This window comes from Arvicanthis niloticus, chromosome 6, assembly GCF_011762505.2.
Source record: "Arvicanthis niloticus isolate mArvNil1 chromosome 6, mArvNil1.pat.X, whole genome shotgun sequence".
In the NCBI taxonomy this organism is placed as follows: Eukaryota; Metazoa; Chordata; class Mammalia; order Rodentia; family Muridae; genus Arvicanthis; species Arvicanthis niloticus.
The window spans coordinates 59,836,936-59,978,555 of NC_047663.1; the positions used below are offsets into that span (position 1 = coordinate 59,836,936).

Consider the following 141,620-nt stretch of genomic DNA (forward strand, 5'->3'; position numbering starts at 1 on the left):
CCCTAAATGATTTAGAGCCACGTGAAAATCACTCTGTATACTCATTCTTCTCAAAAATGTAGTTTTACCATGTCACTGTGCCCTACCCTGTCATTACCAACTATTTCAGGTTAACTATTTCTCACTTGCCATAGCCCCACCCTGAGGCTTGAGGAATGTTAATTCAGCAAGTGTCCTCTGATTCAGGGATAATGCCCTCCACCCAGAATGTGTCCTGGGGCAGTGAAAGCCTGAAATCTTATATCCAGTTCCACTTTCTGGAACTTACATTCTTTTGCTCAGGTTTAGGGTAAAGAAAAAGCCTATATATATTTCATAAAATGGTCTTTATAATTTTTCACTCTACACTGCAACTATAAAAAGGTCATGAGACCATTTCTACATCCACGTTCTTCAGTGCAACATGAACCCACATTCCAGTGCCACAGACATTCGTGTTTGGTCAAAAATCATCCCATTTCCTTTGAGTTTTCTATCAGCAATGCACTGTGCTAGGCATTTCTGGGTTCTGTGGGATCGTTCTTAGCAAGAGAGACAAAGACTCTGTTCTCTTGGAACTAAGAGAGGTTTGGGTAGAGTTATTTATCCCATCACTGTCCAAATACAGATCAATGAGCCCCCTAATCAAAATGCTCCAAAATACAAAAACACTTTGAGCACAGAGAGGATACCACAAGTGGAAATTTTTACACCATGAAACTTTGTTTCATATACAAAATTATATTTAAAATACAGTATAAAAGTAAATTCTGTGTTTAGACTTGAGCCTGATCTTTAAGTGTCTCACTGGTGTATATGTGGATTCTCCAAAGTCCAGGGGACAAAAAAAATCAGAAATCCAAAACACTTCTCAAACATTTTCCACAAGGCATATTCAGGATGTGGACGATTAGCAACTGGGTTGGGCTCAGATCCGAGATTGTTTTATTTGAGAAGGGAGTGGTTTAGAGAAGACAAAGTCTTCTCTTAACTTCTCTTTAAACACTTCTTGATAAAGTGTTAGGAAGAGTGGGTGGGAGAGGGGACTGCAGAAGGAAGTGAATGCCTTCAGGGCAGGAATGGAATGCCAGGCTGTGTCTGCGTGGTTGAAAACCAAGGACTCTGGCTTCGGAGCAGTTCAGGGCAGGCTGACCTCAGAATTCTGCGAAAGCTCAGCTGGGCGTGGACTATACCCCACTCTCCCTTCTCTCTGTGGCTTCTTCAGATGGTTTCCCTCCAGGCATAGAAAGAAAGGTGGTGGCTCCAATATGTGAGCTGAAAGGGAGATGCTCGTCGCTGCAGGGTCGGAGCAGAGCTCCTGAGATTGACTTGGTTGCCCATGCTTAGGAGCGAACCTTCGGGCTGAAAGGGATGACTTCCTCTGATTGGCCAGTTCCATCTACACACCAAGAAGTGCTGGGTGGAGTCAAACATCCATACCTTGAGGGTACATCCCGAGACAGAAAGTCTAACAATTCCAGCACTCTAAAAGATCACAGGTTGAAGGTCATCCTTGGCTTATATAGAGTCCTAGTTGAGTCTCGTATACATGAGACCCTGTCTCTGTCTGCCTCCCTCCCTCCCTTTTTGTTTTTTTAAAGATTTATTTATTTATTTATTTTATGCATATGAGTACACTGTAGTTGTACACCAGAAGAGGGCATCAGATCCCATTACAGGTGGTTGTGAGCCACCATGTGATTGTTGGAAATTGAACTCAGCACCTCTACAAGAGCAGCCAGGGCTCTTAAGTTCTGAGCCATTTCTCAAACTGCCCCCCCTTTTGTTTTTTAAAGACAGTTTTTTTCTGTGTCATTCTGGCTGTCCTGGAACTCTCTCTGTCAGCCAAGCTGGCCTCAACCTCACAGAGACCCACATTCCTCTACCTCCCAAGAGCTGGAACTAAAGGCCTGTGACACCACTACTGGTGAACCAGTTTTAATCAATCACCAACCAATCAAAAGTCCTGTACAGGTTGTATTTATGTTTCTAGGAATACCCACATGTGTAACTTTTATTTTTTCAAATCCTATTTTGGGGGGGGGGGGGGGCGGTTGAGACAGGGTTTCTCTGTATAGCCCTGGCTGTCCTGGAACTCTATAGACCAGGCTGGCCTCGAACTCAGAAATCTGCCTGCCTCTGCCTCCCAAGTGCTGGGATTAAAGGCATGCACCACCACTGCCCTGCTTCAAATCTTATTTTTAATGGTGGTTCTTAAATGCTTTAACCTTCCTTGTAGCCCACTACCCACAGAGAGGATACCACAAGTGGAAATTTTTACACCATGAAACTTTGTTTCATATACAAAATTATATTTAAAATACAGTATAAAAGTAAATTTAGTGGACAAGAAAGGATATGAGTGGGGTGGTAAGTGGACCTGTTTAGAAAGGTTTTTTGGAGCAACTCTCGTCGGTGTTGTCTGGAAATCTGCAGTTCAGTTCACAGGTCAGCAGCAGCAGCTCAATCCACTTGGAAACACCTTACAGATCCACCAGCAGTTCAGTTCGGTAGAGTCAGGTTAGCAACAGCAGTGACATGGCCTAGCAGAGACAGCCTCGGCTCTAGTCAGCAGAAGGGACCAAGAGGAACACCCGGGAGAAGTTCTCAGCTGTGCCTCTTTCAGGGAAGTTAGCTTCCTGTTAGATCAGCAAAGACTCAAGCCCCAGAAGTGTTGCACAGCTAGCTGCACCAGTAAGCCAAACTCTGTCTCCCTCACTCCATGGAGTCCAATTTATGCCCTCCAAACATCCCATGTCTTCCATGTGCCTTGCACAGGTCTTGCCTCAGCACGTGCATCCAATCAGCCTGAGTTTTGGCAACAAACTGCAGCACACTTTCTCCCTATGGTATCCCAACAAATGGAGCGTAACTACACAACGCAAGGCGGACCCATATATTCATATTGTTAGCAAAGAATCCTCATGTCCTTTCACGTGCTTGCTTCAGCAGAACATCCTCTCTCCTGTGTCTGCTTCAAGTGAAACATTTACTTCAGGAGTCTACCTTAGCCTTTCACACCTGTGTCCACTTTAACAAATTGTTTCTCCACATGTTTGCCCCAGCAAAACACCATCCAATGGACTTTCCAAAGAACCCTTAGGTTTCCACTTCACACATGTAAGGACAATTGAGACACAAGAAGAGATAAGTGGGAAGAGAGCGTGGCAGAGTGCATAGGGTCTGGAGGGAGGAGGGAGATGTAAATTACACCATAATCTCAATAGTTAAAAATGATCTAAAATCAATGAATGTTTAACTAAGTAATACATTTAAGTAAAACTTCAAAAGAGTTCTGTAGAAGAGACATCAGTGTAGTCCTGCAAATGTGATCTTACAAACCTTATAAGAGACATGTCTCCGGAAAATTGTCAGGCAAAGGAAGGATATTAAACAAATTCACCTGTGAAGCACCACCTTCACCTAATTTAGAATTCAGAGTTCAAAACACTTATATTCTTTGCCTGTAAGATAACATGTTAAGCAGTAGAGACCTGATGGCTACTCTACTCCTCTGCCTTGTGTACACACACACACATATATACACACACAAACACACACAAACACACATACATACAAACAAACAAAAAAACCTGAGCTTTTGTCTTAAGAAGAATAAGAGGTAGTGTAGTCTCTTCTGGAGCCATTTGAGTGACCATGGCCCAGGCACTGAGATTTGGGTTTCTCTAAATTCTGAGTTCCAATGTAGAAATGGGTTCGTGAACTTTTTATAAACAGTTTTACAGAAAAAAGAAAGTTATTAAGTGAAGTTCAAAATGCATTGTTGGGTGCATCTGTGAGGTGGGTACACCAGAATGGTACGTACACTAAAAGAAGTGGGTGCATCAGAGAGGTGGGCACAGCCAGATGGGGGAGGCTTCTCTTAACTTAGCCAACCACTCCTCCCACCAATCCAAAAGCTAAGAATGCCATCAGATAGGTTAATAGATTCCAAAAGGTTTGTTTCTATTAGTCAAAAGATGTTGGCTCCTACACAGAAGTGGGCAAGAAATGGCTGGTCCAGAGGGCCAGAACTAATCCAAGAAAAGGTAAACTAGCCTCTGAACCTGCAATATCCCAATCTCCCCCACAGGACTGAAACTCTAATCAGTCAGCCAGACACAGCTTCTTTTCAGTTTTTATGCACACTTCCCATGAATTCTAACTACCCACATGCCCTCTTGTGAATTCTAACCATCCTCAGCCTTCTGATAATTAATTCTAGGCATCTGTGCATCTTCCAATAAATGTCTGTCTGCATGTCTCATTTGTGAACTGGAATTGCAGTGGATGAAAACCCTTAAGTGTACACACAGAGCAAGGCACTGTAGGTGGCGCCTGTCCATTGCTTTGCCATTGGAAGCTGAGTTCCCACAGCAATTAAATGGAGATAAGTCTTACCCCATTTCTGAAAGTCACCGTTAATATATATTAATATAATACATAAATACGTAATAAATGCCTTGATAACCTGGCATGTTTGTTATGTTATAAATAGTAAAGGCTATCATATTTCAAGGTATAAATAATTCAGTAATAATTCAATAATAAATATATATCAATAGCAACCAATTTGCTAGGAATGATGGCCTCACTTTTAATCCTAACACTCAGGAAGCAGAGACAGATGCATCTCTGTGAGTTCCAGGTCACCCAGAGCTACAAAAATTTTAAAACAACAATTTTTAGAATTTTTAATTATTTGTATGTGTTTATGTTTATGTGTATGCTGTGAGTGCAGGTGCCTGAGGAGGCCAGAGACATCAGATCCTCTTGGAGCTAGAATTACAGGCAGTTGTGAGTTGCCTTACATTGGTTCTGGGAACCAAAGTCAGCTCCTCCAGAAAAGCAGTATGTACTCTTAAGCATCGAAAAGAAGAAAGGGACAACAAAGAGAGTAATTATATGATAACTGCTGGATGCCAAGAACCACGCTGAGAGGTTCGCAGATTTCTCACTCACTCTTTCCAGCCCCAGGAGATGGGGGTACTGCTGTCATCTCTTTCTCAGAAGAGGAAATCGGCCCAAAAAGGTGACTTGCTCAAGCTTGCAGGACAGTAAAGACTTGAACCCAGCCAGAATCTATGAATTTCAACCACACTTCTGACCACGCCCACTCTAATTCTTCCCCCCTTGCCTCGAGTCTGACCACACCCACACAACATTCTCCCGCCCACAGCATCAAATGCACCGCCTTCTCTTACTCCACCTTCTCTTACCCCACCTTCTGCCCCGCCCCTCTCCCTCCCGACCACGCCCCTCGACGGCCTCGCCCACTCCAGTCAGTTGCCCTCAGGCCCCGCCCCCGGCCTCGAGTCTCGGACGACTTTCTCGCGCTTGGAGTCGCCATTTTGCTGTAAGACGCGGTGCGGAGCTCTGAGCTCTCTTCCTTCGGCAGCCGAGGCTGCGGCGGGCCGGGCTGGGGTCGGGACCAGGTAGGCCGGCGGGAGCCACGGCGGGCGGACGGCGGGCCCCGCGAGCCCGCGCGGTGCCGGGCGGGAGCCGTGGCCCTTCTTGCTCCGGGGCGAGCCCGGGGCCCCGTGTTCGCCTCTACCGGCCTTAGTGGATGATTGGGCTCCATTCAGACGTAGGATGAGCGGCATGAGATACTCTGCACGAAAATCTTTTCCTCAATCTGTTACATTGTTGATAAGGATTTATTTTCTTTATTATGCTATTGGCACAATTTGGGTGGGATACGAAAATACTGAACCCAGTAGCTTTGAGGCCTGAGGAAGTGTGAGTTCTAATGTTTTATGATTTCTTTTTGTTTTTTCTCGTGGTGCCGGGGTCGAACGCATGGTAAAGCAATGCGAGCGGCCTGCCATTGACCCATCTCATGCCCTAGTGCTTAACAATTTCAATGCACAAATAAAAATGACGCATGCTACTGAGCCCCACTGTAGGAAACCTTTCTTGTCCTTTAACTGCTGTGGTTTGTATCATTATTACCCAATTTTTGCATAGATATGCACATTATATTCATTAGCTACTCTGAGGTTTAACACATAGCCAATGTTTCTGCTCTTAAATAATCTTAGAGTTTGTGGGGCTTGGTGGCACACCCCTTAATCCCAGAGGCAGGTGGAAAGATCTTGAGTTCAAGGCTGACTAGCATGGTCTGCAGAGCGAGTTCCGGGCAAACAGTGCTACAGAGTCTTTTCTTTTCTTTTTTCTAATAATTGCATTTACCATTATTGACCATATAGTTCTATACTTGGGATTAACTCCAAGAATTGACAACACCAAAACATAGTTCTGTATTCCTTCTTTGGCGTTTAATATGTATCTTTTTTCTGAATAAGGTATGTTTGCAATAGACATTTCAAAATCTGGGTATTTGTCTGATTCTAATTCTGTAGTTTATCAAGTTGCTAAGTCATGTTCTGTGTGACTGAGAGTCGCGTGCAACCTATTGTTGTATGCAAGGAACTGTATTACAAATCAGACTGCAATACTCACTCTGTCCTTTAGGGGCCATTGTTGTGAGGAGGAGGCTGAGGAGAAGCTTTTACCTAGTATGACTTTGTTAAAAAGTCTGGAAAGTAATGACAAACCTGTTTTTCTATTAAAACTGCTTCCCCAGGTGTGGGAGCTGGAGAACTGGCTGGTTAAGAGTACTAGTTGTTCAGGACTGGGTGAGTTCCAGCACACACACACACATGGCAGCCTACAACCACCTCTAATGCCAGACCCACAGGATCTAACACCCTCTGCTGGTCTCAAAGACCAGCATGTGGTCCCAGGCACACATGCTGTGCAGACAAAACACCCATACACATTAAATGAATAAAATTAAAACAGTTACTTCTCCAAATTTAAAATAGTTTTAGATCGATTTCCTGCTTCTCCCAAGTTGCCACAAAAAAAAAAAAAAAAAAGCCACCTCAAAACTCTCAGAACATCATTAACCATAAGAAAGCAAAATGCCAGTAACCACAGAATATGGAAGAGTAATGTAGCTTTAGCTCTGCCCTGCAGTCAGTCAGTCTTTCTTTCTTTCTTTCTTTCTTTTTTTTTTTTTTTTTGATTTTCGAGACAGAGTTTCTCTGTGTAGCTCTGGCTGTCCTGGAACTTACTCTGTAGACCAGGCTGGCCTCGAACTCAGAAATCCACCTGCCTCTGTCTCCCAAGTGCTGGGATTAAAGGCATGTACCACCACTGCCCGGTGCCCTGCAGTTTTTCAATTATTTTATTTTATTTTGGAGATGGGGGTTTCTCTGTGTCCACCTGCCTCTGCCTCCCAAGTGATAGGATTAAAGGTGCCAACACCACCTGCCTGTACTTTTTATTTTTAGTGTTGGTGATTAAACCCAGGCCTGCAGCACAAAGCACCCAGTTTTCACTAAGGTACACTTCTAATCCATATCATCAAGGCCAGCTTTTTTTCCCATGCTGGAGTTGGAGCCCAGGCCCTGTGCATGACAGGCAAATGCTCTACCACTGAGGCAGATTTTCCAGGAGTGAGTTAATGAAAGTAACTCCTGTACCCTTTTTACTAACAAATGACTTTCAATTCTGTTTGTGAACTGTTGTACCTGAAGTGAGGCTTTGTTCAGCATACACTAGTTGAGCCTGTGCTGCCTGGACCTTCCATTTTGGTGGAGAAGCTGTCTGTTTCCAAGCCTCTGTCTTTATTGTCTGGGAGGTATATAGGTCTAGGCTGTGGCTCAGGCCTGTTGTGATGTAAGCCCACAGCTATCTTCCTCTAGCCATCTTTAGAAGGGCTGGCTATACAGTGGATGCTTTAGAGAGGAAACAGCACAAACTATGTGGCTTCATCTTCTCTAGTATGAATGTTGAAATACAGTGGTGGTAAATCCAACTAAAATAAGTGATCTTCAGTGTGGAGACCTCTCCACTCATAGGACCTGACAGGTTGTCTCATTCAGAGAGATGAATGTAATTTGTTCTTCAAAAGGCTGGAAAAGATGTGTTTTCACCTATGCATAAATAATTTTCATAGTCTAGAGTAAGTTTAGGTTAACACAAAAGCAGTTACAGCACATGAGGGGAGAGTGGGGACAGTCTCTGTACTCTCCATTTCACAGGGGAACTTTGTGCTCATGAACACAACCAGCTAGTGATTCTTAGTCTGATAAGTAGCACACCAAGTGGGAGGGTGGTCTTGGTGGCACATGTATACCTTTAATCTCAGTGTTTGGGAGGCAGGTGGATATCTGAATCTGAAGCCAGCCTTGTCTTCATAGTGAGTTCCAGGCCAGCCAGGGCTACGTAGAGAATCCCTGTCTCAAAAAACAAAGACACTGTTGGGATTTCTAAGTGGGGGGAGTGAAACTAGAGGCAGCTCTTAGAGGCGAACAGCTTGTGAGTTGGGCAGTCACAGTGATCTGATACCCTTTCTAGGTGTGTGCCCTGCCTGCCTCTGCTCTTAAAGGGTGGGCATGCATTAGGATTTGGCATGGAACCCAAGGCATGCCTCTGGCTAGGCAAGCCTCTTACTGTTAAAGCTACACTCCAACCCTTATGTCATAGTTTGACTTAACAAGCTATTACTCTGGATTCAGCTTTAGAAACCAGGCAGATTGCTACGTTCATTTGAACCACAAAAGGAAAGGCTTCAGGAGATGTGCTGGAGGAGTACATGGTAAAGAGAGGCTGGGCTGTTGAGTGAAGAGTAGAATGTTTCCTTTAAATTTTCAAGGAAAGAACCACAGGCTGCAAGGAGAGGAAGACCAGTTCTAAGGTAGAAATTGGTGTGATGGGCCTCAGAGATGAGGGCTCCAGTCCTAGGCACTGGAATCCTGTAGACCCAGCAGAGAGAGGCTGAAGTGCTGTAAGAGCGCTTCCTACCCCATAATGCTTTATGCTGCCCCAGGTCCTCTCAGGGTCTCTCGTTATTTAGGAGCTTTTTACTTGAAGTTTAGGGGGTGTAAAGAAGTGGCCACCCCGGGCATTTTACTGAATTTAGTAAATAACCAAGACTGTTGTGAACTGCTCTGGTTACCGCAAGCCCAGAGTGGGTCCTCTGCAAGAGCAGCAAGTGCCCAGAACCTTCTCGCCATTTTTTGAAGCTAAGCCACATTCTCTGAAAGCCAGGATTGAAATACTTGTTATAGACAGAACGGGATAAATTTCGGGCTTTTTGCTGTGCTTACTATATCTAGAAATGGTATTGAAATGGTCCAGGCTTTGGGAGGACTGGGCTTGACTGAGTATTATCTGTGGACTCCTTCCTGGTCCACAGCCACTTTTCACAGTGTGCACCAGTGGACTCCTTGCCAACATTAGTTGTTTGGCCATGCAGACATTTGTTTGTGACTTACTAGCCTGTGTTGGAACCCTGGGCTTCCCATTTAGAATACCCCTTAAAGGCTGCCCTGCTACAAATGTGCTCTCCTAGCCTGTGGGGGAACTGCACCTAGCTACCTAGGACCAGGTGATCCCACTGTATGTATGCATGAAGCCTGTCTTAGATGATGATCCACTGACCACAACACAGCCACATTATGAAAGGTGAGGCAGCAGGTATAGAATAGAATAGCTTGTCATGTAACTCAAGTTGTTTGAACAAACAACTTACAGATAGTCACAGTGATACTTTTTTGAGCTAGAAACATTGAATGTGGGTTTTTTGTTTGTTTGTTTGTTTTTTAATAAAGTTCAGTGTCTGAATGTTTGGGAAAGGCCTGAAGCAGTGTGTTTGTAAAGTGAAAGAACCCTAATTGCCAGAGGAGGAGTCCTGGAAGAGCCAGGGCAGAGCTGGCAAAGTCAGCCTTAGCAGTGATGTCTCAGGTTTTACTAGGAACATGTATTTGTTTGGGGTATAACAAATAATTTTAGTTTTCATGAAAAAAAAAAAAAAACACTAAAAACAAAACATAGCCAAATCAGCCTCCTGAGAGCTAGCCAAGCTGAGTGAACACAGAGAGGACAGAAGGATGTGTGTACTTGGATAGTCACATCTTCCACCCAATCTAGCACTCACCCTGTGAGAGGAGGCTTCTTAGCCCAGAGAGGCCAGGCCCTACTCTTGTTTGTCCCTTGAGGACCACTTCCTCCAAGGTTATCATCTAGTCAGCCTTGTCCCAGTTGAAGGGAAGGAATATAACAAGTTGAATTTTTTTAACCTTTTTTTTTTTTTTTAAATTTTTTATTTTATGTATGTGAGTACACTGTTGCTCTCTTTAGACACACTAGAAGAGGCCATCAAATCTCATTACAAATGATTGTGAGCCACCATATGGTTCCTGGGACTTGAACTCAGGACATCTGGAAGAGCAGATGGTGTTCTTAATCACTGAGCCATCTCTCCAGTCTGAAATTTTTTTTATGTTTTTGTTTTGTTTTGTTTTTGAGACAGGGTCTCTACTGTAGTTCTGGCTATCCTGGAACTCACTATGTAGACCAGGCTGGCCTTGGACTCACAGAGATCCTCCTGCTTCTGCCTCCTGAGTACTAGAATTAAAGGTGTGCCCTGACCAGGTGCTCTAAAGCACAGAGCCACCTCCAGCACTGACAAGATGCATTTTAGATGTGGCCCAGAGCAGCTGCAAGGTGGGGGTGTGGGGATCAGGTGTCATAGAAGGATCTGGGCCATTTATTCTTTGTTTAAGGATCATCTAGTCCATGTCCTTGCTAATGGCTCTGCCATTTTTCTGTGTTAATCCAGGAGGAATTTTGTTGTCAGAGAATAACAGGAGGTTGTCCATAATTGACTTTAAGCAGCAAACAGTAAAACACTGAGCTCTTCAGCTCCGCCTTTCTTGTAAGTTTATTATTTATTTCTAGTGAATATGAAAAGTAATGGAGTTGTGTGGTGCCATTTGCAATCTTAAAACCCAAGGGTTGTATTTGCCCGTACTGTCTCTCCCCTAAGAGCCACCGTTATGATGGCAACTATTTCCCTTTTGCTGATATTATTCTTTGTTTAAAAACAAAATCTACTCAGGTATATTTTATATACATTGGTCCTTTATCTATACTCTTTTCTTGTAGGCTCTAAGAATTGGAAAACCAAGAAGGTTTTGATGTTTTGTGTGGCGCCTCCTGAATTAGAAACCAAGATGAACATAACCAAAGGAGGCCTCGTGTTGTTTTCAGCAAATTCCAATTCATCATGTATGGAGCTTTCAAAGAAAATTGCTGAGTGAGTTCCAGTTTTACCATTCAAATTCATAGTCAATATGTGTGGTATTTAAGTATGATAATCAAACTAGCAGTGATTCTCAAGATCAGAAGCAGGTATAGCTAACCTGCATGTCATCTGAATATGCTCAGTGCTATAGTGTTTGAGTAACCACAACTCCCAGGAGTGTGGTAGTTACAACTGCAGATACATTTTTGGAGTCTAGCAAATAGGGATGGGCAGTATATGAGGATGGTTTATAGCTTATAGTTTAGTGTAATTTTAAGAAACTGATTAAACACATACCAAGTCCCTATGGTGCATAAAACCTTGATATGAGTATTGTGAGTTAATGCTGAGCAGGCCAGTCAAAAGCTTTTTTTTTTCATGTAATTTACATTTTAGTGTGGGAGCCAGAAGAAGCGAGCTTAAGATAACCAGCTAAGTGGTTTTAGGTGGTAACAAATGCCAGGAAGAAGGCAATGAGTGCATAAGGATGAGTCTAATGGTCTGTCCTAGCTCAGGTGCTCAGGCACCTTGAAACCAAGGGATATCTAAGAACTGAGAGACTCAAATAAGCCATCCAATGAAGGCTGGGGCAGGGCCAACCCCTCTCTGCAGAGGGAGCAACAGGTTACAAGGGCTGTTACTGTGGTAGGGAGGCTGGTGCCCATAGGGAATGCGGGCAGTAGAGCACGGAGTACTAGGGAGATGGCCTGTGAAGCAGGAGGGACAGATTGTGTGGGCCTTGGCTAGTCATGGGGTGGAGGTCCAGGGTAGACAACAAACAGATATGGTATAATAGTTACTTTATTTCATAATTAGAATGACTTTTATCTTTGTCAACTTATAAGTCATCTTTAATAGTAAAGATGTTGGGTCTATTCTTGTTGCCTTCTCAGCTTTTCCCCCTTTCTCTTCTCTAGGCGGCTGGGGGTGGAGATGGGCAAAGTGCAGGTTTACCAGGAACCTAACAGAGGTGAGCTTCCTTGGACATATGTATTGTGGATCTTCTTGCAGAATGTGGTGTAATGGGTCATCAAGTTATTCTTGACTGTCAGACAGATTCAGTCATCTAGTCAGTTCTGAAAGCAGGAAGTCAGGGAGGCAAGGTGAAGGAGTGTGATTACTAATACCGTATAGAAATATCCCTGGTGCAAATCACATGTGGAGCTTTGGTTGATGGTTCTTGGGTCTCATTCAGTAAACACTGCGTAAGTATAACTAGCTCCTCAGCTTACCTGTTGGTTGAGATCATTTTGCTGTAGGTAACATAAGTCCTATGTGTCTACACTTTTAGTCTGTAGGTATATGGGCATGCCCAGGACTACATACACACCCATGCTCGTATGTACTGCAATATTGCACCCAGGACCTCATGCATGCCTATCTACTGAACTGTACCTCTAACCCCAGCTGGTTATTCTTTATTTCCTCTAAGGCCTCAGGTTGATTCCTTAAAATGTTGCTAGGAAATAGTTGTAAGAAAATGTTATTTAATCTTTGGTGCTTCTTTAGAGTGGTGGGTATTCTTGGTGAAATTATTGTAGCTGGGTAGTTGCAGCTTATATGGACATGAGAATCTTACTCTGTTCTTGGGCAGTAATAAATGGGACAATCTCTGTACTTGACATCTTTTGACACAGAGTAGGCTCTCAGTAAATACCCATTCATCTTGTCCTTTCACCACAGGAATTTGTCTAGTAGTTAAACCTTAAAAAGCTGTTTCCTTTTAGTTTTTCTAAGATGGTTGCTACAGGGCAAAGTGTGATTGAAATCTGGGGAGGTTCTTTTCAGGGAGACTGGATGAGGGAGAGCTGTGGGAGGAGTTGGGCTATGAGCAGGCTTGTTCACTCCCAGGCTCCAGAGTAATGGATAGAAAGTCATTTGTTTATTGCAGAGGAACTAACTTCTATATTCATTACTGTTTGTAGATACAGAAAACCTGGGTCAGGGTTAGATTCAAGGTCCCATGAGTACCAGGATTTAAATCCAAATCTCTTGTCTCTAAAGTTCATTTGTAGCATCACACCTCATTCCTTTGTAAGCACATCATTTTTTTTTCTAATGACTTTGTTAGTTTAGAATCAATGCCTTACTACATAGCCCAAGCTGCCCTTGAACTCAGAATGTAGCCCAGGTTAGCCTCAAACTTAAGATACTCTTGCCTTAACCTCCTGAATGCTGGTATAAAAGTGGCCATCACCACAGAGCACAGAGCCCGCTAAAGCATTCTACTACTGAGCTACATCTCCGGCTTGCAAACTTTTTTAATGAAAACTTTCAAACATGAACTAATTGAGAGAATAGTACCATGACTGGCTATATTGATGTTTACCATATAGGCTTGGTGTTTTGCTATCTAAATGTGTTGCATTTCAAAGTAAGGTGCAGACATCCATACACAATCCCTAGATACCTGGCCACGTCTATGACATATAAGTTCTTGCACATAAATAGAATACTTTAGTCACATTTCAAGAAATTAGCTATAATTATGATTTTTGAAAGCTTTTTGCTGTTGCTAGTTTTACATGATTCCTAGCCTCAAGTGATTGGTTTTTTTTTAATTTTTAAAAAAATTTTTTGATTTGCTTTTGTTTGGTGTTTTATGAATCAGAGTTTTACTTTGTAGCCCAGGCTAGCTTCTAACTCTTCTATCCTCCTGTCTCAGCTTCTTGAGTATTAAAGTTCTAGACAAGCATCACAATGGCCAGAAGGTGACATGGTTTCTCTTTTGATGTAGAATCATACCCCACCCTGCCCTTTTCCTTTCTGTTGACCTACCCTATGGAGTGTTCCATCCTGGATTTGTCACTTGTTGCTAGTTACAGATGTTTAACAGCAGGGATAGTCACCAGTCTTCTTTTATCCCACAGCATACTACCTTTATGCCTCCATTCTTAGTTGATGCTGGTTGCATGACTGAACACATCATTTCTAGGCTGTACTCAGTGGCACAGCAGACACTAAATTAAATGTGAGGGGAGAGGCCTGAATTTGATTCAAAAGCATGATTAGTGGTGACATGCTTCAAGTCAGTGCATTCTGTTGTTTGATAGTAGTCCTGGTTTTTGTATTCTATAGGTTTGGAAATTAATGCACATTTGGTACATGTTTTAAAATTTTGAACTATATCTTCCCTCCTTTTCCCTTTAGAAACAAGAGTTCAAATCCAGGAGTCTGTGAGAGGAAAAGATGTATTTATCATACAAACCATCTCAAAGTAAGTGCTTTCTCACTGCCTCTTGAGTATGCCTATTAGAGTCTGAAGACTAGGCCACACAGGAGAACCCTACCATTCTCATGGGCGGGCAAGATGGCAGCCTCTAGATCCAGTGGAACCTGAGCCAGAGAGCAGCACTGTGAACACATGGACACTAGGAGAACCAGTGCTCTTCACCACTGAGCTGTCTCTGCAGCCCCCTTTGCTGCTTTTCTAGTGAAACTGCTGACTTTTGCTCCTCTCTCCCTCAGTCCATTCTTTGTTCTAAGAGATAAGCTCTTGCTGTGCTTCCAGTCTACCCCTGGGTTCCTAGTGTCAAGAGACATCTCTGCCTCAGCCTCCTGGGCCACTGTGCCTGCCCTTTTCTAGAGTCATTTGTTTGGGTGTTTATTGCTTTGGGTGTTGGTTGCTTTGACAGAGTCTTGTGTATCTCTGGCCTCAAACTTGCTATGTAGCCAATAATGGCAAATTGCTGTTTCTCCTGTTTCCACTTGACTACAGGTGTGTGCCCCTATGCTCAGTGCTGAGAATTTAACCCAGGGCTTGGTGCATGCTAGGGAAGAACTCTACCATCTGAACTGCATCTCCTTTTCTGTATTGTTTTGTTTTCTTAGATGTATTTGTTTTTATTCTGTGTGTGTGAGTATTTTGCACACATGTATATAAATGTACTGTATGCATCTCTCGTACCTATGGAGACTAAATGAGGATACTAAGTCCTTTGGAACTGGAATCAGGGACAGTTCTTGGCCATCTCTCTCTCTTTTTTTAAAGGTTCATTAATTTAATTTTATGAATATTTTGCCTGTATGTATGTACATGTACCACATGCGTGCATACTTACAGAGGCCAGACAAGAATGTTAGGTCCTCTCGAACCAGAGTAACAGATGGTTGTGCAGTGTCACTTGGGTGCTATGACTAAACCCTGATCTTCTGCAAGAGTAACAGATGATCTTAACCACTGAGCCAACTCTCCAGCTCCCTCTTCTGTATTGTTGATGAAGGGAAGTAACAAACAGTAGAAGCTGTTAACAATAGACTCTATTACGTTTTTCTAGCAATCTAGAATCGTATTGGCGATTAGTTTCTGTGACAGAACTATTATCAGCTGATCCTGTCTTTTGGCTCCACATAGAACATTGAGCTCTGTCTTAACTAGGTTTGCAGAAACTGCATGCACATCAGGATCTTCTTTCTGAGATGCCAAGGAGTAGACTGAGGATTTGATGGTGTCACATTCAGCTGCTACTTCTTTGTATTGGTTGATTGACTTGGTAATGGATTAATAACAGTAGTAAGGGTCAGACCCAGAGTCTCCTATTGTTGGGAAGTATTGTACCACTGAGTTGTACTGCCACCCCTTACTTCATTTTAGTACCGACTAGTTTAAGCTAGTAAAACCCAAGACAGATTTTAAATGAAGAAATTTTCTGTTCACTAACTGACATTTTCTTGTCATCCATTTGCTTATCTGAGTTAGTGGTAGTAAGCTTGTTTGGTACTCCTGGTTTGTTAGCCCCAGGATGACTTTCTGTTCATTGCAGGTTCCCCTGCTTACCCTTCCTCGCAGAATGCTCTCCTCTCCTTCCCTCCCCTCCCCTCCTCTCCTCTCTCCTCTCTCTCCTCTCTCCTCTCTCCTCCTCCTCTCTCCTCTCTCCTCCTCCTCTCTCCTCCTCTCTCCTCCTCTCTCCTCCTCTCTCCTCCTCTCTCCTTCTCTCTCCTCCTCTCCCCTCTCCCCTCTCCCCTCTCCCCTCTCCTTCTCTCTCCTCCTCTCCCCTCTCCCCTCTCCCCTCTCCTCCTTTCCCCTCTCCCCTCTCCTCCTTTCCCCTCTCCCCTCTCCCCTCTCCCCTCTCCCCTCTCCCCCCTCCCCTCTCCCCTCTCCCCTCTCCCCTCTCCCCTCTCCCCTTCTTTTTGTTTTTCAAGACAGGGTTTCTCTGTATAGCCCTGGCTGTCCTGGAACTCACTCTGTAGATCAGGCTGGCCTCGAACTAAGAAATCCACCTGCCTCTGACAGAATGCTTTTCTGAAGTTACTTTAATTCATCTGGGATTAGGCTTGTTCAGTAGTAATAGAACCTTCTCATCCAAATGTTGATATCCAATTATTAACAGTATTTGTTGAATATTTTCAATAATTGGCATCTTATTACATGTGTGAGATGCTTTCATGGTTGGAAGAGTTGATGATCTGGTAAGGGAATATACACAGAGAACATAAACCAGAAAAGGTGATACATGCCTGCAATCCCAGAACTCAGAGGCTGAGGTAAGGATTATTAGTTCCAAATTAGTATCATCTACAAGGTATATTAGCCCTGTAGCCTGCAGGTTTTGTGCATCTGTGGCCCAACACATTTGCAGACATCAGTATCATGTCACAATGCCAAAAGGTTGGCACTCCCTGCATAGTGAGACCTTCTTCAGAGAAAGCAAAACAAACAAACAAAACAGAGAATTTGATAAGATACCAGGTACTTCATAAAATGATAAGTGCTAAGTGCTGTGTGACGTATAACACAAAATAAGGAGTGCTAGGTCTGTAACTCACTGGTAGAAGGGTTGGTTGTCTTGTATTCAAGAGCCTCTAAACTCAATCCTCAACACTGCCAAACGTTAAAAAAATAAAATAATAATAATGGGAGAGAGTTGGGATGATGGTAGTGAGAGGGCAAACAAGGTAGGCCTCAGTGAAAAGGGGAGCAGTGAGCGTCTAGGAAGGCTTGTGGAGCTGAGGTCAGGGTGAAGAGTGTGAAAGAGGGGCCTGGGAGGCACTGTACAGCCCTGAGTGCTGGCCCCTGCTGTGGATGAGAATAGGAATCATTTCAGGGCCTTGGGCCTTTGCACAGACTTTTACTTTAAAGAACAAGCTGCTCTGTCTGGAGTGTAAACTGAGGGCCCCAGGGGGAGGCCCAGTGGAGGCATGCAGAGTAGCCTGAGGAACAGTGTGGCCAGTGAGATAGTGGTCACAAGTTTTCTGATGATGTAGGCATTTGCAAGGAAGAACAGTTCTTTTAGTTAGGTTTTAACATTCAGATGGAAGCGCCTAGCAACAGCTAGTTAGATTACTTTCTGAAGGGGCTCTTGGGCTAGCGATAGGACTGTAAGAGTGGCCAGCATTTACAGAGGCTGAGAGGCGAAGAGGAAGAGGAGACAAATGAATGAGTGCGTGTGGTGTGGAAAATTGTCTTCTGATCCTCTCTTTCAGTGAGAAAGCAGAGGGCATCTGGTCAGGAACTGAAGGTGGTCTGGGAGAAGAGGGATTTGTCTTTTTTGTGTCTAATGCTTTAAGTGTTATCATAGTCATAAGTAACATACTAAATGTCTGACATTGTCCACGGGTTTCAGGGATGTGAACACCACCATCATGGAGCTCCTGATCATGGTATATGCATGTAAGACCTCATGTGCCAAGAGCATCATCGGAGTGATCCCCTACTTCCCTTATAGCAAGCAATGCAAGATGAGAAAAAGGGGCTCCATCGTCTCAAAATTGCTGGCTTCTATGATGTGCAAAGCTGGTAAGAATGACAGATTGTTTGTTTGTTTGAGACAGGATCTGTCTATGTCTATTGTCCTGGCTGTCTTGAAACTCACTACCTAGATCAGGCTGGCTTCAAACTTAGAGATTTGCCTGTCTCTGCCTCCCGAGGAGACTAAAGTTGTACACCACCGTGGCAGATTTATTTTTGACCTTAGAAATTTCAATGCATTATTTTGACTAGAAGTCTAAAGAAAGTACAAGTAGTGAAACAGATAGTTTATACAATGGGCTTCCTTTTCCAAGAAAGATGTGCTGGTTACTCAGCAGCTGGCTGCCTGAAACCCTGCTGTGCCAGCCCCACAACTGCAGTGGTACAATTTATACCCCAACTAAGTGGCAGATACAGCACCAGTACACTGTCCTAGGGGAAGAGAAGGGCATCACAAGACTTAGTGACATTATTCCTGGTGACCTGAGGTTTAAACTTGCCAATTACTTCTTTTTGGAACTTGTCATTAAGTGTTTTTGGATCATGGGTATCTGTGGAGGAGCAGCTACTGCCTTTAACTCCTAAGTTCCTTCAGCCTCTGGTAGCTCTCTCTTTTTAATTTTGTGAGAAGCCTCCACATTAGTTTTCATGGTGACTACATAAGTTTATACCTTACTAGCAATAGAATTTCTCTTTCCCCGTGTCCTTGACAGCAATTATTGTTATTTGTTTTCTTGGTGATTGCCATTCCTAACTAGGGGGAGGTGAAATCTCAAAGTAGTTGGGCAGGGGCTCTTTTGTTTGTTTTCTTTTTTTAAGACAGGGTCTCACTAAGTAGACCATGCTGGCCTTAAACAGCAGTTGAAGAGCTTAAAAGAATATTTCTCACCACATCCAGCTCAAAGTAGTTTTAATTTATGTTTCCCTGATGGCTCAAGATGTCAAACACATGAAAATATTTGTTGGCCATTTGTATGACGTCTTTTGAGAACTGTTTGTTCAGTCCGTTTACCTACCAAATGATTGGCAATTTGAGGGTTTAGGTTTTGGGGGTTTTGGTTTTTTCATTTGTCTGGTGTTTAATTTGTGCATTTCTTTACATACTGGATAACACCTTCCCTACCTAACATGTAGCTAGCAAAGGTTTTCCTCCTGTTCTGTAGGCTGGCTGTTCATTCCACAGCCTAAAAATTTGATATGTGTTTATACATACTTTAACAGGTGTCTCCTGTGTGTGCTTGAATGTGAGTGTCCATGATTAAAGGAGACATACATCACAGAAGTTTCTGCAGACAAAGGACTGAAACTTTCTTACAGATACTTACTATAGAATACATTTCCAAAGTAGCTTTACAAAGAAGGCAGAAACAAAACACAGCTTTAAAAAATATAAACTCTAGCAACCTCAGCTCTGGAGAACCATATTAGTTACTTATGTTATTGATGTGACAGAACACCTGACAAACACAACTGGAGGGAGAGAAATTTTATTTTGACTCACAGTTTGAGGTACAATCCATCTCATAGAAGCTAAGGTAACTGGACCTTGAAGCAACTCATCATACTGCATTTGCAGTCAGGAAGGAAGGAATGACAAATGCTGGGTTCAGCTAGCTTCCTCCTTATGCAGCCCAAGACACCAGCCCAGGGTGTGATGTCATCCACATTTATAATGAATCTTCTTGCCTCGGTGTAATCAAAATAACCCTCACAGTCATGCTAGATGCTAATCACTCACATGTGTCTCCAAGACTTATCTCTAGGTGATTGTAAATCCTGTCAAGTTGACATTATTAACCACCGAACCCCTTTGAAACACTAACAAGCTTTGACAGAGGAAACAGGCTGACTCACTGAGTCTTCTAGAAGCTTTCTCCAGAAGACTCTTACAGGACTTGCTTGTTCATTTGTTTTTTTTCAAGACAGGTTTTCTCTGTGTATCCCTGGCTATCCTAGAATTCACTCTGTAGACCAGGCTGGCCTCTAATTCAGAGATTTACCTGCCTCTGTCTTCCTGAGTACTGAGATTAAAGGCATGTGCCACCACATGCCAAAAGTAAGACCTGGCCAAAGGTCTTATTTTTGTTTATGTGTGTGCATGTAGGTATGTGCACATAAATGTAGGTTTCTAGAGGACAAAAGAGGGTCTCGGCCTTTGGAACTGGAATTACAGATGGTTGTGAGCTACCTAACATGTGTACTGGCAACCAGACTTACATCCTCTACAAGTTATTTGCTGAGCTATCTCTCCACCCCTACTTCTGATCTTCAAATGGAAGTAAAAATCATACATCTAATAATATTAAAATTATAAGCAGAGGTGCCAGGTTTTCATAATAGGACAATGTTTGCTTGGTCATTGTTATATAGGTGTCTTAGAGTACTGTGGTACTGTTGACATGTTAAACTTGCTTATATTTGAAGGTCTGACTCATCTCATCACTATGGATTTACACCAGAAGGAAATCCAGGGCTTCTTCAATATTCCAGTGGATAACTTAAGAGCCTCCCCCTTCCTATTACAGTATATTCAAGAAGAGGTAAGCTAGCTCTTAATTTTTTTATGTTAATATTCTGGGATGATATAAGTTTCTATTTCTTTGAGTTTTTTCTAAAAGACCAAAATTTTATGTATTCTGCTTAAAGAACTTCATAAGTACAAGTCTCTAACATTTTATATCTATAGATTTTTGGGGGGTTTTGGGGGTTTTTTATTGTTGTTTTTTGTTTTTTAAGTTTTTCGAGACAGGGTTTCTCTGTATAGTCCTGGCTGTTCTGGAACTCACTCTGTAGACCAGACTGGCCTCAAACTCAGAAATCCGCCTGCCTCTGCCTCCCAAGTGCTGGGATTAAAGGCGTGTTACACCACAACTGCCCGGCTGTAGATTTTTATTTTATTTTATTTTTTAACTCAGCAATTTTTTCCCCGAATTTTGCTTATGTGTGTGGCTGGTTTTTTTGCATGGAGGTATGTGCACCATGTGTGTGTCTGGTGCCCATAGAGGCCAGAAGTGGGCATCAGCTCCCCTAGAAATGGAGTTGTGAGCCCCTCCATGTGGTGCTGCAAATTGCATCCACGTCCCTGGAAGAATGCTAGTTGCAGAGCCGTTGTTTCTTCACCCCTCTCCTTATACTTATTGCCTTATGAGTTCCTTATTGCTGACTTTTTCATCCATTTTTTTCAGATTTCTCATCCATTTTGTTGGTCTTCCCCTGGTGTCTCATTTCATCAGCCCTCTTTTGCTCATTTCTGAAGGAAGACTGTCTCTTTCTTTATAATAATACTGTTTTTACTTAAGCTGACCCTTTGTTGGACCATGCAGAGGCAGATTCTATTTCATGATCTTACCCAAAAAATTTCCAGAACGTGTTAGTCTTATGAGTATTTGTGATCTGCTAATTCAGAAGCCTTTTTCATGTTTGGTTTATGTCACATTTTGGTGGTTTGCTTTTAGGAGCTGTTGTTAGCACATGGAGTGTTTCTCTGCAGTAACTTTTCCAGAGAACTTCATTTCTTGGTGGTGTATTTAAGGGCAGCACTTTGGACATTTCTAAAGCATGTTTTCTGGTTGATAATCCAGGCCTTCCTCATGGGCCTGGTTTTGGGTCCTTTTGTCTTCAGTGGTTCTGACTGGTTGGCTGTCACCTTTCTTTGGCAGGGTTTGACATGTTTGGTGAACAAATAAAGGCATGGCATTAGTTACTTTCCTTGTTTGCTGTGACAAAAGGATCTGAAAAAAGCAGCTGAAGAAGGAAGGGTTGTTACCCACAGAGTTAGAGTGCTGTTCCAGTGGGAAAGTCATGGTTGACTGGCGCGCAAGGCAGCCTCTCTTACACAGCACTTAGTCAGGAAGCCGAGAGGTGAATGCTGCTGCTCAGCTTGTCTCTCCTGTTCAGTCCAGGACCTAGTCCATCAGTGCCACCCATGCTCATTCAGAGTGAGTCTGCCCTCCTTAGTCACACCTTTCTGAAAACACTCTTGTAGATATACCCAAAGGTGTGATGATTCTAAATCCACTTAGGTTTACAGTCAAGATAACCATCATAACCATTCATAATGAAGTGATTTAGAAATGTTTTTGAAAAGAAAAATGTGTAGAATATCTGTATGTTTTATATTTAAGATACATTAAAACCAGTAATTACAAATAATATGCTGGGCAGTGATGGTGCACACCTTTTATCCCAGCACTTGGGAAACAGAAGCAGGTTGACCTCTGTGAATTTGAGTACAGTCTAGTATACAGAGCAAGTTCCAGGACAGCCAGGGCTACACAGAGAAACCTTGTCTCAAAAAACAAACAAGAAAAACTATAGATGATAGATAGATAGATAGATAGATAGATAGATAGATAGATAGATAGATAGATAGATAGGCAGACAGACAAGTTATTCATTCAATTTTTTTATTTACCAATTTATTTTGAGATGGGCTTCTGTTCTGTTACCCAAGCTGATTCTGAACTCTGGGAATCAAGTAATCCTCCTGCCTCAACCTCCTGAGTGTTCACATTGTACCTGACTGTAACTTCTTGTTTTTGTGAGATTGGCACTTACTGTGCAAGCCAGGTTGGAGTTACTGCACTTGGCTTTTGTCTTGGTCTGAACACTTACACAGTGGTGTTCTGGGCAAATTGGCTCTCCCCTCCCAGATTTCCTCAAGAGCTCCTTTCTCCTGTTGACCAGCTACTGCGCTGCTTGTTTGGACTAATAGCTTCCTCCTAGGTTACTTGGTTCTTTCACATCAAACCTTGGGCTTCGTATTTATAAGATTTCCTGTTTTACCCTCTGAAGACACAATGAGCCTGTTTTTATTAGAGTCCTTTGGTTTTATTAAGGGCTTTGTTGGCTGTTATGATGTCTCTTGGCAGGGTGTGATGTTATTTGATGATGCAAAGAAGTGCATGAAACAGTTCAGAAAAACTTCTGGCTAAAACAAGGTACCAAATGAGTACCTTTTTTCCCCCCTTTCCTTCCTTTTTTTGTTTCTTGCCTGAGAAAACTGGGTGGTTTATCTTTTCTCTACATGCAAGCCAATCTCTCTCTCTCTCTCTCTCTCTCTCTCTCTCTCTCTCTCTCTCTCTCTCTCTCTCTCTCTCTCTCTCTCTCTCTGTGTGTGTGTGTGTGTGTGTGTGTGTGTGTGTGTGTAAGTTTTTTTATTCACTTTACATCCCAGTCAGCCTGCCCTCTTCTCTTCCCAGTCTTACAGTTAAAAATTCCACCTGACATTGCTTCCTCCCCTTCTCCTTAGAGAGAGAAGGGATAATCATTTTTATTCCTTTACTAGGTACTTGTTATCTAGCGGTTGTTTGAATGCTACAACCACCTGTGTTAAGATTCACAGTGTTGCCAGGCAGTGGTGGTGCATGCCTTTAATCCCAGCACTTCGGAGGCAGAGGCAGGCAGATTTCTGAGTTCGAGGCCAGCCTGGTCTACAGAGTGAGTTTCAGGACAGCCAGGGCTACACAGAGAAACCCTGTCTCGGAATTCCCCGCCCCCCCACCCACCCCCCACCCCCCACCCCCCAAAAAAAGAAAGATTCACCGAGTTGGGACTAGAGAGAGTTCTCAGGTAAGAGCACTGCATCCTGTTCTAGAGAACCAGTTCCCAGCATCCACAAGGTGCCTCACTACAGTCTATACCTCCAGTTCTGGGGGGATCCGATGTTTCTTCTGAGCTCTGCAGTACCAGGCATAAGCATGGTGCATAGACATAGGTGTAGGAAAAAACAGTTTATACATAAAGTTAAAGGTTGGTTTTTTTTTTTTTTTTTTTTTTTTTTTTTAATTGCCAGTGTCACGTGAGGAAACACCAGTGGGAATGTTCTTTAGTGGTCATTGGCACTGGGTGGATTGGTTATGTCTCAAGAATAGTTTGAAAGTCCTGCCAAGATGAAGTCAGAAACAGCAAGCTGCTTCTCTGCTGAAAGACACTTACTGTGTATGTGGACACAATAATGATGGCATCTACCCTAATCATCATTGACACTGAGTGCTCAAGTTTTCAGCAGTGAAGCAGTTCCCAAAGTGCATGAGTATGTAGTTGCTTGGTTTTGTTTGTTTCTTATCTTGAGGGGCCAGTCTCAGGTAACCTAGACTGGCCTTAAAATCCTGATTCTCCTGTTTCTGCCTCCTGATTACTGGGATTATAGACATGTAACACATCACCTTGTTCTAGTTACCTAGTTTTTCTTTTAAGCAGTTTGTTTGTTTGTTTGTTTGTTTGTTTGTTCAGAGATAGGTCTTATTGTGTAGACCAGGCTGTCCTCAACTCAAGGAGGTCTGCCTGTCTCTGCCTACTGAATTCTGGGATTTAAGGTACTAACACAACTGTCACTTTGTTTAAAGGGCTCTTAAGCCCTTTTATTAAGAGCAATAGGCTCATTGTCCTTTCACAAATGGCTTTCCTCAGCATGGAGTGACTGCAGTGTACTCGTCACATGTTTGAACCACAGTATTTTAGAATATGACATTAAGTTGGATTCAGGTTCAATGGCTATCTTTCTATTGTGAAATTACATTTGATGTGGGCTTCATGAAAAGTCTTTATTTATTGAAACAGATTGACACCAGCCTCCTAGACAATTGGGATTACAAGCATATACCATCACACCTGGTTTGCGTCTGTTAATTTTTTTTTTTGTTCCTTGCTTTTAGAGGTCTCTCACTGAACATGGAGTTCATTGATTAGCTAGATTGCCTGGCCAGTGTGCTTTAGAAATCTGCCTGACCCCACCTTTTATACCCATCCCCAACTCCCCCCAGCGCCACTCCCAGTGCTGGGGTTACAAACACAGGCTGCTACATTCAGCTTTTATGTGAGTGAGGGAGTGGGCAAGCTCAGCTCATCACACTTGTACAGCCAACAGCTTAGGGACTGAGCCACATCTCCATTCTCTCTGCTAACTGTTTAAAAGAACACTTGTGCTGCATTACTGGGTTTTCCTATATAGGTAAAAATACTCATTGAGAACATTTTCATCTTTATTTTCCAAAGGAATATTTTACTTTGAACCTTTTTTTTAATGAAACTTTAAGTCAAATGATAATTTTGAATTTGTTAGAACATTCATGTGTGTTGATTGATGGAATACCCCTTAGAGATAAAGTAGTAATCCCAGGCCTCTTGTCTGTCACAGATCCCAGATTATAGGAATGCAGTCATCGTGGCTAAGTCTCCAGCCTCAGCCAAGAGGTAGGTGGGACTGTGTCCCCACTATATAGATTGGGCTGCAGTGTTCCCCTGATCTCCCTTACTTGTCTTCCATGGCTTAATTTAGTATTATCCTGTCAACTCTAATGTTAGGTAGATATTTCAGTTTGTTCTTTTTTCTTTATTCTCAGTTTATGACTGGCAGTCATATTTCTTTCTCTTTTTTTTTTTTAAGATTTATTTTATGTATATGAGTGCTCAATCTGCATATACACCTGCATGACAGAAGAGGGCATCAGATCCCATTACAGATGGTTGTGAGCCACCATTGGTTGCTAGGAATTAAACTCAGGACCTCTGGAAGATCAGTCAGTGTACTCTTAACTGCTGTGCCATCTCTCCAGCCCCAGTCATATTTTTTAACCAGCCAGAGTCATCCCATCTGAGGAGTACTGACCTAGTTGTGTCCACTGTTAGTCCAGACCTGTCAGTAAAGTCCTGTTTAAAGAAAGATGTCTCAGAGGGTAAAGGCATTTGCTGCCAAGATTGACCTGAGTTTAATCCCTGAGACCATATGATAGAAAGAGAGCCAACTCCCATTAGTTGTTCTCTGACCTCCATACTCCTCCATCCTATGTTAAATTAATAAACAAGTGCTTTTGGGTTTTGTTGTCATTGTTGTTTTCCAAGACAGGGTTTCTTTGTGTGTAGCCCTGGCTGTTCTGGAACTCAATTTGTAGACTGGGCTGGCCTCAGACTCACAGAGATCCACCTGCCTCTGCCTCCCAAGTGCTAAGAGTAAAGGTGTGTGCTACCATGCCCCACAGTAAAGGTAAACTTTAAAAATTCTATTTAACCTACTTTGTTTACTATTCAAAGAGCTTATTGACTTGTTAAGAGGCATGTATCCAGCTGGCAGGCCACATGAGTGTGCAAGTATGTGTGTGTGTGTAAGTGTGTAAAGGTGATGTTTAGCTCAGAGTCTATAGAGCAAGCCAGGTTTTGCCAAGGGTAACTGGCAATTCCTAGTACAACATAATAATGTAGTCCTTTTACTAAAAGGCAAGAAACAAAGTGGTATGAAAGGTCCTGGGACTGTCAATATTGAAGGATGACATATTTTTTCATGTAACTTATACATATTCACCAATCTTCTTTTGGTTTTTGTTGTTATGTTGTTTTTGAGACAGGGTCTCTATTTAAACCAGGCTGGCCTCCAACTCACAGAGATCCTCCTACCTCTACCTCCAAGTGCTAGGACTAAAGACCTATGCTGCTATGCCCCACTCTCTACCTATGGCTTTTTTTTTTCCCCAGATTTATTTTATTTTATGTGTATGAGTGTTTTGTCTACATGACTACCACCATTTGCATTCCTGGTGCCCATGGAGGTCAATAGAGATATCAGAGCCCCTGGAACTAGAGTTGTAGGTAGCTGTGAGCTTTCATGAGTGCTGGCAACTGATTCTCTGCCAAAGCAGCAAATAGTCTTTATTGCTGAGCCATCTCTCCATCCCTGCTCCTATGATCTTTAAATCATCTCTAGATTATATAACTGCTAATACACTGTAATAAGTAGTATTGTCCTTTTGCTAAAACAAGGCAAGAAGCAAAGTGTATCCGTCTCAGTATGGAGGCAAGTGGTTTTCTATACGCTTTCAATCTCTGGTAAAAGTCAAATCCACAATTTAGACCTTGAGAGTCTGGAAGGACTGAAGTCTTTCCAAAGTCCATGATTTTTATAGTGCATTTACAGTTAAGTACAACTGCCACTTGTCGCTGCTTGTAAGGCTTTATCATCATAGAAAATCACCCTGTAGCCAGTAAGTACTCATCCTTTTCCCCGTACCGCCTCTGGGCAGAAGTGGACACATATATCTGTCTGCTTTTTTAGATTTGCTGTCACAAATATATGACCTGTGGCTAGCTTTCTTCACTCAGCACCATGTCCTTGAGTCTCATCTGTGTATGTTGTGTGACATCTCTCCAGTGACTACTGGCGACAGTGGCTACCAGCTAAAGTGATGTCAGCTTTTTAATTTGTTTTTGCTGCTGTTATTTTGGTGTTGGGAATGGAAGTCAGCATCAAACATGCTAAGAAAGTACTGAGCCACACCCTAGCCCACAATGCCAAATCATAAATATTGGGGTATTTGGTAATTCGTATTAAAATATTCTCCCTGTTGTAATTCATCCCTTTGCTCTGAACCCAGACACATGCATACAAAGCACCTTTTCTGTTTAACTGGGTGGCACAGTTTTGCTCCTGTGAGGGAATCTTCATATTTTTCCTAGAAATGTGAATTCAGGGGTTGGAGAGATGGCTCAGCGGTTAAAAGCACTGACTGCTCTTCCAGAGGTCCTGAGTTCAGTTCCCAGCAACTACATGGTGGCTCACAACCATCTGTAATGGGATACCATGCCCTCTTCTGGTATCTCTGAAGACAGCTACAGTGCACTCGTATATACAAATGAAATAAATAAATAAATCTTTAAAAAAAAGAAAAAGAAAGAAAGAAAGAAAGAAAGAAAGAAAGAAAAGAAAAATGTGAATTCGTTTCTTTATAGAACCAAGCCTATAGTAGATGGCTTTCTTAGGTGTGCTTGGGAAGTTTTAGTACCACAGGACAGTTAAGGTGCCTTTCTACTGAAAAAGGCATTGTGTCTATAAAAGTGTTCCTTGACAGTGACATAGTGGGCATAGATTTCCTGGAGTGATTACCTCAACTGTGGAGCAAGCAGGAATGCTGCTTTTGTGGGGTTTCTGCCTCTCCCCCTGCCCCACACCCCTACCAGGAAACTGTTTCCTAGTCTTATTCTTTATCCACCATTTAAATGCACTCCCTGTTCTGAGATGATACTGATAAGTCAGTATAGTATAGTCAGTCTCCTTCCTCTTTGTTTCTCTTTAGCTAATTTTGTAAGCTTGTAAGTGAAGCCTGGTTTGTTTGTTTTTTTGTTTTGGGTTTTTTGTTTGTTTGTTTGGGTTTTTTATTTTTGGGGGGTGTTTTGTTTTGTTTTGTTTTTTCAAGACAGGGTTTCTCTGTGTAGTCCTGACTGTCCTGGAACTCTAGACCAGGCTGTCCTCAAACTCAGAAATCAGCCTGCTTCTGCCTCCCAAGTGCTGGGATTAAAGGCGTGTGCCACCACTGCCCAGCTTTGAAGCCTGTTTTTTTGTTATTGGTGTCAGAAAAGCAAAACTAGAATTATTGGGTCCTTTGCTCTTGATAAAAGGATGGAAGATCCAAGGTCCCACAAGGGGAGTCTGTCCCAGTGGGAAGGATGGACATGCTGTGTGGCCAGGGAACTAGTGAGGGAAGGTCTGTGGCAGTGCATGAAGTGGGTGGGATGGGAAGATGGCATGACTGTGCTGGGCTAATTCTTGTTAATTTGACATAAACCAGAGACATGTCTGTGAGGCACTTTCTTGGTTAATGTGAGAGAGTTGAGTCTATTGTGGATGGTGCCACCCAGGTATTCCTGGGTTGTATAAGAAAGCAGGCTGAGCAAGGCATGGGGAGCAAGCCAGTGAACAGCATCCCCCTGAGGTCTCTGCTTCAGTTCCTGTCAGAAAGCAGCCTGAGCAAGCTAGTAAGCAGCATCCCTCTGAGGTCTCTGCTCAGTTCCCATCTTGCCCTCTCTCAATGGTAGTCTGTGATCAGGAAATGTAAGCCACATAAAGCTTTTCCTCCTCAACTTGGTTTTGGTCTTGGTCTTTATCATAACAACAGAAAGCAAACTAGGACAGTGACATAGCATGGGAAGCTGATTTCTTTAAAAGAAAGCTGAAGGGGCTGTGTTAGTATCTGACAAACATGAACATTCCAAAGAATAAAGAAGGTCTTTTCATGATGAAAAGGTCACTTCTTCAGACAGTGTGGTAACTGTAATCATTATGAACTAATTAGCAGGGTTTTTTTTTCTTTCAAAGTACAGTAGCTAAGGAGAAAGGCTGTCCTCTGTGATGGTCAGCAGTCTCATCCCTCCTCTGTCAGTAGTCAGCAAACAGACAGCGCATCAGGAAGGCCGCTAAGCACCAGGGCAGCCAGGGACTCTAGACTACACAATGGACATTCTGTGCTATAAAAGGGTTCTTGAATTTAAAATGATTTCAGCTGGACCTGGAAAGGTAGCTCAGCATGTAGGAGCACTGGCTGCTTTTCTAGAGGACCTGGGTTTTTATTCCCAGCACCCCCATGGCAGCTCATATACATCCTTTTCTGGCCTCTGTGAGCATCAAGCACACATGTGCACATCCATACTTTAGACAAAACACTCATACACATAAAATTAAATAAATCTTAAAATACAGAAGAGGTGTCTAAGAATCATCCCTAACTGCAGTTCCAGGGAATCTGACACCCTTTCCGACCTAGGCACTGCATCTGTGGTGTACAGACATACATGCAGGCAAAAGAAAAACTGTGTTAATGATTTAAGTCATATAAACTGTATTCCTTATTTGGGGAGAGGGGAGCAGGGCCCTTTTGTAGTCTACACTGTCCTTGAACTTAAAGCATTCCTCCTGCTTCAGCCTCCCACAACAACCAGCCAGGTCTGGATTGTAATGGTGAATTCTGTCACATATTTACAAGAGAGCAAATGCTGACTTTATAAAGCATCAGCAGATACATTCCCCTTTTCTGGGGCCTTCTTCACCCAGAAAACTGATATCCAAGTGAACAAAAAAGTAAAGTTTTAAAGCACCTTGTTAGCAAACTGAATGAACAGTGTATAAAAGATGAACACAGTGCCCTTTGAGCTTATCACTGGAACCTGAGGTTGGCACAACAGCTTTTAAAGGTCTATGAATGTCAGTCACCATGTTGAGGAACAAGAAAGAGAAGCCATATGATTTTCTGACTCAAAGATTTGACGATCTAGTTTAAGTAAACTAAGAATGCAAGGGAACTTTTTTTATCAGACAAAGATCTGTAACAAGTGATCTGGCATCCCAGTGGTGAAAACTGGTGCTGTCCCCCAGCTCTAGAACAAGATGGCAGTATCTGTCCTTTTCCATGGATTCAGACAGCAATGAGTTCTAGGTGGTCCAGCTAAGAACCGATAAGAGTAGGTGTAGATGCAAGGGTGGCTTGATCATTTATATAGGGCACATTCACTTCAGTAAGCTTGTAAGATAAAAGATCCATATATGCTGGATTGACACCTTTAATCTCAGCACTTGGGAAGCAGGAGGAACTCTTTGAGTTTCAGGACAGCCTAGTCTACATAGTGAGACTCTGTCTTAAATCCAGCACCAATATTAATTGGCTCACAACCAGGTACTCACAGAGGACAGTTCCAGGGATCTGACTCCCTCTTCTAGCTTCCTCGGGCAGCTGCGCTAATGTGCATATACTCACAACAGATACATCTGAACATATAATTAAAAATGAAATTTTTAGTAATTAAAAAGGAATGGAAATAACTCAGTTTCCCATCAGTAAGTAAATAGGATGAACAGCAATGTATTCATATACTGGTGGATTATAACATGGCTGAATCTCCACAATACATTGAGCGGAAAAAAAGTAGGACACTAAAAGCATATTGTGATCCGCATGCATTGAATAAGTTAATCTTCTTGCCAGAAAGGAGATGGGTAGGTGCCAGAGCCAAAAGGAGAAGTTATAAAGGGCCAAAGATTTTACTTGATGTTAGTAGAAGAGTTTATTGTCATCAGTGAGTTGATGCCAGTATGGACATGTATTTGCCACATTAGAAGAAATTATTTGGAGAGCACGAGTCTGATAAACATGTTAAGATCTCTCAGAGGTTGTGAATTTGTGTGCTTGGGGTACGAAGTTTCTTCTAGTCCCATTATACCTTCCTAAAACTTTAAAAAATTAATATATAATACTTTATTGAATCTTTAATGGACATTCTTTCACATGGTTCAGTTTCAGAGAAGTCTCAAAGATAGTATTAGCAACTGCAAGAAAGGAAACTTGAGGATGCAAGAAGATTCCTTAATCAGAACTTAGGTTCTGATTGGCTGATAAGAGATACTCACCTGTGGGCTCTACACTCAGTGTCCTGAATCTGAAGTGGTCATTATCTTTTGTTTTTGGTTTTGTTGTTGGGTTTTTGTTTTTTTGGGGGGGGGGGGTTTGTTTGTTTGTTTGGGTTTTTGTTTTTTTTTTTTTTTGTATTGTTTTGCTTTGTTTTGGGTTTTGGTTTGATGGTTTAGTTGGTTGGGTTTAGTTTATGGTTTTTTATTCATTTGTTTTTCTGTGTAACACTGGCTATCCTAGAACTCAATCTGTAGATCAGGCTGGCCTCAAACTCTGAGATCCGCCTGCCTCTGAAATCCTATGATTAAAGGTATGTACTACCACCACCAGGTGGTCATTGTCTTTTGTAATTACTCCTTTGGGGAAAGCATTTTGCTTGTGTTCTTTAGTATCTTGCTCAGACATTGGCAGGCTCCCTCCTGGTTTTTGATTTGTGTCTAAATGTTCTTTGCAGGGCACAATCTTTTGCAGAGCGTCTGCGTCTGGGAATCGCAGTGATCCATGGAGAAGCACAAGATGCTGAGTCTGACTTGGTGGATGGCCGGCACTCCCCACCAATGGTCAGGAGTGTAGCTGCCATCCATCCCAGCCTGGAGATCCCAAGTAAGTATCCACAAGTACCCATTTGCCACTGTTCTCTGGGCTACTTGCATTTGTGGAGGTGATGTTTTAATATGAATTCTCTTCACTAGTACTATTATTACATTTTGTTTTTATGTCTTTGCCGCATGTGTGCAAATACTCACAGATGACAGAAGATGGTGTCAGATCCCCTAGAGCTGGAGTCCCAGGATATTGTGAGCTATCTGATATTGGTACTAGGAACCAAACTCAGGTTCTTTGGAAGAGTAGCAAGTGCTCTTAACAGAGCACAGCACAGAGCCACCTCTGCAGCCCATGGATTCTCTTTGGTGTGTGTTGTTTTCACATAAACACCCATGCATGTTTTCAGACACACATGCACATGGAGGTCACAGGTCCATGTTAAGTATTTTTCTTAGTGTTTTTTGTTTGTTTTTGAGACAAGGTCTCTCACTGGCCTGAAGTTCATCTATTATCTAGACTGGCTGTGCAGCAGGCCCCAGAGATCCTCTTCAGCCTGGGGGTTATAAATACAAATAACTACATCCAGATTTATTTATTTATTTATTTATTTATTTATTTATTTTTAACATAGGTACTGGGAACCCAGATTTGGTTCTCATTTGATATTTTACTCACAGGACCATATTCCTAGTCTCTCTTTTAACTTTTTGAGTTGGCAAAAACTGATAATTCCCTCCTGGTTGAATTAAAATAGCTATTAGCCTTTGAGTCATAGGGCCCAAATTTAGGGAAGACTAGGAAAATGATCAGCTATTTGGATTCTGGGAGCTGCATGCATCTGTTCAGCACATATATCTCAGAGCATGCTGGCATAAGCAAGAAGTTTCTTTATGCACTAAGCTGGTCAGTGTTATGTTATATGGAATGCAAAGTGCTGGACAGGTTTTATGTATTTAGCATAAAGTAAGGCCTGACCAATTAATGCTAATTGTATTTCTAAGTATTTTATTATTTTGGGTGCATGTCTGCACAGCTAACTACAGTTCTCTAAATACTCAAAGCTGCTTAGAAAAAAAGAAAACCTGAAATGCTAGTAAATAAAATCAGAACACACCTGTCTGTCTGTCTTGCTAAGTAGTCTGCATGGCTCCCCTTCTGATCCTGATGCCTTTTGTTCTTTTCTTGACTCACATACCCAATGCCATACGGGGCAGTAGTGGTACATGGGGTTGTCCTTGACTTGTTCCTCTTCTTAGGGAACACTGTTGGGCATCATGTCACCTGAGCATTGTATAGTTGTTCATCATAATTGAGGAAGTTCCTTTCCCTTCTAAGTACTGGGAGGTTTTATTTGTTTTATAAAACATTAAATTTTTTTTTGTTGTTGTTTTGGATTCTTTTTGGTTTTTTGTTTGTTTATTTGTTTGTTTGTTTGGGGGTGCTTTGTTTTATTTGTATTTATTTTGAAACAGGGTTTCTCTGTGTAATCCTGGCTGTCCTGGAACTCACTACATAGACCAGGGTGACCTCAAACCCAGAGATACTTCTGTGTCTGCCTCCTGAGTACTGGGATTAAAGGCACATGCCACCATGACTGGTGACATTAACTACTTAAAGCCTTTTAAGTCTTTGTTCTACCTTTGAGCATAGGCACTGAGGTGTGTGTTTCATTCTGACCAGTGCTGATTCCTAAAGAAAAGCCCCCAATCACAGTTGTTGGTGATGTTGGAGGAAGAATTGCCATCATCGTGGTATGTAGTTCTCCTTTATTGTTACCATCGTCGCTCTGTTGACTTGCCTGTAACTGTGTGCATAAAGACTATGGGGGGTCTTGTGGCCAAGCTAAGTATCATGTCAGTTGCTGCCTTATGCTAGATGTTAACTTTGGCCCCAAACAGGAAAATTAATGGTTTAAGAAAAAAAGTAGTTTCTATATAGTTACATAAATATGGTAAAGCTGTTGGTTTCCATATTTTGGGAAGTTGTTTTTTATAGTTAAAATGAAGGACAAAGTTGATTATAGTTTTAAACAAATTGGCAGTTAGGGTTGTAGTTCAATAAGGCCTTGGATTTGGTTCCTAACACCACAAAACCCAAAACTCACATCATTTCATACATGCATACTAAATGAAACATGGAAAAATGGATCAGGCAGCTGCAGCTCACTGCTCCCCTGCGGAGAGAGCCAGGGGCCAAGGGCCTTCCTAGGCTCTTCTCTCTCCCACCAGAGGTTGTCATTAGCCTGAGATGCTTCCATTCATGACACGAACGTTACAGTCTACTAAGAGTGCTGCTTTTAAATATAAAAGACATTTGGGCATTGGGGTTGGAGAGGTTGCTTAGTGATTAAAAGCAGAGGACCCAGCACCCACATAGTCTTAAAACTGTAACTCTATTTCTAAGGAATCCATTACACACGGGCAAAGCACTTGTACATATCTATAAAAAATAAAGACTTGAATGTTTATATAAATAGTGTGTTTATGCACACAGTGACTTTGGTCCTTGCTGTGGTTGATCCACCTAGTTTGCTATGTGTACTTGGAATGCAGTGAAGACTACTTTGGTCTTCACCACTAGGTAGTGTGTTATGATACCATACAGCTGATGCTGCATGTTGGATAGTTTTTGACTTTTATTAATTCGAAATAATACTGCTTTGAACATCCTTATGTTCGTCCATTCTCTGGTGCATCACATGCACAAGAATTTCTAAAGGATAGCTGGAGTCACTGGGTTTGAAAGTGCTGTAACACGCTCCCACCCCCCATTACAGGTACCTTGTATTTTTAACTGTTGTTTAGTGATTTTGTTTGTACCCTTCTCGGGGATCTCCCATGTCATCCCAGAGTTAAGCTGCTTGCTAGTTTACTTCAGGGCAGTGGCAGAAGATGCAGATACAGCACAATGACTGCAGACTTTCTTTTCCATATTGGAGATGTGCTTTCTTTCTCCTCTAATACTAAAAGTTGAACCCTGAACTCTCTGTGTGCTTGGCACGTAGCCACTGAGCTACATCTCCAGCTGAGGCTGGTCTTAAACTATTACTTCACTTCAGTCAGGACTTCAGTCACAATCTTCCTGCTATTGTCTCCTCAGTAGCTGAGATTACAGGTCTGTAGTGTTAGAATCAGCTTATATGTGCTTTTTAAAAACAGAACATATCAGCCAAGATGGTTCAGCAAGTAAGGGTGCTTGTCACCAAGCCTGATAACCTGAGTCTCTGGAGCCCATGCCAATTGAAAAAGAGCACTTACTACCACAGATTGTCCTCTGATCTCCACATACATGCTAACATATGTGCACATGCTTTCATACATGCGTATGTGCACATTGACAATAAATACATTTTTTAAGGGGGCTAGAAAGATGGCTCAAAGTGTTTATTTCACAACATAAGCACCTGAACTTGAATCCCTCATAAAGTTGGGTAGTGCAGCTGTAATCTCAGTTCATCTGCAATAAGATGAAGGCAGAGACAGAATTCCCAGAAGTCATGAGTCATCACATGCAGCAGCAAACAGAGACCTGCCTCATACAAGGCGGGCCATGAGGAATGATACCTGAGGTTGTCACTGCAGCGGCAAACAGAGACCTGCCTCATTCATACAAGGCGGGCCATAAGGAATGATACCTGAGGTTGTCACTGCACAGAGACCACCTGTACTCAGATACATGCACATGGACACAGTTTAAAAACCAGCATTTTGCCGGGTGGTGGTGGCACACGCCTTTAATCCCAGCACTTGAAAGGCAAAGGCAGGTGGATTTCTGAGTTCGAGGCCAGCCTGGTCTACAGAGTGAGTTCCAGGACAGCCTGGGCTACACAGAGAAACCCTGCCTCGAAAAAACAAACAAACAAACAAACAAACAAAAAAAAAACCCAGCATTTTATTTTGGAGTAGTTAAGGTTTACAAGAAGTATGAGATACTGTACAGGGAGGTCTTGCAGGCTCTTGACCATGCTTCCACTGTATGCTGGCTAGTTTTTATGTTAGCTTGACACAGTCTAGGGTCATTTTGGAAGAGGAAACCACAATTGAGAAAATGCCCCACTCACTACATTGGCCTGTGTGCAAGCCTGTGGTACATTTTCTTAATTAGTGATTTAATCTGAGAGGGCCCAGTATATTGTAAGAAGTGCCATCCTGGGACAGGTAGTCCTGTGTTCTATAATAAAGCAGGCTGAGCAAACCATAAGGAGTAAGCTGGTAACAGCACTTCTCTGTGACCTCTGCCTCAGCTCCTGCTTTCAGGTTTCTGCCCTGAGTCCCTCAGTGATGAATTGTGTTGTAGAACTAGAAACTGAAGCAAACCCTTTTCTTCCCAAGTTTTTTTTTTTTTTTGATCATAGTGTTTCATCGGTGTAGTAGAAACCTTCACTAAGACGCTCTTGCTAAAACTTTGGTATAGTAGTAACACATGCATGTTATGGCATGCGCACACACACAAACAGTATACAAATAAATATAGGAATAAATAAACAAAAAATGTAATAGAAAAGAACTGCCAAACTGATGTCCATTATACTTTTTTTTTTTTTTTTTTTTTTTTTGTCTAAAGATAGAGTCTCTCTTCATAGTCCTGGCTATCCTGAAACTCTGTAAAGCAAGCTGGCCTTGAACATAGAATTTTGATCTGCCTACCTCTGCCTCTGAGTTCTGGGATTAAAGGTGTGCACCATCATGCTCAACTTTCATTATAATTTTTTAAAATTTATTTATTTAATGTATGTGAGTACATGTTACTCTCTTCAGACCCACCAGAAGAGGACATCAGATCCCATTACAGATGGTTGTGAGCCACCATGTGGTTGCTGGGAATTGAACTCAGGACCTCCAAAAGAGCAGTCAAGTGCTCTTAACCACTGAGCCACCTCTCCAGCTCCCTCACTGTACTATTTTACAGACCTCCGTACATGGGTTATGGTACTCAATGCACCCATACACATACAAATAAATATGTATAACTGAGAAGTTTCCAAAGACATTTTTTTTCGTTTTTGGTTTTTGGTTTTTGGAGGCAGGGTTTCTCTGTGTAAGCCTGGCTGTCCTGGAACTCACTCTGAAGACCAGGCTGGCCTCAAACTCAGAAATCCAGCTGCCTCTGCCTCTCAAGTGCTGGGATTAAAGGCGTCTGCCACCACCGCCCGGCCCAAAGACATTTCTTAAGCAGAGTGGTGTGGGCTTGTGTGTATTCTCAGCTACTCAGGAGACTAAGTAGGGGGGAAATCACTTGAGCCCAGGTATTCAGGTCACCCTGGACAACATAAGATAACAGGACAAGTGTTGATGTGCCTTTTGTATGGTCTTTGATTTGACAGGATGACATCATTGATGATGTGGACAGCTTTCTTGCTGCAGCAGAGACCTTGAAGGAAAGAGGTGCATATAAGATCTTTGTGATGGCAACTCACGGCTTGTTATCCTCTGATGCTCCCCGACTGATTGAAGAATCTGCCATTGATGAGGTAGTAGGGCTGGCAGTCAGAGTGGGCTGTCTGGGTACTGGCTGTCTGAGTTCTTAACAGCAGAGCAGGAACAAGTATAAGCTCATTTTATTTAAGAGTAAAAGATGCAAGCCAGTAGGGTAGCCCATGACCTTAATCTCTGCACTGAAAAGCCTGAGACAGGAGTCTTGCCATTAGTTCAACATCAGTGTGGGCTACAGAGTAAGATTATGTCTCAAAAAATTAAAACAACAACAACAAAAAAAAAAGGAATGGATGAAAAATGTTTGTATTTACATTTCATTAACTGCAGCTTTCCCATTTGAATGAGGTATGGCCTGATTCAGTTCTGACTTGTATGTTATATCATTCAGCCACCTCCGGTGTGTGGTACAGTGATGGTTAGAATACTCCAGTTGTATGCTGGCACCCAGCTGATTTAAGAGGACACATCCCCTGTGAGCTGTTAACTACACACTCCCTCTCAGTCCCTCCTTGCTTTCTTTCTCTTTGGATTTGTTCATGTGCCCACGTTACATTGTGTGGTCTGTAATAAAATGTGCTTCAACATGTTGGCTCTTCCTACGTTGATAGAAACTTGAGTTGTTCACACATTTTAAAACTTATTTTCATCTATTATTTTTGTGTATGATATGTATATATGAATGCAAGTTCTCATATAGAGGTTAGAGGACAATTTTCAAGAGTTAGGTTTTTCTGAACCTATGAAGAGACCCAATTCCAACCCCACCAGCAGTAACAGGAGTTCCAGTTTCTCCAGCATTTGTAAGTGTCTTTTGAGCTATAACTGCTCTAATAAGCATAAGGCTATCAGATCTTAAAGCTAGAGCAGCTTTACCTGTTGGAAACAGAAGCTGTGGGAGACAGCAGGCCTCCCAGAGGGTGAGCCTCAGAGACTCGAGGCTGCAGTATATTTTTCAAATGAAGCCATGACATTGGCTGGCTTGTTTTTCTGTTTTTCAGATTTGGCTTTTCTCTGTTCTGTTCTGTTTGTTTTGTTTGTGGTACTGGCCCTGAACTTAAGACATTCACACACCAAGCAAATCTGACGCTTTTATTTCTTGTGATGCACAGGTGGTGGTCACTAACACAATCCCACACGAAATCCAGAAGCTGCAGTGCCCCAAGATCAAGACTGTGGACATCAGCATGATTCTCTCGGAAGCCATCCGCCGAATTCACAACGGGGAGTCCATGTCCTACCTTTTCAGAAATATAGGCTTAGATGACTGAACAGTTCTCCTATGGCAGAACTCCCACAGGTCAAGTGGAAGCCCAGCATGTATGCTGGAAGGGCCCATGCCTAGCCAGATACACTTGACCCTCCCTTCCCTACATCTTCCTGATTGATTCCTGTGAAGGTATAAGGACCAGCTTTTTAATGTTGGTTTAGGTTTTTGTGAGTTTTGGGGGTAATTTTTATAATAGAAAGACCTCCTCTTAAATAAAAGAAGTTAAAACCTGATCGTTTAGTGTAACCATTTTAAATAATACACTTGAATAAGATTTTTAAGCTCAGTCTTTTTTTAAAAGTTGCTTGATCCAACTGTTCAAACAAATTAAATAAAATGATCTGCTGTCTACTACCTACAGTCAAAAAGCTACTGTTGGTTCCAATACATGACCTTTTTAGAAACGCTTTTATAAATGGGCATATAGAGTATGTGGCTGTATTTATTTTCTGCAACTAAAGAAAGAATAAAACCTCGAGTTTGTTTTTTAAACCTCTGTATGTGGATGGTTGTTCTGTAGCTGGAATGGACAGCCACTGAAGACCTGAGTTACTTAGCTGCTTTTTCTCTTCAGCATCTGAGCTGTACATACAGTGCTTCATCTGATGAGGCAGTTCTTGCTCTTATAGGTCCCCAGAAGCCCTACAAGTTCTTGATGCAAAGTCGCTTAGTTGAAATAGAAGGCTCACAGCCTTCATCAGAGGCTCAGCCAAAGTACGGCCAATTCCCAGACCAAGATGCAGTAAGTCATGGTGAGTGAGGAGGTGGGGTAGGGGGAGAAATGGGGAGAGAGTGGGGTGGGTGCTGCAGCAGCATCACAGAGGATCAGTAGTATTGAAAATTGTCTGACTTAAAGTTTCAAGTTTAGATTTCTGTTTTTAAGTAGAGTTCAGAAGAGGGCATTGGATCTCCTAAAATTGGGGTTACAGTTGCTTGTGAGCCACCATGTTGGTGCTAGGAACTGAACCCAGGTTCTCTGCAGGAGCAATGGGTGCATTGAATCACTGAGCCATCCTGATCAGTTGAGCCCTTCTTGTCCTGGGAATACTTTTATTCCTGCCCATCATGTTAAAGCTTATCTTTAACAACATCAGCATGTTGGCAGCCAAAGTACATGGCTTGAACCTGAAAATGGACCCCCAGACAGAGTTATTAAATTAACAGGGTGGCAAGCCAAGGAAGGTTAAGATTCTGCACAGAGCCTTACCAACCTAACACAAAAGTGCATTGCTTTTGATAATGCATATTCCATGACAGGTAAGGAAGGCATTCTTTTCAGAATGACCTAAGACAGGCTCAGTCTTGTTAATGAAATAAAAAAGGGGGAGAGGTGGAGAGCCTTTGGGGCTGCTTGGCAAGAAGCTGACATGGGCCAAGAACAAGGAAATGGGCTGCTTGGCAGGAATATGACATTGGCCAAGGACAAGGAGAACAAGGAAGTAGGCTTCAGACATGAAAATGACCTTGGGCTAGGATAGGGAAGCAGGCTCAGATACTTTGGTCATCCTGATAAGCCCTTAGAAACAGTGATCACAGGAGTGTTCACATAACTGGGTTTTTTTTTTTTTTTTTTGGGGGGGGGGGGTTGGTTGGTTGGTTGGTTTTGGTTTTGTTTTGGTTTTTTGGTTTTTCGAGACAGGGTTTCTCTGTGTAGCCCTGGCTGTCCTGGAACTCACTCTATAGACCAGACTGGCCTCGAACTCAGAAATTTGCCTGCCTCTGCCTCCCAAGTGCTAGGATTAAAGGCATGTGCCACCACTGCCCGGCCCATGTAACTGAGTTTAATGCCTTGCTTTTTCTTTGACTATTTATATTTATTGTATTGCTTGTTCCTTGACTATTTGCATCTATTGTATTGCTAGACCCTCAACCTAGAACTGACCTTAATACATACATGTAATCAAAATGGTATAAAAGCATAAAGGAAGAGGGGGGTATAGGATAGGGGGGTCCTAGGGGAGGGAAAATGGGGAAAGGGGATGACATCTGTATTGTAAATAAATAAAATAGCCAATAAAAAAAAATTTTAATTAGAAAAAAAAAGGAATCTCAGGTTAGTCCAGTGGATGTAGAAGTAACTCTCCAGTTGGCTGTTTGGGCCAGGAAATAGCATAAACTATGTTGACTTCTCACTATCTTGACCCTCCATTTGCTCAAGAGTGGCCAATTTCAATAAAGATCTCAATGTTCATCCAAGTCCCACCGTAAGACCCAGAAAGGCCTCTCTGGGCTCTATCCCCTGTGGCATCTCATGCTCTTGCTTTCTTACATGTAGTCTGTTTACACCTCTGAATTCCATTCTTCTTGGGTGTGAGACCAACCCACTGACTCCGTGGCTTTGGTGACCATTGGTCATCAATACCTAGCCCATGGCCAGACCCGCTCACCCCTGCAGAGAAAAGTGGCTGCTGCCAGTGGTGCCCTGCTCTCTTCCTGTGCCCTGGCTGGGCCCTCTAGAACTCTCATGGAGCTGTACAGCCGTTGGGATGGGTAAAGGCGTGGCCCTTGAGTAGGATGTGCAGTTGTGACTTTGATTCCTAGCCTGCTCATTTACAGGTTAGCCTGCTTCATCTCAGACTTTTACCTCCTCAGCCTGGGGATTCTGATGTGTGGTTTCAGGTTGATTTTTAGCTTGTAGATTTTCTGGTTGACTCACTCTGTCTTCTATGACCTGCTGGCTCTTTCCAGTACTAGTGTTTCTCCCTTCCTAAAAATAGGACAATGACTTCCTCATCAGCTCTTCCCACATTACAGCTACAGGCCCAAGTGTGAGCAGGAAACAGCCTCTGGCCAGATTTCTCACAGCTCGTCCCTCCCAGGCTCTGGCTGACTGCTGCTTCGTTACTCCTGTTTCACACTGACAACCTGAGAGTTCACTTTAAATTTCTTAATTTGGACAAATGAGCTCCAGATTATTTTTAAAAGGAACCCATTGTGGTAATACCTCCCAAATTCTATGTGGACCCCAAGTTCAACCCCCTAGTCTCTAGGGCCTAGAAGGTCTTCCGGGCTGCCAGCCCTTTGTATCACCCCCCAGCCATCCCTGCTCCCCTAATGGCAGTTAAGGACGCCTCTGGAGAATGAATGAGGCAGTAGTTAAGCTATCCTTAACTTATGAATGAATGAATGAATGAATGAATGAATGAGGCTAAGTTAAGCTATCCTTAACTTATGAATGAATGAATGAGGCAGTAGTTAAGCTATCCTTAACTTATGAATGAATGAATGAATGAGGCTAAGTTAAGCTATCCTTAGGCACTAAGGGTGAGTCTCATGGTGGCTGGGAACTAGTCAGTGAGGGACAAATAGAACCCTTGAATGGACAAGTAATGCTGGACTAAGAATGTCGAAGGCAAGTGGTTTCCTTATTGGGTTGGTCCACTGTGTGCTTACAAATGACCAGTCCTGGATGGCTGGTGGATGCAGGTTTGATCCCTGGGCCCCACATGACAGAACTAATTTCCTCTGAATGCATGTCACGGCATACACACATGGAAGATGCACGGGCAGCCAAATATACACCATATAAATAAATATATAAGTGAATGTAGACATTTTTCTAAACAACTTCAGTCTCTAATTCCTACTGTGAGATCTATAAAATGCCACTGGCTCTGAATGTTAATTTTCTAACACTCTAGGTTCCCAAGATGAACACACCAGGGGTCTACCTGCTTCGACCATACACGCAGCAGAGCTGGAACAAACCCAGCAGTCAGTCCCTTGTGGCTTTGTTTTTACCTGCTTGTCTGCTTTGATTTGAATCTGAACTTTGTTGAGTAGCCAGCTGCCTATCTAACCTTTAGGTGGTAATTAATATTTATACTTAAAAGTTAAAAGAAGTTGCCAAGACTGTGACAACTGTAACGAAAATGTAATTGAACACACTGTATGCCAGGGGTTGTCCCAACAGTGATAAAGCAGCTTGATCACTGCTCCGAGTTTGAAGTACAATGAAGCTGGCTCAGAGAAGTGAAGGACTTTGACACCAAGTATTAACCAAACACCCATGGTGCCTGCATCTGCATGAAAGTGGTATTGAGGCCCTTAGGGTCAAAGCAGGGTGCTGGCAGCCCCAGCAGTTTAGTCTCTGTCCCCCACCTGCAGTAGGACAATTAGAAAATCAGAAGGAGGATATGTATTCAACATGGCCATTTTGGGAACAGCTCCAATCAATAGCAGCCACCACACACCCCAGTCCATCTTCAGTGTCCAACATTGGAGGTTCAGATTTGGTAAACGTGCTTAGCTCAGGAGTCCTGGTCAAGGGGTCTAACTTTGTCTCAGTGCTAGTCTTTGCTCCAAGGTGATCTCACAAGTGGTACATCTCTTTAGAGGACAACTTTTCCAGCCCATACTTCAGCCTTTTCCTTCTCTCAGGATGAGATCTCTGGGGGAAATTCCAATTTCTTGGAGCCCATTGTCTCAATAGTCTGATAGGTATGGGATGTCATATTGGTCAGGGAAACCCCAGAGGCTCCCAAATAATGCAAGTTCTTGGTTGCCCACCTGAATGTGATAGTAAGATACTGTTGCTGAACTCACCAACCCCATGGTTACAGAACACAGAAATCAAGCTGGAACCAAGCTGGACGCTCCTCCCTGCCAACTAGCTTTAGTACCAGAAGGTGCTGCTGAGGAAGATGAAGTAATGGTTCCTGGGGAGATGTGTCATTCTCCTCAGTGACATTCCCACTGAGTTACCCGTGCTTCAGTGAATAACCTGCCACCTACACTCCTGCCAGCACCCTAGCTAAGTTTAGTGGGGCACACAAGAAAGACGTGGACAGTGGAGGGAGGTTTCTCAGGAAGAGGGTAATAGAGATGGGAATGACTAAGCACCATACATGTGTGGTCCTGTGAATGAGAACGACCCCGTAGACTCATGGGTCTAAATGCTTAGTCCCCAGTTAGTGGAACTGTTTAGGAATGGCCTTGTTGGAGGATATGTGTCATGGATGTTTTCAGGGCAGTACAAAACCAAGGCAACATGTATGAAACAGCAACAACAACAAAAAACTACATAAATAGTCACTAGTAACTCAGTAACCTAAAAGAAAGTATTAACAGAAGTAGTAAGAGCTGGTGAGATGGCTCAGTGGGTAAAACACTTGTCACGCAAGCCTGACGCCTGAACTTGATCCCCAGAGCTCATGTGAAGCTGGAAAAACAGAATCAACTGCACAAGTTGTTCTCTGACCTCCACATGTGTGCTGTGTCATGCCCACCCCTCCCATCATACACACATAATAATACAATTCTAACTAACAAGACTAGCTCATCCACTCAGCTATGGGCCCCACACAAATGGACTATGAGATGACTAACAACCCCTCAGCTGCTTTAGATGACTTACTTCAGCTCCTCTCTAAGCTGACCCATTGTCTGGGCTATGATGCGTTTGTCAGAATGGTGTGCTATCTCTCCTATTTGGTACCATGTTTCAGTCTTTTCCTCAGCATGAGATGCCTTGGGAAATTCCAAGGTGTAACATTACAACAGGATCCTTTGTTCACACCTTTATGAAAGCCTGTGATGGTCTACAGTAGGCAGTAGGGGAAACCTGGGTGGGTAGACAGTTGTATCCTTCCCTCTAGGTTACTGTGTGACCCTCATTAGGTTCCTCACTGTCTCTATGCCTTGGGTAATCAATGCTGTGGTTTGAATATGAAATCTGCCCCATAGGCTCGTGTGTTAGCTGGTGGTGCCATCTTAGGAGGTTGCAGAACCTAGGAAAGGTGAAGTCTGGGTGGTGGACAAAGGGGTAGGCTTAGAGGACACTCCATCTGACTTTACATCTAACACCATAATGAGACCAGCCTCAAACTGCCATGCCAAAGCTCCAGGTACCATGCCTCCTCTATTATGAGTCTAAACTAAAATTAAAACTCTTTCTCTATGTTGCTTCTCATCAGGTATTTGGTCACAGTATTTGACATTTACCAGAGAGTTGAGAGTGTTGGGTAGACAGGGCCTGGATGCATAGTGAACACTCAGTAAGTATTAGTAATGGTGACCAGGATGATTGGGGACCTGAGGTGGCTCCCAGGGCTCCTCCTGAGTCCTTGAAACTTTGGAGACGAGGCAGAGATGATGAGGGCTGGATTGTGGCCACCTGGACTTGAGCACCCCAAAGCTCAGCCACTGGGTCAGCAGCAATCAGAAGGGAAGCCTGGCAGGAAGGGCCACCAGATTACAGAGCCCAGCAAATGCAGGTGCTGCACATGGGTGGACAGTGGCATTTAGGAAGTGTCACCTGTCTAGGTTTCATAAGTGAGTGAAAGGAGCGGGTTCATCCTCGCTGCCTTCCATCAAGACCCCACAAGACTCTCCTTAGGGTTCTCTAAGCAGAAATTAGAACCAGCCTGCACCAGCCCAGAGGAGCTCCAGCATGATTGAGGGCTGCTGGATGCAAAGGCTGCAGTCTTACAGAATAGAATGCTCAGGCCATGTCGGAGCATGAAAAGTGATGGTTGTCTTACCCTTTGTTCTTTCCCCTCTGTGCAAGCCTGCTTTGAGTCCAAACATTCCGGCAGATTTGTGGCTTGTGTGTAATGAGAAGATCTTTCTATCAGCTATCATCTACCTATCTATCACTTATCTTTTTTTTTTTTTTTTTTTTTTTTTTTTTTTTTTTTTTTTTTTTTTTTTTTTTTTTGGTTTTTTCGAGACAGGGTTTCTCTGTATAGCCTTGGCTGTCCTGGAACTCACTCTGTAGACTAGGCTAGCCTCGAACTCAGAAATCTGCCTGCCTCTGCCTCCCAAGTGCTGGGATTAAAGGCATGCGCAACCACCGCCCGGCCACTTATCTATTATTAATCTATCCTTCTACCATCCATTATCTATCTATCATCTGTCTGTCATCTATCTATCCACCCATCATGTCATCTTCCTATCTATAACCTATTAATTACTAATCTACCATCTACCTGTCTTATCTGTCTGTCTGTCTATCTATCTATCTATCTATCTATCTATCATCAACCCATCATCTATCCATTATCAGTCATCTGTCTGTCTGTCTGTCTATGTATCTAGCCATCTGCCATCACTTGCTTGTCTTTCTGTTAGAATCCAAACCAGACTTCTGTTCAGGCCAAGCTCACCTGCAGCAGCCTCTTTGCTCTGGAAATGTCAATTCCCATCTTCAGAGCCTGTTTGTGGCTGTGGTGCTAACTCCCTAACAGACACCTCAGGTGCCGTGATATCAGAAGAATAACAGATGCCGGTCTCACTTTCCCAAGGAAGTGTACAGACCTCAGGTTGCCAGGCGTTGGGACATCAGAAAGCAGCAAGGGGCAGCACATTCCTCTCACTAGTATAAAGGGCACACCTCAGCTAGATGTGCCCCTCTTCCTCATTTTCTGCAGTTACACATTCCCTCTTGGCACTTCAATACCTAACTCTCTCCTCTCTTCTGCCACCCATAAAGGAATCAGAAACACCCTGACTCCATGAGATCTCCTCCATCCTCCGAGACCTGTAAGGAGAGGCCTGTACTCTGTCTTGTGAGTCTGAACTGTCCTCGGAGCTCCTGACATGCCCATTGGCCTGTGTTATAGCTCAAGAGTGGGTCTGTTTTCAAAGGCTGGCTACTATCTCTTGGATACATGCCTCTCTGCCCTGCTTCTGGAGTTTTAGGGTTGCCCACCCAAAAGAAGGGACATTCTATATGTGTCCCTCTGACCAGTTTCCAGAACAATGGGCTGCATGAGTCTTTATTCTTTATAGACTTCCTCATCTATGGTATTCGGTTATAGTGACAGAAGATGGACTGAGAAGCAGATACCTTCTCACAAGGTAGAGAAACCCTCCTCTTTCTTGGGCTGAGTTGACCAGAAGGCCTGTGTCCTGTTTCGTGTGTGTAAATGTGGGTATGACTGGGTACAGGAGCAGAGGTGGTGTCATTTCTCTCATGCTTGAATCCTTCAGGGCAGAACAAGAAAATGTATTTCCTTTTGAAATGTTTCTTTGATTGGAGACAGACAAGGATATCTGTCAGTGCCTTACTTCCCGCTGAGGACAGATGATGCCAATGGCCATTGGTTCAGCCACTCATATTGATGAAACAGACTCAGTGTCTTAGTCACTGTTTGACCAAAGCAACTCTTATACAGGAAAACATTTAAGTGGGGATGCTTACAGTTTCAAAGGGTCAGTCCATTATTATCACGACAGGGAGTATGGTGGCAAGCATGGCACTGGAGCAGTAACTGAGAGCTACATCCTGATCCAAAAGTAGAAGGAGAAGAGAGACTGGGCCTAGCCTGGGCTTTTGAAGCCTCAGTGACACATTTCCCCCAATAAGACCACACCTAATCCTAATCTTTTCAAATAATGCCACTCCCTAGTGACTGAGCAGTCAGATATATGAGCCTATGGGGGGGGGGGGGCATTCTTATTCAAACCACCACACTCAATAAATCTGAATGTCACCCAGTGGTTCTTTCAGATTACTGCAAGTGGGTATTTGGTTCACAGACACTGCAAGCAATCACTTGCACTGAGGCCAGTTTGCAACAAAGTGGAGACAGAGCCATTTAAGCCTGCTGAAGCCTGTGCTCCATAGAAACTCAAATTTCCTGTCTTGATCTTGTCCTACACAGAAGAGTTAACCTTTAGTCTTTGCTCAGGGTTGCCAAGTAGCAGGCTAGATGAGACTGTATTCATGTGTTCCTGGTGGCAGATGCTCACTCATTAACACTTCTGGAAGGGTTTCGTGTAAAATTAAACTCCAAACACTTCACAGAGCACGAGCCAAGCTACTGATCAGAGCATGATGCAGTTGTTGAGCACTGATGTCCCTGGTGACTGGATGGCAGGCCTTGGTAGAGTTTCACTGAAACCAAAGCCACCATTGCCATCATACTGAGACCCAGGTCTACATCTACCGGGAACTTAGCTCTGCCCCTTGAAAGGTAGGGACAGACAACTTAGCCTTCGGCCTCTGTTCCTTGACTAGACTGAGATGTCACCTACACTTTGTGGTGACTTTGGTCATGACATGGGAACAACTACAGAATGGGAAGGGGTCCTCGGTATTTGACAGGTATTGGCCCAGGCTGGAGTGGTGGATAAATGGATGGCCAAGTGGTAGCGTCAGGTCTGTCTTGCTTGCTAGAACAGTAGAAATAATAGCAACGGGACTTAGGACCTGGCATAGGGGTTCTCCTGGCATTGCCAGGAGCCACCATCTTGAGTTTCGATCAATCCGCTGACTCCAGAGACAGACCTATCCCTCAGGGAGATGTCCCTAGAGGTAAGGCAGCCATCCTAATCCTCTACACTCAAGTAAACTAAATCTAGGTGACACTAAACTGGGCATTGGCATTTCACTCAGAACGGCTCCCTTTCTCCCAACCCACTCAGAATTTAAGAAGGTTCCTTCCCTCTGCCTGCACTCCTCCCAGATCACCCCAATTCCTGCCCTCTGGGATTCACTTTCCACTGCAGAACAAAGGGGACCTATCTGTGCTTTGAAGCAGTCCCTTGGCATGAGGCCACACCATGGGCGGCAGATGTCACTTTCTCACTTGGTTTAATGATCAATTAATTCTGCTCAGAAAGCTCTTCATGACTTTGCTTCTCCTCAGTCCCTGAGCTCAGGGTGGTGCTTGCTGCAGGATGGCTGACAACTCCACTGGGGACTTCCATGCTCCAGGATCCCAGCTGAGCATCACGGACATTATTGTCATCTCTGTATATTTTGCCTTGAATGTGGCCGTGGGCATATGGGTAAGAACCTGTGGCGGCCCACTGGGCTCTCAGGCAGAACTGGGGCCAGCAAATCCTTAGGTGTCTGTATGGGTCTGATCTGGTGGTCTGCTGCCCGAACACTAGTTATTATGGTGATTCCCTAGCTGTGCTCAGAATCTAGAGGTGGGAGGGTGTTCAAGGCTTGGAAACGCCTGGTAGTCCTGCCCTGCTCAGTAACTCCTGAGCTCAGTTTCTCTCTGGAGCAAACAGGTGATTCAAGCCAGCAGAAGAACCATTGACAACAGACCAGAAGAGGGCATCCGATTCCATTACAGATGGTTGTGAGTCACCATGTGGTTCCTGGGAATTGAACTCAGGACCTCTGGAAGAACAGTCAGTGCTCTTAACTGCTGAGCCATCTCTCCAGCCCTGAAGTCAATACTATTAACCACTGAACCCTATGGTGTGTGTGTGTGTGTGTGTGTGTGTGTACACATGTGTGGTGCAGTGTGTGTGGTATGTGTGTGCAGTGTGTGGTATGTGTGGTGTGTGTGTGCTCCTGCCTGTGTGTGTGTGTGTTTTACAAGGTGATGTTTTAGCAGCCCTGTCTTTGGTGGCATTTGCCAACCACATGCTCCAGCCCTCTGTCACATTTTACTAGTTTTCACAATCCCTCTACATTTCTTATCAATAACATACCTCCGTAACCTTTGATATCATCAATATAATAAATTATATGGGCAGGCCATATCCATGTGTGACAGGGAGCTTGTGTTCCCTCTGTCCACTGTCGGGGTGTTCCTGGTGCCTCTCCTCCTGTCAGACCTCCATATTTCCTGAGACACGGGGCTGAAATCAGGCTGATTAGTAACTTGCCATGGTCTGTTAGTGAACACAGGAGCTGCCAATCTCTCGCTCCAGATCAAAAGCTAGAAATGAGTAAGCTCCATGGGGAATACTAAAGATACAAGGAAAGGCTCCTGACTGAGACTCCAGGGAGCTCGGAATGAAAGAAAAACAGCCTCTTTCTGGCCAGATCAAATCAGTATAGCCTTGCCTTGAGCCAGCAAAGCCCACCTCCTGCAGAACACCTGCAGCCCCTAGCAGCCACTTCAGCAGCCTTCTAGGGACGGGCTGGAAGATAGCTCAGTAGGTGAAGAGCATGAGGGCCTGGGGGAAAAAAAAAAAAACCAGAACCCAGCCGGGCAGTGGTGGCACACACCTTTGATCTCAGCACTTGGGAGGCAGAGGCAGGTGGATCTCTTGAGTTCAAGGCCAGCCTGGTCTACAGAGTAAGTTCCAGAACAACCAGGGCTACCCAGAGAAATTCTGTCTCAAAAACAAAACAAAACAAACAAACAGCAAAATCAGAACCTGTTTAACCCATGTACCCATGAGACCAGTGCTTCCACCGCAAGGAGATGGGGGGCAACTGGGAGAATCTCAGGTCCCAGTCCAGCTACTGGTGTACACAGCACTGAACAGCAAGAAACTGTCTCAAACAAAGTGGGAAATGAGGACTGACACTGGGCCTTGTCCTCTGACCTACACACACACACACACACACACACACACACACACACACACATTTAAAAATGAGATGCACGTGACCAGAAAGATGCAGCAGCAGATCTGAATGTTGAGTTTGGACCAGATATTCCAAGTGATGATAACTGCATGTAATTCTGATGCTGAAGGTTTGATGCAAGGGGGAGCTGTTAAAGAAACAAGTGACAAAGACCACTGTTTTAGAGCACACCCAGTTCTGACAGGCCAGGCAGAGTCAAAATGGAGTCAATCATGGGGCTAGAAAGAAGGCCCAGTGGTTAAGAGCACTTGCTGTTCTTCCATGGGATCTGGGTTCAATTCCCAGATACATAGTGGATCACAACCATCTGTAACTCCAGTTCCAGAGGATCCAACACCATCTTTTGGCTTCTGAAGGCCCCAGACATACACATGGTGCAAGACATACATACAGGCAAAACACCCATACACATAAAATAAAAATAGAAATTCTAAAACACAAAACAGAGACAGTCACACTGGAGTTCCACTTCCCTAGTGTGAAAGAGACTTCTTCCTTGACTCTCCAAGACATCGGAAGTAGAGCCTCTGCTGCCTGTGAAACAGGCCAGTTTCCACCTGAATGCTAAATACAGTTTCCCCTGCCTTGGTCCTTGCACCAAAAACTTAAAGGAACCCAAGGTCCCTGTTCCTGCCCTGCCTCGAAAGGACAGTCACTTTGGAGTTAACAGTTTAGAGGTTTTGTTGCTAGCCCCCTTTTTTTAACCATCTGTAAAACCAACCCCTCTCGTTTGACCAATAGGAATGGTCATTCTGCCTTAGGAAAGCAATATAGCTCAACTCTGGAACCGGAAATAAACTGGACACAGGCTAACTGTATCTTTTCCTGGCTGGATAATATTCCATTGTGTGGATATGCCTGTTTTGTTTCTTCATCAATTGCTGGACTTTAGGCTTTTTTTGGATAATGGTACTGTGAACATTCTGTGTGTGTGTGTTTGTGTGTGTGTGTGTGTGTGTACATGTTCTGTGTGTGTGTACATGTTCTCTCTGTGTGTGTATGTGTGTATGTACATGTTCTGTGTGTGTATGTGTATGTACATGTTCTGTGTGTGTATGTGTGTGTACATGTTCTGTGTGTGTGTGTGTACATGTTCTGTGTGTGTGTGTGTGTGTGTGTGTGTGTGTGTGCATGTGTGTGCATGCTCTCTCATTGCAGGTCACATTGCAATGCTCAGGATCTGGAGGAGCTGCAAGGTGTCTGCCAGAGACAGCAGCACTCTACGTTCATTGCAGTCTCTGCCTCTTGCTTTTCTTGCAGTCGGCTTGTCGAGCCAACAAGAACACAGTGAGCGGCTACTTCCTGGCGGGCCGAGACATGGCTTGGTGGCCGGTGAGCTCCCCCACCTTCTGGCCTTTCCTTTGTCCACAGGGCCAACTTCTATCAGGATCCGCGTCCCTGAGGACTCTTTATGTGCCTCAATCAAGGCTCCTGTCTGACACCAGCTCAATGGGATAAGCCTGGGCTAGAGTGTAGGGACAAACCGCTTTAAGCTTTGTAAAGGGCTTTGGAGTCTGAAAAACTCTGGGGTTTTTTGTTTGTTTGTTTTGTTTGTTTGTTTGTTTTTGTTTTTGGCCTTGTGGCTTACCTATGGACTCCCAGTGATCACTTGTTCTTCCCCCTGCAGATTGGAGCCTCACTCTTTGCAAGCAGTGAAGGCTCTGGCCTCTTCGTAGGATTGGCGGGCTCAGGCGCTGCTGGAGGCCTGGCTGTGGCTGGCTTTGAGTGGAATGTGAGCCTCGGAGAATGGGCACAGCCTGTGGGAGGGCTGGGGTAGAGCATGCAGCCACACTGACTGGCCCCTGGATAGGGTGGCTCCCAGCAATGTGTATCCGTCAGGGTCTGCCACACTGTGACACGCAGCGTTCCACAGCAAGCTGGTCTGTAGATACAGAAGGCTGGGCAGCTGGGCAGTCCAGAGATGTCCGTAAGAAGCTCCCAGCTTCTCAGAGCAAAGCAGGAGGGGCTGGGGGTAGCCTCAGCACTACTAGTCTCTGCCACATCTGGCTGTGTGCCAGGGCAGGGCTATTGAGAGCTGTGCCCACAGCCCTCCCATGCCTCTGTCCTCACAGGCCACGTATGTGCTTTTGGCGCTGGCATGGGTGTTTGTGCCCATCTACATATCTTCAGAGGTGAGTCTCTTCTTGGGGCCATGGCAGAGGTTTGACCCTCACCAAGTTGGGAGGGACAGGCAAGACCTCTGGACCAGCCCTTCCCAATACTCACTGTGTTCCTCTCAGAACACTCAGCCCTCATCTCTTGCCTCCCCAGATAGTCACCTTGCCTGAGTACATTCAGAAGCGCTTCGGTGGTCAGCGCATCCGCACGTACTTATCTGTCCTGTCCCTGATGCTGTCTGTCTTCACCAAGATATCGGTGAGTTGCCCCCAGCCTGCTCCTGCATGGAAACTGTCAGGATCTGGGAGACCACAAAGCATTGGATGGGCCTCAGAGACTAGCTCATCTGGCAACTTGTGAGTACACCAGCTAGGGAAACGGCGGGCCAGGGAGAGATGGTAACCTGGGCAGAATCTCCTGATGCCCAGCGAGGCAGGAGGATGAGAGCTGAGCTATTCAAAGTGAGCCACATCTTACCACGAGAGGGAGCCAAAGGCCTCATGGTGCCTGCCAGTTTCATGCTCTAAGTCTACCTGGGCCTCCTGCCTGCCTACAGTTTTCTTAGGACCTGGCCCTGAGGTATCAGAAGCAGAAAGCTCACTTCCAATCTTAAAGTAGGAGCTCAGGGCCTGTCTGGTGCAAGCACCTTGTTTTACAGATAGGGAACCTGAGGTTGTGGGGAAGGTCAGTGGGCTTTGGGGGAGGCCCCATAGTTATGGGAAGCCCAGTACAATTTCTCAGGGATGCCTAAGAGTCTGAGTCAGCCACTGAGGGAGCCTGCCCAGCCTCATCCTCTTGGGGAGGTGTATGCAACAGCATACATAGCCTTTCCTAGATGTTCACAGAGAACATGATAGTTTCCTCTCTGTGGGGATTCCTCTCCAATCTGGAGGGGCCTGGTCTTGAGTGGAACCATCCCTCTCCTACTCTTCCTCTCATCTCCAACCCTTTCCCGCCAAACCCACCTCCTAGAAGCCAGGCAGAGTGGAGAAAGTCTGCTTCTGGCCCGTCCAGGGCCCACTGTCCAGTGGGAGGTAAATGGATACACAAGACAGGCAAAGCCGGGGCTCAAATGAGGAAGAGATAAAACTGGGCCTCAATGAAGAAAAGAATGTGATGGTCAGAGGGGATGCCAAGGAAAGAGAGGGGGCCTCATAAGAGGTGTCTGGGGGTTATTGCTAAGGACACTTTCAGGACAGGAACCTCTGAGGAGAAGCTAGGTCAGCCACAAGAAGTGGTGGGGACTGGGGCACACTTGTAGGCATGCTCTAACATTCACAAAACCAGCCAAGTGCCACATCTGCCTCTGGGACAGACAAACTGTCCTGAAAGGCATCAGTGGGACAGGAGACTGCAGCCTTAGGCTGTGAGAGGTCTCAGAATTGGTGGGTTATCAGCTGGGGGTGGCCAGGGCCAACTTTGCAGAATCTCTCAGCTGGGCTGGGGATGAAGGATAAAGGAAATGGGCAGAGCCAGGGTAGTTCCTTTTCTATCTAAGACCTTACACTGGGAGGCTTCAAGTGGGCCACTGGGCAGGACTTCCGAGGGCAGAGGGATGCACAGTGCATAGGAGGAGCCTTAGAGACGAGCTCAGCTGCCAGCTGCTGAGTCCTTCACCAAAGTTATGGTGGCTAGGCCAAGGTCAGCTAAGATCTAGGTCTCTGTCAGAACCACAACAACCAGGATGTGGCTTCAGACTCTGCCTTGTGGGTGACTCCAAGTTACCAGCTGTAAATGGGGAGCAGTCACGTCAAGGTCCTGCCTCAGCACCAGGCGGCTGCCTGCTGAGGCTGAGGGGAAGCGGGAGGAGGCACTAATTGCTGCGCTTGGTTTGGGAGAGGCTGGGCCCGCCCTGGGTCTTGGCTTCAGAGTGGAGTTATTTGAAGTGTGTGGGCCACACTAGGCCCCAACACAGAGCCCAGGAACGCCCTGCCTGTCTGTACAGCCTGTCCAGGCAGAGGTCACAGGACCCTGCTGCTGCTGTTAGCCAAACAGGAACACCAGCATGCAGATCTCCATGGCAGGTATGGAAAATCACAACCCAACCTCAGAGCCAAGAGTCTGAATGGGGCTCCATCACTGTGGGGCTCTGGGCCAGTCATTTAACGTCTAGAAAAATAGGGAAGTGAAGTGTGACACCACTGCCCCTCAGTAAAGGCTAATTGTGGCCCACAAGTCGATCCATCACTCTGCTCCTGCTACCTCACCGACCTTACCTCTCTCCTAGAGTTGTACACTGCACGTCAGCCATATTGGCCTCCGTGCACTTCCATAAACACCAGTGCCTCAGGGCTCTGCACTTGTCTCCCCCAGTCAATCTTCTCAGGGGATGCATGCTCTACCTTCACCTCTCTAGATTCTCAAATCTCTCCTGTTGCCCCTTTCTCCATAGGTCTAACCCCCTTACTTTCTCTCCCTCTTTCTTCCTTCCCTTGACATTTTCTGAGATTATGAAAGTTGACTCAGAAAGTCATAGGTGAGTGTAGTGACTCATCCCTATGATCTCAGCATCTGAGAGTCTGAGGCAGGAGGATTGTTATCAATTCAAGGCCAGCCTGGGTTACAGAGTAAGACCCTGTCTCAATAAGCCAAACAGAAACTATCCACTCTCCATCTCATTCTCTCTCCATTGATAATGCCCAGTGCTATTGTGTGCCCATCTGGCCCTTAGAATGAACAGAGATAACAGCCAGGAACTGGATCCCACCTCTAACCCCTCCTTGGTTTTCCCCTGTGGAGGTCTAGAGAATAAATTACTTGAGCATTGAGCACCACAGCCTGTGTCCTGACTTAGCCCTGCCAACCACAAACAATAGTGCCATGGGATGGGTTTAGCCTGTAGGCTTCAGCTCCATTCTCTAATCTAGGGAAACATGCTACTTGTCGGGTGCCTACCATGTGCTTGGGTGTGGGTGATCAGGCCATCCCCGAATGCACTTTCCAGACAGACCCTGCACACAGACAGGATCCTAGTGAGGAAGCAAGCATACAGGTAGCCATTGAAACAGAAGAGCCCGTCAGCCTGGGCCTGGAAGCCTAGCCTTCTGCCCAGCAGGTACAAGCACCCTCTTTTTCTCTTTGCACAGGCAAGCACAGGCAGGGCTGCAGGGATTGCAGGAGACAGGAAGGGAAAAGCAGATGGGTATTTGGAAAGAGTCCCCAGTGTCAGGAGCTGGCGAGAGGCAGAATATGGCAAAGACAGGCAGGGCCTCCTCCGCACTGCCTTCCTCCCACCTGAGATGGCGCCCATAAAATGGGCATGGCCTGGGATAGGGAACATGGGCGGCCACTGGAAGGGTCACAGAGATTCTGTGCAGTTCCACAGAGGAGCACAAGAGAGAAAAGGAATAGGGTGGCAAGAAGAGGGTACAGACCATTGCCTGGGCCTGGGCTGCTTCAGCCTCCTTCACCTCCTGTGACAGGGTTAGGACCCAGGTCCATCAGGTGGAGATGCGATGAAGCTAGCTCGGGTGGCAACATTAGCATTTTACTCAGAGCTGTGAGCCCAGTGGAGCTGCCTCCCCTGACCCTGCAGGGGTCACCCTTCCTCTTTCACACCCCTCCTGTCCAGTGGGTGCAGGGTGCATCATGAGGCAGAGTGGGGCTGAGCTCAGCGCTGAGCTCTTCGGGGGCACCCCAACCACTGGGTTCCTCCCTCAGAAGCTTAAAGGTCCAGGGTCCTGCAGCAGGAAAAGATGGCCTCATCTGCTTCCTGGGACCATGGGACCTTAAGCAAGACAGCTGCTGTCCCATGTTAACAATCATCTGCTAGAGGCTGTGAGCATTAGAGGAGCCACTGAATTTGTGACCCTCAGGATGGTGCCTGACACACAAACACATCAAGGCCGGCAATATGGTAAGAACTTCCTGGAGACAACTGGGCTTTGAGAACCAGGTGGGTACGAGACTAGGCAAGGAACCCTTGTTGAGTTTGCAGGGCGTGTCAGTGTTGCTGGAGAAGGGGTTGTGATTGGGTGAGTATGAACCAGTCAGAACCCACTGCAGCAGTAGCAGAGGCCTGACTTGCTTCATACCTGAAAAAGGCCCTTTCTTCAGGACATGGATGTCCAGTATTGTCCTTTGGGCTATGTCTCTGAGTCTTGCTGTGATGGGCAAAATCCTCCACTCTCTTGGTCTCCATCTCCCCACCTATATTTTAGGGAATTAGGTTAGACTCCGTGGCTTCCCCAAGACCACTAAGGAGATTTGGCACAAAAGACAGTAAGCCCTAGGGAGGGCCCTCATCTTCTGGACCATTAATGCCAAGCTAATGAGTGACAGGTTGTGGGGTGGGGGGTGGGGGCTGCAGGGATGAAAGGCTGAGTGCTTCTGGCTGGCTGCTAGAAGAAAGTTTGTTCCACTTATCCCAGCTCATATCCACCAGTGCCCTGCTTAACAGATAAGGACCAAGATGGCCCAGGCCCAGGAGGGAGGTGACCTTCTGGATACAAGATACATAGGACAGACCTAGGTCCCTGTAGCTATTAGTACAAGATTGAAGCTTAGGCCAGGCTGTGGGTGTTCAGGCACACCTTACCAATGCCCTGGGTCTCCCTTGGGACAGTAGAGTTTCTCCTGGATGAGCAGGGCTCTACCCTGCACCTCTGTGCCAATCCCTTTCAGCTGTTCTCATGGAAGGCAGGGAGGATAACCATGGACGAGGCGTGATGTGTGAATCACAAAGGAGAGCCTGGGAGATGAGAAGAAGAGAGCAGACAGCTTGAGGCCCAGGGGACTAGGACCTGAGGGCTAGAGGTGGCACAGCACTGGACGTGACTGGCTGGGCAGCAGCCAGGAAGGGGACTTTTGGAATCGCTGGCTCTCCAGCGGTCTCTATCCATCCTTTCTCCTGGCCAAGTCTCACCTGGAGATACCAGATGCAGATATCAGGCTTTGAGAAGTCTCTCTCCCCCAGCCCCACGAACCTCAGCCTCTTCAGTCATACTGAATAGGGTCTTGAAGAGTCCTTTCTCCTCAACATTTCTGCTTACGCTGAAAGCTGACCTCTCCCGTCTTTAACTACACCACTCTGCTCCCCACTACACACGCGCAAAGCCAGGGGCCCAAATGAAAGCAGGAAGACCAGGTTAGAGTTTCCAGATGGTTAGGTCTCTTAAACGTAGAAGGAGCCAGCAGGGAGAGGTGTGAGGGAGATGGGCATGTAGTCTCTGGAATTCCCCTCAGATGAGGCCTTGTCATGGTCCCTTATGGAGCTGAGGGGACAGGTCTCTTTCATATCCCCCAGGTAGAAGCCAAATTCAATGACAACACTGTTCTCTGATGGGCACTGGCCACTTTGAATTTTATTGTGACAGTAACATCCGCCATACATCTGAACATCACAGTCAGCTCTCTCTCCCATCCTCAATCACCCCACCAGGTAGTGAACAGTTGGGAGAGGGTCTCTATTTCTCTTCCCTGGGACACCCACACCCAGGCCAGGTCACAAAGCCAGTGAGTACAACACCCCGACTCTAAGCCCTGTATCTCACTGTAACGTCTGACTTCTGCCAACTCTGCTTTCCCCAGATTGACCTGTATGCAGGAGCCCTGTTTGTCCAAATCTGCCTGGGCTGGAACTTCTACCTGTCTACCATCCTCACACTCGCCATTTCGGCCCTGTACACCATTGTAGGTATGGGTTCTGGGGACCCACCAGGAGTCAGGGATTTGTGCAGGAGAAACCTCACAGCACAGGAAGCCCGATAATGTCCAGTTCACAGGTGGTCAGGTGGGGATCTGGGGCCTGGCTAACCGCTCAGGTACTTTGGTGCTGTTCACCCATCTGCAAGGACAGAGACCCACCAGCAGCTCTGGTGATGAGGTCAGACTCTCCTGGGATGCTCACTCCAGCAACCTTGTTTCTTGCAGGGGGCCTGACCACTGTGATATACACAGATGCTCTGCAGACGGTCATCATGATGGTGGGTGCTGTCATTCTGGCAGTCAAAGGTGAGGTCTGGGGGCTGGGCATGGGTGGGTTGTCCCTCCACCTTGAAGAGCTCTAAAGGTTAATCCAAGGTTGACATGCCCCACTGTTGGCTTCCTAGGCTGATGGGCTGCTTCCTCCCACCTACAGAAGTGCAGTGGAGAGGTGCTGACTAGCCTCCCTCAGGGCTGGGCAGGCCCCACAGCAGGCAGCTGTGCAGCACACAATTAGCAGACCACAAAACTGCTGAGGTGTTTCCTCCAGTGCTTAAAATCTTGTACAGAGTCCTAGGAGGTGTTGCTGTCTCCTGCCAGACAAAAGCCTGCAGGGAGGGAGGTGTGCTGGACAGGTAACACTAGTTTAGAAACAGAGAAGGGAGTTATACTCATGCCCTGGGAGGGAAACAGGAGGGGAGGGAGGGAGCAAAGACTGGTCTCAAAGTAGGTGGCTTTAAAGGTGAAGCCTCAGCTCAGGCTCTGGGCCTTCTCAGAGATTCCTGGTGAACCAGACCCTAACCTACCTGGGTTCCTAGCTCCACAAGCTGCTGGGAAAGGGGGCCTGGGAAGATGCCAGAAGCTGCCCTACACCCAGGTGTGTTCCTCCCCTCACCCTCCGGTAGCAACACCTGTATCTCTAGGACCTACTAAAGGTGAGGGACCTAATGGTCAGATACAGGCCGGACGAGGGGGCAATGACTACAGGCACAGCCAGGTCTGGCTTGGTCTTGCACCACCCAACCCTGAGGTAGATAGGACATGTTCTGAACTCAGAGGAAAGACCCCTGGCCTGAGCCCTACCTGCTAGGCCTGCCATAAGGCTCTGAGGAGCCTCTGCCTTCCTTCCCTGTGTCTTGGAAGGATGGGGCCACAATGCCAGCAGTGTCTTAGCTCTAGTGAAGTCACAGCCTTCAAAAGTCTATGTCATGGCTTCAATACTTGATGACTCAAACACAGAGAAAACCACTTCCACCTCCTTGAAGGGCCAGTCCAAAGACTGGCAAAGAACCCCATACCCGAGGCCAGCAGGCTTCCAGACACTAGCCATGAATTCTGCTGGCCTACAGGACACTGTGGGCCCATGTGCAAAATGCTTACTTAATAGTTATTTTAAATACAAATAAAATACTCTATTTCACCTTTTTTCTTTTTTTAAACCTCAACCCTTCCTGGAGCAGGAAAGATGAGGTAGGGGTTCCAGTTTGATGCATGAAGTTATCTGTGAGATGAGGGTAGGAGAATCCTGGGAGTCAGGACCACCCAAAACCAACCCACTCTGCCCAACCGTCCAGCTTTCAACCAGATCGGTGGTTATGAGCAGCTGGAGGCGGCATATGCCCAGGCCATCCCCTCTCGGACCATCCCCAACACCACCTGCCACCTGCCGCGAGCAGACGCCATGCATATGTTCCGGGACCCTTCCACAGGAGACCTCCCGTGGACTGGGATGACCTTTGGTCTAACCATCATGGCTACCTGGTACTGGTGCACTGACCAGGTGAGCACCAACATTGCCCACCCCCCACCTGCTGCCCTCTGGGGTGGGGTTGGGTCCATCTAGGCTGCTAGGGTTCTTTGTGGTCTCGGGCCCTGCGCTTAGAGTCGGATAGGGCCCACTGGCTGCCACCTGCCCTGGCCTTTAGGTGCTTTGACTGGGACAATTTGGAGTATGGGATTCCGAAGGGACTAGGATGTTCCTCAGTGGCCCTGAGCTCTGCTCGGAGGCGAGTGTTTCGGGTTGGTCTTGGGCTCCCAGGATCTGGTAGCACTCTGGGTGTTGGGCTACCCTTGGGCTGCCAGTGGTGGGGGCCTGCTGTGGCTGGGCTTGCTTTCTTGGAAGAGCTCTGGGCACCATCAGCAGCAGGCCGGTAACGTGGAGGCCCTGGGGTCCTTGAGGTAGTGCTTCCATGTCGGTGGAAATGCTGGCCCTGGAGAGAAAAAGGAGAGTGAGCTCCTGGATGGCATGGTGGGAGAGCTAACAGGACTCTTGCTGCATAACCAGACAGAGCCTGGTTTGCCCCTGACACTCATCAGAGGGTTTAACCACTCAGTACCTCAGTCTCCTTATCCGTAATATAGACTGGTTCTTCCCTTTGTGCCCCATTCCATCTGTAAACAGGGTTAGATATGAATGGGGGACCAGAGCGGGTTGTTGGTGGCAGTGTCTCCATCTGAGCCTGGATGTCCCATGAGGATGAGGTCATTCTGATGTCTCCTCATCATGAAGTGGTGGGCACAGGTCCACTGACGATCACTGATGACTGGAGCCTCTGCCTCTTGCTTCCGTCCACTGGGCAGGCCCGGCCCAGCCCCACGTCTCTGGGTAGAATGCCATTCGGAAGCATTTCCCGTGAAGGCCAATGAGTCAGCATCTATCCTGCCCTCTTGGCTGAGTGAGTGCAGACAAAGGAGCCCAAGAGGCTTAGAAAAGGCCAATCAGAAATACAGAGGATGGTCCCTGCTGACCCTAGGTGGCTACAGCACCAGCCCTGACTCCCGAGTCTCACCTTGAACCAGGTTTGCTACAGGATACCAGGTCTTGGTATTAAGACACAGACCCTGGGCTCCAGATGACTCTCACTGGTACCTGAGGGTCTAACTGAACTCTCCCCTGCATGCTGAACTACACGCCTTTCCCTAGCTACAGGTCCACCCACAGTATTGACCATTTTGTCATCAAAAGCCAATAACAGGTTGGCATGCTGGGACATTCCTTTAATCCCCAGCACTAGGGAGACTGAGGCAGGCAGATCTCTGTGAGTTCAAGGCTAGTCTAGTCTACACAGAGTTTCAGGTCAACTAGGGTGACATAATGAGATCCTGTCTTTAAAAAAAGAAAAAGAAAGGGGAGAGAGAAGAAAAGAGGACAATAGCAAATGAAACTTAGTGGGGCTCTGTCACCCCTCCCAGGCCTCACTGCCCCTGGGTATAAAGCAGAAGGGCACACAGTAGGCCTCCTGGGATCCTGTAAGCATAGGAGGCTCCTGATTTCTGTGCCCAGCTGATATGTGTGACCAGAGGTGAACAATCTTCCTGTTGGTCAGCAGCATTTTCTAGCACAGCTGTGACTATATATCAGCTAAGAAGTTCCATGTGCACGGCAACCCAGGGCCCTGAGGCGCCAGCCCAGCAGCTCCCATACCAAAGCGGCCAGCCATACTTGGTTGGGTGGTGGTGATCCATGTTCAGATCAGGGGATGCAGGCCTGAAAGGTGAAATGGCCAAGCCAGGCATGGAAGCACACATCTCCCCAGGAGGGACAAGCAAGCTGGGGGTACCCTGTACTCTTCTCTTTACTGTTCACTAATACTCAGAGACACCTGGGACAGCAGCATCTGTCACAGGGCCAGCTGCCCAGGGTCAGTGTCAGCAGCCACATGTGAAGGAAGTGAACAGAACAGCTATTTCCTATCTGAGAGTCAGGCATTGACAGTGAGTAGAACAGCACAAGAAAAACACATTTCAGAGTTACACTTGTATAACCTGGTGAAGAAGCTATGCCATCAGAACATCTGCTCTAACCACCATCACCCAGAGATTCTGCAAGTGCTGGCCCCACAAGGCTGCTGGGAACCTTTGTGAAGCAAGGTGTATCAGATACACCCAACCTCCCACTTTCTCCAGAATCAAATCCAGATGTGGTGACCTATACCTTAAATCCCATTTGGGAGACCGAGACAGAGGGATTGTTGTGAGTTCAAGGCCAGCATAGACTATATAGTTAAGCTCCAAGTCATCCTGGGCTTTACAGAGTAAGACCCTGTCTCAAAAACAGAAGGAAAAAGTTCAAACTAGCAGCAGAATCAAATATCAAATCTGAGGGGGGACTCAAATGTCCTGTTAATGTACCCACCCCCATTCTGCAGATCTGGAAACTGAGACCATCAGGATCTACCTAAGGTCATCAGAGGAGACGGTGCTCTCAGGCACCATCTAACAACAATCACTACTTCTGAAGTACAAGAAGCCTAGGTTTAGGGCTTTGCCTGTCATATAGTCAGTATAACTTCTGCTCCCAGGATTTATAGGAATGTCTGTGTTAGGAGGGTCCAGGAGGTGTGGGAGGCGGGGGTGGGTTGGGAGTCTGGCACACTCAGGCCCCCTTGGCTCTGACACACACCAGGGAGCCCATGCTTCCTGCTGTGTGGAGTTAAAAGACCACTTCCTTGGGATAAGTGTAGCAGAAGGGCGAGCACTCTGGTGGGATGTCATCTTAGGTGGTCTAGGGATAATAAGACTGCATCTACCTTATGTCACCTCATGAGGCCAGCGAAGGAGATGCTGATACAGGCATCCGCAAGGCTGAGAGTTTTCATGTCTTTTCCCCTGTGTCCCAGGTTATTGTGCAGCGGTCCTTGTCTGCCCGGAACCTGAACCATGCCAAGGCAGGCTCCATTCTAGCCAGCTACCTGAAGATGCTCCCCATGGGCCTGATGATCATGCCAGGCATGATCAGCCGAGTGCTCTTCCCAGGTAGGATGGGCTCTGTGGGATGCCATGCCTGCAGCGGCAGGACACCCAGGGCTTTAAGGACTTAGTCTACAAAAGCCACTGTGACAAAGGAGGGATTTGCTCTTGCCCAACATGGAAGAGAAAGGGATTCTTTGTGTCCCTTAGGAGCACAAAGAGATCTACAGGGAGGCAGCTTAGTATAAAGTTCAGACAAGGGGGACTCGCATTTCTGTGAGCAGCCATTAGGCCTGGCTGCAGAGCAGGTTCTGTACCTTCCACCTGGCCAGCTGATCAGACTGTGTAACTCTGGGTATGTGGGAGCTGGGAACATGTGGGAATGTGTGTTTTTAAGGTTGTTGTGGAGACTCTAGGACTGAGAATCCCCAGCCTACTAATGGCCAGCCACATGGCCCTGTGTAGTTCCACTCTTCCCCATTCATCATCTCGTCTGTACAGGGGTGTCACTGCAGCCAAGGATACAATGTCCCAGGACATGGGCATTTTGGGCTCTTGGGGTAACTACAGAACATCTGGGGATGAGGGAGCAGACCCACCTGAGCCTGCCTGTCCGTGGGGCGTTGTGCCTGTATCCTTGATGTGTCTACATCTTCTCTGCTCCGACCCTGGGACCACAGGGGCCCACTCAGGTGACCACCAAAGGTTCCTCTGGTTACATGAGGGGCACTCAGCTGTCGCCGGGGTGGGTGGCCTGGTCCATTGGCCATCTGCTCTGAGTGGCGCCTCTGGAGAGGTACTGATCTCTCCCTCACTTCAAAGTACTCATCTGACATGGATGAGGCCACTGAGGGTCGCCGGTGGCCAGGGCCAGGGCCAGAGCTGCCTGAAAGGCTGTCCTGGTCACTGAGGGTCACGTAGTCATCATCATCATCATCATCATCATACAGCCCATTGGGGAGTCCTGTCTCCAGGCCATCAGGGTCATCCTGCATCACAGATAACTGCTGCTGCTGCGGGGCCTCGCTTTCGCTGGTTGTGCTTGGTAGCCTGGGGTCTATCCCATTTGGGGTTGTCTCCTTTTCTGGGGTATCCAGGGCCCAGCCAATATCACTACCATCCTGGGCAAGTACGCTTGCCACAGGGACTGTCCGGGGCTTAGGTACAGGAGCCTGTGGTTCAGGGTTCCCCTGGGGGAAGCCATTCTCAGCTGGGACCACATCCTGGGAGTCCCTGGGTGCTGGGGGAGGGCATGGCTCTGGGCAGGGACGGATCCCCTGGCTCTGCTTCCATAGCTGGTGCTGGGTGCTGGCATGGGCTGTGTCACGAATCTTGATGCGGTTCATCTGGTTGGGTTGAGGGTTCCAGATGTTGGGATCAATGATGTTGATGTAGCCCAGGATGTCACTGCCAGGCTCTGGATCTGGTTCCACCCATGTGGGCAAATACTCAAACATATTGGCCCTCTCCAGGTTGAGCAGCCCTGGGTGGACAGGTGGGAGCAGCTCAGAAAGATCCCCTGGGCGCTCAGCCACTGCAGGGCCCCGCGGCCCAGGGGGTCTCGTAACCTCCTGTTTGTCAGAGGAAGTCTTGGCAATCTCATCCACACTCTTGGCCTTGACAAGTGCATACTTGGGGTTGACAAGCTTCTTGGCCACGGTGCCCGTGGGTACCAGGGGCACCACAGATGGTAGCACAATGGGCTCTGGCTCTGGCTCCTTCTCCATGGGGATGTCCTTGAGGCTGACACTCTGGGACATAAGGTACAGCTCCTGGAACTGCCGGTCAAACATCTCTACTACCTGACCAGACAGCACAGAGATCACATTCCGATCGGTCCTTGCAGCTGACCATGTGAAGCTACAATATAAAGGCAGGATAGGTGGTCAGGTACAGGGCACATGTGCCTACCTGATTTACTGAGTGCCCCTGGCCCAAGGCAGTGGCCATCTACAGTGCATACTCCCCCTGGTCTGAGGCAGTGAGCATCGGCAGTGCATACTCTAGCTGGGGTTTGTCAGACTGGTCACTGGGCCCGAGGATAAAAACACAGTTGGCATGGGGTAGGGAAGGTGTCAAACCTGAGTCTGGGGGCCTGTGTCTAGCTTTTCCTAGCAAACCCCTGGGGCTCTTCTGGACTCATGAAGGCAGCATGAAAATGCCTACTGCAGCCTCAGGCACCAGGAACTACCCAACACAGTGGCTGTCACTGGTATCTTTTACTGTCATCAATCCAAGAGTGACTGTGGAAAATCTGCCCTGCCTTGTGATGGTGCAAAGCTGGCTCTGGCCCTGGAGAAGGCTCTTAGCGTGACTTTGTAGAGGTCTTGAGCAAATTCACCGTGACCTAGCCCACCCTACCCCTGGGCCAGCGATTGTGTGGGATAGAACAACAGCCTGCTAGGACAAAAGGCCTCCCTGACTGCCTCCACAGACGGTGGGTGGACCCAGTCCTGCACACAGCTCAGCAGTTTTGGGAGCAATGAACTGGAATAACCAGCGTGTCACATGCAAGGATTAAGGGCAGAAACCACCTGCAAACCAGAAGCAACTCCTCCCCAAGTGGCAGAGGAGAATCACCTGTAGGAGCCACACACAGCCCGATCTCCATCCACAAACATGAACTTCTGGGCCAGGACACCCTTGAACTTGGTGGCTGATCGTGTGAAGAACTCGGTTCCCCCGCTGCTGCGCACCCTGAGATTCTGTGTGGGGAGACAGGGAGGCAGAATTAGACAACTACAGACACTGACTTCACAGGTGGGGCAGCAGACTGTCCAGAGCCTGGAGGCAGTTTGTAGGGATCGAGCACCAGGAGGTGCAAGGAGGAGAAGGGTATCTGGACTGTAGGGCTGCACAAAGGGGATGGAACCTGGGTCTTACACTTTAACACATGCAGGGTCTTTCAGGATGACTGACCACAGGCCTCTCCCCACTCTTGCATCCCATGTCACTCTCCCTGCTGAGCAGGCTCCCTCGAAGGCACGCAGGGAAAACTCTCTCTGGAGATGGGGCATGGTCTGGCTCCAGGGACGGTCTCATACCACACAGTCACCTTCAGTCTCTACCACACAGCCTGGCTTAGCGCCAGCAGGGGAAACCCTCAGAGCCCAGAAGAGCTCACGGAGGTCCAGAAAGAAAGCAGAGCCACAGACTGCTGGCCTTTCTCTTCAGTGCAGCGTCTCCAGAACCATCCAGAGCGGGGTTGCTACAGGACCCATTGCTGAGACCAGGGGACACAGGGACAAGGGAAGCCTGACTGAATCTAAGCATAAATGGACTGCCAACAGGTAGGGGCCTGGGGTCCATCTGGCTTACAGCTCAGCAGAGCTTCCTGACTTGTCTGTTCCTGAGGCTCACTTGGTGGGAGCTCTGGACTCAGACACTGGCTGGTGACACAGTCTTTGTCAGACTGAGCCATGACTTGCTGTCTGTGCTCTCTCCCACTCAGTGGTTCCAGGTTACTAACTGCCCACATGCTCGTTTGTTCACTGACCCCTGCTGAGGCCCCAGTGGCAGACAGAGATGGCAGTGACAAGGGTGCTACTGTGGAGGTGGCAGTGAGGCAGGGAGTCAAAACAACAACCTGGAATGCCCAGAAGCAGAGGAGTGAATGAAGGTAGGGGCTGGGAGGCTCCCAGGAAAGGATGACAAAGTGGGGCAAGGTAGGAGGGCAAGCGCCCCAAGGGAGGGATGCAGAGGCCAGGCAGCGGAAGAGCAGGCTGTCTGCACTGCTGGGCCTGACTAATGAAAGAGGCCCCGCTTGCTTTGTCTGTGGGCAGCAGGAACCATAGAGGGCTCGACAGAGTACACATTAGACCTGTATGTCAAAAGCAGTGCTAGCATGTGGGGAGGATGCACACATAAATGGGCATACAGGAGGCAGAGAGCAGGGAAGCTGGTGCATACAGGGAGGCGGTCTGAGTGAGCATGCCACCCACTGTAGTCTCCTAACCAGGGATTGCTATTTCCCAGACTCCACTGGTGCCCCCCGAGTACTGTCCACAGAAGTTGACAGGGGTGGCTCTGGGTGAGTCCCCACATGATGTCCACCCAGCTGTGGGGTGAACAATTAATTGTCTTGTTGTTGGGCTCGTCCTAGAAGGCAGATAAGCTGTTTCCAGGGCCAAGCTCACTCTGGCCCCGCCTGTCCACAGGCCTGCCCACAGCCAGCTCAGCAGGAAGCTGGCCAGGGCCCAGGACAATTAGCACTCGTGACTTTGTACCTGACACACTACACGCTCAGGGACCAGAGGTTGGAACAAAGACCTTAGAGGCTTTCCCTGTCGCCTGTGCCAACCACAACCCAGCTGTGTGGCGTCCTGTGGTCTCACCATACAATACTGTGTGCTAGGGCCATGCACCTCAACTAGGCAGCTAGCCTGCATACTTCTTTCACAGGTGTCTGTCTACTCACGCCAAACTTTTGTCGTTATGGAGGGCTCAGAAAGCCATAACTTTCATCTCGGAGTAACTCAGCCATGTGAGAGGCAGGCCTGTGACCTACTGTGTGATACCAGCCACGTGAGAGGCAGGCCTATGACCTACTGTGTGATACCAAACAAAACCCTGGCCTCCCTAGGCTTTAGTTTCCCTGTTTGCAGAGTGGGGATTGGCACTGAACCCATCGGCTCATCCACCACTGGGGCTGGGCAGCAGGCAGGGGCTTGCATCAGGCCCCCCACCCTCTGCCTCCTGGTTCCTGGTAGCCTCGCCCCATGGGCCTGGCCCAGATGAGGTAATGTCTCAGGTGTCTGGGCTCGCGTGAGCAGAGGTGGAGGATCCCACAAAGCTGCATTGTCTCAGGTCCTGGGATGCCCCTGGTTGGGGATGGGCAGGCAGGTGGAGGGTCCTTAGACTCTTTCAGACCTCCATAAGGCACAATGGAGTTGAGTTGGGCAAGGCAGAAAGTGGAGGTGAGTCAGGCCGCTCTGGCCCAAAGTGCTTGTGGTGGACACCAGGCTGGGGTCCACTGTGCTGGTCTCCATCAGGCTTACCCGGGCATTCTGGAACTCTGGACTATGTGACTCAGACATGGTTCCATATACTGGCTGAGCCTCCCCACACCTCAGCTTCCTCAATGTAGCATGTGCCTGTCTACCTGGGCCACCTGTAGCTTGGGGCTGAGGGACCTGCAGGGAGTTGTGGAAGGGACTGAGTTCTCACTGGGGACACTCTGGGATATGAACTCTGTAGCACATCTAGGGTAGCCTGGACTGTTCAGGGAAAGCAGACCTGCTAGCCATACCTGCTGGCCAGCAAGGGAGGTGATGCGCTTTTGTGTCTCAATGTGATGTAGCAGATGCCACTCCTGATCTTAGCAGGGTAAAAGTATCAGTCAGCCATGCCTGGACCACAGGAAGTGCAAGATGAGTTGAGGTAGGAGGCAAAGCAATAGCTCACCCTGCACCTCTCCCCTTGATTCATGAACAAACATGCTATTCAATGGGAAGTCCCTCGTGAGCTGGGACTTACCCAGCTCTAAGCCTTGGTGTTAGTACTCCAGGCCCTTTCCCTAGGTGACTGACATGGTAGGCTAGGTCACTGTCGAGTTGTACTGACACTATGATGCTTAATATCAGCCCTGTCTCTACCTACTTGATGCCAATAGTACCCTGATTCATGACAGCTCAGTGAGGCGAGCCTCTTGGCTCCCAGATACAAGCCCCATAAGTGGCCCTGGCCTAACTATAGAAGGTAGAACATGAGTTTACTCAGGAAGGGACGGAGGCTGGGGTCTAGCACCCCTCTTCCCCTCTACTCTCCTCAGCAACCCCAGCTACAGCCTGGGAGGACATAGCTTTGGTCTTTGGTCTTTGTGCCCAGTCAGGTATCCCCACCATGTGTCTTCCCACGGCTGTCTGATGGCTGGTGTTTCCTTGCTTACTGGCTATGCAGTCAGCTCAGGTGGCTGCTGGTTTTTCCAGTTTACCTACACAGGCCAAGGAGTTTTTCACATCGATAGGTCCTTCACAGCTGTGGCCTGGCTCCCACTGGCTCACGGGTAGCTCTTAGCATTGGGGTCACCCCAATATAAGACCTTGTCACTGCCCTGGCCCTATGACTCTGGGATGGGATAAGGCCAAAAGGTTAGGTACTCTTTACAAGGCCTACTGTCCATTTGTAATGTGGGGGATTCATGTCCTTACTGCCTTCAGGGCCAGTAGATGGTGGTCCCTCAAGCAGCTGGGGCCCACACATTGGAAGAGGCGATGTATGTCAGTCCCCTTCATATGGGGACTGGGAACAGGGTCAGTCCTGGTACTAATATAACTGCTGGCAAGAACAGATAGCTCCTACCAGACCACTATTTTGAAAAAAACTGGAAGCCACCTGGCACTCAGAACAGAGCTGGGCTGTGTTAGAAGCATTGTCCCTAACCAAAGGAACCTCTGAATCCCTTATGCCCATCACAGTCTCCTGTGCTCTGCACAATAGCCCTGCCAAGGGCTGGAGAGATGGCTCAGCAGTTAAGAGCATTGACTGCTCTTCCAGAGGACCAGGGTTCAATTCCTAATACCCACATGGTGGCTCACAACTATCTGTAACTCCAGTTCCAGGGGACCTGATACCCTGATACTCTCACACAGACATACACATTGGCAAAACACCAACATACATAAAATAAAAATAAGTAAATTTTTTTTGACAAAAAAAAAAAAAAGCCTTGCCAGAGGGAAGGCATGGAGATGGGCCCATTTTCCACATGAACAATAGAGGCCCAGAGCCAATAACTACCTATGGTGTGATGACAGGGCACTTGATGTCTGGTGCCTGATATCCCATTGTCACAAATGTGACCCTGCCACAGCTATCTGTATCTTGGGCCTACAGGCTCTGGGGCAGGTTGGAACAGGGTTGGGACAGGGCAGTGGGTGGCTGAGAGCAGCCCATGGTTTACCAGCACAGGAAGTGATCCTGAAACACTGAAACAGGCCCAGACCCAGCCAGCTCACATCAGGGAAGTTGGCCAGGAGGGCAGGCTCTCCACAGTGACACCTGGCAGGGCTGTGCTCACAAGAACCTCTGACCACTTGCCTAGGGCGATGGTGAGGCTGGTACAGATGAGAATTAAGAAGCTGGGGTCACTTATTGCCCATGAAGGTGTCTGGCTCCTAGGATCATGTCTTTTAGACATGGTCACCTTCCCAGAAAGAAAGGCAAGAAAGAGGGTGTGACTGGACAGGCTATTGAATCCAGTGAGCTGCCCTCCTGGCCGACGATCCTGCAACAGTTAAAGGGTAATGGTTGGGTGGGACAAGCTTCCCATAGCCCCTGTCTTCACACCAGGCTGTCAGCTGCCCACCTCCTCACACCAGGCTGTCAGCTGCCCACCTCCTCACCTTACTAGCCTGAATTGCCACCGGAAAGCAACTCTAGGAGCCAAGTCCCACAGTGGGCAGTGGGCAGGGAGCCCACGTGGACAGCACCAGAGACAGGTCTGTACTTTCCTTGTCACGGCAATTTCTTACTGGCTCTTAGGCACAAGTTATACCTTCCCTTAGACCTCCTTATCTCTCTTGTGAGAGCCTAGTCAGAACAGCTACAAGTGTCTTGTCTCAGATACCCTCATAAAGCCATAGGCAGAGAGCCTTATAACCATGGAGCCAAGTCCTACTTCTCCCCAAGTCCTATGGTACAGACAGCCTTAGACTGAGGAGACACTAAGAAGGGGCCTTCAGACACTCTGGGGCCAGGGCCTCCAAGCAGCCAACCTGGGTGAGGATGCCCCTTGGCAGCTATAGGTCCCAATTCTTGTCTGCCTCTCTTAAAAGGGTAATATGTCAAGTGACATACGTGTTAAGCACCACCAGTGTGTCAGAAGCATGGGGTGGGGACCTTCCTGAAGCTCCTGGATATGCCACTGGTCCACAGAGCAGCCAAGTCCCAAGTCATCTTTTTTGAACTTGTACACAGTGGCTCTTTCTGGCATGAGCTGTCTGCCACCCCAGAGCCATTTCCAGGTGCTAATTACATGCCAGGCAGGTGTGAAGCTTAGGGTCAACCTATCAGGAGACCACATGAAGAAGTCCCTGAAATTAGAGACTGGTAGCACAGCAGAGATCTCACACCCACTTGAAAGGCTCCGCAGGGGGCCTTGACAAATGCTGACAAATTACAGGTTCCAAGCCCTGCCGTTGTCACCAGCCCTGTGTGCTGACCATCTAGAATCTGTGTTCCAATCACAGGCCTCCAGCCTGGGGCAGTTGGCCTTCATCTCTAGTTTATTGGCAGTGACACCAGCACTGTTTCATCTACAAAATGGGAATGACAGCTCCATGCTACTCAGGTTGTCAGGAGTTTTAATGAGTTAAACTATGGGAAATGGCTTGAGTAGTCACATGCTGTGAGAGACCAGCTGGTTCTGCAGACTTCTCTATACTCCATAGCTGCTAGGGGATCTTAATGGAAGCACTTAGACACACGGGTGGATTTACCTAGCCATCAGACCAATGAAATCTTGGAGCCCAGAGTGGTAGGCAACAGGATTTCAGACACAGCAAAGCAAAGCCAAGGAACCAGGTGCTGGCTTTCTCTTCTCCATCTTTGTTCCGCTGTGTCTTCTTGCTTCGAAGATCTACCCTACTCTGCTTAGGGATCTCAAGTCCATTTCAACCCTGACCTTGGCATGAGAGTGTTTCTTGTGTCTGAGCCAGATCCTAAAACCAGCCAGCAGAACTGATGAGATAAACTGGGTCTAGTCCAGTGAAGGACTTCCTGAGAGTCAGAGCTCAGCAGGTGATACGGTATGAGCTGCTTATGGAGACAGTGAGCACATACCTGTCACCAGAGGTATGTAGGCAGACAGGAAACCTATGTGGCATGGCTAACACAGTATCTGGCAGGCGCTCTGGCACCTGTTTGAAAGCATTAGATCTGTGTTTATCTTATCTGCCTGTTGGAGGTAGTAAATATCTTATCCCTCAGGGCATTCAAGTTGTGTGACCACCTGGCAGAAAGCTCCAGGATGACTGAACTCTGTTTGGTATAAGGCACTGTCTGCAAGACAATGTTTGTTGACTGACTAAATGACTACCTGCCCTCCAGCTGCCCAAGCAAGGGACGACGGCTCACCTTGAGGTGCCCCAGGTGCATGCGGGCCCTCTCACACATGTGCAGGAAATACTTGACATTACTCTCATCCATAATGATGTACACAGCCACCCTCCTCTTGAAGCCAGCATCCAGCAGATCCTTGAAGATGTCCACATCGGTGAACATGTCCATGACCACAGCTATCACCTGGGAACAGGAAAAGACTGGGTGGTTTAACAGCACAGCAATGAAGACAGCACCCTTGCTCCTCCCAAGCCACAAGCCTATGAAAACCTAGCTCCAGTAGTCCTCAAGGCAGAAGGTGTGGAGAGGAATGCAGACATGTCAGGAGGGTGCCGAAGGTGAACCAAGATCGGGGCAAGGTCTATGTCACAGTTCCACATGTTCAGCTGGTCCTCAGGGCCTCCTTCCTCAACCACATTGGGATTCATAGACTGGTACTGACACCAAGAAGTTCCAGTGTGGCCCTGAGAACAGCCAGGGGCTCAGCCCAGGAACCTGCACTGGGACCCTCTTGGGTCAGATTCAACAACAGCTATGCATGCGGCCCTTCCTGACTCCTGGAGAGGCTGAGACAAACCAGGCCAACAGATGGCATGGCCACCAACTTGATACCTTGCTTTAGTCCTGGACTGCTGTAGACTATAGCAGGATGACATTCTGGACCAGACAGCACCCACATCAGCATGTGTTCTACCTGTCACTTGCCAACACCTATGCCCACGACAGGTAACTTCCACTCTCCTGAATCTAAGGGCAGGGCTCCAGAGGTCAAAGTATATCTATCCATATCTAACCCGTTCAGAGAACCAACTGTCTCAGTTCCCCAACAACCAGAGGACGGGGTCAGGACTCACAGTGTGGACCTGACCTTCAATAGAACATAGTAAAGACCAGGGATGTTCCTAACTTAGGTGACAGCTCCCTCCACTACCCCTTCCCTCACACTAGCAGACAGTACCTAAGGAGCTTTGCAGAGAGAGGTTCCACAAGTCCCTGGAGAGCTGTGACAGTGGCTTACCCCAGAGCTGAGCTAAGGAGTGTAGCTCAGCATCTTCCTTCAGTGAGATCTGTATACACAACGTAACAAGAGGCTACCTGGAGCCTTCTGGGGACATGTCTGCACGCCCACAGTGAGCTCACTAGGCTAGCTCCTACAGGCCCATCCGGGCTCCTCCCAAGCCTCTGGCCCCTGCTGATGCCTGTTGCTCATCTGGCACAAAAGTCCAAACTCCTAAGCAGGAAGCTCTAGGCCTGTCCTGCAGGGAACTTCTGTGTGAGCCTAAGTTAAACCCTTAAATGACTCTAGGCTCTTGTTTTCTCATCAGCAAAACAAGATCCCATTCATGAAAAGCAAGCACACTCAGGGCAATGCACATTAATCCAAGGGGCCTCAGGGATCCCCACGAGCTGCCTTCTTCCCAGGCCTCTGATGCCTGACTCCAACCTCTCACAAACAACAAGGTGAGGTCCCAGCACAGCTGGGCAAACTGAGGCCGATGAAGTCATGAGGCAAGTTGAAGCACAGTGAATACTCCCCACTCCCAGCTGTGTGGGGCTGTTGTCTGGCCCTCCTTTGACCCTATGGTCTTCAGGGCCTGGTGGTGCTAATCTGCTCAGAATAAGGGAGGCTGAGCCCTAGAGATCCCAGTCTTCAGAGGATAGCTACTTAACCATCGCATGGGCATGGGCGTGGGCACGGGGTAAGGCAGAACACAGTGTCAGCACGAGATGAGGAAGTGCTTTTCATTGTGGAGTGGGAAAGGGGAGGTGCAGTGGAGGAGGACCTAAGAGCTTCCGGCCCAGCACATGCTTAGCAACAGCCAGACACTGCTGGGGACAAAACTTCAGCAGGTGGGCTCCTGATGACCTTGGCGGACTGACAGACTCTGAGTGGTAGTGTGGGGGAGGGGAGCTGAGGGGAGATGTTCCAGGGATCTCCTTGCCTGGAATCCCACAATGTCCCCTTCGTTAGGCCACTCCTAGGCAGGCAAACAGCTTCATGTACTGCCCTGGAAAGAAGCCTGACCTGGGCTGGCACACTGATCCCTGGAGGTTCTCCAGCCCATTGCACCCCAGATCCGTCACGGCTGGTTCCAAGCTGTGGGCACCATGGAAGATTGAGATGTGCCCCAGCAGGACAGGGACCTGGTCCAGAAGTCACAGGCTGCCAAGGTGGACTTGTTGGGACCCATGCCCCAAGGTGGATCCCTGACAGGGTCCCATGGCTGACTCTGGCTCTCTTTAGTTGTTGGATTCTGTCCCTAGGATGGTGAAAAGAAGACTAAGCAATTATCAGCTAATAATGGAGGGGAGAGCTGCCTGGTGCTCCTAAAGCCTTAGATGACAATGGAAATGGTGGTGTGCACATTGGTAGGTGAGGTAATGCTGGGAGATTTCCCACCACTGCCCAGCACCTCACATCTTGGCCTATCCATGGCCAGGTAACAAAGGTTCCTTGAGAGCTCCTGAAGCATGTTAGGTTATACTGGCTTTATAGATGGGAATGCGGAGGCAGTTAGTGACAGAGGCTGAAACAGGCCTGCCCCTGCCTTGCTCACTCCTACCCAGCCTGGGATGTCTAGGATTCACAACTCCTAACAACAATGCCATTACCCCTAGATCCCCACAAATGCTGCAGTCAGCACAAGAGAGGACCCTGAAGCACTATGCTTCACTACCAACTAATTAATTCCCTGTTTCAATGGTCTGGCTCATCTGTGACACTGAGAGCTCATCAAGGGGTGTTGTGACTGCACAGTTCTCAGGGAATTTCATCTATCAGTGAGACAGGAGGTATGGCCCTGGAACTCCTGCAGTGTCCAAGACTTGGTACTAGCTACCTCCCATCTTTGGCCCCTCACTTTCCACATCTATGAAATGGGGTGGTGGATAAGCTATCAAAACCTATCCTTTTTGATGTCCTTGCTGAAGCACCTGCTTTTATGCACCCTAGAGCTCTGCTCACAATCCAGTGGGGCCTGTGTAAGCTGGCTGGAGCATCCTGCCATGTCTACAGTCTGTGGAAAGACAATACAGTAGCTGTTCCTCAAAGAGACTGTAGGCTCCAGCCCTGACAGGTACTGACACCAGCCCACGGTTCCTAACACCCACAGTAGCTTTTTCTAGGCCCCTTGTGTTTTCAAACTTCACTTAGAGCAAAGCGTCCTCATGGGACAGTGGATGGACAGGTTTACCCACAAGTGCCAGAGAGGAGGGATGGGTGAGGCAGCCAGCTGATCTGAATATAGTTGAAAACTACTGGGGTACTGGCCAAGCCTCTGACACACCTCTCCTGAGAATTCTGACCCTAATGATTCCTTTCCCCCAAAACATCCTGCCTTAAGCCTTCTATCCAGGCTGTCTCCAAGGTCATTTGCTGATTCTGCCCATCTTCGGAGAGCTATTCAGGGCCCCTCGAGCAATCAGCTGGCAGCTGGGTAGCTCACTCATGGAAAGAAACATGTAAGGCTGGGAGAAGGCCCCAGAGGTCAGCTAAAGCAATATGTGGTCCTCATATAGGACTATGGGAGGGTCATGTCTTCCTAGATATGACAGAAGCCATTCTGACACATGAGGCTTGTAGATAATCTGCAAAAGACACTGCCTAGGTAGTGGGCAAGGAAGCCTGAACCAAGTTTAGGCAAACTTCTGCCACATATAAACAGCCTAGGCTCCCTATCCCAAATGCTTGGATCTGTCCATGTGGCAGAGAGTGGCATAATAGCAGGAAATGCATCTGTATCCAGAAGTGGTGAAGCTGGGGGTGGAGGGTTAAAAGCCTATTCTGCGCCTTCCTAAGAAGGGTTAAAAGCAAGACTTCACTGTGTTCAGCTGGGCCTGGTACATCAGTGACAGAGAGAGGCTTATTTGCCATGCTGAGGACCTGGATTCCATGCACAGCCTAGACCCCACTCCACCCCCAAAATGTTTGTTTCCAAGAAATTTCACTGCATTCTACAACAAAGCTCTAAAATATTTAAAAGAACATATATATACCAGCAGCCTACAACACAAAGCCCACCGTTTCTATACTATAGAGAATCACTATACAAAGAAATGGGAAAATGAGACTGAAGGGGCAGGGCAAGGTGGCACACACCTTCAATTCAAGAACAAGAGGCAGAAGCAGGCGGAGTTCTGTTGAGTCTGAGGACAGCCTGGTCTACAGAGTGACCCTGCTTAAATAAGTATGTAGAAGTATGGAAGAAACAAATCTAACATGAAATGAAAATACATGCTGGATGCATTATAGTAGACTGGATATCATGGAAGAATAGTGAATTGAAGGCATGGCAGCACCAAGTATCCAAATGTCACATAAAAGGAGACTGAAGAAACACAGCAAGCCATCAGCACCTGGGGTAAGCTTCAAGTCTAACAGAGGGAAGCTGTCATCTCAGAGAGAGAAATTAGAAACATATGTGACTAACAACTAAATTTTACTTCTTCACTTGATAAGAATGGAAGTCCACAGACTCAGTGACACACACAGAAGAGATGGGAAGCTAAAGCACATAGAACCGAATCACTCAAAAATCAGCAAATTAGACTCTTAAGAATAGCCGGAAGGAGGAACCGAGCCAAGCTGACATCTCACCAGAGCCTGAGAGAAGAGACAGTGAGCAACATCTTTCAAGCACTACAGGAAAACAAACTGTCCACCTAGAAGTAGGTGGCAAGGGAAAAGGACTTTCAAAACTAAAGATGAAAGAATTTATTCCCAACAGGCTGTGCACGGCAGCAGTCACCACTGTGTATGTGAAGAAGCTGAGGCTTGGGGACTGCAGCCAACTCCATGGTGGGGGCCCAGTGCTTCCCTCTCTCTCTCAAGGTATAAAATGGAGACAGAAGAATGACTTTCCTGCCTACTTGCCTTCTAGTAGGGGGACAGGGAATCTTACTTCTTGGGATGAAGGGGTCTGATCCCAGCCACAGAAAGAAGAGCAGGCCACCAACATTCACGTAGGAAACCAGTGTCACACTTCCCAAAGAAAGTCACCGTCCAGGGCCACATTCTTCTCCCATTGTCAGGATCATGTATCCTTCCTACCTCTGACTCCATGCCACCATGTTCCAGAGCCCACTTTATTCTGAAACAGACGGGCCTCAGCCTGTCCAACACTGCCCTGCCTTCCTGGGTCACTTTCTCACTCCAAGACTCAGTTTCTCTATTTGCTATGGTAGTGTGAAGATAGGGGAGATCTCTAAGTACTTCTTTTCCAGTCTGAAACCCAACTGCTGTTTGGGACCATGCTACCTATTAGAGGATGGCTTCAGCCAGCAAGTAACAGACATGAAGCCATGCTGGTCACTCCACAGGCCCTGAACAGAGCCCAGGTGTGTGAGTGCTGTTCTGAGACTCCATGCATCCCAGCAAGACAAACCTTCTCTCCATTCTGGGGCTTGGTGAAGCTGAAAATAGTATTATAGTCATAGAGTGTTGGTGACGTTGACAGGACTGCCCTGTGTGGCTCTTGGTGACTATAAAGATGGCGAGAGTGAGGGAAGAGACCTGGCATTCACTGGACGCAGCTTGGCACCACATACCACAAGACCACATAACACGCTGAGGGACAACTCATGCTCTCCTATGGTCATTTAAATCTCACCTGGACTTTGACAAGCAGGTATGTGTCTTACTGAGGTTGGTCCAGTACGGCAGTGAGGAACTCTCAGGTGTGGCCAGAGACAAGACAGAACTGGGCTTGGACCTGAGTCTGCCTGACACTAAAGCTGGTCCTCCCCACACCCCACATGGAGTATACCCTGGAAATTAGCAGCCTGTCTGGGGGCCTGTCCAGTGGGGGTCAGCCATGAACCCTAGTAGCGGCCACATGACAGGCAATCTTGGGCTTCTCTCAGCCCAAAAGATGGCCTTTGGCTTCAGGGTAACTTTCCAAACTACCATGACCAAGAGCTCCACAGAACATAGTCCAGGCCCTGCCAAACCAAACCCAAAGCTCCATCCTATCTATGCTTTGGTCTCATTTATGATACGAGCAGGTAGCAGGGTCCTCTCCTGGAATAGCAGGGCTCCTTCCAGGTAGAGCACCTTGCCATTAAGATGCAGGTGCTTGCCATGGGGTGGGGAGCCTTGCAGAAGTCTGGAGCCAACACCTGGGATTATGCTATCTGATGGCTCCCACCCCAACAGGTGCGGCCTGGCCTAAGGCAGGAGCTGCTCTAGCAGGCACAAGGCAGCTCCTGGCCCACAGGAGCTTGTTTGGGGGGCTATTTTGGTGCAGTCATGTGCCTCCAAATAAAAAGGACACACCCTGAGGCATATACTACTAGATGTTGTCTGCAGACATCATTGTGCTCACAGACTTTGACAGCAACACCACTAGATAGCATACATGCCCTTACAATACTGTGGAAGGCATACAGGCCAGTAATGACTGAGCCTTCACAATGTGGTGTGTGGCTAGCCTGCAGTGGTGAGGGACATGGTCCCCAGAGGGACTGGGCATAGCTATGGCTCCCCATTCCAGGCCCAACATGACCAGCTTTCCTCCAACTCTGGCAGCCCAATGCCTAGGGGCCCAGGAGCCTGTGAACATGCTTTCACTGCCCTGAGCTAAGCAAGCAGGGGGCAAGGCAAATGAGTCCACTATGGGATGTGGTTACACAGAGCCTGCAGCACAGATCCTCCAGTTCTCAGTTCTGAGGCTTTGGGCAAATTGCTCACCCTCTCTGAGCCCCACCAAGCCTTGGATTCCTTCTTCGGACAATGGAGGCAACACCTACTTTATAGAACTGCAGCAAGGATGACACAGAGCAGATAAAGTGCCTATTCAGCACTTGGCATATAGTTGGTATTTAATAAATGCCTCATTAAGCTGCCTTTATTCTCCAGGAGCCAAGTGGCAGGCCCGAACTCCAGAGTGTGAAGGCAGGGATTTGACAAGAAAGATGTGGGGTCAATCAGGCATCATGAACCTTGGCTCCTCTTTCTTCTTGCTGTGTGGCCCTGGGCAGGAAACATAACTTCTCTGGGCCTCCATTTATAAACCCTGGCTGGAAGACATAAACTTGGACCTAGTTCAGGGCCAGCACCTGACACTTCAGCTTCCTTCTGTGTCCTCCACAGTAACTTGGGGAAGGTATGACACATGATGCCCCTGGGACTGGTAAGGGGGTTAGTCCTTGTCAGGGTGGGCATTGGGATCGGCTGGAAGATCCTCTGACTGAGGTCCAACCCCACCCAGCCTCACCCTCTGGAGGCTACACTTGCTCTCATCCCTCCCAGGCGTGATGCTACAGGCCTCTGGTATGCAGCTGGAGCCCAGGGGAGGTTCCTCCCAGCCTAAGGTTGGGGGAGGGTTGGGAGAGGGCAGATAGGGGCAGCCTCAGAGGGGAGCTAAGACTGGCCAGCAGTACAGAAAGCATAAGCTCAGGGTCACACAACCAAGAGAGTATGATGGGACCCCACTCTTCCCTGTCCAGGTGAATCTAGCATCTAGGCAGCAGGTGGCAAAACCAAGGGAACCCTTCTGAGTCCTCAACTCCTGTACCCACTTCACAAACAAAACGGCCAGGGCCTGGGGAGGAGCCAGGACTGGTCCAGTCCTACAGTGGAGGCAGCACCCAGGCCTATTCTCACACTCCTGTTTCTAGTCAGACCCTTCTAGTCTTCAGAGAAGGGAGGATGCAGCAGAATAATCCTGACAGAAACATGGCCACCAGGGGTGGCTGAGGTGGCGTGAGTTGAGTGTGTGCTGTGTCATTTCCTTGCCCCAGGGTCTGTCAGTTGTGCTGACTACTAGGAGAGTGACTCAATGCCAGCAGCAATGCTGCAGAAGCCCCCATGGAAAAGGGCTAGTCAGCACCCCCCCCATTCCAACCCTTGGAGGCTGGGGTTCCCCTAATACTTGCATAGGGTGTAAAGAGGAGGTGGGCGAGAGGGGCAAGAGGTGACTCATGGTGGAGATAAGACAGAAGAGCACCTATAGGGAGGAGCAAGGAGAGGGCGGGCAAAGCGCTCTGTCAGCACCCACTGGCATCTGGGCCTGCCCCAGGAGGCTGGGAAGCAACAGTAAGGAGGTGAACACTCAGGCCACCTAGGTCAGCTGCTCCTCCCAGGTCCTGCTTGTCCCTGCTACCAGATACCATACTTCTAGGTAGGTCCCAGAGTGCAACAGGACTAAGTGACCTTGGGCAGGGACAACTAATGAGTTTGGTCTCAGTTTCTCTATGTGAAAAAAGAGACAGATAACACTACCTGAGATTATAAAGTGCTCATACTCCACTGAAGCTATTATTACAGCCTACCCACATATTGTGTGGGCCATAAGACAAAGATCAGGGAACAGGAACTCACATGGGTCCACAGGGGAGGGGCCTGGCCCAAGACAGCACAGTGGGGGTGTGAACAAACCCTTGATCTGTAACTAGACATGCCCTCTGTCAATCAAGGCTCCAGGTGTAGGAAGCAGAGGGCAACGCCTCTCCATGACAGGCAGCAGAAGTCACCCACTCTGGTGCCACATAGACAGATGGGGCTCTCACTAAGATTATTGTCTTCCTGTCACTGTAGACAGGTGCCATCAATAACAACCTTGGAGGAGTGGGATTGGGTGCAGATGAAGCTATGGGTCTGCACAGAGTGGATACATCTCAGCTGTGGGCATATGGACAGGAAGCTCTAAGGGTACAACTTGGCCCCAGGCATCCCTATCTGTCCCTATCACTGGCTGGCCCTGTGTCATTCTGTCTGCAGAAGATTAGAGTAGAGCCTGTAGCTGTTCCCAGGCCAAGTTGGAAAGTGGAAGCTGCCTCCTTCCTGCTGTGTGAGCACTGGCACAGCAGGTCAGGCCCCAGTCAGAGTCTTTCTTCCTCCTCCCAAGGGACTGGGCTCTGCCACAAGTGGGAGTCACTCCAGGCCCTTTTAGGGGCAACAGATTCCCAACTATTCTCAGGTGTCCAGAGGATTATTCAGTCCTTCCTCCTTCCTGCCACCCAATACCCCATCATCACAATGGCTAGAGATGCAATTTGTACCTACAGACTAAAAACTCTCCGCTAGTGGCCCTGTGGACAGAGCCTCCACTGGAAAGCTGAGCCAGCTTTCTGAGCCACCTCAGCTACTGACCCACTTTTGGTCTCTCTGCCCAAGAGCTCCCCAGGCCCTGTCAGCCAGATGAGTCCCCAGGGTAGATATCTGGCCTTGTATACTGACTGCCTCATTCTGGACCTGGACAGTGAAGGGGTCAGACCCAGCAGGAGCACTCTCACTAACCCTGAAGACAGACCTGCTCCAGATATATCAGTTTGCTGGGCTACCTTGCCTGTCAAATCAGGCACACTTCCACTCGCAGTCATGCCCACCCAGTAATGGCTTGGCTGTCTGTACAAGCAGTGTACATGGCTTCTCAAGACGTGTGTCAGTATGTCAGTGTGGAGCAGTCACCAAAAGCCAAGGCACTGTACAGCCCAGTCAGTGGCTGCCAGCTAAGGGGATCCACACAAGGCCTGAAAAGCCTCGTGATAGGAAACCACAACCTAAAGTAACCCTCACCTCTTCCATTGGTGAGAACCTTTAACAGGTAACGCCAGGCTCATCCAGACACTGTCTCTGGCTGGACAGCTGCTTTTACTGTAGCACTCAGAGAAAAGCTTGGAGGAACACCAGCAGCCACTTAACACAGGCCTCCAGACCAGCCTCCACGTCTCTCCCCCAGACCCCTGCCATCAAGCTCATGTATGTGGGAAAACTTCTCTCTGCTAGTGGATCTGAGATGAGACAAGGAAAGGAGAGTGGATGAGAGAAAGCCCGGATTCCGCCCACACAGCTCATGCATTGCATTCAAGGAACTCAGAAACACTCCAGGAGAGCTCAGAAGCCCATTGAGCCTGGAAGCCCAGTGCCACCTGCTAGATGAGGTGGACATTCAGCTGCTGATCGCCGAAGGAGGCAACCAAGAAGACCTCTGTCCTGGGCTGTCTCTGTCCCCATGCGTGCTGGGTGAATGGGGTCTCGCCGTGGCGCCTCACCTTCTGCGCCTGGCTGATCATCTTGCGCACCACCTCCTTGATGTGCGGTTGCCCGTCGATGGGTGGCTGCATGTAGACGCTGGCCCGGGTCACACCTCGGTAGGCAATGGTGTCAGGCCAGCCCAGGTCTAGCTGCGGAATGGAGCGGTCCGATTTCTGGGGCCAGTACTCCAGCGAGGGCTGCGGCTCGGCCGTTGCTGGAGGTCCGCCGGCTGCACTAGTATCCTCGCTGGCATCCGCGCCTCCGTTGTCCTGGAGTTCGGGGCGGCGGCCTGAGACCCGTGGGTCCTCAGAGCCCGGATCGTACACCTCGATGGCCTCCACGATACGCGAAAGCTCCAGCTCCGAAAGAAAGTCGCGGATGTTCTCGCGCTTCAGCACCTCGTAGAAGGCGTCGCGACCCCGGGCCACCAGGGCCTCCAGGGCCAGCCTCTGCTCCTCACTGTAGAAGAACTCCGGCTTCGACTCGCTGGAACGCCAGTTCACGTGGTTGTCGTCCAGACACTGCACCTGGGAGAAGGCCATGGTGGCCCTCGCTGTGGGAACGCGGCCCGACGGGCACCGCGCTCTCGGGCTCCGGGGCCTCGGCGCCTCTGAGAACCTGAGGGAATCAGCAGTAGACCGCAGTCCAGGTCAGAGGGCGGGCGGGGGCGTGGCGAAGGAAAGGGGCGGGGCGTGGTGAGGGAGTTGGAGCCGTCCACGGCCGCGGTTCTCCTCTCTGGATCCGCCAGAGGTTCGCGGAGTCGTGGGAATAAGTTGGGGCTTACCGGGAACCTCGCCCCAGTCAGGAGTAAGAGCCGGGACGCAAGCCCAAGTGGCTCGCAAACCCGGAGGAGGGACTTGCTTACCGAGCAGGTGGCGCCGTACAGACCGGACGACCCGAGGAACCACAGGCGTTGGTGGTGGCAGCTGGCTGGACCGCCGGTGACTAAGGGCGGTCCTGCCCACCCCTCCACCTTTACCTGGGGTCACGTGCGGCCCCGGGGGCGGGGCCGGAAGCTGATTCATCTCCCTCAGACGGCGCAAGACAGGACAATTTGCTGCCTCAAGCCTCACGGAAGCCTTTCTCCGCCCCCAGTCCTGCTGGCGTTCCCGGTCCATCTCTAGCCCAGTTCTGTCTTGCAGGTGGGATGCTCAGCTGTCCAGTTGTAGACGGAAGGTTGGGTCATGGGCCGAGGCCCGGCTCCACCTCCAGCTGCTTCCACACTCTTGCTCTCCATGTGCACAGACCACATACAAATTAGTCCTGAGCCCAGCTGCCTGCTGGGATCCTACCTATCATATATAACCTGGTGGAGCCGTGCGGCAGAGAAGGGTGGAGAGGACCAAGCTGTCCTCAGACCCAGCTCTTGGCAGTCCCCCAGTAATGGAGAGCATCGTTTTCACATCTGAGGGCAGAGTGTCAGGTGCAGGTTGGCAAAGCCCATTAACCTCTGCAGACAGAGGGCTCCTTCCTGAAGCTTCTTATTTCAGGACACCAGACCAATACTGCCTTGTCTGTCTAGCCCATCTGCCATCTCTGGACCAGATTGGAGCTGGTTTGAGTCCCAATGGACCCTGGCCTTGACCTACTGAGGACTGGCTCATGGCATCATTGTATCCCTCCAGACATGTCCTCACTGCCCATTTTCCTGTGAGGCCGTCTTACCCTGCATCCACTGCCTTTGAAAACTAGTTAGAAGACCCTTGATCATTGATCCCCAGACTCAAACCCTTCACCCCTAACCTCTAAGTTCTCATCCACATCAGGCCTTACACCATGTGAACACTGTGGTTCCATACCTTGCTCTTGCTTGGCACTCTTGCCTGCCTCAGGCACCTGAATCACCTCCTTACTTCCCATTCCCAAGGAGCAGAGAGGGGCAGTGCTGTGAGTCTTGGAACCCCAGCAAAAATGTGCTGGCCCTCAGTTTATCCTCTTGTTCTTACCACTGCAGAGTGGTAAGAACTGGCTTCATTAAGGATCCTGGCCCTCTGGCGGGAAGGCTCTTTATCTGCCCTACTCTTGGTCAAGTCACAAGAAGCTGTAAAGAGTGAATGGGGAAGCTATTAGTACCTTTGACCAGTTTTCCCCAGTTTCATCTGATATGATTGTCTTGGCCAGAAAATCCCTTAGGCCATCCACAGTGCTGCATCAGATCTCACCAGTGTGTGTGTGTGTTTGTGTGTGTGTGTGTTTGTGTGTGTGTGTGGAGGGGGTTATACAGCCTTGTCATTATGTATAGATTTGTTTAACAACCATTACCATCAAGATGTACACACCTGTAATCCCAGGACTTGGAATGCTTGGCGGGATTACAGAATTGCAGGCTCGAGGCCAACCAGAGCTAGCAGGATTGTGACACTGTAGAGCCTTTACTTATTAGAACTAAGCACCCAGGTTCCCACCCCAACCCTGGCGGCCATTTTCTATCTCCTGTTCCTATGGAAATGGCAGTATCATCAGCAAATTTCCAGAGTGTGGCTTAGAGCTCTGGGCTATATCTTCTAGCCCCACCAACAGTGTGAATGTCTTTCATGTGGTCAACACATGGTCATCCATTTGCATATTTGTGTTGGATACTATTGTGGTTATTTATTTATTTTGCAGTATGAGGAATGGAGCTTAGCCTTTCATATGGTAGACAAGCACTCTATACTCTAGTAGTCTTATTGTGCTATAAATCCTGATGGCTTTTGTTGCCCTAGTTAGGGTTTCAATTATGCTGATGAAACACCATGGCCAATAGCAACTTGGAAAGGTAAGGGTTTATTCTCCTTACACTTCCAGCCAGGTAACAGTTCATCCTCCAGGAAGGCAAGGTAAGAACTCAAGGAAAGAAGCTGGAATTGAAGCAGAGGCCATGGGTAGAGGGAGTACTAATTAGTGACTTACTCCACATGGCTTTCTTAGACTACTCTCTTAGAGAACCTAAGACCACCAGCCCAGGGCTGGCACCACCCACAGTGAGCTGGGCCCTCCTACATCAATCACTAATTAAGAAAATCTCTTGCATGCTTGTCTGCAGCCTGACTTATGGAGACATTTTCTCAATTGAGGTTTCCTCTTCTCACCTAAGTCCAGCATCTCAGGTGTCTGCCTGCCTTCTGTGTGTCCTCTTCAGCGAGGGTCTGTTTGTAGCTTTGCCCATTTCTTGCTGGCTTCCTTTCTATTGCTGAGCCTCTAGCACTCTTTGTGTATTGTAGATACAGAGTCTTTGCTTGACATGTAGAGGGTGTGTGGTCTCTCCCAGTCTGCAGCACGTCTCATGGCACTGAACAAAAGTTGTACATTCTGAGGGTGTCACTTCACCATTTTTACCTGTTACAGATCATGCTTCTTTTGTTATAGTGTCAAAGAACTTTTGATCTAGGCCCAAGAGTTTCATCTGTTGTTAATATACAAATCTGTGATCAGTTCTGAGCTGAGTTTACAGAAGATTTGATGGTTGAGGTTAAGCTTTTGTCATATCCAGGAGGAAACAGCCTTGGAGACATTAAAGAATTACTCAGCACCATACAGCAAGGGTCTGGGAAAACCAGTTTCCAGCTGGAGCCCATGTGCCTTTTCCCAGCACCTACTAGCCAAATAGCATCTGGGTAGGCTTCCGAGATGGGCTAGGACCTACTAGATGGAATGTAGCGAGCATCTTGATTACCCTTTAAGGCCGTGCATCTGGCAGCTCCCCTGAGAGAAGGTCATTCAGTTGTTCAACAAACTTGGGCAGCATTTGCCATGTGTTAGCTGAGTTAGGCATGTCTGAAACCCAGGATTCTCTCAGGGACCTCATAGCCTTAGTGTGATGGGGAGCAAAGCTGACAGAAGTCGTAAGGTTCTTGGTGCTGAGGAGGGTATTGCTACCAGATCTGGAGAAGCCAAACATCTGTGAGTTCAGAGGAATAAGTTTAAACTCCTTACGTTTATGAGGAAGGATTCAAGGAACGGGAACAGCAGATGCAGAGTCTCAGAGATCTCCCTAAAAGCCTGGGTGCTGCCTGCTGTAGGGGAATGAAGGTGGTCAAAGGGTCCAGGTTTGTCACAGACCTATCCCTGTGATCCCCTGTGGAGTATGGAGAAATGAGGTGGGAACTTCTGGTTTCTTTGGAAAGTCAATTTGTTGGATGGTGTTTTGCTGGGGCAGACACATGAAAGAGTGTTTTCATGAAGGGGCCACAGGTATTTTCCTGAAGCAGACACAGGTGAAAGGATATTTTGTTAAAGCAAACATGTTAAAGGACACATGATGTTAAGAAGGACCCAACAGACAGTGGATGGTATTGGTACACCTTACCATTGTTTGTTTGTTGTTGTTGTTGTTTTTTGTTTGTTTGTTTGTTCTTCGAGACAGGGTTTCTCTGTGTAGTCCTAGCTGTCCTGAAACTCACTCTGTAGACCAGGCTGGCCTTGAACTCAGAAATCCACCTGCCTCTGCCTCCCAAGTGCTGGGATTAAAGGTGTGTGCCACCACTGCCCGGCTTACCTTACCATTGTTTATTGGTCATCGTCGGGACTCCACAGAGAGGAACACACCAAAACACTTCTGGTGCTGTGCTGCTGGCTTTTTGCTGCTTCTGAGGACTCAAACCGATTGACAGAGTGATGTCAGCTAATACAAACTCACGGTTTTGCTAAGACAGACTCATATGCTGAGGCAAGACTCATGGAGGATACGTGATGTTTGGAGAGAGTATAAATAGGACCCAACGGACAATGACGAGGGGCTTGACTTGCTTGCATAGCTAGCTTTGCAGTGCTTCTTGGTCTCGAGTCTTGGCTGATCTTCTCTTCGTTGAGAAAGGCACAGTAAAGATTTTCCTTGCATCTCTGGTGGTCCTGGTCCCCCCCTGCTGACCCATGCTGATTCTGCTGAGGTCTGACTGTGTCTGCTAGGTCATGCCACCACTGCTGATTTGTGTTTACTATCCCAATGCTACCAAACTGGACTGCTGGTATATTTGTGTAGTGTTTGCAAGTGGATCAAGCCACCACTGATGATTCCAGTGAACTGAACTGCTGATTCCCTGACAATGCAGATGGGATTTGCTCCAAAGAACAATTTCTAAACAGGTCCACTGCCCCTGTGTCCTAATAACCTTTCTTTTCCACTACCTCTGATGATGGTGGTGGGCTAAAGCATTTAAGAACCATCATTAAAATTAGAGTTGAGAAAAATTAAAGCTTAGAGGGAAAGCTCCCAGGATGATGCTCAGAACAAGCTATGGGCATACTGGTAGGTAGAAGGAGCAGTGAAGAGATGGCATCTTGTTCTCAGGATGGCATCTGGTCTTGGCCACAGGGAAGGAGGATGGGGGAGGGAGTTCCCAGCTTTGGTATGGCACCTTGCAGGATGGACAGATGACCTGGTAAAACAACAGTCTGCAAGAACCCCCTGGCTGCAGCAGCCAGAACCCTTGCTGGTTCCAACTGCCTTAGAGGTAGCACTCTGGGAATCTGTCAACCTCTTCTGCTGTCCAGCCCCAGGTATCCATAAGAAGAGCTCATGTGAAAAGTTTGAGTCAGGCACAATGAACTTGGGGGATCCCCTTACCTGGCTTTAAGAGTCACTATGTGCTGTGATGCTGTTTCTTCATCCCAGGAGGGTTGGGTTCTCCAGTAGCAGAACCAGCAGGGCTGGGCCAGGATGCAAATCTGTCTATGAGTACCAGGCCCATGAGGTCTCAGGAGCCTTCCGTAGAGGCCTAAGCTCTTGTCTGGGACTATGTGTGTCTCAGGCAACTATTTCTTCTTCAGTGTTGTAAAACGCCCCAGATTAGGAGGTAGGAGAGAGTACCTGAACTGTGTGGAGCTCATCCTGGGAACCTTTCTTCTTCCTTAGTCCCTCCTCCCTCCTCCTACATCCCTCCTCCCTCACTTACTCATTCTTTCATTCAGCAAAAGTTCAGACTGTCTCCTCTGGGCCCAGCCCTGGGCTGGGCGATGCCTGGAACTTGAGATGATTCAAACTGGTGTCTGCCCTTGGGGTGCTCCCAGCTTCTGGTGAGGAAGGAGGCAGAGTACACAAACAAGAGGAACTGATTAAGCCTCAGAAGCTCTAGGCAGGTGGACAGGTGGGGGCAGTCAGGAGCCTTAGAGGAGGAGCAGGAGATAAACAAAGGTGGACATGGGTGTTAATAGAACAGTGACACACAGAGAGGAGAGCTTGTGTCTGCAGAGATAAAGAGGCATTCAAGTGCAGGGGGTGTACAAAAAAGCACAAGCAGGTGAGATGGTCCTGGGAGCTGGGGTGCTAGACAGAGGCTATGGGTGGTGTGCTGCCCCATGATGTGCAGGTGTTTCCTCTCCTGGATCTACTTCCCACTTTAAGGAGGGTGGTTGAGACTGGTGATGGGTGGGCGGGTGGGTGGGTGTAAAGGCACCAAGCACCAGCACAGGGTCACAGGTAAGGCATAGCACCAGGAACCCCTGGTTTGGAGCAGGGAGCAAGCTGAGGGCCAGTAATGGAGGCAGCAGCTGGAAAGATAACCAGGGGCCAGAGCCCCAGGAACTAGCTCTGGGAAACTGAGGCAAAGAGTCAGAAGGGCCACCAAGGCAGTTCAGACTAGCCTGGTGTGTATGTGTGTGACACACAGGTGTTATTTCTCACAGATGATGTGGGCTGTGTGGTACCATCTGAATGTCTGCGGGCCTGTGGCGCTGAGATTGGCTGCTCCAACATTGCCTACCCGAAGCTGGTCATGGAGCTGATGCCCATAGGTAAGTGTCTATGTCATGTACATATGAAAGGTCCTAGTGAGTAAGGGTTGGAGTTATGGGGTCTGCTCTATGTCCTGTATGAATCCCTGTGCCATGCAGTCAGCCAGACAGAAGTGCCCATAAGTAAAAACACAGGCTTCCCACGTCAGCTCTGTCTCCTTCCTCAGACTGCTTAGCTGGGCTCATCTTCATTTAAAGATAGGGAACTTGAGGATGGAGAGATGGTTTAGTGTTGGGAAGATCCTCTCGCAGAGGATCCTGGCTTGGTTTCCAACACCCATATGGAGCCTTACCTGAGCTCCAGTTCCAGGGGACCAGGCCTTCTCTGCTGGCCTCTGAGAGCTCCTGCATACAGATGACAGACATAAACCCATGCAAGGGAATGTACCTACACATAAAATAAATCAGTCTTTAAAAAGGAAGGACTAGAGAGATGAGGTAACCTACCGAGGTCACAGCATGTGTGTCACCTCTGCAGAAAGGCTGTCTACTGCCTTGTCATGACCTTTTTGTGAACACCTTCTCTTATGAGGAAGCTGAGGCCCAGGACAACATGGAAACTGAAGTCCACTGCTCAGTCCTTTGAGATCAGGAGTCCAGGACCCTCAGCACCCATATTTACAAGAACAAGCTTCCTCCTTCAACAAGATTCCTGTTGCCAGTAAGAGAGCCATGGGCAGGTTTTGACTTTCCCCCATGGTTCTTTGTGGTAGCCGTGCTAATCAAGTATTGGGCAGTAAGTTCCCAGCCAAGGAAGTGTGCAAGCAGAAGCAACAGTCTAGGGCTGGGGGAAGTCTCACCCTAAGCCCAGATCTCTGAGCCTTGCAGTCTTGACTCATCTGGATGCGGCCGCTCTTCCCTTCCTCCCTCCTTTCTTCCCATAGGGCCCACCCCAAATGCAGATACACATACCTGGGAAGAGACCTTGGCTCTGCTATGTGCCGGTGCAGTTATGTAGAGCAGGCCACTTCTCTGCTTGGAGCCTGATGTCCTCATGTGTAAATTGAGGATAATGAGCCTACCCACCTTAAGGGTTGTTGCCAAGATTAAGCCTAATGATACAGGGACACTGCTGGCACAGGGCCTGACCATACTGTGGACTCCCACCTAGGCTTCCCCTTCCATACTGAGCCAAGGACTCAGCCTAGCACTGACATATACTTGTTGAGTCTCTAGCCCTTTGTAAGCCCTGAGCTCCCTGTCTGAGAAATGGGTACAATAAACACCACGTCAACCCACTTCCTAAATACCAAGGGGGCAGGGCAGGTAAATGTTGGGGGAACCATGCCTTAACTCACTTTCCTTTGAGCCCTATCCTAGTCAGTCTGAGTAGTGACCAGAGCAGGTCATAGGATGCCTGGAAGTCACACTGCAGAACTGAGGTCAGGCTATACCACCACCTCTTTCTAGGAATGAAATAGAGGCAAGGAGTCTGTCTGCTAAAGAGGAGGGAACACATAGGAGGTGACCAGACTGAGCACCATAGCACTGAGTGTTCTGAGCCCTTTGGAGCCTGTAAATCCCAAAGTGCTGCCTTGTCTGGCTAGGAACCTCTCACTCAGAGGAAATAGTAGGGTGGATTTCTTATGCCTTCCCTCCACCAAAGCTCTTTCCCAGAGACAAGAAGTAATCTACCATGCCTGCTGGAACTTGCTGTGAACAGGAAGTGTTATGGTAGGGAGTTCCAGAGAGTAGGCCACTGTCTGTCCAGGTGTGGCCTCCCAGTTCAGGGTCCCATGCTTGCTTCCCCTGGCCCATCATTCTGCCCCTGTCCCTGAAGCTCTTAGGCTCCTCACTCTCAGGCAGGTTGGATCCTTCGAAATTGGGACAAGAAAAATGGTTTGTCGTCTCAGGATCTCTAGAAGGTAGAAGACACCAGACTGAGAACAGCCCAAGCCCTGGATAATTTCTTCCGGGCTTCAGGCTCCACCACCCTTGCAGAAGTCGCCCCAGCCCTGCCATAGGCTGCCCCTTGAGTCCTGCTCACTTCCAGTATCCTCATCCGGGTCACAGTGGGGGGCTCTGTTCTGCCCTCAGGTCTTCGGGGGCTGATGATAGCCGTGATGATGGCTGCTCTCCTGTCCTCGCTGACCTCCATCTTCAACAGCAGCAGCACGCTCTTCACCATGGACATCTGGAGGCAGTGTCGGCCAGGCGCAGGAGAGCGGGAGCTGCTGCTGGTGGGACGGTATGGGAGAGGCAGCGAGGGGCTTCCACCGCACCTCTATCTACCCGTGGGGCCCTCACCAGATTTGGGTTTTGAAGGATGCATAGAAATTTGCTATGCTGAGAAAGAAAGAGACCAAAGTATCTGGGGTACATTTGTCATCCCAAGCTGCCCCCTGTTATGGGAATCAGCTTCCCCGACTACACCAGAGATCTTTCTGAGCTTTCTGGTTTGTTCAAGCGACCCTAAATGAATCCCAGAGTAATCCTCAAACTGGCCACACCCAGGCCACAAGGGTGCCCCTGTCTCAGGCCTCTGAGGACCTGCCCTTTCCTCCTGCCACTCGATTTTAACTTACTCGGCCCACTTATGGCCTCTGTTAAGAATCTTGTCCTCTGTAGAGTGAGCAGTCACCACTGTGCTCCAGGTCACTGCCAGATACTTCCCTCGAATGAAGGGCCATAATATGTCCCCCTGCAGGACATTTCTATCCTACTCCTGTGCTTGGTCCTGTGTGTGATGGGACAGGCCCAGAGCAATGGAGAGTGGACACCTAGTGTGCCTCCTTTCTCACTAATGAAGACTTCCTCCTGGAGCCTGGCTGCCAGGCCTGGAGCAGGGTCTCCCAGTAGTTGCCCTGTGATACAAAGCAGCCAGCCAGCTTCTGTGAGAAGAGCCCTGTTGGGGCATGCCTGGGAGCCAGGGTGTCAGGAGCTCATCTGTAGTCAGGGAGCCTCTGGCTTTTGTAGCAGTTCAGACTCTTATCTACCAGATCTGGTCACATGACTTCTGACCACCTGTCTGCTCCTGCCTCTGCAGCTGCTGTGTGACCAGAGGCTAGTCCTTCTGAGACAGCTTTTTCCTTGATAGAAACCCCTTCAGATTCCCAGCTTCTAGGCTCTGGACATCTCCCTGTTCCACAGTGGGTCTCCCATTCTCTGGCCTGGGACTGTAGTAGCTGGAGCAGCCTGGCCTGTGGCCCTCAAGCCTCCTGTCTCTCTGGTCTCCCAGAAACTGGCTCTTCATAGTCATTCTTACTGTAAGCTGGAGAGCTGTCACAGGTAGCCAAATTGGGGTGTTGTGAGTGGACAGTGGTACCTCTCTTCTTTACTTCCCTCCCTGCTGCTCCATTCTGTCTCTTCCCTTTTTCTATGTCCAGCTGGGCAATATGGAAGACTCTGAGCCCCCTCCTCTCCAACACACACTGGTGTGGTGCCAGCCACCTAGGAGAGATTGGCTGTGAATGCGCCCCTGGGGGCGTTTTAGGAAGTGGCAGACGCCTCCTCATCCAGGGGTTGGGTTTGAACGACGGTCCGGGTCCGCAGTGAGAACACAAGGCCCAGAAGCTGCTGGACCCTCCGGTTGGAGGGTGGAGGACGTGTCAGTGGAGGGCGCCTGGCTTTGAAGAGGCCACGCCCAGCTGTGCGCCAGTCTAAGGGTTAATTAGCCTCAATCAAATCGGCACCTCCTCCTGCCAGCCTCTGCCCCTGGCCTGGCCAGATGCAAAGTGGGAAGGCGGGAAGCAGGGCAGAGAGGAGGTGGGGCAGGGAGGAGGTGGGAACCCCACCCACCTACCTGCACACAATTCGGTGCCTGGCACGGGCTTCGCCCATCGAACTTCTGGGTGAGGGGGGAGAGAATCCAGCCAGGTGGGATTCTAGCACTAACAGGGTGGCGCAACCTTCGAGGCCTCAAGGTTCCCCCAAGGCCCCCAGACCCACACTGCCCCTGAGGTCCCTCAAGCGTGAGACGGGTGGGAGGGGTGAGCAGCTGTTTGCAAAGCCAACTCCAGAGTACCACGACCTTCCAGCAAGCCTTTGGAGGAGCAAAGGGCCACTAGTGGATAGGTTGGGGTCACCCACCAAGGAAGGACTGAGGGCAGAAGGAAGGATATGCTGACTGGGATGGTGCGGTTTCTGCCAAGAAGTCGGAAGATCCCTGAGTGTTCTAAGTTCCACCAGGCTGGCTTAAATCTGAGAGCCACTGTGTCATTCACTGTCTCCAAATGCCTGGCGAGCTCAGGAAAGCACTGCGGGACCCAAGCACGCCTATAGATGTGGCACACAGAGCGGAGAAGGCAGGAGTAGAGCTAAGTAACTGGCAGGGAACCATGGCAGGAAAAGGAGCAAGAGCTCCTGCTTCTTAGTGGCCTGCGCTGAAATGGGCAGAGGGATCCAGAAGCAGGTTTTGGGGAGCGGGGCGAGGTGCAGAGCTGAAGCAGGGCTGACCTCTGCCGCCTGCAGGCTGGTCATCGTGGTGCTCATCGGTGTGAGCGTAGCCTGGATCCCCGTCCTGCAGGGCTCCAACAGTGGTCAGCTTTTCATCTACATGCAGTCAGTGACCAGCTCGCTGGCGCCCCCTGTCACCGCCATCTTCATCCTGGGCATCTTCTGGAAGAGGGCCAATGAGCAGGTGGGTGGCACAGACAGATCTGGTGGGGTTCCCTTAAGGGTACCCCGCAAGTCCTTTGAGATCTTCCTCTGTCTCTCCTTTCCCCAGGGGGCCTTCTGGGGCCTGATGGCCGGGCTGCTAGTGGGCGCCCTGAGGTTGGTCCTGGAATTCCTGCACCCGGAGCCCCCGTGCGGCCAAATAGATACCCGGCCAGCCCCCCTCCGCAGCATACATTACTTACACTTTGCCATTGCCCTCTTTCTTCTCACCTGTGCTGTGATGGCCATTGGGAGCCTACTGAGCCCGCCCCCTCAGCAAAGACAGGTGAGGCAGTCCTGTCTCCTGACCCCAGGTACCACAGGCTCCATTCCTAACCTGTCTCTGATGGATTCCTGACTCTGCTCACATTCAGATATCTGCCTCTTTCTGGTATTCCCACGGTTGAGTCCTAACCCTTCCTGACCCAGAACTTCGTCTTTGTTTGAACTAAGCTTCTTTCTTTAACTGAGCAGCATCCTCTCTGGGGCTGCTATGTCCTTCCACGCCTCTTGTGCCTTTTCTCTGCAGATTGAAAACCTCACCTGGTGGACTCTGGCTCCAAACTGGTCCTTAAGAACCAAAACAGGTAAGTGGGTAACCCTGGCTTTGCTCCTCACCCCACCTCCAGGCTGGGGCTGGAGGTGTGGACACTAAAGTATAGTTAGTCTTCGCCACTCACTGGCCTACTTCACCCTCTTCTAGGTGATGGTCAAACACCGCAGAAACATGCTTTCTGGACCCGTGTGTGTAATTTCAATGCCATCTTCCTCATGTGTGTCAACATTTTTTTCTATGCCTATTTTGCCTGATGCTGCCACCACACCAGTGGAAAGGCGGGATCTTCAATTCCTCAGGACCACCTTCTTTCCTGGGTTGGACATGAAGGCCCAAAGAAACAGTGTGCCCACAGATACACAGCGGATCAATACCAAGTGTCTGGATGAGCCAGCAGACGTGGAGTTATGAGAATATAGTGGCGAATCATTTAGAAAGCAGCACTTTAAAAAGTCAGATATGGGGAGAAAGATTGGCGTCCACTGGTTAATGTTTTATTTTGAATATGTAGGTACAGGTTGGGAGCATTGGGTATGCCAGGCTCACAGCTTGGAGGATCTTGAATCAGCCCTGGACTCAGGGAGAACCCCAGGTGCCTGCAACCTGGGCTCTTTAAGGGACTAAAGACAGCCACAGAGGTTTTCTCTCTCTGTCTCTTTTTTTCTATCTCTACTTCTCTACTTCTCTCTCTCTCTCTCTCTCTCTCTCTCTTTCTCTCTCTCTCTCTCTCTCTCTCTCTCTCTCTCTCTCTCTCTCTCTCCCCACCCCCACTCCAAAGCCCAGCACCATGCATACCAGGCCTTGCCAAATCTGACTCAGTTTTCCCAATCTGAAGATGCTCTGACTCTGGGTAGCAGCAGCTCAGGATTCCCCTATGGCCAGGCACCACCCCCTTGCACTGGACATTCACTCAATGCTGGCCATAGTCTGGCTGTTCCTTCTGAACCTGCATAGCCAAGGCCTCCAAGCTGCGCTCTGCCTGTAACCAACAAGAGGGGACCCGCTGCATTGCTTCTGTGTCTATCAGGCCTTTTCCAACTGGATTCACCTCTCTAGAACCTCATTCCAGTGCTGGTGGGGTAAGGCCAGGAGGCTCCAAGCTGTTGGGGTGGGAGCAACTTTGCACTCTTATGGAAGTTGAGGTTGCCCAGGGCTAAGCCAGTTCCCAGTAAATTGCACAACCTGAAAGGCCTTTGGAAGATGGGCAGCAGGTGGCCGCTCAAAAGAAGCGCTTTCTAAGCTGGCCCTAGCCATTAGCAATTGGTCCTCAAGTCGGGAGATGATGGGCCTTGTCAGTGGCAGGTGATGTCACAAACTCAGAGACCAATGGGAAGCAGTCAGGCCAGAAGCTTCTGCCCCCAGCCTGGTGGTGACCAATATTGGCCCTGGTTAGTGTGAAGAAGCTGAGCCCAGAGCATCACTCCTCTGGTCTTTTGTCGTCACAAGTGTACCGGTTGCACATAGCTCCGTGGGAAGAAGCCCAGGCGCCCGCCTGCTCGACCCCGCCACCAGTGTGGGTCCTCACGCTCCACAACTTCCACGATGTCACCTCGGCGGAGGCTGAGCTGAGATGGGTCCTGTGCCGAGAAGTCAAACTGGGCCTGGGCAAAGCAAGCCCGGGATGGCTGTAGAGAAATAGGGGGCAGAATAGTTAGTGCCTTTGGAGGCAGCAAGCTGTCTGTCCCCAGGAGTCCCATGGGAGAAGTGAGTTTCTGCTTGGGGGAGGGGCCATGGACCCTCTGCTGCTCAGGTAGTGTGTGGAACTTAAGTCCTGGGTCTCTGGTGGGATTTGGTTAGGCTTCTGATTCTCTCTGGGTCCTACCTCTGAGCCCACAAACACATGGTAACTGATGCCAGCATGGAAGTGCTTGATGGCTTAGAAATTGCTAAGGAGAAGTTTCTGCCACAGCCCCCTCAGGCTTTCTGCTCTCTGCTCTCAGGTCTGGGCGTGGCATCAGCTCATTTTTAACTCTTTGGCTTCAGTGTTTTCCCAACTGCCCTTGCCAGGTACCTGCAGTGCCCAGCACAGGGCTCTCCTCTGCCTCTGCTGAGCCTGCAGAACTTCAAAACATGATAGGATCAGTAGGCTCTGCCCAGGAAGGAAGAAGCTCACCCTGCCCCCTGCCAATGGGTGACCCCAGGGCTCTGGCAGAGCCAGTGCAGGGGTTTGGTAGACTGGGTCTCAGAAAGCTTTCAGCTGGCCTTAACTCACCAGGCTGGGCATTGGAGCCATGTGGGCACTATTGGGGTCTCTGAAATCACAGTGTATCTCTCCTGGTAAAGCAAACCTATCCTATTGAATGGGTTATCCTATTGAGGGGAAACTGAGGCCCAGCTAAGGGTTGAAGTGAGCCCCCAGGCCACATAGCAGGCTATCAGGAAAGAGGAGAAAAACACAAGGCCTGATTGTGCGAAGTTGGCCCCCTCCCCAACCTTGGCTGAAGTCACACTCCCCTCCCTCTCCACAGCACTCAAGTTCAAATATGTCCAGATCCTGATTTGTCCCAGCCTCTAAGCAAAACACTGAGCTGCGCTAATAACCCAGTTGGCCGGTGTCATCATCCTAATGAGAGTGAGAGCTGCTCCGGGCTCCTTGATGAAAGGGCAGGCTGCTGGCAAATTGCTGTTATTGTGAAGAGCAGGGGTGGATGGATCTCCCTACATGCTGGGCCCAGCCCGGCCTTGTCCCTGAGGGTCACACTGCCCACATCCTGTACAAATTCAGCTACTCCTCGGGGAGCAGAGACCAGAAGTTCTCATGAGCTCACTCGCTCTCAGCCTTGGTTTCCTTATCTGTATAACGGGAACAGTGAGGTGCTCATACTGCAGAGTAACAGGCTCATCCCAGCGGTTGGGAGGCTGAGGTAGGAGGATCACTATGAGATTTCAAGGCCCATCTGTTCTACATAGTGCATTTCAGGCCAGCACGAGATCCATAGAAAGACCCTGCCTCAAAACAAAAATCCTGAAACCAAAACCTAAGTCAGAATGCATAGAGCAGCTCAGGTGTAGGACTCAGCAGATGCCCAGACATACATTTATTAACAAGCACTTATTGAGCACCTACTGCATACCCCAGACTATTTCAGTCTGTGTTGGCAAAATGGAGTTTCTGCCCTGTCCCATCCTTAACTCCTGTAGGGACCATACTCATGTCACTTTGGCGACCTGAGCTTCTGGGGAATGCAAGGAGATACCCCTCAGACTCAGGCCTTCTAGTCCTGTCTTTACCTTGCTCAGTGGTTGCTCATCACACAGGAAGATCTGCCGCCTCTTAGCGATGGTGGTGGTTCGGTAGAAGTCGACCAGCTCATTGAGGGAGTTGAACTTCTCCTCCCACAGGAAGTACTTCCCTGAGGCCTCTCGAAGCACTTTGAAGTGCTGCACCTGGTCGCCATAACTGGGGGGAAGACCCAATATGTCAGACCTGCCCCCACCTTTGGAGCCAGATCCTGTTCTTGGGAGATCTGGAGTCAAAAGAGGCAAAGATGCTGGGAGCCATCCTGGCAGTAGAATATGAGATTCAGGGTATGGGTGCTAACAAGGCCACTTCCTAGCTATGTGACATCAAGCAAGTCATTCAACATCTCTGAACCTCGCTTTTATATAGAGATAGCACTTAATTCAGAGAAGAAAGCTGAAAAATGTTCCCCTATCTTTCTTCCCCCTGCCCCCTCAGTTCTCACAGTACTCTGAGGATTGAGTCCCAAGATCTTCCTGCCTCCCACCAAACTGTACCTGTGAGAGACACTCAGATGTTCTGAACATTTCATGTCCTCAAGAGACTCCTATGGCTGCCTTCTGACTTCTTGTCTTTTCTGACCTCTCTGACACCAGTGGCCTCTTTCTTTTTCTTTCTTTGCTCAGCCTTTCCAACCAATGCACCAAACTGTACCAAGTCCCAGTCCCCGTAAACCAGACCATCCTGTGAGGGACCTGCCTGGGCCTAGCTAACCTGTTGCACACCAGGACAGCCTGCTAGCATGTGTGAGCAGAATGGCAGCAGCTATAAGTTCTGGGACCCCTTTTCTCGTCCTGCCTCCTGGCCCAATGAACAGGAGGGAAACTAAGACCCGAGTGCAGCCACAACCTGTTCAGAAATCCACAGGAAGGCTGGGTGGGGCTGCCTCTCATCAAAAATGCTCACAGGAACTCTCCGATTGATTACTCGTGGTGACAATGGCAGTTGTCACTCCCATTGGGACTATAAATCCCAGATATTCCCAATGCGGCCTGCTCCCAGGGCTGTGCCCTCCAGAGAGACCAACCCCCTCTTGAGTTCTGTAGCCCCACCTCGAGGCCCTCCACTGCTCAGTCTCTCCCCAGGCCCAGGGACGAGGTTAACAGTGAAGGTTTAGGATGAATCCAAGGACACTCCCTGCCCAGCCCAGTCTAAAGTCTGGAGAGGGCGTCACCTCAAACCTGTAACCCCAGAGTCCAGTTTGAGGCCAGCATGGACTACATAAACAAGCATCTCTCTTGGCCTTGACCTTCCAGTAGGAAAGAATTCTCGAATTCCTACTCATGTTCAAATCCCTGATAAATGCCCCCCTCTGGAGAGCCAATATCACAGTCACCATTGGGGTCAGGGTTCAACTTGGGTCCCTGCATCCTGATCCAGCTTTATTGCTCACAGAACTCACAAAGACTGCATACAGGCACCTGAATGGAGAGATGAAGCTCCCCTGAGGGTCCGAACAAGCTCTCTTTGCCTTCAGCTTTTATCACAGAGCCGCCCTGAGGGACCCTCACCACAGAATTTGCTGAGGGCTTTTCCATAGGGGCTGTAGCCACCAGGTGACCTGGCCTTGGGCCAGCCCTACCAACAGCTACAGCCCTGCTGTGCTCCTTCGGAAGGGCCGGTTTCTCCAAAAGGAGGCTTCTTCTCAGGCTTCTACCTGAGACTCAGACAAAACTGCTTATGAGCTGACAGCGTAGTGTTTGCAGTGACTAAGCTGTAGATGCTGGAGGTGGGCAGGGGACAATAGGTCTACCTCGCTGGCCTCAGGTGTAGCTGCATGGGGAGGGGTCATTATGAGCAGCTGGTTGAGTGTGGCTAAAAGTGCAGAGAAAGGCAGAATGGGGTGGGGCAGGGCAGACTCTGAACTCCTAAATTCTTGTTCCTCCATAAGCAGCTCAGAGCCTGAGGCTTGGAGAACTTTGCAGAGGAATGCTCTTGGATCCCATGGGAGAACTGGGGGACAGGGCATGGGGCCAGGAGTTCTGGAACTTTCCAACCTGTCAGCTGGGAAATCTCCAGGGCTGGGCAGTGCAACAGTCAAGGCTGTATGTGGCTTGGCTTGTCCTTTCTGCCACCTGCCCATAGCTGCCCCTGTTTCCCAGCTAAGGAGGGCTAGGCTGTCTGCGAGGGGGGTCAGTCCCTCTATGTCACCATCCCACACTGCTCATCAGAACCCCACCCTGTCCCCAAGCCCCAGAGTTGAGTTCTGGAGAAAAGGCAGCATGGACTGGACTCTTGGTATCTGTAGTATATCCTAGTACACTGTGTTTTTACCAATTCCCACCTCTATGGAGGTGACTTGCCGGCATCCCTTGCTGGGCAGCACTTTGTGACCCTGACCCCAACCCCCACTGTGACTGTGCTGTGCCTGGTCCCTGCATCAGAAAACTCAAGGTCTTCGTCAGGCCTGTCTCGCTCAGCAAGTTTTTCCTGCCTAGCTGCAGCAGCAGCAGAGGGGAGCCAAGGTTAGGTGGGCAGGAGCTGAGGTTCACATGGGCCAGGACTGGGCACTCACTGCTCTATCCACTGGGGAACAAAGGAGAGCCTAGTCCTTACTGCAGCACACAGGGAGAACAGGGATGGCTTTGGAAGGACTGGGCGTAGGGGAGACAGTTCTCTACCAGGTCTCTGTGTCTGAGAAAATGGTCCACCAGGACACTAGAGCTCAGTAGTAAGTTTCTCACCACCAAGTGTGGGTTTCCTTACCTGCACACTGGGATTCGGCAGCCCAGACCTTCTCATTTTTCCCAGGCCCCATTATTTACTAATCCTGTGCTCTTTATCACTGGAGCAGCACGCAGGGAACAAGGACCTTCATCCTATTTTGTGGTGGCCCCAGGGACAGGACCTGGTTCACAGTGGGTGCTTGGTGTGACCCCAGTCTGATAGATAAGTGTATGCTAACTCCAAGGCACCAGTCTGATGGTAGAGACAAGTGTGTACTAACTCTAAGGTCCCCATGGCCAGAAAGGAAGCAAGACACTTCAATTGGTGTCTACCTCCCATCAACCATGACAGAGGGGTCTCAGGGGTCTGGATAGAAGTATGAAGGGAAAGTTAGGCAGACAAGTGCCAGCCAGTGAGCTCAAGGGGGTCAACTCTCTGAAACCTGCCCAATGGACTGGCTGTGGCTGTTGGTACTGTTCAGCACCCAAGGCCCATAAAACCACCTGTGACAACTTTATGTGTCTTGGCATGGACCTGCGGGAGATCCATGGCAGGGAGGACGGAGGATATCTATACCCCAGGTTGTCAGGTTGACCTTGGGATCGCAGGTGAAGAATGACCACCAAGACAGGACCAGAGCCTGACTAAAGTCATACATCAATCCCAAGCAAAACCAGGGGGAGACCAAGCACCCAATATCTCCAACTAGTTTGTCTTCCAGAGAGCCCTGGGCAAGAGCAATGGGGCCAGAAGTGGCCTCGGAACAGGGGGCTCCCCTTCAGTCCACCTTGGGCCATAGTTAGACAGTGTACATCCAGAGCAGAGCTCTATTCATACCAATACTACTTCGGGGGCAGAGAAGCTGAGGCTCCCAGGATAACTTGCCTGGATTTCAGGGCTAGGGGGTATCGGAGCTGGGACTCATTCCTGTTCTGGAAGTCAATTTCAAGATCCCTGACCCAGCCTAAGAGGAAGTGAGGGTGAAGATGGCCACCTGGTGGCCGTAAGTGTAATCGCAGTGCTGAGCTGGGGAAGCTCTGGCCAGCCACTTCTAACGTGGGTGGGTGCCCCAGGATTTCTTGAGAAGGGACTGGTGGACGTGTGCCAGGATTTCTTTGCACATCATGTATCTGCTGAGCTCGCCTACTGAAAACCTGTCCCCGCACACTGCCATCTCCCCTTCTGGTCAAGCTTGTTAACATCTAAACAGACCTCGCTGTACAACCTCTGATCTGATCTCCACACATTGTTTCCTGTGCCTGACACCCCCAGACCCCAGCAGAGCTTCCACACGTGCTTAAGGCCTGGCTCTGCCACCCCCTTCTCCTCTCAGAGTATGTCCTCTGTTTGTGGACTTCCTTCTGCACCTGCTCATGGTGGAGCTTCTGGGTCTATGTGTATTGCATCATGCTTCCTGGCTTCTGTCCTTCTGCCCCTGACCCAGGGTGGCTAGCCAGGGCCACCCTTCAAGAGCTGCCAAGGTAGCCTGGATCTGTGGGGAGCTCAAGAGGAGTGTGATGGGACAGGTTTCTCTCTGCTCCTACTTTGGGCCTGATCTGTGCTGGGTGCCCCAGCACCCAGCAGTGTGGGCTAGGTGATCTTGGGACTTCGGGAAGCTTCCAGGAGTTACTGAGACTGGGCTATCCTCCAAGTGGCATAATCCCTAGAAATCACTGCCTGCTGTGACCTTTAGGGAGTTAAGAGGCAAGGATGTCCAGGCCAGACTCGGGTATGGAACCTTCCTGTACATACGGTGACAGAGGGGCAAGAAAACTGGAGAAGGTGTGGGGGGAACCCTCCTGGAGTAGCCAATAGCTGCTGCACGGTTAGGGTGGCTGCCAAGCGACTGCAGGAGACAGAACATGTGATGACGCATCGGGCTGCAGCCTTAGAGCAATAGCCCCACCCTGGTGTGGGCCTTGCTGCGCCACAGGCAATCAGAGCCGAAGGGAGGGTCAGCAGTCCACAGGAGCCACGGGGTCTTCACACACGGCCCTGATCCTTGGAATGCCTGTGGTGGAAAGCCACTGGCCAGAGGTCAAGCCTGGCCTGAGAGCAAGCATTCTTGAAGAGCCATAGATAGGCCACACCTTCCTCTGTCCCTTTAGCACAGTAGCATGTTGCATTCCACTACTCCAGGCACAGTCAGGCAACAGAGTCCCTAAGCCATGTCGTCAGGCCCGCTTCTCCTGCTGCCTTCCCCACAAAAGTCCCTCCTCCTCATAGCCAGCAGGGGGGGCTGCTATGGATGGAACTTCCTCATCCTCTTCTCTACCCCTCATGGCTCCCTATTGCTCTGAGAGAAAACCCAAACTGTGTACCAGTCCTCTACCGTGTGGCCCCCTCTCTCTGAGTGTGAGCCAGGCAGGCCCTATGCCTTGTTTCCTTCTGCTCCCACCACATGGCTTTGGGGTTCTTGCACAAGACATCCGGGACATCTCACCCTGGGGCTTTGCACTGCAGCTCCCTCTGCCTAGAAGTCTCCCCTGCACCAGGCAGGAGATTCCCTCCCAGCTCAGAGACCCTTCACAATAACCCCTCACCTCCCATGAATGTGTTTCCTTGTTTTCTGTCTCTGCAATACAGCCATTTCTGTCCTCTTTAGTGTTGTTTCCCAGCTACAAGCCAGCCTGGCTTAACTTAGAAGTCAATAACCCACCAGGGTTGGCAGCGAGGGGCTGACCCAGCTGCCCTCAGTCCCTTCTGCTTTACCAGACTGAGGAGCCACCGTGTTCATCACATGGTCCCCCGGTCCAGCACCCCTGCCTTGGCTTTGTTGCCAGGCACTATCTTATAAGGTCTGAGTTCCTCCCTATGGAGTAAATACAGCATTCTGCTTTAGGTCTACTGACTCATACTTCCAATGACCTATTTTATCTATGAGGAAACAGGCTCAGCAGGGTTAAGTAACTGGTCCTGTGCCACACAGCCACAAAGTGACAGCATGAGAATTAGAAGTACCTGGCCTCAGAGTCTGTCCTCTCAACAAAATTGTCAAGTGGGACCCTGTCAGCAGAACTTTCTGGACGCCAGCCTAGGGCTTCATTGGGCATCCTCCCCCCCCCCAATCAAGAATCTCCCAAGCAGTCAGTGGCCCTGCCAGACCTGCCCCCTGCCCCCACACCCACCCGCTCCGCCCTGGAGCTCACTTCACAGAAACTGAGAACTCGCCAGGGGAACTCTCGCTCTCTCGGATCAGGAAGGCTCCGAGGTGGTTGCGTTTCATCAGAGTCTCTTCAGCCAGCTGTCGAGAAATTCTGCCTGAGTACCACCTGTGGGGAGAGGGGACAGTGTCTGCAGGTATCCGTTAGGTTGGTGGCAGGGCTGGCCCTCATTCCCTCCTCAATGGTATCATTGTGACCATTTTACACGTGGGGAAATTGGGAAATAGGGAAGAAAATTAAGGTCACATAGGAGAGGCAATCCAGAGCTGAGGCAATCAGTCCCTGCTGTTTCTTACCAGGCCAGGCAAACCCACACCCAAGATAAAAAAACCAGAGTCAGGCTCTCCACCACTGGCACGCCTCAGTCTGACTTGTAGAGGGAGATTATCTTTCTTTTTTTTAAGATTTATTTTTATTATTTTTTAAATTATGTGTATTACATGCAGGGGTTGGGGTACATGCACATGAGTCCAGAACAGGGTGTCAGGTCTCCTAGAGTTGGAGTTACAGGTGGTTGTGAGATGCCTGATGCAGTTGCTACCAAAAAAAAGAAAGAGAGAGAGAGAGAGAGAGAGAGAGAGAGAGAGAGAGAGAGAGAGAGAGAGAGAGAAAGAGAGACTTGGTCTCAGTGGTGGCTATTTTTGGTTGTCAACTTGACTACATCTGGAATTAACTAAAACCCTCAAATAGAAGGCACACCTGTGAGGGATTTTTGCTTAATTTGAAGTGGGAAGATCTACTTCTGATTTGAATCTCTGAGGTAGAAAGACATACTTTTTTTAAAAATCTATTTTTTATTTTTTTGTTTTTGTTTTTGTTTTTGTTTTTTTTTTCCGAGACAGGGTTTCTCTGTGTAGCCCTGGCTGTCCTGGAACTCACTCTGTAGACCAGGCTGGCCTCAAACTCAGAAATATGCCTACCTCTGCCTCCCGAGTGCTGGGATTAAAGGCGTGCGCCACCACCAAAAATCTATTTTTTAAAAGATTTACTTATTTTATGTATATGAGTGCCCTGACACACAAGAAGAGGGCATTAGATTCCATTACAGATGGTTGTGAACCACCATGTAGTTGCTGAGATTTGAACTCAGGACCTCTGGAAGAGTAGCCTGTACTCTTAACCACTGAGCCATCTCTCCAGCCTAGAAGACATATTTTAATCCAGATCTTTGGAACTAGGATAGCCCACCTCTAATCTGGGCCATACCTACTGAAAGCCTATGTAAAGATATGGAGGAAGGAAGTCTTTGCTCTCTCCCTGCCTGCCATTGACTTGATGGCAAGTCCATTCCTTCACTGAAAGTCCATACTTCCATTAGAGCTGACTTCAGGATTCCAGTGTGTACTGAATCAGCTGAGACGTCCAGCTCTGTGGACTGAGCAACTACTAGGTTCTTGGACTTTCTGTTCATAGCCAGCCATTGTTAGATTAACTGTGTGTGTGTGTGTGTGTGTGTGAGAGAGAGAGAGAGAGAGAGAGAGAGAGAGAGAGACAGACAGACAGACAGACAGACAGACAGAGACAGACAGACAGAGACAGAGAGAGAGACAGAGAGAGAGACAGAGAGAGAGAGAGAGAGAACCCCAATACAGTCTCTACAGCAGAGGTGAGAGGTGGGACAACTGAGTGACAGTGACAGAGTCATGGTGGGATGGGTCTAGTAGGCTGTGAGTTACAGAAGAAGGGTCAGCTGCTTGAAGGACAGTTGAAGGAAGTTCTAAATCTCAGTTCTCACCACTCCATGTTTGACTATACGTTAACTAATGTTGCTTCTTGGACTGGGGTGGAAATTGAAACCCAGGGAGGACTGGGGTCTCCTGAGAGGCTGCTTATCGAGTCTGAGGTTCACCCACACCCAGCTGCTCACAGGCTTTCTGTCCCTCTCTGGTGGCTCATGAAGGGCCTCCACCACCAGCCACAATCCCAGTCTACTTCTTGCAGGCTAAGTAATCCTGGACAAGCCACCCAGTCTCTCTGTGCCTCTGCTGGTCTATATGGGTTTTGTTGTTGTTTGTGTGTTCATTTGTCTGAGACAGGATTTCTCAGTGTAGCCTTGGCTGTCCTGGAACTCGTTCTATATACTGGGCTGGCCTCAAACTCAAAGATCCATCTGCCTCTATCTCCCAAGTGTTGGGATTAAAGGTGTGTACCACCACCGCCCAGCCTATATAATGATGTTAATAGTTCCCACCTAGGCGGGCAGTGGGCAGCTATAGGAACAGCTGAAGGTGTTTCTGCCAGCCACTTTCATAACATGCTTCATACCCCACCTCCCACACATCCCTGGACCTGTTTCTGTCATCCCTGGCAAACTTCTATTTGAACCTTCAGGCCCAGGGGCCTATGCTTTTGCTGAGGAGCCCTCCCTGCCCCTACAATCACCTCACTACCCTTCAACTCCACTGAGAACACAGGGTCTGCATCTCCTGGTCCAGAGGCAGAGGATATCCTGGGGCTCAGGGTGGGCCTGGCATAGGCAGAAGCCTTCTAGGACTACAGCCCCCTCTCTCCCCACTACCACATTCAGAGCCTTTACACTCAAGACGGGATGACCCTCACATCTGTTTTGGGCCAGGGTAGGGCCTAAGATGACCAAACTGGGCCAGTTATTCAGCAAGCACCTTAGGATCTGGGGAGGACCTGATCATGACCCTGCTTGGTCCAAACACAGGCAGGTGGTCAGGCCTGCCTTCCAGACACCAGGGGCTTGGGTTCCTTGACTCTTGAGTATCCCGATGAACCCTCCTTTGTCCTGGGTCCCATGACAGCCTGACTGAGGACTGCAGCCCTTGCAATCCCTCTCCTGGCCCCGGGTCAGGTCTGTTAGCAATTCAGACCCTACAGCCTTCCGACCTCTGCCTTAAGCCCTCCCTGTGACCACCCAGGCCTGAGCTCCTGCATGCCCCAGACCTTGCCTGGCTAGCACCCAGGCAGCATGCTATGCTTCTTTCTCTTCATCTGTGTCCTCCTTCACCTGTCTCTGGGTGGGGGTGTGCCATGCAGGAAAGCCAGCAGAGTGGTTAGGGATGAGGACCCGGAACAGGGCTATGTATAGCAGAGGAAGCCAGAGGTGGCAATGAGGTGGCAGCAGCTTTGGAAACAAGTAGAAAAAAAGACAAAGAGGAAATACCCTTGGGGATCCACCCTGTACCTCCTTCCCTTCCACACAGCCACACAGCACAGCTCCCCCATGCTGACTGAGCTCCCCCCTCCGCCCGGCACCCCCATGGCTCTCTGTTCCCTTGTCTCAGCGCCTGAAGCTCTTCCTGCCTGTCCCCTGTACTAAAGGTTCTGTTCATTGCTTTCCTTACCTTGTTTTGGCTTCCTCCCTCTTTCCACCTTCCCCCACAAATACTGAAAGTCATTCCCTTGTCTACACAGCCAACTCCTATATATACCTCAGCATCTCACTCATTGTCACCTTTCCTGAGAGACACCCTGATGCTGCCTGCCTTTCTACACATACTTTCTGTGCCCCATGTATCCCACCATTCTGATCCCCTGTCCCTGTTTCTGGCTCTCTGGAACCAGATCAATGACCCGGATGCCATTTAAGGTATATCGAGTTGGTGTTCAAGGATCATTTAGCTGCCCAGACATTCTGAGATCAATACTGGATGCCATCTGCTAAGAGCCTGACCTAGGTCTCAGGCCTGAGACATCTGGGCCAAACTGTACTTCTAGCCTATCCAAGTCCCAGGCCAGTGAGCCAGTGCTCATCTTCTTGGGGTGTGTTGTATCCAGGGCCATCCCAAGCAGCTTGGCTCTGGCAAGGCAAGATGGGGTCGCATAGCCTCCAGGTGGATGGTGGCAGTGGTGACTACTCACGGGTGTGGCTTTACACGGATGTAGTTCTTGGGAACAAAACCTTCGGCTCCTCGGAGCTCGGCCTTGTACCAGTTCTGGTCATCTTCCATGTTCAGGATCTGTGAGAAGGAGCAATATGTTTACTCATCCACCTGCTGAGGTCCCAGGCCTTTCCCAGAGGACAGAGCCTGGATGAGGACCTATTGCATCTCATAGGCCAAGCCTACCTAGTGGCAGGTGGACATCTACAGGAGGCCTGTGCCTCCTGGTGAGACAGCTGAACCAGGGCAGGTTTGGGGTTAGGGCATGGCCTTTACACTCTTCCATCCAGACCCCCAGGGACCTCAGGGACAGGGAGTAGACCTGTGCTCCTTGGTTCTTGACAGAGCTGTGTTCTCAGGAGCCCAGAACAGCCACTCAATGACCACTGAGATATGATATGAAGTTGGAGGCCCCCAGATGGGTCAGAGGGCTCCAATAGGTGGCTACCTCAGGTCACATGTATTTAGTGTTTGGGATGATAGTAAGGTTTGAAAATAGGGGAGCAAAAAAAAGATCCCATGTTCTGATGAATTCAGTTCCCAGATGCTTGAGCCCCACAGATACCATCCAAGTCTGTGTCCCTATCACCCCAGGTGAACTGGCTAGAACTGCGTAGAAAGTCACTGGGTGAACCACTGAAGAAAGTCACTGGGTGAACCACTGAAGGGTGGGAAGCAGGCCTAGGGAGGGGACAGCACCTTCCATCCCATGAATACATTTGCCCTGTGTCACTCCAGTTCTCAAGCACGCTAAAGAAGCTGACATCACCAAGTGCCGTTTCCTGGACAGGCTTAGAGAAGGAGTGGACCTGGCCAGGGCAGCACAGCATACACAGCCCCTACAGTTGGTATGGAGATTTGGCAATGCTTGGCTTGGGGGACTTGGCCCACTGGCTCTCACCCCACTGGACCCCTGCCTTGTCCCTGGACCCAAGCCTGAGGACCTTCTCTGCTTAGGAGCAGGCTGCAGAGCTGGCTCCCTTCTGTACCAGGGCAATAGAAATGGGAAAACTGATATGTCTACATGTCTGCATGTATGATCTGCAAGTGAGATGCAGCCCAGTCCTGAGCCCCCACCCCTAGAGAGGCACTGAAGCCAGGCTGAGCCCTTCCTTCCTTTCTGGCCTGAAGAAGGTCAGCAGGGCTGGACAGAAGGAGTGGATAGCTGGACAGACGGAAGCAGGTAGCTGGCTCAGAACCACTTTCACTCTAAATGAAACAAAATTTCCCCAATGTGGCCACAGCTTAAGAAGAAAATCCTAGCCACTGCTCTTGAGCTCTGGCTACTTCCGTTGTCTCCAGGGATTTTGCTCCAGCACTAGCTGAAGCCCTGCACTAGCTCCAGACTTTTGCTTGTCTGTTAATAGGTATAGCTGTGGCCAACCATGCAAGGCCTCATGCTATAGTTCCCATGTGGCCACTGTTCTTAACCCCAGCCATGTGCTGTTCTGCCTCCATCCATGTCTTTGCGCAGACCAGGATGCTTCTATGCTTACCTCGATGAATTCTTACTGTTGATGGAGCCCTCGACCTTTGGAGCTGTGGGACACCCCCCTCCAGAGAACACACTTCAGGTTAGTACTGCATCCTAGATCAAGTTCAGAGTCTGTCCCACCACTGGCCCTGCTTGCTGTTGGCCTTCCTACTGCCCCCAGATGGAGTCACTGACAGCTTCACTGAGCACCTACTGGGTGCAGACAATAAAAGAAGTCCTGGAGGTGCTGTGAGTGATAGGAACTTGTCCCTTAAAGAAGCTGAGAGACAAATAGCAGCTTCATGCAGCAAGGAGTGTCAGGGAGCCAGTGTCTGGACAAGGGGCTACCAGAGGGGCACACAGAGTCACACACATGCACATGTGCACGTGCGCACTCACACAGAGGAGATACCCCAGTTTATAGGAAAGGACCTGGGACAGGAGGATTTTGGGGTTCCAGGTCTGTTTGGACTACATGGTTAGGCTCTGTTTGTGGTTCTCCACCCTTCACCAACAAAAGAAAAAGAAATCAATGATGAAAAGATAAGGGGATAGTGTCCAAGGTAGAAGGAATAGGGGGACAGTCAGGGCAGAGGCTCTGAGATGGACCCAACTTTGGCCCCTTGAAAAAAGGCCATGGGGAGGTGGCTGCCATCTCTTTAGCGGCATCATGGCTGCCCTCCGGCCTCTGGTGAAGCCCAAGATCGTCAAAAAGAGGACCAAGAAGTTCATCAGGCACCAGTCAGACCGATATGTGAAAATTAAGCGAAACTGGCGGAAACCCAGAGGCATTGACAACAGGGTGCGGAGAAGATTCAAGGGCCAGATCTTGATGCCCAACATTGGTTATGGGAGCAACAAGAAAACCAAGCACATGCTGCCCAGCGGCTTCCGAAAGTTTCTGTTCCACAATGTCAAGGAGCTGGAAGTGCTGCTGATGTGCAACAAGTCTTACTGTGCTGAGATTGCTCACAATGTGTCCTCTAAGAACCGGAAAGCCATCGTAGAAAGAACAGCACAGCTGGCCATCAGAGTCACCAATCCCAACGCCAGGCTACACAGCGAAGAAAATGAATAGATGGCTTGCGTGCATGTTTTGTGTTTAAATAAAACCACAAAAACTGCCAAAAAAGAAAAAGAAAAAAAGAAAAAAGGCCATGGGTCTGAGGAGCACTGCACTAGCTCCATGACCAGAGGGGAGGGAGGGGCAGGGAGAGATGCTCAGATTCCAGGCAGGAGTCCAGAGCTGGAAGGATTCAGGGGCAGGCTGCTAGGGTGCACTGTGCCATCAGCTTCCTAGGGAGATATCAGTCTGAGTCCCTGGGGCTAATCATGGAGAGATTGTGTGTGTGAGTGTGTGTGTGTGTGTGTGTGTGTGTGTGTGTGTGTGTGTGTGTGTACAAGAAGAGAGGGAGAGGGAGAGGGAGAGGGAGAGGGAGAGGGAGAGGGAGAGGGAGAGGGAGAGGGAGAGGGAGAGGGAGAGGGAGAGGGAGAATAGCACCATGTTTATTCTCTAGCTAACAATGGCTTCTGTCTACCTAGAAGGACCTGCCTGCCAAAGAGGGCCTTCACCCCTGGGCCACGTGTCCTGAGAAAGCCTGTGGTCTAGGGGGTTTCCACCTACATTTTCTGAGCAGCACCTGGAGAGGAAGTTGTGTCCCTCCTGCAAGCTGGCACCACTTGGTGTGACATAGTAACACCCACCAGAGCCTAATGGGGGAGGGGTTGGACACCAGCACACAGGGAACCCTGGTCAGAGAGGAAAGGAGCTGCAGGACACAGGGCTCTAACGTATCCAAGCTACTGACAGCAGGGAGAGGCTATAGTGAGGTAGGGAAGCATTCTGGGGTCAAATTCAAAACGATGCCAAAAATCTCAGAATGAAGATAGTGAGCAATATTTAACATAGTATGTTAACAAATTGAAATGCATTAGGAAGTGTGGATGGGTGGTGGTCAGTAGGAATACATCAACCCAGCTCATCATGACCATGGCTAGCAGCTGGCAGCAGACTACAACAGTGGGGACACCCTCTTTTATCTGTGCAGTTTTGCTGCCAGTCTGAAACAGGTCTAAAGCACAGCCAGTTAAAATCAACACAGAAGGGGTGGCAGGAGCAGGCAGTGCAGGGGCCGTGAAGTGAGACCTAGAGGGAGGGCGTTTGCCCAGGATGCATGAGGTCCTGAGTTCATCCCTAACACTGCAAGAAAAAAAGGGCACGGCTGCAGTGTGTGAGCCTCTCAATTTCAGCACTGAGGAGGTGAGGCAGGAGAATTACTGCAGTTTTGAAGCTAGCCTGGGCTAGTGAATTCAAGGACAGCCTGGACTTCACAAGAAGACTTTGTCTCAAAAAACGAGAGGGCCAGGGAGATGGCTCAGCAGATCAAGGTACTTGCTGCCAAGCTTGATGACTTGGGTTTGATTCCTGGGACCCACATGGTGGCAGGGGAGAACTAAGTTCTACAGGTTGTTCTCTGACCTCTACAAGTGTACTGTGGCAAAAAGAATGTAATTTTGCCCTTGGACAGCCCTGACCGTTCTGCATGCTCAGGTGCTCTGGGATGGAGAGGATGGGCTTCGGCCCCACCCCCATCCAGCTGGTGCTGATCCTTCCACAGAGTGGTAAGGCTACATACTCAGTCTCCTCGGTGCATCGATCATGGCTGTTCCACCGCACCTACACAGGTTCACTTCTGTATCTAATTTGCGCTGTGTGCACCACCGGAACGCCAGCTGCCTGGAGGTGGCAATCCTGTCTCCCTGGCTGTTTGCTTTCTCGTGATTAGCTGGAGTCTAGACCTGGATCTAGGACCTGCTTCCAGATGCTTCAGAGTCCTGGCTGGTGCAAGAAAGGTGCCTGTCTGGTTATAAAGGGAGTTTCTGGGCCATACAGCAGATTATTTTTTCATTTATTCATTTTGAGATAGGATTTCCAATGCTGCCCAGGCAATTGCTTCAGCATCAGGAGTGCCATCTGGACTACAGGGACATGCCATCTGGATTACAGGGACATGCCATCTGGACTACAGGGACATGCCATCTGGCCTAGTGCAAAAAAAAAATTGTTTTTCTTCAAGACACAATTTCTCTATGTGTAGTCCTGACTATCATGGAACTTGCTCTGTAGACCAGGCTGGCCTCAGACTCACAGAGATCTGCCTGCCCCTGCCTCCCAAGTGCTAAGATTAAAGGCGTGCACCACCACCGCCTGACTTCTAGTGCAAAAATTTAAAGCTTTTTATGTTTCCAAGATAGTCATCTAAATCAGTGGTTCTCAACCTGTAGACTGTAACCCCTTTGGGGGTTGAACAACCCTTTTACAGGGTCACCTAAGACCACTGGAAAACACAGATATTTACATAGCAATTCACAACAGTATCAATATTACAGTTATGAAGTAGCATTGAAAATAATGTATGGGTGGGGTCACCACAGGTGGGGACTGTATTAAAGGTCACAGCATTAGGAAGGTTGAGAACCACTGCCCTAGATCATTATGTCACTTCACCTGTCTGCCACCCCAACAAGGAAGCACAAACTTCTCAGTGCTCTCAGTAACCTTGAAGTTTTTTTTTTTTTTTTTTGTTTTGTTTTTTTTTTTCAAAAGCAAGTTGTTCTTAAAGTGGTGCTGAGCACGATGGTGAACACAGTTGGTTACAGCACCAGAGAGGGAGAGGCAGAGGCAGAGGCCAGCTAGGGCTACATAGCAAGATTCTATCTCAAAATAATACATTAATTAAAGTAAAAATACAATGAAATCACACAGTGTGGGCAGTGACCTGCTCAAATTGTCTCTAGCAAGTTTCTGTTTGTGTCCCTTGTCTGTTTTCCCATTTCTGGACATATTTAAAGCCAGGCAGAGTGGCAAGTGCCTTTAATTCCAACACCGGGTAGGCAGAGGCAGGCAGATCTCTAAGTTCAAGGCCAGCCTGGTCTATATAGTGAGTTCCAGGACAGTCAGGGCTACACAGAGAAGCCCTATGTCGAAAAACCAAACCAAACCAAACCAAACCAAACCAAACCAAACCAGACAAAAAAGAACTCTTTACATCTTATTGTCATTTAGCTTAAGAAATTTTTCTTAGTCTGAGCTACTTCCGTGTCTCTTCTCACTCAACAGTCCCAGACTCCTTCCCTCTCACACTTCAGTCAAACTCTTCAAACAGGTCAAGGTCCTGCTTTGAGGAGAATTCAGGGGAGCTGTTTCTGGACTCTGTGCTCCCTTTCCCCAGACTCTGGGCTTGATGCTCCCTCTCCCCAGGCTCTGGGCTTGATGCTTCCTCTCCCCCAGGCTCTGAGCTGAGTGTTCCCTTTCCCCCAGGCTCTGGGCTGAGTGCTCCCCCTCCCTCAAGCTCTGAGCTGGGTGCTCCCTCTCCCCCAGGCTCTTTGCACAAACAGCTTTTTCAGTCCCCAGGTTTCCACAACTCTTTTGAGAAGTTCCTCCAATTTCCTCACCTACAAGCAGCCTTCCCAACCCTCAGTCTCCTGCCTCCATCCCTATGCCCTTGCATGAAGCTTGACTAAGCCTGGTGCTTGTCAAACGAGTGAAGGGGGAAGTTGCTCCACAAGGGCTGCCAACTACCCATAGCCTCCTGGGCTTGATGTGAGCCTCTTGTGCTCTCCTTCAATTCCCTCACTGAAAGCCAACTGTGCAAGCTGCCGCCTTGTACTTTCAGGTCCCCATTCTCACGACTTCTGATGCATAGATAACCCTCCTCCTCTTTCTCTAGTAGACTCCCTGCTTATTGGAAGGCTGTGAAGGAGGAGGCTATCACTCTGCACAGTAGGTACCCCAGGGATGGCACGGTCCCTCTGAGCCCAGGCCAGAATCTTCTACACAGCATCCCTACTTCTTGTGGGCCAGCTACCCTCCAGCCTCAACTGTGTGTGAAAGATATACCTCATGCTGGTCTCCAGATAGCTGAGGCCTCTGAACTAAACTTGGATCTGTACAGTCTCCCACTGGACGCCTTTCTGAGGCCAAACTGGTTGAGGGTGCACAGGACCCAGAGCCAACAGCTTAGGTAGACACAGGTGCTAGCACCTTAGCTTGAAGAAGGGGGTGCACAAAGTTATGTGGCTGCTTTAGAACCCCAGCTTAGAGCTTTAGACACCCAGGGGACTGAACAAAGAAAGGCCCAAGAGTTAAAGCAATGGAGGTTGGTTCATGCTACACTACACACATACAGACACCTTTCTGATTCTTGCTCACTGCAGCCAGGCAGTGGTCTTCCACACCCAAGAGCTCCACACTGAGCCTGGGACCCATGCACGGGATGGCTCTTCATGCTTGAATGTTGGAGCCAGGGCTCAGGGTGGTAGCCACCTAGCCCTGTGCCTGTTGCTCCAGGAGGTCACAAGAGGGACAGTGGAAGGCACAGGATGGGCCATTAGCATTCCAGCGCCCATGATTCATTATAGCCACTCTCCAAACCTCTACTGCGGCGCCTCGGCTCTACCGTCATACACAAACTTCTAAGTAAGGACATCCCAGGTAGAGATTTCACACACTCATGTGTCTAATGACTTGGAAGGCCACCACTGCGATTCAAAGCTGCCCAGGTGAGTGCAAATGAAGTATATCATTCTATTTCCCCTTTCCCCTGAATACAGCTTAATACCAGCTATTTTAGCCCAATTAGGTTAGGATGTCTGCTTATTTTAGACTCTGTCTCTGTCTCTGTCTCTATCTCTGTCTCTCTCTCTCTCTCATGCACACACACACACACACACACACACACACAGACACTCTCTCACACACACACATACATACACATGATCTCTGCCTCTCTGTGTCTCCCGGTCTCTCTGTCTGTTTCTCCCTCTCTGTCTGTCTGTCTGTCTGTCTGTCTGTCTGTCTGTCTCTCTCTCTCTCTCTCTCTCTCTCTCTCTGTCTGTCTGTCTCTCTCTCTCTCTCTCTCTCTCTCTCTCTCTCTCTCTCTCTGTGTTACTTATCTCAAAACTTGTCTATTAAACTTCTTTTCTTAAAAAACAAACAACCTAGAAAACTGTGGGATTGAAGCAACTCCTGCCAGGCACTGCGGCAGCTGCCTCAAACTCTCACAATGACCTCAAAGGAAGAATCACTAATAAACACTATTCTCATTTCCTAAATGAGGAAACTGAAGAGGGCAGAGGCAGCTAACCTGAGCATGTCCCTCATATCCCAGACCACCAGGACCATCTGGGGTGCTAGTTCCAACCCTGCCAGCCCTGTTGACCCACTCAGCCTTGCTCCAGCCCTCTGTACCTTAAGCGTGTCCCCCTTGTTGAAGGCCAGCTCGTCACTCTCGGTGGCCTGGAAGCTGTACAGGGCCACGGACTCCATCCCACTGTCCCTGGGCTTCAGCCTAGAACTCAGCAGCTACAGCTTCCTGCTTCCTGCAGTTGAGGACCACTTCCTTTGTTTTGAATATTTGTTCTTTTGAAGCTGCAGCCGGAAACTGCCCTTGATGGGGGAGAAACAGGAAGCAAAGACATGTCACCCTTGTCATAGCTCAGGGAGGGTGTGCTTACAAACCCACTTTGGCTGTGGGGGAGTCCCCATTGTTGGATGATGCTGTCTCGTGCTTGGCCTCTGTCTTTCAGCCTCCACATTTTTTATTTGTCTTATATAGGGTTTCTATTGCTGTGATAAACACCAAAACCAAAAGCAACTTGGGAGGAAAGGGTTTGTTTAGCTTAGGTTATAGGGTATCAGGAAAGCCAGAGCAAGAACTTGAAGGCAGGAACTGAAGCGGAGACCACGGAGGGACACTGCTTACTGTTTTGCTTCCCATGACTTGCTCAGCCTGCTTTCTTATACACCCAGAACAACCTTCCCAGGGGTAGAACTAACTATGGAGAACTAGACTCTTCCACACCTACCATTAATCAGGAGAACACCCCCCACACAGACTTGTCTACAGGCCAATTCTCAACTGAAGTTGCTTCTTCCCAGATGACCCTGACTTGTGTCAAGTTGAATAACAAATCTAGCCAGAACACTACTGACACTTACAGAGATTCCTTAGCACCCACCACCTCAAATCTAAATTCCAGCCCATGTTCAAGTCCCTTCTAACCATCTCCTCTCACCTGCTCCACATAGCTCCCAAATGTACCCCCTTGGGTACTCCACAGCAAGCAAACCCCAGGCTCCAGCCACTGTGGTGGGCACACCACCCTTTCCTACTTGCCCAGGAGTCCTCTTCTGTGAGGTTGTTAAGGGCTGTGACATTGGTGCAGTCAGCAGTCGTGTGAGTGGAGAAACACAGCTATACATTTGGAACCAGAGTTCTCCACCAGGAACCACAGAGAACCAGTATTCTCCAAACACACAGGGACAGCTGCAGAGAACCCAGACTGTGGGATGGGAACCAGATCCAGATGAAGCCAGATTTTTTTTTTAAGGAGATGGTTTCCTAGAGGATGGGGAGATGGCTCAGTGGTTAAGAGCACAGGCTACTCTTCCAGAGAACCAGGGTTTGTTTCCCAGCACCTTTGTAGCCATCTGTAACCTCCAGTTCTAGAAGCTCTGTCACCCTCTTTTGGCTCCTGTGAGCATCAAAAACACATGTATGTGCACAGAAATGCATGCAGTCAAAACATTCATAAACACACACACACACACATCTCAAGAAAGGGAAAGGCAAGATATATATATATATATATACACATATATACGTGTGTGTGTGTGTGTGATTTTTTAAAAGGCATTTCTCTATGTGTCCCTGACTGTCTTAGAACTCTCTGTGTAACTGTGTAGACCAGGCTGGTCTCACAAAGATCCACCTGCCTCTGCCTCCAGAGTGTTGAAATTAAAGCTGTGTTCCATTGTACCCAGCCATGCTTTTATATTTTTAATGAACATTCCTGTCTAAAATGTAATTAATTTTTAAAAAATCAGAATATGAACAACTAGGTATATCAGAGTGACATTGCTGAATAAAGTGCACTATAAATAATAATAATAATTCTCCTCCCTCTTTATTTCTCCCTCTCCTCCAATCCCTCCTTCCTGATGTCATGTCCTATGTGACCTTTGCACTCACTCACCCCCTCTCTTCCTCAGAACCTCTTTTTACTCTCTCTTGGCCTCCTTTCTAGTTTTAGGCTTACCCGTGTTTCCCCTCAATTGGTACATGTACACTTTACAAACTACGATATGAGAAAGAGCATGAAGCTTTTTTTTTCCAAGCTTGGGCTACCTCCTTTAAGGTAATACTTTCTAGTTCTATCTGTTTTCCTGAAATTTCCAGTTTTCTTTGAAGAGGAACAGATTTCCACTGTGTACATACCACATTGTTATGACCTGGTCATCATTTGACATTTGATTGACATCTAGGCTGATTCTGTTTCCCAGCCATTGCGTTAAAGCAGCAAGGAGTATGCACGTATGATATCTCTGTGGTAGGCTACAGGCCTTTGGGTACGTGCCCTGGAGTGCGATCGCTGCATCATACGGTGGTTCTAATCTTAGCTTTGAAACCACCACGCTGGTTTCTTTGGTGGCAGCACCAGTTTATACTCCAACCAGCAGTGAATAAGGAGTCCCCTTTCTCTACATCGGCACCAGCATGTACTGTCTGTTTCTTGATAATGACCACTCTGAACAGGGTGAGGTTAAGATAGCTAAGTAGTTTTAGGATCCGTTTCTCTGATGGCTACAGGGGTTGACCAATTTTTTTTATTTGTTTGTTCTTTTCTAGACAAGATTTCTCTGTGTAGCCCCGGCTGTCCTGGGACTCACTGTGTAGTCCAGGCTGGACTCCAACTCAGAGATCCGTCTGCCTCTGTCTCCCAAGGGCTGGGATTAAAGTGCTGTATGCTAATATGCCTGGTTAAAATATTTTATTTACTGTTTTATGTTTTTAGTTCTTTTTTGAGCCAAGATTTCTCTGTGTAGCCCTGGATGTCCTGGGACTCTTCCTATATATAGACCAGGCTGGCCTCAAGCTCAGAGATCCACCTGGCTTTATTTAATTTAAAAAAAAAAAAAATGTTTACTGGCTACTTTTGAGAATGTCTGCAATGCATCAGCCCATTCCTTGATTGTCAGTTTGGGGTTTCATAGTGTTTAATTTTTGCAGTTCTTTGTATGATAGAACAGGCTGATAAACATCCTTTTGACAAGGACTGAGAACTACCCCACCCCACCACTACCCCGGCAACCAGAAGCCAGTAGGACAGACCTCCTCACAGAGAAGGCAGTTACCCACCATGGGCCACTGCACCTGGCAGAAGTCACTGTCTTCAGCACTCATCCATTTGTTTGTTTGTTTTCTGAGACAGGGTTTCTCTGTGTAGCCCTGGCTGTCCTGGAACTCGCTCTGTAGACCAGGCTGGCCACAAACTCAGAGAGTCCCTTGCCTCTGCCTCCCGAGTGCTGGGATTAAAGGTGTGTGCTACACCACCCTGCATCTCATTCAGTTCTTATTTACTGTAGACCTTTGAAGTTTTTCTCAGAAGTTTCAGTGTTTCCAGTTTTACATCAAGGTCTTTGATCCAGTTTCAACTGATCTTGTGTGGGGTGGAATTTATGGATCTGATTTTGTTCTGAAAGTAGACATCTAGTTTTGCCAGCTCTGTTTGTTGAACGGGCCATTTTTCACATGGCTCCTGTATTCATTTCTGACAACGTAGCTGTAGGTGACAACTGGAAAGCCACAAATGAGACCAGTGGGCAGTGGTAAGCCACCTATCTCTCTCTCTCTCTCTCTCTCTCTCTCTCTCTCTCTCTCTCTCTCTCTCTCTCACACACACACACACACACACACACACACACACACACACACACACACGGCATATTAGAAAAAATATAACAGTTGAGGGGAGATCAAAAAAGGGGGACAGCATGGAGTGATGGTTTGCTCTTGAGGCCCAAGTGACCCATCCAGGCCTCCTCAGGACCACTGCCTCTGCTCCTTGCCCTTGCCCACCCACCACAGACTCATGGCGGCAGGAAGTTAGGCTGCCTCTTTCCACTTCACTGTCAGCTGAGGCTTTCTAGCCTCAGAACAAAGTAGCTGAGGGCTGGCATCTACCCACCCCAATCAGATATGGGGAATGCTTCTCCTCCAGAAGTCGGGTTTTCAAGATGGGGAGCCCAGGCTGCCAATTGCACTTGGCTAGGGCAGTGTGTGGGCTGAGCGTCGGCTCTTCATGGGAGGGCAAACACGGCTCAACTCTCAGAGATTCTGGAGAACCCTTTGATTTGTACAGCCTAGAAAGAGGATGAGCCATCCAGAGCTGGTGAAGAGGGGTAGTAGCTACAGGCCCAGATGCACTCACCAGCCCTGAGCTCTGTTTCCTGCTGTCTCTCAGTCCTTCCTGCGCCTCTTCCTCACAGTCATCTTGGATTCCTTGAACATCTAGACTGGTTAATGAATACCTTCATACTATGGAATGAAACTGCCCCAGCAATCATGAGTCCATAGGTCAGACCCCAAGCAGAGGGTAGCTACCCACCATGCATGACCATCTCCTTGAACAATAAAGACTTCTTGAACTACTTGGCAGATCCAGAGCTGAGCTGATGGTCAGCTAAAGCACACCTTGCCAGGACTGCCTAAGTAAGCATGGGTTGTGTTTCCTGCCCCCTTGCTTCCTCTGTTTAGCCTCCTGAAAACAGACAAGGCCACTGGACTCTTTATCTCTTCTTTCAAACGTGACTACAGTGAAGTCTCTACTTTTCACTGTGGTTCCCCATTGTTGTTAGGACCTCGTGGCCAAGTCTGATTTGTTGAGCCTGCCCGCAGTCCAGGTTTTTGCCTTGAAACCACTGGTTACCACCTTTCCATAACATAATGGGTTTAAGTTCGCCTCTCACAGCTGAGATGAAGCTGACAAGGGCCTATGCATCAGCTCTTTAAAGACAAATTGCTTAACTCACCCATCAGAAAATGCCCCAGTATCAGGACAGTTTGGGTACCAGCTTATTGAGACTGAATATATTGCAGGAACTGGCTAGTCTCGTCAGTGGCCCTGTGATGTCACAAAATGTCCCTCCTAGAATATAACAAAGGACACATGATCATGAGGAGGCTCAAAACACCTGTATACCTGCACAAGAGAGCCCTAAAACTATCCTCTGCTTGCCAGACAACTTAACAAGCAAGTATTTCCTTCCCTTCTGGTAGTCTCCCCCTGACCCACCCTGCTCCCCACAACCATCACTAAGAGGCAGAAGAATGGGTTCCTTACTGGAACCATGAAACAAAGCACCCGTGACACATGAGCTTGGCTAGACAAGTCCACAGACAGAAAGGGAGCTCAAGATGATGTAACCACAGCGCTGGCTGGGGTGCACATGGCCTCTGGCGGCTGACTGTCCTTTGCCTCATTTTAATACCTTCCCTGTCGTTATACCCTTGCAAAATCTCTTGCCCACCCTCACCACACCCTGAGGTAAGCACTCAGGAGGCTGAAGCAAGAGGATCATCACTATGAGTTCAAGGGCTGCCTGAGACTACAGAGTGTCTCCACAAAAACTAAACAAAAGGAACAGGCGTCATGCTACAAGCCTGCAATCCCAAGAACATGAGGTGGAGGCGGGATGGGAACCAGAAGTTCAAGGCCAATCTTAGCTATACAGCAAGTTCAAGGTCAGCCTAGGCTATTTGAAACCCTATCTCTAAAGGATCACAGAATAAAACAACCAAAAACCCCTGCTCCCAACACACATCTTACCCATGAAGCACCTGGAAAACCCCATGTAAGAATAGAAATGAGAGTAAACCCCATTGGGGAAAACCCTCCGCATTCTTGGAGTTCCCCATCTTAAATCATGCATAATCATAATATGAGCTATCTAGGACCCCAGGAGGCCTCTTGATCCTGAAAAGACTGCATGCCCCTCCCCCCTTGGGTATGGACCTCATCTATAGAGTGCTTTATTTCATGTCTTACTCTGAATTGTGGCCCCTCCCACTGTAGGGATTTCTCTGTGTAGCTTTGGCCACCCTGGGAACGTGCTCTGCCTCTGTAGCTTCAAATTCACAAAGATCTACCTGCCCCTGCTTCCCAAGTGCTGGAACCAAAGGTGTGTGTCCCCATCTCTGAATTCTTTTTTTTTTTTTTTTTTTTTAAGATTTATTTATTTTATATGAGTAACACTGTAGGTGTCTTCAGACACACCAGAAGAGGGCATCAGATCCCATTACAGATAGTTGTGAGCCACCATGTGGTTGCTGGGAATTGAACTCAGGACCTTTGGAAGAGCAGTCAGTGCTCTTCTTAACCACTGAGCCATCTCTCCAGCCCCCATCTCTGAATTCTTTGACTGAGACAGCTCAGACATGTGAGCAGCAGCTGGAGTCAGAGACATAGCTCCATAGAGCTACTTCAGCAGCCTGAGGACTCTGTCAGAGACCTCCGCTCAAGAGGAGCTGGAGTTCTGACTGCATACCAGAAAGAGTTTCAGGTCCAGCCAGTGTGAAGCAGAGCCACGGTTCAAGGAGGGTTTGTTGGTGTTTTACATGTGTGTCTGTGTATGTATATACTCATGTGTGTCTGTGTATGTATGTACTCATGTGTGTCTGTGTATGTATGTACTCATGTGTGTCTGTGTATGTATGTACTCATGTGTGAGGGCACAGATGTGCCGCAGCACACACGTGGAGGTCAGGGAACAACCTCAGGTGTTGATCCTTGCTCTCCACCTTGTTTGAAGTGGGATCTCTCTTGTCATTTGCGGTTGGATGTGCTATGTATTCCAGACTAGCTGTCCCACCAACCCCTGCAGGTGTTGGGGCGGGGTGGGGGTTGTCTAACTCTGCTTCTTATCTCCATAGGAGTGCTAGATTTACAGATGCAGAACACCATGCCTGACTTTCACTCAGATCATCAGGCTTGTGTTGCAAGCCCTTTCACCACTGAGCCATCTTGTCTCCTGGCCCAGGAAAACGATTTTGTCCCATTTTAATTATTTATATATTTTTAATGTGTGTGTGTGTGTGTGTGTGTGTGTGTGTGTGTGTGTGTATACATGAATGCAGGTGCCTTGGAATTCAAAAGAGCAAGGTGAATCTCCTGGAGCTGGAATTATAGGTGCTAAGAAAGAACAGAACTGAGATTCCCTGCAAGAGCACTATCCAGCTCTTAACCACTGAGCTATCTTTTGAGCTTCCCCCATGCCTTTAATCCCAGCACTTGGGAGGCAGAGGCAGGTGGATTTCTGAGTTCGAGGCCAGCCTGGTCTACTGAGTGAGTTCCAGGACAGCCAAGGCTATACAGAGAAACCCTGTCTCGGAAAAAAAAAAAAAAAAAAAAAGAATGGGGGATGTCCCCATTAACATAATTTCCTTCTACCTCGTGTAGAACCATGGGCTACATCAGAGTCTTCAACACACAGACCCTAGGGGATGCATGAAGTCCAGCTGTAGCAACTCCCACTTTGTTCCTTATTGATCCATGCGTGTGTTCTTGTGCCAGTATCATAGTGGTTTGATGACTGTAGCTTTGTAGTTACTTTTAAGAATGAGGAAAAGAATGTCTTCCTAAATTGTACTTCATTGTTGTGGCTATTCTTATTGACATCTTCCTGTCTCCACTTCCCCAGCACTGAGATCACAAGCACACCCTGCCATGCTCAGCTTTTTACATGGGTCTTAAAGATCCAACTCTAATACCCCTGCTGCAAGCACATTATTGAGTGAGTTCTCTCTCTAGTCCCTAATTCCATAGGGTTTTAAAATCAACTTACCAACTTCCTCAAAGATGGAGATGAGTCTGGGGAGCACACCATCCTGTGAGACATATACATAAGTCTCTCTCTCTCTCTCTCTCTCTCTCTCTCACACACACACACACACACACACACACACACACACGTCAGAGGACAAGTCGGTTTTCTCCTTTCACCACGTGGTTGGTTCACCTCAAGTTGCCAGGCTTGGCAGCAAGGCTCCTTAACCTGTTGGGCTATCTCACTGGTCTCTCCTTCTAGTCTTTGTTGTTGTTGTTTTAAGACAGGGTTTCACTCTGCATCCCTGGCTATTCTGGAACTCACTCTGTAGACTAGGCTGGCCTCGAACTCACAGAGATCCACCTGCCTCTGCCTCTAAAGTGCTGGGACTAAAGGTGTGCATCACCATACTGGACTTGCTCCTAAACTTTAACTTACTGAACAGGCTTATGACTTGTTTCTTTGCAACCAGCAATGCCTAGAAATAGTAATATTTAATAACACCCCCTTTCCTTTGTGTGAGCATTAGTGTGTATTGTTATTTCTACTAATGTCACAACCACAGCTGCAGTGCTATGTAGCTTACCTCACCTTGTTGCTTTAGCTCTGCGTGGGTTTCCTCCTACTTACCTCCTTGGTGCTGATATTGACAAATATATTAGACTTCCATATGTTTAAGGCCCAACCATGTGTGTGTGAATATATGTGATGTGGCAAACATTTTTTTAAAGATTTATTTTACATATATGAGTAGACTGTGGTTGTCTTCAAACACCCCATAAAAGAGCATCAGATCCCATTACAGATGGTTGTGAGCCACCATGTGGTTGCTGAGAATTGAACTCAGGGCCTTTGGAAGAGCAGTCAGTGCTCTTAACCACTGAGCCATCTCTCCAGCCCATGGCAAATGTTTAACTTACTGTGTACATCACTTAGTAGAGAACAGGAAAAACTGTATTTCTGAATTAGTTACTTTTCTATTCCTGTGATAAAACACTATCACCAAGATAATTTATAAAAGAAAGCATTTGATTTGGGCTTCTGGTTTTGGAGGGTTAGAGTCCATGACAGCAGAGCAAAGGCATGGTGGCAGGAACAGCTGGACGCTCACATTTTGATCCACAAGGAGAGAGGGGAGGGGAAGGGAAAGGGGAGGAGGAGAGGGGGAGGGGAGGGGAGGGGAGAGGGAGGGGAGAGGAAGAGAGAGAGACTGGGACTGGTCCCAGTCTTTTGAAACCTCGAAGCCGAAGCCCACTCCTTCAGTGACTCACCTCCAATAAAGCCACACCTTCCCAAACATCAACTGGAAACCAAGTATTCAAATGTATGAGATGCTCATTTAAACTACCACATTGACCATCTTTTATAATTACCTGTACCAGTGTCTTTTAGATGTTTCTCTATGTCTATCAGTGTCTGTCTGCCTGAGTTAAGATTGCTGTCTGGGGTCACTGGCTTCTCTCCTGAAGCACTTCTCTGACGTTCCCCACAGAGCAGCTACACTAGCAACAGATTCTCAGTTTTCGTTGTTGTTTATCTGGGAAGTCTTTATTTCATCTTCTTTTTGGAGAGACAGTTGTGCTAGATGTAGGGTTCTCAGCTGTCCCCCACCCCGCTGAGCACCTACACATGCCATCTTTCTGTCCTCTGGAATTTGTGCTGACAGTCAGGTGAGTCTTACGGGGCTGCCTGTAAGTAAGGACTCTGTCTCTCTCTGTTGCTGCCTTAAAGATTTCCTCACTACCTCTGACTTTCAGCACCTTGGGCGTCACCTCTCTCTGTAGTTTGCATTGTTCTCAGACTTTGTTGTCATCTTGGATCTAGAGGCTGCTGTTTCTCCGATACATTTGAGATGTGCTGTCATTACTTATTGATTGCTTCCCTTTCTTCTTTCTCCGCCCTTCCATCTGATAATCTAATTAGGGATGCGATGACAGATGACACCTTAAAGGGTGCCCATATTTGTCTGAAGCTGGCTGCATTCCTGCTCATTCTGTTCTTTACTTAGCTTATGTTCTCTCTATATGTCTCTCTCTGTAGGTCTCTGATTCTCTGTCTGCCTCTGTCTCTCCCTGTCTCTGTCTCTGTTTCTCTCTGACTCTGTCTCTCTCTGTAGCTATCTATCTATCTATCTATCTATCTATCTATCTATGACAGTTGTCCTGTCTATGGACCTCCCAGCATGCACCACTGCTTCTGGCTCTCTGTGTTTAGACTGTTTGTTTGTTTTGGTTTTTGAGACAGGGTTTCTCTATGTATCCCTGGCTGTCCTGGAACTCACTCTGTAGATCAGGCTAGTCTCAAACTCAGAAATCTGTCTGATTCTGCCTCCCAAGTGCTGGGATTAAAGGTATGTGCCACCACTGCCCGACTTCAAGTCAAGTTTTTATTTCAGTTGTACTTTCTCTTTTATCTCCACTTGGTTCTTTTACTCAGTTCTTCCTGTTTACTGATGTTCTCCACGTGACATGATGCCATCTTCAAATGGTCTTATTTATGCTTTGTTAAAGAACACGTTCATTCTGGCGACATGCACAGAACTGTGGCTACTTGAAGCTCTGTCCCAGAAAAGTCCAGCATTTGATCTACATCATGGACAGTTTCCGCTGTCTGTGTTTGGCTCATGCTTTCCTGTTGTTTTGGGTTTTGTGCTTCAGAACATTTTAGTTGGGAACAATAATTCTAGGCATGCTTCGCCTCCCCCAGACCTTGTTATTATTGTTTTCTTATTTATTTACTGAGTGGATTATTCATTCCTTGGCAAGCATAGCTTTGGGTAGACCCACAGAGGCTCTGGATGAAGGTGATTTTGGCAGGGTTCCCTGTCTCTTTCCCTGACTACGCACAGCTGTTAAGCCCCCACCAACTGCCATTTCTAGAATGCTCTGAGTCATAAGCTACTCTACAAATGAGTCAGATAAACCTGCCTTCTCTGAAGGAAGAGTGCCGGAGGTCCAAACTTGGCGGCTCCTCCTCCTCCTCCTCTTCCTTTTTCTCTTCTTTCTCCTCTTTCTCCTCTTTCTCCTCTTTCTCCTCTTTCTCCTCTTTCTCCTCTTTCTCCTCTTTCTCCTCTTTCTCCTCTTTCTCCTCTTTCTCTTCTTTCTCCTCTTTCTCCTCTTTCTCTTCTCACTTCATACAAGCTAGGTAAGTGCCCTGTCATTGAGCACACCCCCAGTCCCTTGAATGCACACAGTTCTGGACTTAGAATGATTTTCATGGGTTTTTCAACATTACACTTTGTGAGAGGACATCTTTCCAGTAAAAACTATACTTCAAGTTTGGGCTTTGGATTCTTTCTGGGCTAGAGACTTGATGCTCAAAGACCTCCAGGAGCTGCTCTCAGTCAGCCCACAGTCAGGAAGGTGAGACCGCCCACCTTACACAGTGTGCTTTGTTGTTAGTGTCTCAATAGGATCACTCCACTACAAAGGAGTGATAGTGTGAGTTAGAAGGTCCTGCCCAGCTGCCCACTAATGTAATGTTTAAGGTCACTTAGGTGGGTTCGATGCTTTTTTTCACTTCAGCCATTTTAAACAAGCCATGAGTTGATCTGGTTGGAATGTCATGGGGTCTTTGTTTTTTTCTGTTCATGATGATGACAGTTCCCTAAAACTTTAAAGGTGTATTTGTTTGCTTTGGTTGTCTCCGGTTTCAGTGGGGAGCAGATCCACAGTGGTCCTCACATTGGCCTGCCAGAAGTAGACTTTGGGAGACAGAAGTTTTAGTCTTTTGTTTGCTTTTTGGTTTACTGCTGTATACACGACAGTTCACACAGAGCCTGGCACATATAATTCAGGCTTAAGAAGTCTCTGAGAGCCTGGCAGTGGTGGCGCACACCTTTAATTCCAGCACTTGGGAGGCAGAGGCAGGCGGATTTCTGAGTTCGAGGCCAGCCTGGTCTACAGAGTGAGTTCCAGGACAGCCAGGGCTACACAGAGAAAGCCTGTCTTGAAAAAACAAAAAACAAACAAACAAACAAAAAAGAAGTCTCTGAGATGTACAATGACCCAAGCAGTAAAGTGCTTACTGCACGAGCAAGAAAACCGGAGATCTACCCCCAGAGCCCACATAAAAACGTTGGACAGAGAGGCACATACCTGTAGTCCTAGTGCCCAGGAGGCAGAGACAGGAGGAACCCTGGGAGTTGCTGGATAGTCAGTCTAAATGAACCGTTGAGCTTAGGTTGTGATAGCTAGCTAATACTGTCAACTTGACAGGATGTCGAATAACCTTTGTGATAGTCTCTAGGCTTTTATGAAAGATTTTCTAGGTTGGGCTTATTGAGGTAGTTAGGAAAATAACTGGAAGGAATCCAAGTCTTTTCTATCAAAGGACTGATCTTAGGAATGGAAGCTTCGAAATGTGACTCCTCCTCCTTGTAAAACTTTGTTTACAGGAAAGTCTTGTGGCATCCTAAAAACCTGATAGGCCAGGACAAAGGATCCTTTCTCCCAGTTCCTTCATTTTCTTAGCACCAATTTTTAAAAGTTACTCAACCTCCAAACACTGTGAGGTCAGACCCCAGCCGGTGGGGAAAAGATACAGCATCCTCAAGGATAAAAACCTAGCACATTTCCTGTTTGGTGTGCTTGCAACCCAAACAAAGCAGTGCACCCTGTTAATCCTAAAAGCTAACCTGTTGTCTTGCTCTCACTTTGCCCACGAATTGTGGCATTGACAGGGCCCTTGGGTTCTAAGATTTAACTTCCAACAGATGGGGAAATCCACCCTAACTGCTGGACCAAATGAAACCTAAAAGTGAGCACACACTCAGCCCAGCATTCCTTGTGCTCTCCTTCCTCACTGTGGATGGGGTGTGATCAGCCCCTTCTTCTCCAGCCACCAAACCATCCCTGGCATGATGGACAATATCCCCTGGAACTGAGCAAAAATCAACCCATCATTCATTGACTTCGTTGGGAACTCATTGCCTCAGTGAGACGAGTAATTATACACCCTCCTCCAGAAGCAAGATGGGAGACATTAAGGAAAACACCAGGCTTCGACCTCCAGCCTCCACATGTGTGCTCATGAGTACTTGCCTGCACAAACATGTATATGAACGTGCACACCCATGCACAAATGTATACACACACACATACACACACACCAAAAAACAAGAAACCTCTGGCCTGGTGAGATGGCTCAGCAGTAAAGGCTCTTGCTGCCTGAGCCTGAGAACCTGAGTTCCACCCCCATGGGTATTGTCCTCTGATATTGTCCTGAATATTGTCCTCTGATCTCCACTCACACGCTATGACACTCACGAGTTTCCACTCACACACCTGTCATGCATACACACAATAAAAAAAATGTTTGTGTCTCTCTGTCACCACCCCACTGCCTCTGACTTAGCCCTGATGTCTTTTGTGGTTTTGGGGGATGGACTCTACAGAGAGATTCCCATGTTTTTGCCAATCTGGATGCTGAAAGCTCATAACATGGCCTCTACACAGGTCATCATCTAGTCTAGTGACTGTAGAGCTTCCGACCTCATTGGAATCGCAGCCTGCTTCCCCATAGGTGAGCTGGGCTTCTACTAGAATGGAAGGTGGGTGAGTTTTCTTGCTCTGACTTCATCCTCATGATGCTCTCCTCACACAGCCAGTGCTGACTCAGGGCGTCTGGCTTCCTCTGATTTTTGCAATAGCACAGTGGCTTACCACAGCACACGCTGTGCTCTGAGCTCTGGATCCCAAGTTGTTTCTCTGGAAAGTCAAGGTAGGGTGATGTTGATCTGCCTGGCAGAGGCAACCCTGCCTCCTTCTCCAGTCCCTAGCCACTCCTGAATTCCCGAGCTCTCCCACCACCTCCAGCTTCCAACCAGAGCATCTGGCTCCTGTTTGTCCCGTGTCTGAGCTCCCTCTTAGAAGTGACACCCAGGACCAGAGGGCAAAGGTTAGGAAGTCTCAGAGGACACAGACCTCTAGCCAGACAGAAACCAAAAAAGAGCATGGAGGGAGAAGGAACTCCTCACCTGTGACCCTTGCCCCCTGAGAATCAAGAATTTATCACCATCGACAAAATTTGGTATGAAGATTGCCCACGGAAACCATATTCTCTCCAAGTAGAGATAGTTCAGATAAGTATCTTGAGTAGCAGTGAACCATACTTAAGTGAAAGCATGTTTGATCTTTGAGTTAACTTCACTCCTTTCTCAGTTGGAAGTAGCTTTCTGAGACTTTTGCAAATGAAGTTATGAGCTTTGTTTATAGTCAAAACACACATCCTCACTCCCCGGAACTAGTGTGCGGAGCAGCCCTTTAGTTCTTATGTCCTGTGGTTTGATTTTATCAGCCTGTGTTTCTGTTCAGCGCAACTCTGAAGCCACCTAGGATCTCACTTACTAGACGGAGGGAGGGAGGGAGATGAAGGGAGGGAGGGAGGGAAGGAGGGAGGGGAAAAGAGAGAGTTTTTTAGAAACCCTTTGGGTATGGGTATGAGATTAAATGCCTTTAATCTCAGCACTAGGGAGGCAGAGGCAGGCAGATCTCTGTGAGATACAGGACACAGGACAGAAAGAGAGATGACAGGAGCCAGACGCTCTGCCTGGAAGCCCGGGGTGGTGGGGAAGCAGAGGAATTCAGGAATGGCTAGAGGCTAGAGGAGAAGGCAGGGTTGACTCTGCTAGAGAGGTCAGCACCACCCCCATCTTGATTTCTCTCAGCTTAGTCTACATAGTGAGTTCCAGGCCAGCCGGAGCTACATGGTGAGATCTTATCTCAAATACAATACATTATTAAAGGTGGTGCACACCTTTAATCCTAACATTCAGGAGACAGAGGCAGGTGGATCTCTGAATTTGAGACCAGCCTGGGCTACATATTGAGTTCCAGGACACCCAGGACTACACAAAGAAACCCTGTCTCAAAAAGTAAACAAATAACAAATAATTATAATAGTAATAATAATACAAAGAGAAAAGAAAAAAGGAAGAAGAAACCCTGTCAACAGGGGTGGGGTAGAGCTTAGCAGGAACAATGCTTGACTGACATGCACCGAGCTATGGATTCTAGCCCAGCATCACTTAAACTTGGCAAGGTAGTACAGGCCTGTAATCCCAGCACTCTGGAGGCAGAGGCTGGAGGATCAGATGTTTAAGGTCATCCTTGGAGGTTCAGGGTCAGCTTGAACTTTCATGGACTACATGAAACCTGTCTAAAAGGGGCGGGGGGGGGGGAGGCAAGAAAGGAAGAGAGCCATTTAAATAGTGTAACTTCAGAAGCCACGAAACCATATGAGAGGCTACTGTTAAGACATTTAAGTGGGGTTCTCTCTTTAGGAGCCCAAACTCATACTTGTAAAGTGTGTAAGCTTAGCATCCTACGTTGAGCTGAGAGACATACAGGGTAATCCTGAGAGCTCTCCAGCCAGCTAGTCTGGATGGAGCACACAGAAGAGCTGCCATCAAGAAACACCCTGCCCCCAATGAGGCAGGAAGTGAGAACCGACACTCAGGTTGTCAACTGAGCCCTGTGCACATTCTGTGGTACACACGTGTACTATCACACACGCATGTACATGCTAGACGTCACTTCCACCAACAAACCCTCTTTATAGACTCCATATCTGCTTCACACTGGTTGGGTCTGAAACCCTTTTGTTCTGTGAAGTCAGATCCCAGCTCTCCCGGGGGGGGGGGGGGGGCTGGCTCTAACTAGCTCCTCGTTCTGCTGAGGTGGGTATGTGGAGCTGTGTCTCCAGCTCCTGCTCCAGCTGCTGCTAACTTTTCTGAGTTTCTTGTCACCCTCAGCAGGTCAAGGTGCGTGCCACCAAGTCTAACAACCTGAGTGTGAGCCTAGAACCCACAAGGTGGAAAGAACCAACTCTTGAAAGTTGTCCTCAGGCCTCCACCCATGCACATGTATGCACACACATGATTAAAAATGAAAAAGTTAAGTATCTAATAAAAAAAATGAAAAAGTTTAAAGGGCAGTTCCATCCAGCTTGAAGTGTAATCTCAGCTTGAAGTGTCCAAAGACACTTGAAGTAGAGAACTCACTGAGATTTTTAGGTCAAATACCAGTCACCATCTGTGGTTAGAGAATATCCCAAGTCTTTGGAAATTTATCTACTGGGTCAGGAAGTCAGCTGAGAGTCTAACTCCACACCTAGCCTCCATGTGGTGGTTTGAGCCAGAATGACCCATCTAAGCACATATATTTGAATAGTTGGGCCCCAGTTACTGGACCTGGAATGTTAGGGTCAGGAACTCAGAGGAGCAGGGAGAGCACAGGTGCTGGAGTAGCCAATCAAAGCAGTGAGCCTCAAATAGCAGTTAAGCTTCCTGTCACTCTAACCTCAGCATACGCAGGAGGCTAAAACTAGAGAAAGTGTCACTGCCCCCTTCCTGTTTCCTTCATGCAAAGGGGTATGGTGGAGAGTCAAAGAAGCTGCAATCCCAAGGGTATGTCACAGTGGGAGGAGCCCCATTGAAAAGCTAACTAGAAAATGTTGTAGTTCTGTTTCTCTTGCTGTGATAAAAATAAATAAATAAATCAATACCCTGACAAAAACCAGCTTAGGGGAGAAGGGGGTTATTGTAACTCACAATTCCAGTTTACAGCTGGGCAGTGGTGATGCAGCCCTTTAATCCCAGCACTGGGGTGGCAGAGGCAATCGGATCTCTATAAATTCAAGGTCAGCCTGGCCTACAGAGCAAGTTTCAGGACAGCCAAGGCTATAGAGAAACCCTGTCTCAAAAACAAAACAAAACAAAACAAAACAACAACCAACAGTTTACAGCTCGTTGTTGAGTGAAAGTCTTAGAAACAGACGCTTGAGAGAGCCACCATATCACATGCACAATCAAGAGCACAGAGGAAACTAATTTATGAATGCTTGTTTTCATGCTTTCTTACAATAAACTTGATTTTATGCTTTCTACAGTGAGACTCCCTGCCTAGAGAATGGTGCCACCCACAGTGGGCTGGATCTTCCCACTTCATTTAAGACATGACCACAAACCAACCCAATACAAACAATCCCACACTGAGACTCTTCCCAGGTGATTCTGGGTTGTGTCAAGTTGACAGAGCTACTCATCCCTACCATCTTGGTGCACACAGATATAGGGAGGGCACCAGACTGGCAACACCCTGGGTTCTGAGTCAGAGTTGAGAATGTGTTTATAGGATTTTTCACCTCTCCTAGACATGATAGTACCAGTGGAGGTGCCTGGAGAAGAGAAAGACAAAGGAAACAGCTGCTCTCATGCAAAGGACATAGTAGCAGCAGTGTGGGCACAAGGTCTTTGACACCAGCCACTTTAAAGGACACAAAGCATGGACTTGTGGGGCCATGTGCCAAGGGCAGCTTCCCTTGAGGCATGCCCAGGTAAGCCTGTGCTGTCGACACTTTCTGGTTTGTAAGATTGGAGCCAGGAGCCTTAGCTGTAACCAGAATGCCACCCAAGCACCCCAGAAGCACACAGAGGTTCCTGACCATGAAGGAGCCTCCTAGAATCTGGTGTAGAAAGATCCCCAAAGGAGCTGGGCAGTGTCTCACACCTTTAATTCCAGCACTCAGGAGGTAGAAGCAGGTGGATTTCTGAGTTCAAGGCCAGCCTACTCTGCAGAGTGAGTACCAAGACAGCCAAAAATATACAGAGAATCCCTGATGGGAGGGGGTGTCGGCAGGGGGTGTCTCCAAAGGCTCAACTGTTAAAGGCTTTAACCACAGGGTGGCACTACTGAGAGGTGATGACATCTTTAGGGGTGTGGCCTAGGGGAAAGTTTGGATCATGTTGTCAACAAGTAATAGGATTCTTATGTCTTCTTGCTTGTTTGCTCTCTGGCCATGAGGTGAGCAGTTTGCTTCACCAAGAGCTACCTGCTATTACAACCCAGCCCCTCACAGACACCTGAGAGCAATGAGCCAAGTGAGTATGGGCAGGAACCTCCAGACCAGCAGCTGTTGCTTCAGTTCCTTCCCAAGGGCTAGAAACCACCTCCACCTCCTCCCAAGGTCCGAGGCAAGCAGGAGTCACCCAAGGTTCACCCTGGGGAACCAATAGAATTATGGGACTTCCTTACAGAACATAGGTGGGGGGGGGGGGTCACCTACCAGGTGTGAGTACTTCTTTCTCCCAAAGCTACATCTGGAAAGACTTTACCCAGCAGGATAAGGGCTTCCCCATAGCCACATAGATAGAGCCCCGCTCCCATGTCAGTGCTTGACCCCTTCCCCCCCAGACCCAGGCCACTTGAAATTGAGACAGAAGGATACTCAGATGAGGGTCTTGTGACCCTCCCCATCCCTCCATGAGAGAGTGTAAGCAGTCAACCAGCCCAGATGGAATGATCTTTGTAAGGGGGCATAGCTGAACTCCCCCAAGTGATGGTTTCTTGACTTGGAGGTCAGTCGCTCACAGCTCCACATTATTGCTAGCCCCATCTTCTACAGGGGTCCCTGAGCCAGGGATGGGGTGGCATAGATGACTGACAATATTTCTCCTTGCTTTTCTACCTACTCCCCCATCTCCAGACCATGGTGGTTGCGGGGTCGTTGGTATTTCTCCTACTACAAAAGGAAAGGACAAGAAGCAGGAAATGGAAAAGCATCCCAGCAGACACGGACTGCAGTAATAACCCATGACTGAGAGCACAGATGTGGGCTGCACTGTAGCTGGTACAACATTTAGTCAGGCACTTGCTTCCCACTGGACCACAGCTGTCTAAGTTCCCAGTACTGGACGTGACTCTCCCCGCGGGATTGGCCTTGAGTCCGTTCGGAAAGTTGGGCTGGCTATAACCACGTGTCTGCTGTTGTACTAGGTGACACGTCTGGCATTTCTATGATGAAGCATGCAGGATCCACAGCTGAGTAGGACTTTGGGCTGTAATTCTCCCCAGCATTCTTAGCAGGACTTCTGGCGCTGCAGGAGTTGCTCTCAGGGAGGGGAGACTTTGGACTCAGCCCTAGCTTTATTTCTCCAAGTCAGCAGCCAAAATGTAAAGCCTCTTCAGCAATAGGAGTTACCATTCAGGTCTGGAATGCAGCCCGCTGTGGTGAGAGCCTTTATTGTTTTAGGGCTCCTAGGGCCTCTGTGGCCAACGACTCCTAGAGAGGTTCCCTGTTCTTAACACCGGTCTTCTCAGTTGACCACCTTATGGCTTCTGGGTGTGTACTCTTTAGCATTTACGGGCATGGGGCTTTGCAAACTTACCCCATCACCTGAGTGAGTGTTACTGTGCCTTACCCAACCATAAAGCTCCCAAGAATTCCACAGCAGCCCCTGGCCTTCACCCCCTTTGTGAACTAATGCCACACATGGCTTCTTCAGGTACACTCACATGTCTTTTAAATGAGTCTCCAAATCTGCAAAACACTTGAGGGTTAGCCCTGTACTGTCTTTATGCAGTAAAACCTTTCTACACAGGATAGGCAGAGCAGTGATCCATCCGGTCCTGATCCACCATCCCATAATGAGTAGTGAGACTGTGGAGACAACCCTGGTGAAGCACGTGAAGAACGTCAGTTGTCAGGTGATCACAGAAGTTCACTAGGGAGACACTAAATCAAACATATGCAAAGTCTAACAGCTGGGCAGACTTTACCCATTGGTATCCGCTGTTCCCTCCACAGAGCCATGCTGGGTACAGCAGCATGGACGGGAGGCCCTGACTTGGCCTCCACAACCCTCAGGCATGCTCTCTGAGCTCCACCTCCACACCCTAAAGCTCTTCCCATGGAACCTTCCTTCGTTTCCTCACCATTACGAACTTGGTGGGGCTCTCGGAGAGCTCAGCCCCACTCAGGGCTAATGGCAAATGAGATCTGGCTGTCCCCAGCTACAGCTGCTGCTCAGACAGGTTCCCTGGGTCAGAGAGGCTCAGGCTCAGCACGGTGGCTGTAGATACAGGTGTTCCCTCTCCACCCCATATGCCTTGCTGCTGGGAGAGGTCCTGGCTGGGCAAACCATTTCCAAGCATACTATATCCTTTTTCAGGAGAGAAAGGTAGTGTGCTTGGTCTGGTCTGGAGGGGTGACTGCCCACTCCTGGGGCAGGCTTGATCTTCTGCGCTCGTGTTGTCTTATTGTGGATGCCTTCTGTGAACCACTCTTCTGGCTTTACCACCTTCTAGGAGTTCATTAACACAGATTCTGATTTTCTGCCACTTTTTTTTTCCCCTTAGGAATTTGGGCTTGACACAAATCTTGCCACACCGCTTTCGAATAATCCAAACAGCCCTCTTTCTCTGCTTACATTTCTCTTATCTCTAGACGGTTCTCACACTTTACCTGCACTCTTTCATGCTGCTCTAAGTCACCTAATCCTCCAAAGCTCAGCAAAGCCACTAAAGCTCCACGCCAGCCTCCAGGTCCTTGCTAATCAAGTCTTTCTTAAGTCTCTGGTGAACACCATCCTCTCATACCTAGTTCCCTCAGTAGTGCCTGTCCCTCCATATTGTCCTCCAGCCCCCGATACCTATGGGGACCTTAGCTGCTTGACGACCAAGCATCTCTAATGGCTCCTAACAGCAAAGACTGGTTCCTTGTACTGCCTCAGGCTAAGTAGCTCCCTCTTATGTGTCCCAAGGAGGGATGTGTGGTCATGTCCTTCCGTTCCTCTACTTCTGCAGCACTCGGACTGATCCTGTCTGCCCCCACATCCCATAACCTCACAAGCCAGGCCATGAGAGAGTCTTTCATTGATTGTTTAAAGCTTTCCCCTAATTTCAGCAATACCAGCATTGAATGTTCTGATTACCAGTCTTTCACACTAGACCACTGTTCGCATTCTGGTTCTTGGGTTTTCTCTTTCTGTCTATCTGAAGTCGAACTCATGGGGTATCTTTTTTTGCTTCTAGATCATCCCCCCCCCTTTGCTACCTGACTCCTCCCATGGATTCCAGGTTTTGGGGTCCCACAGATGGTTCTATATTGCTGGTGTCATCTGGGTCTTCTTGCACTTTTGGCTTCTTAGGTGAAAAAAAAAAAAAAAACCAGCAGACTAACAACACCTCTATTTCTCTGTATCCAATTTACCTGCTAAGTGGGTGGCCAGGCTGGAGCCAGGCAGCCTTATACTTCTTTCTCCCCACATTTTCTCCCTTACATCTGCCAAGTCCTCCAAGCTGCTGCCATCAATCAAATGGATCTCATAATGCCCACCGAAGTGGCAGGTGTTGTGGGATATTTGATCACACTGTGAACCCTGAGAAGGCTATTTATTGAAGAAGAAAAAAAAAACCTGTTTCTAGTTGTGGTGTGTTTTAGCCCTTAGCACACACCTTTAATCCCTCTGGCTGGAATACAGACACACACCTTTCATTCCAGACAAAGAAGGTAAAGTTAGTTTGTAGAAGGAAGTAGCCACGTTTGAAAGTGATATCTAATTGTGTGGCAGACAAAGTGATGAATCAGAGAAAGATTTGACAGATTAGGACATGCCTTGCTCTCATGAGAAGAAAGAGGAAGAGGAGGCTGCTTAAGAGAGAGCAGCACAGAGGGAAAGAGAAGAGGAAGGAGTTTTCCCAGGAAAGTTTTACAGAGATGGGTTGAAGAGATAACAAGTTAGACACAGGTAAAGATGAACAAGCTAGAAAATGAGAGGGAGCCAAAGATTAAAACTAACTGTCAGAGTTAGTTTGAGGCCAAGCAGAGCAATTCAGTCAGAGGCAGAGAGAAGCCAGATTGAATCAGTCAGAGAGGAGTTTTTGCCAGAACAACTGAGTTGAAACAGCCAGCCAGAGATCAGAAAGAGCTAGAAAGGGTGAGTTTATTCAGCAGTAAGTCTCAGAGGCTGAAAACATTTTAGGCCTAGAAAAGAATGTATGGAGGCTAGAAGCTTCCAGGACTAGGCCTAGGATAGCACACTGAGGCAGTTAGCCTCATAGAGGACAATTACTACAGGAGAATAAAAGGTACATTTATAAAAGGGACCTCTGGAGCTGCCAGCTGACACCTACTCCCTCTGTGTGTTGCTCCCAGCTTGTTGAGTCTGTCTAGACAGTCAGTGGTTCTTGAGGCATTTCCACACTCCCAGAGCTCTGTCCTAAGCCAGCAGCTGAACTTGGCAATGTGCTTCTGGTTTTAGCATCCTGAAGGATACAGGAGTAAACTGGCTGTGGCATCTTCCGCTACAATTTAGAGAGCCTCTGAGGCCAAGCATGTGTCAATGGAACCTGTGCATGGAGGCCCTGAGAAATCATTTCATGAAGCCATGGAAGTGAAGTTTGCATCGCTCTGGAGGCCCCAGAGATATTGAAGACGTCAGAGTCGTGAGATGCCTGCCAAAGAGAGCTTCACATGGGGAGTGGAAACAGCCAAAGAAAAAAAAAGCGTGTTACAGGCAGTGGAGCTGTAAGGTGGAGCCATCTAAGCCCTTGGGCATCAAAGATTTACCATCGGAAGTTAGTGTTTATCCTCAGCTGCTGTTAACAGTGACTACCCACAAACCTGCACAAGACTGGACACATTAATTTTCTATCATGGATGTGGGAGGGACTCGTAACATCCCTTCAGCCCTCTCCAAGGATTATAAAAGTGGATGTGGGAGGGGCTCGTAACATCCCACTTCAGCCCTCTCCAAGGATTATAAAAGTAGTTAACAGTTGTTGAGAGATTTTTCTTCAATGGTATAGCTGCCCTTAAGCCACCTACACTTCTGTAAATTACTCTTTGCCCACGCCTTTGTAAGCAGCCCCAGCTAAATTCATAATCACCAAGCTATACTTGGGTGAAATTGTTTGTCTGTGTGGTTGTTTGTTGTTGTTTGCTACTGATGCCCTATTTGGGGTGAACATGTGTTTGTTCAATACACAACAAGGTCATGGGGCCTGGGAGGCAGGAAGAAGGGGCAATTATCAGAGTTTCCTTGCATCTTTGTATTTATTGTTGTTGTTGTTGTTGTTGTTTTGAGACACAGTCTCTCTACATAGCCCTGGTTATTCTGGAACTCATTTTTGTAAACCAGGACAACCTCAAACTCACAGAAATCCACCTGTCTCTGCCTTCTAAGTTCTGGGGTTAAAGGTGTGCGGCTCCATGCCCAGCCTACCCCCTCTTTTTTAGACAGACTCTCACTATGCAGACCACTAATATCCCTGAGTGGCAACAAACTTATAGAAATCTATCTTCCTTTGCCTTGGCCCCCAGGAAGCCCCCTTGCCCAGCTTTTCTTTCTTTTCCTCTGTGTAGCCCTGGCTGTCCTGGAACTTGCTGTGTAGGCCAGGCTGGCTTTGAACTCATAGAGATCCACCTGCCCCTGCCCCACTGTGCTGGGATTAAAGGTATGCACTACCTGGCCCAGCTCTTCTATTATACCTTATAGTTACCATATTATCGTATCATTGTGTGGGTACCATAGTGCATCCATTTACATCTTACAACTACTTGCTCTTTTATCATAGTTGGTTAATGCAGTGTGTATCACATAGGCTTCCCTTACATCTTATAATTAATTAATCTTTTATCATGGTATAAGCTTATATTTTTCAAAACCTACTTTAATAAGGGCTCCTAAAAGCTTTAACCTCCCTTCTAGCCCACCACCCACCAGAGGTAGTAGAAAGGAAAGGATTATAGGGCATAGGGGGATGTGGGCCTATTTAGAAACAGTTCTTTGGGGAGATTTCAATCTTCATTGTCAGGATATCAGCAGTTGAGTTTACAGGAATCAGCAGCGGCAGCTCAATCCACTTGCAAACACCATTCACATATTAGCAATAGCAGTTCATCCAGAAGAAAACTCGAGGCTCTGTCAATTGGCCTGAGTCCCTGGAAGAGGCCAGAAGCCTCTGGAATATCACAAGTTCTTTGGTCTGTTTCTCTCTATGAAGTCATGACAAGCAATGACCAGCAAAGAAAGTGAGATGAACCAATACCACAGTGTTGTCAGTGAAGACCAGCATCAACAAAGCCCAACAAAGACCAGCAAAGAGTAGCAAGGAGAACCAATACCGCACAGCATTTTCCACTGTCTGTTGAGTTATATCTATACCCGTCCCAGACATCACATGTTCTCTCAAGCGTCCCCTCTAGAAAAACATCCCATGCCCTTCCAGAAAAACACCATCTATCTGTTCTCAGCAAAACATCCTCCCATGTGTCTGCCTCAGCAAAACATCCTCTCGTAAGACAATTCCCAGAAAAACATCAGATGATAGAACTGAGTTTCCAAGGAAACCAGAAATGTCCACTTCACCGTGGTTCATAATGGAGGATACCAGAGCCTCCCTTTATTTTACAGCTAGCTTCTCTCCTATCATAGTTGGTGAAGTCAGGTGTCACGGAGCCTTTCCTTACATATTACAGCTATTATTCTTTAATCATAATAGTTTGCACAGGTGATTGAAGCTTATGTCTCACACAAGCGCGCCCTCTACTGGTGGCCAAGGTGACCGTCGCTCCTTTGCTACAGCTGATTATTTCTACTTTCCTGATGTCCTGTCTGTGACTCCTGTGACTTCGAGCCTCAAGATGAAGTCAGTCCCCTGACCTTCTTCAAAAAGCAGTTCAGTCATCCAGACAAAAAGCTCAGAAACATGTTAACAGGACTGGGAGCGAGTATTGAACTCATGGCCAGTCACACCAAAACTCAAAACTTAACATTCACAGAACATAATGTGGTCATAACATAGTGTTACCAAAGTGAAAGGCATCTAAATTTGTAAAAAGCCAGCCCTGGTTTGTTTGTTTGTTTGTTTTTTTCATGGTCATGATAATAATCTAAATTTGAAACAGTTTTCAAAAACACAAAACACTTCAAGGTGTTGCTGAGTTTCCCCTCGGTGTCTCTCAACTAGAGAGGGATTCTTTAAAGTCACCCAACTTTGCTTGCCTGTTTGTTTGAAATAGGGTCTCACAGAGTTCCGGCTAGCCTGGAGCCCATTGATTCTCTTAGCTCTATCTCTCCATGGCTGGGATGTGCAAGCTGGTGTTACTACACACAGCTCACAAGTATTAGAAATAATCTCCACGTCAAACAAAGAAAGGCTCACAACCAGCAAAAATATCTTGGTAAGGTAATTTGTTTTTGCAAAATGAGTGTGTCAGGGCCTAAATCGGAGTATCAGGACATGGGGGTCAACATGGCTCTTTTACTCCTCGTGTAGGTGGTGATTGTAACTCATCCAATTGGTGGAAACTCGAGTTCATAATCTGACACAATTGGCTAGCCAGCAGAGAAGAGGAAGGCTCAGGAAACAGGTCCTTATTAGGGTAACTATCTGTGATTAAAACAATAGAAACCCAAAACGTGTTTTTCACTTGAAGAATCGAATTAGTTACTTTTCTTTCTTCTTTTTTTTTTTTTTAAATATTTATCTACTGTTATGTGTGTTGGTGTTCTACCTGCACATCTATGCACGGATGCCAGATCCCCTGGAACTGGAGTTCCAGACAACTGAGAGCTGCCACATGGGTGCCGGGAGTCGAACTCAGGTCCTTTAGGAAGAGCAGCCAGTACTCTTAACCATTGAGTCATCTCTCCAACCTATATCAGTTCCTTTTCAATTGCTGTGATAAAACACGGTGATCAAGGGCTGGAGAGATAGCTCAGTGGTTAAGAGCACTGACTGCTTTTCCAGAGGTCCTGAGTTCAATTCCCAGCAACCACATGATAGCTCACAACCATCTGTAATGGGATCGGATGCCCTCTTCTGGTGTGTCTGAAGACAGCTACAGTGTACTCATATAAATAAAATCTTTAAAAAACAAAAACAAACAAACAAAAAAACACGGTGATCAAGCAACCTATAGAAGGAAGGGTTTATTTAGGCTTCCAGTTCCAGAGAGATAAGTATCCACTATCATCACAGTAGCAGGCAGACATGGAGACTGGAGCAAGGATCCTGAGAGCTCATAACCTGAACCATAAGCATAGAGCAGTTAGAGCCACGAGAAATGATGGGACTCTTCAAACTCTCAAGGTGTACTCACTCAAACCACCACAGGAGCTCATATTTCTTGTGGTAGCAAAGTGAACAAAATCTAAAATCTAGAATTTATTCTGTTTTATTTTCATTTTCTTAATTTTAACAAAAAAAAATTTGTTTTAACTCTTTTCTTTTTGAGTTGGTGTAGGCTGAATTACTATTTGTGACTCAGAATGTGTTAGTGTCACACTGGACCCCATAAGCTAAAGACAACTGAATAGACAGTTACGGTGGTGGGTCTTATAATCACAGAACCTGGAAAGCTGAGGCAGGGGGAATCATGAGTTTGAGACCATCCTGGGCTACATATCAGACCCTGTCCAAAAAAGGGAAGGTATTCATTTAGATTCCTGCCTTATGCAGTAGTGTCAGGGCAGCTGGAGTGGCTTCCTTTGTAGTGCCACAGACACTTGCCCCTCTATCCTGGAATCTGATGCCCACATAGAGGTATATAGAGCAGAAGCCAAGGTGGTCACATGGATCCCTGGCTCCACACTGGAAACCTGCTGCCCTTTGGGATTCATTTAGCCCAAGGGACAGCTTAAATAATACAAGAAATACAGCCCTTCACATGGGTTAGGCCAGGAGCAGGACCTCAGTGATACTGGGAACAGGGCTGGGCACTGCCCTATGGATGTGTGTGTTAGTTTTATGTCAATTTCACACAAGCTAAAGTCATTTGAGAGAAACCTCGATTAAGAAAATACCTTCATGGGGCTGGAGAGATGGCTCAGCAGTTAAGAGCACAGTCTGCTGTTCCAAAGGTCATGAGTTCAATTCCCAGCAACCACATGCTGCCTCACAACTGTCTGCAATGGGATCTGATGCCCTCTCTGGTATGTGTCTAAAGAGAGTGACAATGTACTCACATACATAAAATAAATAATTCTAAAGAGAAAGAAAGAAAGAAAAAGGAAGGAAGGAAGATGCCTCCACTTAGAAAGCAGGCTGAGCAAGCCATAAGGAGAAAGTTAGTAAGCAGCACCCGTCCACAGCCTCTGCATCAGTTCCTGCCTCCCGGTTCCTGTGGTGTCTGAGTTCCTGTCCTGACTTCCTTCATTAATGAACAACAATATGAAAGTGTAAGTACAATAAACCTGCTCTTTGACTTGCTTTTTAGTCATGGAGTTCCATCACAGCAAAAGAAAACCCCTGGCTAAGACAGTGTGTTTGTTCATTATTATGATGTTTTTAACCTTGATAGAGTGATGTAAAAAGCCAAGGCAACCGATGACCTACCAGGAGAATAACCTTCTGTTATCTTACACTAGTTTGCTAGCTTATTCACGTCTGGGTGTGCAGACCAGCCCAAGTTAAACTAGGGGAGAAGAGTAAGCACCTCTTTGTTTGAACCCTACCACCATATCCATAGCTGTTAGCAGCTAAGTGAGAACTAAGTAAAAAAAAAAAATGTTCTGGAATACAATCAATTAAAAAGGTACATTGTGGGTCAGAGAGATGGCTCAGTGGTTAAGAGCACTTGCTGCTCTTGGAAAGAATCTGAGTTGGGGTTCCCCCGCAGCTGTATTGGTAGGTTCACAATCATCTGTAACTCCAGAGGATTTGGCGCCCTCTTCTGGCCTCTGTGAGCACCTGCATTCACATGCATATGTGAATACACACACATGCATACTGAAAACAAAGTATCTTTTTAAAAATACATTAGCAGGTTATGATGACACACGCTTTTAATTCCAGCACTCTGAAGGCAGAGATAGGCAGATCTCTGAGTTCCAGGCCAGCCTAGTCTATATAATAATTACCAGGCTAACCAGAGAGTCATAGCAAGACACTCTCAAAACAACAAGAACAACAAAAGGAATCATTCTTGAGTGGGTGATCTATGCTTCGGGTAGTTCCTATTCCATGCCTTCCCCTGTGGTTTATCTTCTATTCTCAACCCTCTCAACTGCAGAGGCCAAGGCTCTGGGGCAGAATGCCAAGCCTAGCAAAAAGATGTAACAAAATAAGAAAAAAAGAATGCATTAAATTAGAATTTCAGGCAAACAAACAGAAAAACAGAGGATATGGAGGAGACCCGAAACCCAAAGCACGGAGCACCGACCCCAGTGCTGAGGAGGACATAGAGCCACAGAGCCACAGAAGTCTTTGTTGGAGGTGTGACTGTAAGATGGTGCAACCACTTCAGAGGACAGTTTCACACAGCCAGACAGAATGTTCCTGTGTTCTTCAAATTGGCATGCTGAAGCTCTTCCCTCTGTTCTGGGAGAGGGAGAGGGAGAGGGAGAGGGAGAGGGAGAGGGAGAGGGAGAGGGAGAGGGAGAGGGAGAGGGAGAGGGAGAGGGAGAGGGAGAGGGAGAGGGAGAGGGAGAGGGAGAGGGAGAGGGAGAGGGAGAGGGAGAGGGAGAGGGAGAGGGAGAGAGAGAGAGAGACCTTATGGGGTCAATTAAGGTGAAACAAAGTCACAGGATCAATAGGACTAGCTCTCCTCTCTCCCCTCCCCATCCCTTGCCCTGTGCCTCCCTTCCCTTCTTTCTTCCATGGGAAGAGAGGACTGTCATCTCTAAGCAAAAGAAGAGAATTAACATGAAACCTGCTTTGCTAGTCCCTTGGCTTTGGAAAGCTAGAACCCAGAACTGTGAGAAACAGTGTCTGTTGTTTAACCTGCCCAGTGGGTTTGCTATGGCAGTACACACTAAGTCAGGCAGATCCTCACAGAACTAAACACACCCTTACCATATGGTTCAGCAAGCTCAGCCCTTGGTATCTGCCCAAATGAGCTGAAAATGTATGTCCACACTGAAAATGTGTGCCCACACTGAAAACGTATGTCCACACGAGAACCTGCAACCTGGATGTTTATAGCAGCTATGTCCACATTTGCCAAACGGGGGAACAAGCAAGA

The 141,620-nt window shown here is 48.0% G+C and overlaps 4 protein-coding genes and 1 pseudogene across 7 annotated transcripts; 3 read left to right on the plus strand and 2 right to left on the minus strand.

Annotated features, from left to right (window-relative positions):
* The first annotated feature begins 5,255 nt into the window (after positions 1-5,255).
* Prpsap2 (phosphoribosyl pyrophosphate synthetase associated protein 2) lies at positions 5,256-38,671 on the plus strand. Of its 3 annotated transcripts, XM_034506265.2 has the most exons (12): positions 5,264-5,414; positions 10,613-10,708; positions 10,939-11,089; positions 11,995-12,047; positions 14,228-14,294; positions 17,641-17,813; positions 20,190-20,305; positions 24,904-24,959; positions 31,386-31,534; positions 33,158-33,228; positions 36,801-36,947; positions 38,022-38,671. In XM_034506265.2, the coding sequence occupies exons 3-12, from the start codon at positions 10,971-10,973 to the stop codon at positions 38,178-38,180; spliced, it is 1,110 nt and encodes a 369-aa protein (XP_034362156.1). In that variant the 5' UTR covers positions 5,264-5,414; positions 10,613-10,708; positions 10,939-10,970; the 3' UTR covers positions 38,181-38,671. The 3 variants fall into 3 exon arrangements, with proteins under 3 accessions (XP_034362157.1, XP_034362156.1, XP_076792799.1); XM_034506266.2 differs by lacking the exon at positions 10,613-10,708 and having other exon boundaries at positions 5,256-5,414; XM_076936684.1 differs by lacking the exons at positions 5,264-5,414; positions 10,613-10,708; positions 11,995-12,047 and having other exon boundaries at positions 11,021-11,089.
* Positions 38,672-47,017: 8,346 nt separating this feature from the next.
* Slc5a10 (solute carrier family 5 member 10) lies at positions 47,018-94,022 on the plus strand. Of its 2 annotated transcripts, XM_034506033.2 has the most exons (15): positions 47,019-47,914; positions 50,724-50,795; positions 51,091-51,195; positions 51,536-51,595; positions 51,735-51,839; positions 57,111-57,216; positions 57,453-57,533; positions 58,799-59,004; positions 61,844-61,979; positions 87,553-87,660; positions 89,698-89,848; positions 92,071-92,239; positions 92,327-92,542; positions 92,786-92,843; positions 92,960-94,022. In XM_034506033.2, the coding sequence occupies exons 1-15, from the start codon at positions 47,804-47,806 to the stop codon at positions 93,064-93,066; spliced, it is 1,791 nt and encodes a 596-aa protein (XP_034361924.1). In that variant the 5' UTR covers positions 47,019-47,803; the 3' UTR covers positions 93,067-94,022. The 2 variants fall into 2 exon arrangements, with proteins under 2 accessions (XP_076792800.1, XP_034361924.1); XM_076936685.1 differs by lacking the exon at positions 92,327-92,542 and having other exon boundaries at positions 47,018-47,914.
* Positions 56,855-81,893, minus strand: Fam83g (family with sequence similarity 83 member G). The gene is made up of 6 exons (XM_034506030.2): positions 81,815-81,893; positions 80,967-81,567; positions 70,989-71,156; positions 64,494-64,618; positions 62,513-63,773; positions 56,855-59,434 (listed from the first exon to the last, which is right to left on the minus strand). The coding sequence occupies exons 2-6, from the start codon at positions 81,489-81,491 to the stop codon at positions 59,072-59,074; spliced, it is 2,442 nt and encodes an 813-aa protein (XP_034361921.1). The 5' UTR covers positions 81,492-81,567; positions 81,815-81,893; the 3' UTR covers positions 56,855-59,071.
* LOC117710805 (GRB2-related adapter protein) lies at positions 93,573-113,616 on the minus strand. The gene is made up of 5 exons (XM_034506036.2): positions 113,457-113,616; positions 105,713-105,810; positions 101,870-101,992; positions 96,044-96,212; positions 93,573-94,437 (listed from the first exon to the last, which is right to left on the minus strand). The coding sequence occupies exons 1-5, from the start codon at positions 113,532-113,534 to the stop codon at positions 94,252-94,254; spliced, it is 654 nt and encodes a 217-aa protein (XP_034361927.1). The 5' UTR covers positions 113,535-113,616; the 3' UTR covers positions 93,573-94,251.
* Positions 107,824-108,292, plus strand: LOC117710806 (large ribosomal subunit protein eL32 pseudogene; annotated as a pseudogene).
* Positions 113,617-141,620: the final 28,004 nt, after the last annotated feature.

Coding starts and splice junctions, on each gene's coding strand:
- Prpsap2 (XM_034506266.2), top strand. CDS start 10,971: ATGTTTTGTGTGGCGCCTCCTGAATTAGAAACCAAGATGAACATAACC. Junction 33,229..36,800: donor GAAGAATTGCCATCATCGTG/GTATGTAGTTCT, acceptor TTGATTTGACAG/GATGACATCATTGATGATGT. Junction 36,948..38,021: donor AAGAATCTGCCATTGATGAG/GTAGTAGGGCTG, acceptor TGTGATGCACAG/GTGGTGGTCACTAACACAAT.
- Fam83g (XM_034506030.2), bottom strand. CDS start 81,491: ATGGCCTTCTCCCAGGTGCAGTGTCTGGACGACAACCACGTGAACTGG. Junction 71,157..80,966: donor TGATCAGCCAGGCGCAGAAG/GTGAGGCGCCAC, acceptor TCCTGTTCCCAG/GTGATAGCTGTGGTCATGGA. Junction 64,619..70,988: donor TGCACCTGGGGCACCTCAAG/GTGAGCCGTCGT, acceptor CTCCCCACACAG/AATCTCAGGGTGCGCAGCAG.
- Slc5a10 (XM_034506033.2), top strand. CDS start 47,804: ATGGCTGACAACTCCACTGGGGACTTCCATGCTCCAGGATCCCAGCTG. Junction 51,196..51,535: donor TGGCTGGCTTTGAGTGGAAT/GTGAGCCTCGGA, acceptor CTGTCCTCACAG/GCCACGTATGTGCTTTTGGC. Junction 61,980..87,552: donor CAGCCGAGTGCTCTTCCCAG/GTAGGATGGGCT, acceptor TATTTCTCACAG/ATGATGTGGGCTGTGTGGTA.
- LOC117710805 (XM_034506036.2), bottom strand. CDS start 113,534: ATGGAGTCCGTGGCCCTGTACAGCTTCCAGGCCACCGAGAGTGACGAG. Junction 96,213..101,869: donor GAGTTCTCAGTTTCTGTGAA/GTGAGCTCCAGG, acceptor TCTTCCCCCCAG/TTATGGCGACCAGGTGCAGC. Junction 94,438..96,043: donor ATGAGCAACCACTGAGCAAG/GTAAAGACAGGA, acceptor ATTTCTCTACAG/CCATCCCGGGCTTGCTTTGC.